This window comes from Ovis aries, chromosome 2, assembly GCF_016772045.2.
Source record: "Ovis aries strain OAR_USU_Benz2616 breed Rambouillet chromosome 2, ARS-UI_Ramb_v3.0, whole genome shotgun sequence".
Taxonomy (NCBI): Eukaryota; Metazoa; Chordata; class Mammalia; order Artiodactyla; family Bovidae; genus Ovis; species Ovis aries.
The window spans coordinates 236016099-236137686 of record NC_056055.1 but is presented as its reverse complement, the minus strand read 5'-3'; the positions used below and the strand labels follow the sequence as shown (position 1 = coordinate 236137686).

The 121588-nt window shown below is 43.4% G+C and overlaps 3 protein-coding genes and 1 non-coding gene across 15 annotated transcripts; 2 read left to right on the top strand and 2 right to left on the bottom strand.

Moving 5' to 3' along the window:
- Positions 1-17407: 17407 nt before the first annotated feature.
- SNRNP40 (small nuclear ribonucleoprotein U5 subunit 40) lies at positions 17408-42280 on the bottom strand. The gene is made up of 10 exons (XM_004005046.5): positions 42107-42280; positions 39102-39231; positions 37420-37513; positions 35731-35896; positions 34568-34690; positions 25992-26112; positions 23689-23771; positions 22546-22607; positions 18461-18564; positions 17408-17929 (listed from the first exon to the last, which is right to left on the bottom strand). Exons 1-10 carry the CDS (start codon positions 42248-42250, stop codon positions 17880-17882), a joined length of 1077 nt encoding a protein of 358 aa, XP_004005095.1. The 5' UTR covers positions 42251-42280; the 3' UTR covers positions 17408-17879.
- Positions 42281-42517: 237 nt separating this feature from the next.
- Positions 42518-118214, top strand: ZCCHC17 (zinc finger CCHC-type containing 17). 11 transcript variants are annotated; one of them, XM_060410552.1, is made up of 11 exons: positions 42518-42571; positions 51394-51514; positions 60473-60530; positions 69379-69479; positions 70907-70998; positions 78623-78723; positions 80677-80822; positions 93101-102784; positions 104957-105165; positions 106390-106549; positions 112821-118214. In XM_060410552.1, the coding sequence occupies exons 2-8, from the start codon at positions 51449-51451 to the stop codon at positions 93260-93262; spliced, it is 726 nt and encodes a 241-aa protein (XP_060266535.1). In that variant the 5' UTR covers positions 42518-42571; positions 51394-51448; the 3' UTR covers positions 93263-102784; positions 104957-105165; positions 106390-106549; positions 112821-118214. The 11 variants fall into 11 exon arrangements, with proteins under 11 accessions (XP_060266535.1, XP_060266538.1, XP_060266542.1 ...); XM_060410555.1 differs by having other exon boundaries at positions 104957-112243; positions 112821-113210; positions 117753-118214; XM_060410559.1 differs by lacking the exon at positions 106390-106549 and having other exon boundaries at positions 117766-118214.
- On the top strand, positions 86801-86872 carry TRNAQ-CUG (transfer RNA glutamine (anticodon CUG)). Its single transcript has one exon. It is a non-coding gene; the product is annotated as a tRNA-Gln (tRNA).
- FABP3 (fatty acid binding protein 3) lies at positions 94714-102352 on the bottom strand. 2 transcript variants are annotated; one of them, NM_001267884.2, is given in 4 exon segments: positions 94714-95003; positions 96501-96602; positions 98491-98663; positions 102175-102352. In NM_001267884.2, coding segments are annotated over 4 exon segments (402 nt in total). In that variant the 5' UTR covers positions 102248-102352; the 3' UTR covers positions 94714-94949.
- Positions 118215-121588: the final 3374 nt, after the last annotated feature.

Genomic DNA, 121588 nt, shown 5'->3' with positions numbered 1-121588 from the left:
CCTCTCTGGGCCTCCGTTTTCTTAACAAAATAGGAGCAATTATGATTGCTCTTGTGTTGCCACAAAGATGAAATGCAGTTATGTGAATCAAGCGCTTAGCTCTGTGCCTGGTCTTCCGAGAGTGTGGAGCATGCCTCTGTCCACCTTGTCTCCAGGGCCTGGCGGCTCCAACCTTGGCCTCTGTTTCCTTCCACTCCAGTTCCCGTATCTGCTACCCTTCCCAGCCTCCCTCCAGAGTTCTTCCCTCTTTTCCTCTACTGGCATTTACTGAGCCCGACCTGACTGCATACACACCCCTGGGGCCCCTATGATCCAGAAATGAGCCCTGCAGCGCTGTTCCAGAACCCACTGAGCTTCCCAGGCTAGGGAACAGGCAGGCTCCCTGGGGCACGAGCACAGAGTTGCCTGACGGCAGAGGTCTGCCCAGGGGGCTGTAGTCCCCATATCCCAGGCAGCAGTGGGGAGGGAGTGAAGGACTTGTCAGTGGAAGACTGCCTTCTCCAAGACACCCCTTGAAAAGCACTCAAACTCTCAAACACATTCCCAATCCATTTACTCATTCCAGCACCACTCCTAACTTCTTAGAGTCGTCTTGAGGACTAGCATCACTCAAGTGGGAATCTCTGCATCATCCTCGGGGGCTTCTCTATCCCATCTGACCTGTCATTATATTCTATGAACTTACCTTCCAGTTGATATCTATGGAATACCTACTAGGTACCAGGATCTCCACTGGGGAATAAGGGGATGAACCGACCTCTGCATTCGCTGAGATAATAGTCTAGAGACAGATTGTCATCAAAACCAGAAAACATATAAATACATAATGACAAATTCTGATAAGTGCCTTAAAAGATAAGGAAGAGTGAAAGAATAAGGGAGCTGTAATTCACGTTTGGAGACCAGGAAAGCCTCTTTTAGGACATAGCATTGATACCCAGATTTAGAAGGAAAAGCCAAGGTGGAGAACAGTGTTCTGGGAAAAGAAACAATTTTTTTTTTAATTTATCTATTTTTGGCGGCATCAGGTATTAGTTGGGGCACTGCAGGCTTAGTTGCCTGAGTGTGGGATCAATCCCCTTCCTTGCAAGGCAGATTCTTAACCATGAAACCACCAGGAAAGTCCCCAAGAATTAATGTTTCTTATTCTTTCACCTTTTCTCCAGTCTCACTAGCACTCTGGACACAGAAGGCACAGTGACATAGACCTTATAAGACCCATGCTTCTGGACCCAAGCAGCCTGGGTTCCAGTTGCAGCTCTGCCACTTTTGCGCAGCTTACAGAGTGAAGGACAGGGAAGCCTGGCATGCTGCAGTCCACAGGGTTGCAAAGAGTTGGACATGACTAAGTGACTGAACAACACAGGGTGAGCACTCAAATGCATAAGGTCTCCTATGACTGGCGAGATAACTTGTGGAGTCCAGTGCAAAATGAAAATGCAAGGCTCCTTATGGCCCAATAGGAATGAAAACACAGCAGAGCATAAAAACAAGCACAGGGTGTGTCCCACGTGATGCAGAGGATGCATGCCCCCGAAACCAGCCCTGTCTTCTTCCTGGATTATCAGAATGGTCCCCTCACTGGTCTCCCTCCTCTATCCGCTTGTCAGCATGCCACTAGGTATTTTATTTTTTTGCCAAATAGTTGTGGTTTTTTTTAACTGCACTATACAGCATGTGGGACCCTAGTTACCCAACCAGGGATCGAATATGTACTCCTTGCATTTGAAGGCAGAGTCTTCACCACTGGATCACCAGAGAAGTCCCAAAGTTAGAGTGTGAGGTCACTCAGTCGTGTCTGACTCTTTGCGACCCTGTGGACTGTACAAGTCTCCTCCATCCATGGGATTCTCCAGGCAGGAATACTGGAGTGGATTGCAATTTCCTTCTCCAGGGGATCTTCCCGACCCAGGGATCGAACCCTGGTCTCCCGCATTGCATTGCAGGCAGATGCTTTAACTTCTGAGTCACCAGGGAAGCCCCACTTGGGAAATCCCAAGCACACAGATTTAAGCGGGAGGGGATGTAGGTATGCATCTTACGGCTGAGTCATGTTGATGTTTGGCAGAAACCAACACAATACTGTAAAGAAATTATCCTTATTTTAAAAATAAATAAATTTAATTATTTTTTTAAAAAACCACACAGATTATTCATAGACTTGAAATTATGTAGAGGGGTGAATGAATTGGGAGATTTAGACTGACATATATACATTGCTGGTGGCTCAGACGGTAAAGAGTCTGCCCGCAATGTGGGAGATCAGGATTCAATCCCTGGGTTGGGAAGATACCCTGGAGAAGGAAATGGCAATCCACTCCAGTATTCTTGCCTGGAAAACCCATGGGTGAAGGAGCCTAGAAGGCTACAGTCCATAGGGTCGCAGAGTTGGACGTGACTGAAAGACTTCACTTTCACTTCATGTATAAAATAACTAATAAGAACCTGCTGTATAGCACAGGGAACTTACTCAATGCTCTGTGGTGACCTAAATGGGAAGGAAATCTTAAAAAGAGTGAATATATGTATAAAGTTAAAATGTGAGTTGCTCAGTTATGTCCGACTCTTTTCGACCCCATGGATTGTGGCTTGCCAGGTTCCTCTGTCCACAGTATTCTCCAGACAAGAATACTGGAGTGGGTAGCCATTTCCTTGTCCAGGAATCTTCCTGACCCAAGGATCAAACTGGGGTCTCCTGCATTGCAGGCGGTTTCTTTACCATCTGAGCCACCAGGGAAGGAGGAATGAATGTATACATATAATTCATTCACTTTGCTGCACAGCAGAAATTAAAACAACACTGTAAAGCAACTATGTGTGTGTTCAGTCATGGCAGTTGTGTCTGACTCTTTGCAACCCGATGGACTCCAGACTCCCCTGTCTCTGGGGAGCTCCAGGCAAGAATACTAGAGTGGGTTGCCATTCCCTTCTCTAGTAAAGTAACTATACTCCAACAAAAATTAAATTTTTGTTAACTAATTAAATTTTTGTTTAATTAAAAAATGAATTTTTAAAAAATTTTAAAAAAGAAATTATGTGAGGTGAGGTTTTCACTTAGAATAATAAGCTGAGATAAGAGTGGGTTCTTTTCTCAGCCATGCTTGGCAAATAACAGCTGTGTCCAACCAGTTTCCATGACTATACAGGCCTCCAGGAGTCTGGGAAGTCCGTGAAATAACATACAAATCATCATCTGAACAGATGTGTGTCTTTTTCTTGGGAGAAGGTCCGCAGGTTTCATTAGATTCTCCAGAGCCCATTTCCTACAAAAAAAAAGAACCAGCCTGGCAAAGTCTTAGCCCAAATGTAACGGTTCTCTAGCAGATCCTCTCTGGAGCCCCTTCCACATACAGCATCTGCCAGTTCCCTCGTGACACTCACAATGCTATTCAATAATAATAACAATAATAGCTTCCATTTATTGAGTGCTTGCTTTGAGCCAGGTACTTGACATACACTATCTCATTTACTCCTAATGACAGCAGATTCCACTGGGGCTGTGACCTGTGCTTGCCAGGCTCTTGGCTGTATCACATCATGCCTGTGACACCCTGCTCAAGGACAGGCTGACTGACTCTTAAATCTGTCCTATGGGACCAGAACTGATGGCCTGACATCAGCAGAACTAGCCTCTGCCCCTGGGTCATTCCATTTAGACAAAGTCTGGCCCACACCACACACACACCACACCATCACTTACTTCCATATTTTGCATGTGTTGTTCTGTCTAGAATGCATCTCCCATCTGAATGCTCAGGCTGGAAGCGTCCTATTCAAATTTCAGCTCACTTGTTACTCCCCCCACCCAACCCAGACCTTCCTTCACACTACAGCCTCAAGGAGGCACCCTCCTTTGGGATGACCAGTGTTATCTCCATGAGAGTTTTTACTGGGATTTACTATCCTTGTTTGATTTAGTTTCCCCCCATAGACTGTGAGCTCTATGAGGACCATGTTCAGTTCAGTCACTCAGTCATGTCCAGCTCTTTGCGAACCCTGTACCGCAGCACGCCAGGCCTCCCTGTCCATCATCAACTCCAGGAGTTTACCCAAACACATGTCCATTGAGTCGGTGATGTCATCCAACAATCTCATCCTCTGTCATCCCCTTCTCCTCCTGCCTTTAATCTTTCCCAGCATCAGGGTCTTTTCAAATGAGTCAGTTCTTCACATCAGGTGGCGTTTCAGCTTCAGTATCAGTCCTTCCAATGAACACCCAGGACTGATCTCCTTTAGGATGGACTGGTTGGATCTCCTTGCAGTCCAAGGGACTCTCAAGAATCTTCTCCAACACCACAGTTCAAAAGCATCAATTCTTTGGCACTCAGCTTTCTTTATAGTCCAACTCTCACATCCATACATGACTACTAGAAAAACCATAACCTTGATTAGACAGACAGACCTTTGTTGACAAAGTAATATTTCTGCTTTTTAATATGCTGTCTAGCTTGGTCATAACTTTCCTTCCAAGGAGTAAGTGTCTTTTAATTTCATGACTGCAATCACCATCTGCAGTGATTTTGGAGTCCCCTCCAAAAATAAAGTTTGTCAGTTTCCCCATCTATTTGCCATGAAGTGATGGGCCAGATGCCATGATCTTAGTTTTCTGAATGTTGAGCTTTAAGCCAACTTTTTCACTGTCCTCTTTCACTTTCATCAAGAGGCTCTTTAGTTCTTCTTCATTTTCTGCCATAAGGGTGTTGTCATCTGCATATCTGAGGTTATTGATGTTTCTCCTGGCAATCTTGATTCCAGCTTGTGCTTCTTCCAGTCCAGCGTTTCTCCTGATGTACTCTGCATATAAGTTAAATAAGCAGGTTGACAATATACAGCCTTGATGTACTCCTTTTCCTATTTGGAACCAGTCAGTTGTTCCATGTCCACTTCTAACTGTTGCTTCCTGACCTGCATATAGGTTTCTCAGGAGGCAGGTCAGGTGGTCTGGTATGCCCATCTCTTTAAAAATTTTCCACAGTTTATTGTAATCCACACAGTCAAAGGCTTTGGCATAGTCAATAAAGCAGAAATAGATGTTTTTCAGGAATTCTCTTGCTGTTTTGATGATTCAGTAGATGTTGGCAATTTGATCTCTGGTTCCTCTGTCTTTCTAAAACCAGCTTGAACATCTGGAAGTTCACAGTTCACGTATTGTTGAGGCCTGACTTGGAGAATTTTGAGCATTACTTTACTAGCGTGTGAGATGAGTGCAATTGTGTGGTAGTTTGAGCATTCTTTGGCATTGCCTTTCTTTGGGATTGGAATGAAAACTGACCTTTTCCAGTCCTGTGGCCACTGCTGAGCTTTCCAAATTTGCTGGCATATTGAGTGCCGCATTTTCACAGCATCATCTTTCAGGATTTGAAATAGCTCAACTGGAATTCCATCACCTCCACTAGCTTTGTTCGTAGTGATGCTTCCTAAGGCCGACTTGACTTCACATTCCAGGATGTCTGGCTCTAGGTGAATGATCACACAATCGTAATTATCTGGGTCATGAAGATCTTTTTTGTACAGTTCTTCTGTGTATTCTTGCCACCTCTTCTTAATATCTACTGCTTCTGTTAGGTCCATACCATTTCCATCCTTTCTTGAGCCCATCTTTGCATGAAATGTTCCCTTGGTATCTCTAATTTCCTTATTAGAAATTAGAGAGAGATCTCTGGTCTTTCCCATTCTATTATTTTCCTCTATCTCTTTGCACTGATCACTGAGGAAGGCTTTCTTATCCTTGCTATTATTTGGAACCATGACTATGTCATAAATTATCTCTATATCCCACAGAGCTTGGATCATGTCAGGAGTCAGCAAATACGTGGTGAAAGAATATTTCTGCCTTGGGCCATAGCATATCCATGCTCTTTACCACCAGGAAGTCCAGGATGTTAAGGGGGAAGGCAGTGTAAATGTAGAGACGAAACATCTTTGGCAAGAAGTTGCGGGTGTTAGGAGCTGAGGATGATGTCAGGAGGGGCTTGGAGTAGTTGACACAAAAGATGACTAACCCTTGGACTAGGGAAAGAATGTGGAGGAAATGAAGCAGGATTTAGAAATAAAGGACAGAGATGATTCAGAATATACCCACGCTTCCGGAGTGAGAAGGCAGGATCATGGTCAGCCTCTGAGAGAGATGCATCAGGAGCAGCTAAAGTGAGGAAATTTCTGAGGTGTTACGTTCTTCTCTTGACCTAAAACAAGCCTAGATGCTGTGTCTGAATCTTCCTTCCACCATTAGTCCCTCTGTGGGTTGAAACACTGAAGGTTTTTGAGAAAGTTCACTCACATGATAGAGGAAATGCTATTAAATTTTCCCTCCAAGTTAGAGGACTGAACATGCTCACCAATTACAGTTTCTGGAGAGTTTTCTGACACCAAACAATTCTCCAACACCAGCTGATGGTCCAACAATTTAATTCTGACACTAACTACCCAGGTTGGCACAGACCCACAGCATCAAGGTTCAGTCCCACAAGACTGCCTCTCCTTCAGATGCTAGTTGCAAACCTCTAGCCACACTTACTTTTGACCAACCAGCTATAGGGTGGTCCCCCCAGGACTTCCTTCTCAGGTTGGATAATTTGTCTGTGAACAGTGCACAGAGCTCAGAAAGGCACTTTGCTTACTTTTACTGATTTATTATAAAGGATACTGAATGAACAGCCAGATGAAAAGGTGTATAGTATGAAGTCTGCAAGGGTCCTGGGCACTTCTGTCTTTGTGGAGCTGGAGTGCACAACCTTCTCAGATGATTCACCAACTTGGAAACTTCTCAGGATATCAGTGTTCAAGAGTTGTTATCGAGCTTGGTCACTAACTGCTGCCCCTCTTTCCTGGAGCTCAGTGAGAAAAGAAAATGAAGTTGCTCAGTTGTCTCCCACTCTTTGCAACCCCATGGACTGTAGCACTACCAGGCTCCTCCGTCCATGGAATTTTCCAGGCAAGAGTACTGGAGTGGATTGCCGTTTTCTGCTCCAGGGGATCTTCCTGACCTGGGGATTGAACCCAGGTCTCCCGCATTGCAGGCAGATGCTTTACCATCTGAGCCACCAGGGAAGCCCTGGAGCTCAGTAGGAGGGGCTAAAATTTCCGTCTTTAGTCACTTGGTCTTTCTGGTCTGTCTATGGGTCTCATCCTAAGTCACCTCATTAGAATAAACTCAGGTGTGATCAAAAGGGACTTGTGAATAAGAAGAGACACTCCCTATCACTGAGGGCACTGCATGAGTTTTAGAAGTTTTGTGCCAGGACTAGGGATGAAGACCTTAATATGACACAGTAACTAACACCTCTTAAGCATTCTGCGCAGGCACTGTTCAGAGCCACTTCCATGAATTAACTCACTAAACCTCACAGGAGCCCTTTGAAATGGGCACTATTATCACCACCTGCAGTTTCTAGGAGAGGGAACTGAGGCTCAGAGAGGTTAGATCACTTGCATGATATAACAAGAAAGTGGAAAAATCAGGATTTGAATCCAGGCAGAACCTACTGCATTCCTTATGGTTTTCGAACTTCTTAGCAGCAGACTCTTCTCTTCGAAAGAAATCATACATTTCTAAAACTAAAAAAAAAAAAAAAAAAGACTGTGGGAGCCCTCTGGTTGTGTGGAGAAAGAGGACTGGCAGCTTGCTGTCTCAGTTTGCTCTCTCATCTTGTGAAGGTCCCAGATCAGCACCTCAAGCCAAAGTCTGTCAGGAACCAAGTGAAAAATTCACTGGCTGAGATGATCTGCAAAATGCCTTTTTTGAAGAGGTAAGACATAAAGAAACGGAGATCCCTGGAATTCCCTCACAGTCCAGAGGTTAGGACTCTGCGCTTTCACTGCCTAGGCCCAGGTTTAAGCCCTGGTCAGGAAACTAAGATCTTACATAGCCATATGGCTGGCAAAAAAAGAAATAAGAAACGGAGAACGTGAAAGACAGAAGGGCAGAGAGGCTGAGTGAGTTCTGTTACTCCACACAGCACATTAGAGCAGAGTTGGATCTCAAGAACTCCAGGTCATTTCCATTACAGTGTCAGGCACTGAGCTGGGAACTGTGGAATCAAAGATGAATCGGGTAGCTGCCCCTGATAATCCTTGGGCTAAAGGCTGGAGGATTAGCACACTGGCCTATAGCATAACATTGTACAATACTTATTTCCCTAAACCCAGTAGCTTCTACCCACTTGCCTTTCCTCTCTGGGCCCTGATGGCATCTGAGTTTGTGACTCTTGGGCCTGTGAGTGAGATGGACAAATAAACAGATTGTTATGAGTGATACATAGAATAGCAAAGTGCCAATGAAGTACAGAAAATTAATAGTGGAAAAAATGATGAACTCTGCTTGGGTACAGGCAGTGATGGAAAACTTCGAGAAAAGCTGATGCCTGAAATGTGGGCTGCTAGACAAAACAGAAGTCCCAGCACAGAAGTGTTTAACAGCAAGTTGTGTTTAGGAGATAGGATCTCTTCTGTTTGATTTCTATACATACTTTTACTGCCTGTTGCCTTCTTCCCGTCACCATTCCTTTCAGGAAATTGGTTGCAGGAAAAAAGAAAAATCTCTGATAAGAAAGAATAGTTGAGAAAAAAGGAAGAGGAAGAACAGGGTGTATATGAACGGGCAGGGTCTAGGTCAGGAAACCCTAAACAGCTCTGATGGCAATAAAGCTTATAGAAAGTTGACTTTCATTGTCTGGGCCCAGAATGCCTAGCACAGAATCTGCCAACAGCCAAAACTAATCTCCCTTTTCACTAGCCCTTAGAGGCCACATGGGCTTTCAGTTAAAATCTGCCCTCAGGCCAGCTGAGCCAGGGACATTGAGAGATGGCAGGAGGCTCTCTCCAGTCGGCTCCATAATTCCCTGGGCCTTTATTACGCTGCGCTGGGTTTGCCCAAGGGCCAACTGTGGACAGGAAAACAGACGGGGTCAGCTTGGGCCTGGCCCCTTCTGCAGGTCCCGAATGCTCCGATGGGATTCTCAGTTCCTTATCATTTTCCATAAGCCTTCAACTAGACAACCTTTCACAGCAAACAATTCACTGAATTCTAAAATTACCATCTTAGGTAAACAGCATGGAAAATCATAGAACAATGGAGTTGGGACGACCACAGTGGTCCTCTGATTGAGTGGCTCCCAAATATTAGCGTGCAGACCACCTGCACCTAGATTAGGGCCCCACACCAGCTCAACTCCAACAAAATCTCTGCAGGTGGGACCTGGTTACAGGTATTTTAAGAATATATCCCCCAGGGATTCTGATGAGCAGCTCTAACTATCTAAATCAATACAACACAGACATTCCTGTCAAATGGTCACCCAGCTTCTACTTGTGCTCTCCAGAGCGGAGGACCCTTCCACCATTCTGTGTGTGTGGACAGGTCTGAATCAGCTGCTTTCTTTGCTGAGTGTAAATCTGCATTCTTATAATCCACTTGTCTTGGCTCTGCATTTTGAGGTGATACCATAATCAAAAGCAACCTCAGGAGCGGCTGACCTCCTATGCAGAGTACCAAGAGAACTTTGCTGGTTTCCTTCCCATAACATGAAGCCCAAAGCTGCCCACCTGGTTGTTAGACTCTTGGCAATCTGGCTCCAACACTTTCCAAGGTTTCTACTCATCTGTCACTCCCCAAATAAGTTGTTACCACCACCACGTGCTGTGTGTCATTTTTGACCACACCAGTTTGTTGCCTGCTGCCCAGACAGTACTTAATCCCCCTCTCAGATCTCTCCCCCTCAATTTCCCATCTTCCTTTAAGATTCACTTAAAGCATCATTTCCTCAGTAAAACCTTGTCTAAATTCTCCATAGCCACTGCCTCCTAGTTTGCAGGCATACCGCTGACAGTATGTATTAGACTGAATTTGAATTTCTTTATATTTGTTTCTAAAACAAGAACATGAGAAGACACAAAGCACACGTAAATGTGGTACATCTTCCTGGGGTGCCAGTTTTACTTGCTTCCTCATTTAAAACATTCTTTATTGTAAGACTAGCACAGCTATATTATGAAGCAGCATACAAAATCATATATATTTAAGTAGTCAGTTTCACTGGGGAAAAAATATGGGGGACTGTTCTAGATTAAGAGACATTGGAGAGATAGAATACCCCAAAGCATAAAACTTGATTGATTCTAGATTGAAAAATTAGCTATAAAAGATACTTTAATTGGGAAATTTTAATATGATCATTAGATGATATTATGGAATTGCCGTTAATTTTCTTAGATGTGGTAATTGTATTGTGGCTATGAAAGAGAATGTTTTCAGGAGATACCTAGTAGAGTATTTAGGGATATTTGGGAGTAAAGAATTATCATGACTGCATCTTATTTTCAATAGTTATTCAAAATTTTTTTTAAAAATTTGTTTAATTGGAGGATAATTGCTTTACAGTGTTTTGGTTTCTGTGGTACAACAGCATGAAGCAGTCATAAGTATACATATAATCCCCTCTTAAGCCACCCCCTCTCTATTCTACCTCTTTAGGTTGTCACAAACACCAGGCTGAGCTCCCTGTGTTATTCAGCAACTTCCCACTAGCCATCTATTTTACACATGGCAGTATATATATTTCAAAGCTACCAGAAGAGATTATTGAATCTAGGTGGAACATATATATATACTATGTTAATATTTCAATTTTTATGTTTGGAACATTTTTAAAAGTTGAGGGGGGAATCATACATTTTTGTAGATTCAAGGTGAAATTTCAGTTATTAATTTTAGGAGTTCTTCATTCCTGCTCCAGTTCATTTTCCTCTGCCATTAAGGCATTTACGTGGATCAGTTTGAGAAGCGTGATTTTTTTTTTTCTCTCCCCACTGTTCTGCCCTGTGAGTCTTCAGAGATGAGGCTATGACTCAGTCATTTCTGTATTCTCTGGGCATAGCACAGGGCCCACCACAGAGGCCTGTTGAATTAATGTTTCCTGAATGAGCAAAACCTCTAACTTAATTCGCATGTGACCTTGTGTAAAGGATATATTTTCAGTTTCTCCTGCAAATGAGGTTGGATTAGATGACCTAAGTATCTGTAAGGTCCTTCCTGGCTCCAATACTTTTGGATGCTATACTTTGAAGGAAGGTCCTAAGTCATTTTTCTGCACAAAGCCAATTTCTAACGGACTGTTTCTGCCCAATAGTCAATTAGAGAGAGATGACCACAGTGGATCAACTTCTGCTTCCTGGCCAAACTTGTAAGTTTCAGCTTACTTGGTCTCTGGTTCCTCTGCATTTTCTAAATCCAGCTTGTATATCTGGAAGTTCTAGGTTCATATACTACTGAAGTCTAGCTTGAAGATTTTGTGCATTACTTTGCTAGCACGTGAAATTAGTGCAATTGTGCAGTAGTTTGAACATTCTTTGGCACTGCCCTTCTTTGGGACTGGAATGAAAACTGACCTTTTCCAGTCCTGTGGCCACTGCTGAGTTTTCCAAATTTGCTGGCATATTGAGTGCAACACTTTCACAGCATCAACTTTTAGGATTTGAAAAAGCTCAGTATTGAAATTCCATCATCTCCACTAGGTTTTATCCTAGTGATGTTTCCTAAGGCCCACTTGAATTCACACTCCAGGATGTCTGGCCCTAGGTGAGTGATCACACTGGGATTATCTGGGACATTAAGACCTTTTTGTAGAGTTCTTCTGTGTATTTTTGCCACCTCTTCTGTTAGGTCCGTACTGTTCCTGTCCTTTATCGAGCCCATCTTTGCATGAAATGTTCCCTTGGTATCTCTAATTTCCTTGAAGAGATCTCTAGTCTCCCATTCTATTGTTTTCCTCTATTTCTTTGCATTGATCACTGAGGAATACTTTCTTATCTCTCTTACTATTCTTTGGAACTCTGCATTCAGATGGGTATATATTTCCTTTTGTCCTTTGCCTTTAGCTTCTCTTCTTTTCTCAGCTACTTGTAAGGCCTCCTCAGACAACCATTTTTGCCTTTTTGCATTTCTTTTTTGTGGATGATTTTGGTCACCACATCCCATACAGTGTAACAATTTGATCACTGATCATTGCCATACAAATTGCCTCCGTCCATAGTTCTTCAGGCACTCTATCTGATCTAATTCCTTTAATCTGTCATTTCCATTGTATAATTATAAGGGATGTGATTTAGGTCATACCTGAATGGCCTAGTGGTTTTCCCTACTGTCTTCAATTTAAGTCTGAATTTTGCAATACTGAGTTCATTATCCCAGTCTTGTTTTTGCTGACTGTAGAGAGCTTCTCCATCTTTGGGCTACAAAGAATATAATCAATCTGATTTCGGTATTGACCATTTGGTGATGTCCATGTGTAGAGTTGTCTCTTGTACTGTTGGAAGAGGGTGTTTGCTATGACCAGCGTATTATCTTGGCAAAACTGTTAGCCTTCACCTTGCTTCATTTTTGGCTTACCTCATAGCTCAGTTGATAGTCTGCCTGCAACGCAGGAGACCTGGGTTTGATTCCTGGGTCGGGAAGATCCCTGGAGAAGGAAATGGCAACCCACTCCAGTATTCTTGCCTGGAGAATCCCATGGACAGAAGAGCCTGGCAGACTATAGTCCATGGGGTTGCAAGAGTGAGACAACTTAGTGACTAAACCACCACCACCACTGCTTCATTTTATACTCCAAGGCCAAATTTGCCTGTTACTCCAGGTATCTCTTGAGTTCTTACTTTTACATTCCAGTCCCCTCCGATGAAAGGGCCATCTCTTTTTGTCGTGTAGTTCTAGAAGGTCCTTTAGGTCCTCATTGAACAGTTCAGCCTCAGCTTCTCCGGCATTAGTGGTTGGGGCGTAGATTTGGATTACCATGGTATCGAATGGTTTGCCTTGGAAACAAATGAAGATCATTCTGTTGTTTTTGAGATTGCACCCAAGTACTACATTTCGGACTCTTTTGTTGACTATGAGGGCTACTCATTTTCTTCTAAGGGATTCTTGTCCAGTTAGATATAATGGTCATCTGAACTAAATTCACTCATTCCCCACCCCTTATGACAGAAAGCAAAGAGGAATTAAAGAGCCTCTTGATGATGGTGGAGAGTGAACAAGCTGGCTTAAAATTCAACATTCAAAAAACTAAGATCATGGCATCCGGTCCCATCACTTCATGGCAAACAGATGGGGAAACAATGGAAACAGTGACACTTACTTTTTCTGGGCTCCAAAATCACTGCAGATGATGACTGCAGCCATGAAACTAAAAGATGCTTGCTCCTTGGAAGAAAAACAATGACAAACCTAGACAGTGTATTAAAAAGTAAAGACATTACTTTGTCTACCAAGGTCTGTACAATCAAAGCTATGCTTTTTCCATTAGTCAGGTATAGATGTGAGAGCTGGACAATAAAAAAGGCCGAGCGTTGAAGAATTGATGCCTTTGAACTGTGGTGCTAGAGAAGACTCTTGAGAGTCCCCTGGACAGCAGGGAGATCAAACCAGTCAACCCTAAAGGAAATCAACCCTGAATATTCATTGGAAGGACTGATGCTGAAGCTGACTCTCCACTAGTTTGGCTACCTGATGTAAAGAGCTGACTCATTGGAAAAGACCCTGATGCTGGGAAAAATTGAAGGCAGGAAGAGAAGGGGATGACAGAAGGTGAGATGGTTGGATGACATCACCGACTCAATGGATATGGGTTTGAGCAAACTCCAGGAGATGGTGAAGGACTGGGAAGCCTGGTGTGCCGCAGTCCATGGGGTTGCAAAGAGTCAGACATGACTGAGCAACTGAACAACAGTTGCTTCTAATGTGCATTCAAGGTTAAAAGTCACCAAGCCCTACACTGTGGTGATCCAGTTGGATTTATGTCTTCGCTTTGCCACTTATCAGCTGGTTGGTCTTAGTTGTTACTCTTCCCCTTTCAAAGTTTTGTCCCAGATGTAACAAGTGAGATAAACCACATAAGCCAAAAAGAACAGTTACATAGTCAAATACAACTATCACTAAGTAAATAGAAGTCTTGATGGCTCTCCCAGGAAAGATGAAAACTTTCTGAGAAAGTTTCTCAAACTTGCATCAGAATCAACTGGTGTGTGCATGCTAAGTCGCTTCAGTCGTGTCCTACTCTTTGCGATCTAATGCAGTATAGCCCACCAAGCTCCTCTGTCCATGGGGATTCCTCAGGCCCATGCCCTCCTTCAGGGGATCTTCCCGAACCAGGGACAGAACTTTTTGTCTTCTACATTGGCAGGAAGGTTCTTTACCACTAGAGAATACCTGGAAAGTGAAAGTGAAGTCACTCAGTCGTGTCCGATTCTTTGTGACCCCATGGACTGCAGCCTATCAGGCTCCTCCATCCATGGGATTTTCTAGGCAAGAGTACTGGTATGGGTTGCCATTTCCTTCTCCAGAGGATCTTCCCAACCCAGGGACTGAACCTGGGTCTCCCGCATTGTAGGCAGACGCTTTACCATCTGAGCCACCAGGGAAGTCACCTGGAGGACTTGTTAAATCAGATTGCTGAACACCTTCTTACCCTAAAGTTTCTGATTCTGTAAGTCTGAGGCAGAGCTCTTGAGTTTGCATTTCTAGTACATTCTCAGGAGATGCTGATGTTAATGTTTGAGACCACAGTTTGAGAATCACGGCTCTAGAGCAGGGTTGTTACACCTGCTCTGTCACTAATGACATTTTGGAGCACCTACTTCTTTTTTTTAAAAAATAAAACACATTTACTTATTTATATACTTACATATTTATTTACGGCTATGCTGGTCTTCCTTGGGCTTTCTCTAGTTTTGGCAAGTCAGGGCTACTCTTCTCTGCCCAGGCTTCTCTTCTTGTGGAACTTGGGCTCCAGGTGCAAGGGCTCAGTAGCTGTGGTGCACAGGTTTGTTACCCTGCGGCCTGTAGAATCTTCCCTGACCTGGTATCAAACCCACGTTCCCTGCTTTGGCAGGCGGGCTCTTGACCACTGGGCCACCAGGGAAGTTTCAAGCATCTACTTTGAGCATCTCTGGCCTCTACTCACTAGATGTGCATAGTGTCCCTCCAGCTGTGATGGTTGAAGATGTCCCAAGACACTGAAAATGTCCCTTGGGCAGGAAAATTGTGCAGAGTTGAGAACTACTGCTCTAGAGGATATAAATTAGAGAAGAATCTAAGAGTGTAGGTGAGTTACAGAGGCAAGTGAAGAAAAGAAGTTGAAGCCTGAAGAAAGGAGGAGTTTGAGATAGCTCAGGGTTGGTGTGGAGAGGCTGGATGCCCATCCAGGGCTATTTTTTATGAAGAAGGATCATTATGGGTCTGCAATTTAGAGACAATTGACCAGAGGGCAGAGGGTAGGCTCATCTGGTCCCACAGGAATAGAGGCTGTCTTTTAAGTCTGGCATCTTCTGTCATGGGATGCAGCTAAAATCTCTTCTAAGGCGAAATACTGTCCTAATTCAAATGGCCTGTCCCTAAGATTCAACTGCCTGCAGCCCCAAAGTGCTCAGGGCTTTCTCTTATTTCTCTTTCCTATCCACACACTTTGAGACATTAACAAGCAGCAGATTTTAGGTCTATCAGGAGAAACAAATAACTCTCTAATTTTGTTGTGTAGAAGTAACTCTGTTAAGAGCCCTAACCTGTCCAAAACCACCTCCCTGACAATTCAGTTCACAAAATTTAACCAGCCAGTGAAAAAAAGATTTGGGTCCTTAAGTGCCAATGGTATTAAGTGCCAGAGACTGTGGAACTCATAAAGGGAAATTAACTGAAAACCAGAGATGCCATTACTCTTTTGGGAGCAATTTCTCTCTCCCAAAGTGAGAATACAATTTGCACCCTCTAGGGATGTTTTACACTCAAAACTTTATTCCCCAGGCTAGGGCTATTCCCCACAAACTGTAACCGGTGCTGCTGTTTCCGGCTAATGGCTTCTATCCAGCATCTGAAGAAGGCTCTTGGGAGGAGTGAAGAGGCTAAGGTTAGAGGAAAGCCCTTGAAGTCTCCAGGGCCTTGGTTCTTCCCAATCACTGCCAACTTCTCAAGGGATCGGTAGTCTTTTAAAAGAGCTCTGTCAAGGTTCAAGTTTTATCCCAAGCCAAGAAAGAGGAAGGTGGGTTGAGGGAACTAATTCTGAGGTATGTAGACTAGCTATCTATAAGGGATTAGGGAGTAACCTGTGATTGTGATAGAGGTGTGAGAAGTAGCCTGCAAACCATCTTTGGCCAAGTCTCTTCTGGCAAAAGGCAAAACCATACATACGATTACTGCTTACATCTGAAATCTGAGTCACCGTTCCTTTTGACAACCCCTCTATACTTAATAAACGTTCTAAGCATTCCTGAAGTAAAGAAACCTGTTTCAGTTTATTTAACCAAGTGTTCCTAAAGTCATTTGAGCATGGCATCTTTATGCCCCAACGTTTCTAACATACCTGGGAAAGTGGTTTCTGTTTTCAGTGTACTTTATTCTCTGTATTAGAAGTAATTGGTTTGACAGGTTTATCATCCTGCTGGTTGCTTCATTAACGAGTTAAATCTTGAACATATGCTCACTTAAAACTATCCTCTTTCTTGGACTTGCCTGGTGGTTCAGTGGTTAAGACACTGTGCTTCCACTGCAGGGGGGCATGAGTTCAACCAACCCCTGGTTGGGGAACTAAGATCCCAAAAAACCCCCATCCTCTAACTTAAGATAAATAGATGATTCAGTTTGTGAGCTCAAAGTATAAAACCAAACATGTTCAGAACAGGCTGGAGGTGTGAAGACCTCTATATTGAGACAGGAGATTCAGAAAAGAAGACTCTAGTCCCCAGTGCCAGATGGGCTGCATTAGTGCTGGTTTTTGTATGCTGGGCACAGTCACCCCGCAATCCAGAGACAGCAGTAATCTGCCGTGGGGGCAGAAAGTAACTAAGTCTTAGACAATGTCATGGCTCAGTAGCACCAATTTTCAGAAAAGACTTATTTATTTTTGGCTACACTGGGTCTTGGTTGCTACATGCAGGCCTTCTCTAGTTGCAGAGAGCGGGGGCTACTCTCCAGCTGTGGTGCACTGGCTTCTCACTGTGGTGGCTTCTCTTGTTGTGGAGAACAGGCTCTAAGCGTGTGGGTTTCAGCAGTTGTGGTGCACGGGCTTAGCTGCTCCGTGGCAAGTGGGATCCTCCCAGACCAGGGATGGAATCAGTATCCCCTGCATTGCAAGACAAATTCTTAACCACTGGATCACCAGGGAGGTCCTCTCACAGTCCTTTTGAATTGAGCCGTTCCAGCCAACGCTATCGCTACTGGCTGAGAATGCTGCAAATCTGCCCACTTTAGGAAACCTGAGGGTAGGGACTGCTGCTCAGAAAAGTGCTTCTGGCAGTGTAGACACAGACCATGTTCAGCTTCTCGGAAGTTTAAGTGGATTGTATGTATCCCCTGGTCACATCATGCTCTCAGATTTACAGTGATCAAGCTTCAGAGAAAAGACAGCAAAAATTCAATCCACATGGCTCCTGTAAAAAGGCATCTAGTTGGCTTTTAATACAAAATGAGTCAGAGAAACAAAGAAAGAAAATATACAAGTTATTGAACTAAAAAAAAAAAAAACAAACAAAAACCCCCGACAAATACATTTCAGTCACATTCCCTGTCTTCAGCCTAGATTAGGAAACAGGAAATGATGAACCAACCAATGTCTGTCCTTTTGAAGAAACCTTATTTAAAAAAAAAAAAAAAAGAGGAAAAAAATAGAACAATTCCTAAAATCGGGCAGGTGGTTTTAAGAGGCCACTGGAAGCTTGCCTTAGTCATCCTGGTGAACTGGGACACTGGTGGTTTGAAACATGGCTACCTCCTCCTCATTTCTTGCTACTAACAATCTTCATCTGAAGGGAGGATGCTGGCTTGGACATCATTTGGTGCCACTTATGCTGTTTGAGGTCTCAGGGTCAAGCAGTCTTCTGGAGTCTTCCATTCCATATCTTCACTGAATCTCCCCCATATACAGTCTCTTGTCACTGGATGCTGAGAGAACTGAGGTGAAGAGAACAGAGACGATAACTGGAAGTAATGAAGGCTCAAGGAGACTTGGTGTTTAAGGACTCTTATGTCAAGAGGCAATTTTGGTATAAAAGAGCAACTGGATTTAGCTTACATTCCCTTCCTCCTAATCACCATTCACAGGAAACTATAGCTTGGCTTTTCAATCTGAATTCTTTCAAAATCATGAGGGTGGACCGTGCTATGGGAAATATATTATCAGGGTCTAAATCTTGATTTTCCTTGTCAGTCAAGCCTTAAGAAAAAGATCTCAGTCATTCTAGAAGAGAAGAATCAATGTCTATGGTAGTCATTTTGTAAATATGCTTCTGCTTGTTATTCATAGCCCTGGAAAAAGTTATATTTTCTCAGAAATTCAAGTCCCATTATTTAGCTTAGCTAGCCAATAAAAGGTAAGTTAAGTTCCGGTTTATATCTGAACATTAAGAAACATCATTCTTTTATCCAATTAAATCACTGGATCATAGACCTGAAGCAAGTAAACTCCAGTCAGGACAGACTTACTGATGGGTTCATCGGGATGGAAAGCCACTTCATTGATGGAGCCAGCGTGGCCCGGTAGTTTATACAAAATCCTCCTGCTTGTGGTATCCCAGACGTAGACAAACCTGCAAATATCATGAAGAGTAAGGCTAAGGCATCCTGGAACTGAAGCTAAGGAAGAAGTATGGCTTTTTAAGGGAAGTGGAAGCAACCTTTTATTTAGTCACTCCATACTTATTGAACTGTGCTCTGATGTTTAGAAACTAGGAATATAGATTACAAATAAGGCATGGATCCTGCCCATGAGTAACTGAGTGGAGAAACAGGAATAGTTAAATTATTGGTATTTTCCAATACAAGCTTCTGAAGTAGGAAAAATCACAGAGAAGACAGACAAATGGTTCTTCCTACAGCTCCCACACAGAAATCTTTAAAGAGCACTCAGGGACTTCCCTGGTGGTCCAGTGGTTAAGAATCCACTGTCCAATGCCGGGACCATGGGCTCAATTCCTGGTCAGGCAACTAAGATCCCATATGCTGCTGCTACTGAGCCTGCGTGCCACCACTAGAAAGAAGGCCACATGCGACAGTGAAAGATCTGGAGGGCTGCAACTAAGACCTGATGTGGCCATAAATAAGTAAATATTTTTAATAAAAAAGAGCACCCAATATAATTAGGGTATAGTTAACATCATATGTACCCAGGAATGTCTTAAACCCAAATATACACTCGATCCAGATCTTGCACTGAATTCATGGGCAGAAAAATACTGAATTCTAGCATGGGAAGGGGCCAACAGATATTAACTAGTCTAAACTTATTCTACAGAAAAGAAAACTAAGGTACAGTGACTTCTCCAAGGTTACACAGTTCACCAGTGGCTCAGTGGAAGAATTAAAATTAAAATTATTAATATATATTCCAGTATTCTCCTTTCTCTTACTACCTTCAAATGCCTTGCATCCCTTGCCACTTCTCACTCCCTCTACCCCTGCCAAAATAAAGTTTCTTTGACCTTCAGCCTTATTTGGGTCATTTTAAGCTGAAAGTAAAATAAACAGATGTTATCTTCACATGACCATGCAAAGAAAATATGCTGGTACATTTAAAAGGATGATGATTTTCAAACAGGTTATACCAATTATTCACATATTTGTTTTGTTCAATTAACACCTAAAAGGGTATACTCATCAGTACATGATTATAAAATGCCTAGTTCTAAACATTACATTTTTAGTTTAAAATGAAGGGGAAAAAAAAAGAACTTCTTATTTACAGTGTAGCTCACAAGGTTTAGGCTCCATAGGAACTAAATAAAAACTCCATGCAAAGTGGAAGAGAGGGAACCCTGTCTGTCTACAGACTCCTTGGCTCTAATGCTCAGGTTTTTCCTAGTGTCTTGTCACACACAGTAACTGTCCTCATTAATCCAGCTAAGGCTAGGTGGCATAGTGAAAAAGTATGTTAAGCTCTGGGTTCAAGTCTCAATTCAACTATTTAATAGCTAAGTAGCCTTTAGACATTTATCTAACTTCTCTGAGGGCCTCTTTCCTTAGACATATGATGGAGTAATGATGGAGACAATGCTGATCTCACAGCTTGGTTGAGAGAAATAACGAAATAATGTATGCAAAGTACCCAGTACACAGAATTAATGATAGCTATTGTTATGATGAATAAATTGTTATCAAAACACAATCACATGAAATCAATACGCTGAATAAATCACTCACAGCAGAGACTGACCAGTGATCTCATCATGGTCCTTGATAGGAACTCTTGAAAGGTTTAAAATCTGAACAGGAGGAGCTAGGTGAATTCCAAGTAGCGAGGAGAAATTTGCCAAATTCAGGCCAAGCTGAAAAGCAGTTTTCTGAGAAGGATACATTATCCAGGCATATAAAAGCCAGCAGAAGCCCAGATCTCCAAGGGTTTACTTTAAGGCCTCACTTTCCATGGCTGCCAATTAGATGCTAAATTTAGAGGGGCCTTATCCTCTCCTTATTCTGGGATGGCAACATTCGGCAGGAATCAGGCTCCTTATGTAACAGAGCGCTTGTTGACTTGAGGCTAATTGGTGAGGTGGCCTGTGAAATGTGGCCAAACCTCAGCAGGTAGACAGACAGGCTTTTCCCTAGACCAGAGCCATGCTTCCACATGCAAGGTTTAAAGGAACGGTGGGGAGGGAAAGAGGGAAGAGAGGACACCAAAAGCTAGAAAGAGCCAGTGTCAGAAACAAACTGCTCAGAATAGCTAGGTAGATATCATTTAAAAGCTTAATCACACAGGAAAGATACATCTCTGCTGAAAATCATGTACAAATACACAGAATGGTTCTTACTCTGTCAGAATGTAAGACATCTGAGCTGTGGACCTGTTTTTCAAGGTCTTCTTTAGAAACCTGGCAACTGAAAATCCTTTAGATCCCCTCTTCAAGGTAACCTGCTAAACCACCAGGACTCAAACCAGCAATGTGGCACAGTTTTACCTGGGTCCTTTCTCCTGCCATAAAATACTCAAATATTCACCCATTTTCCCCTGGCGTTAAACATGCCAAGGGGAAAAAATGGATTCTGGAATCTTCTATTCAGAATTGTTCACAGGTCAGAAGGGTGTGGGACAAATCAAAGTGAGGCTTCTTTATGGTTGTGCTAGAGCCCCAAGTAGAAGAAAACTCCAGAATATGCTGAAAGCCCAAGCTATCCTGGGAAAGGCTTACTGCTTATAAGATGATGCCTGTTTTCATTGAGTAGCAGGAAAATCTCTAAGTTGGGGTTAAGCAGAAGAGGGCTAACAACGTTTCCCACCAGAGTCTGCCATCCGAGTGCCTCATCATTCTTTTTTTTTTTTTTTTTAAGTAAAATAGTTATTTATCTGGCTGCGCCAGGTCTCAGTTGTGACATGAGGGATCTTTAGTTGTGGCATGTGGGGTCCAGTTCCCCGACCAGGGATCGAACCACGGCCTCCTGCTTTGGGAGCAGAGTCTTAGTCACTGGGCCTCCAGGTAAGTCCCCAGGGCCTCGTCATTATTTACCATCCCACACTGTGGCCCAAAAGCCTGGGGCACTTGAATATCCCTATTCAACATGATTCCCTCCCAAATAAGGTCACCGTAGGCATACCAAATAAAATAGCACCTCACTGAAGAATTCTCTACCTTCTCTGTTTCTCATTCATCATTTAATTCCTTAGGCAGTTTAAACTGATTCAGCTCAGGGTTAGAAAATATCTAGCCTGCATTCTGCCACACCCTCACCAAGCAATCTTGACACTTTTCTCACTGAACTCAGATCCAGTTCTGAATCATCCCCAACACAGTCGGCTATTATTAATAGCTGAGCTGATATGCAGGACAAAATCTGACCATCTTTGAGCTAGGAATTCATTCATGCAATATTGCTTAGAATAGGTCAAGCACTTCCCTGGATTCAGAGATGAGTAAGATTCATTCCCTGATCTCTAGGAGCAAATAATTTAGTAGGGGTTGCCCCACCATATTTGTCTTACTGTAAGATGCAATGACTGCTAATAAAGGTTAGGTGTATATAATGTGATTACAACCCAGACAAAGAGCAATTAGTAATGCCCAACAGGTAAGGGAGAGAGAGAGGGCCAGGTAAGTTTGTAGATACAATATAGGTAGATTACTAGGAAAATATAGGAGTTTGGATAATGGAGGAGGCAGAAGGGATGTAAGAACAGGAGAAGTTCCACGTGAGTGAAGCACTGTGGTGACTGATGGTGGGGGAGGAGTATGTAATAACACAACATGTCTGTGAATGAACTAAAGCATGGCAGAAGAATCTCATGAAGAGAACTGGAGCCAGATTAGGAGTCTGAATTTTATTTCACTGGCAAAGGCAATCTAACAAACAAAAAAAAACTGTATACCTTCCAGGTTTAAAATGTATCCAAAGAGGGTAGAAACGATGTCTTTGTCCACGTGATCTTTAAACCCTTCAGACTGCACTACGTACAGCTTCATCTCTGAGTACAGCTATAACTCAATGTTTGCTCTGGCTTGGTACTGGCAGTTAATGTATTAAACATGAGAAGATACCTGCATAGTTACATCATTCTTTACCTCATGTCCAGTAATCCTTACCTGTCAGCTGAGCCAGCTGCTATCTTGCTTCCATCAGGTGACCAAGAACATCTCAGAAGATTCTATAATGATGAACAGGTAGGAATCCAATGAATACAATAATGTACCAAATGTATGTACCCCTCTCTATTAGACTATAGCATCACTAAGAGATTTTAAATTCTTAAGTACAGTTTTTTTTTGTTTTCTGGTTTTTTTTGGCTGTGCTGCATGGCCTGCAGGATCTTAGTTCCTTGACCAGGGAATGGACCTGTGCTCCCCTCAGTGGAAGTGCGGAGTCTTAACCACTGGACTGCTAGAGAAATCCTCCTTTGAGCAGAGTTTTAAGTATTCTCTGCAACATATAATCAACAAATGTCTTATATTCTGTGGCCCAAGATAGCCTATTTTGATATATTTCAAACCCAAACTGCTTAATTTACAGTAAATTAACAGTGGACCTGGCTGTAAAATTTTGTTCTGCCTACTAATGGGGGCTTCTTTTGCTCATTTATCTGGATGCTAATTAAATTTTTTGTTTATCTTGAAGGAAAATAAAATCAATTCTAACAAAAGATAAAATTTGATTTATCTTTAAATAAAATTCTTTGATTCTGAAATCAAATAAAAGATTCAGTGAAACTGAAACTTAATGGGTTCTCAAAAGGAAAACATTAGTCTATATTAACAAAATGTCTGGAGGAAAAGCTGCTTTGAAGAGCTCATCTGAGAGTTTAGGAAAAATTTGTCTCTCAGAGCTTGGCCGTGGTTCTTACTGAGGGAAGGGATGTATCTGAGGACTCTAATAGCTGGTCACTGGGAGGGTGAGGGAGGTCATCTGGGTAGCAGCCATGGGAGTCCAAGTCCCATATGGAACACTGACCTGTGAGTCAAAGTTCCCAAAGAATAAGAAGACAGAAGCATCTTGTTGAAGTGGGAAATCCTAAATTTGAGAAGGACTCCATCACTATATGCCTATGTGATTGCCTCCTTGCCTATGCTGCTGTCAGTTTATTTCTGGCAAGAGCAGTTTTGATGGACAAAAGTGTTACCAGAATGCTGCTCCTTCTAAGTAGAGCTATTAATCTCTATATCCTTAGCATCATCATAAATGTTTCTTTGAATCAAACGGACAGTAAAATTCCTCTGCCATGCAGAACTCACCTTTTCAAAGTTGTGCACATTTCCTTGAAATATCTTCACACACCGCTCTTTGGGAGCAAATGGCCGGACATCCCAGACCCGCACTGCAAATTCAAACAAACAAAACAAAACAGTTATCAAACAGTGGCCTCCTGAGAACCCAGCTGAAATCAGTATCATGTCAATGACAGATGCTATTTCCTGGGTGGAGAAAGACCAACATGGTACAATGCTACTTGATAAGCCTTTTTTCTTTTACTAATGGGAATGAAATGCATCCAAGTTTCATTCATAGGGACTAAAGACACAGAGGAAAACTGAGAAGGCAGGAAGGGAAAATGTCAAACACACTGCTGGGTATTTGCAACAGAAAGTAGTTGAGTGTGATACTGATTTCAACAAAACATTTTGCAAATGATTCCTCTGCCAATTCTGAGTCACATCTAGCAAAGTTTCAACATGACAATCTAAATACCACTGACTACTGTGACAATCAGTCTATAAAAATCAAACTTGGGACTAAGCTTTTCCAATTACGCTCACAGGAAAATCTGACAGTTTAACTGTAAACAAGGCCAATATAGAAACAGTGAACTTTGAATCCAGTTCTAGCTCTGCTATATATATACGGGGGAAATATCAGGAAAACAGTGAGATTCTCTGTGCTTTGGGTGTCTTTGTAAAATGAGAATGCCACTTGCTCTTTTTAAAAAAATATTTTAAAGGTCAAATAAGATGATACATGAAAGGGCTTTAAGATTGGCAGTGATAAATAATAAAAAGAATTTGTAATTTTTATTATATACCTATAAGAAATTCTTATTTTTACTTTAAAAACCATTTAGGGAATCTCACCCTCCTTTCAGTGACTTCCCTGGTGGCTCAGACGGTAAAGCGTCTGCCTACAATGAGGGAGACCCAGGTTCAATCCTTGAGTTGGGAAGATCCCCTGGAGAAGGAAATGGTATACCCACTCCAGTTTTCTTGCCTGGAAAATCCCATGGACGGAGGAGCTTGGTAGGCTACAGTCCATGGGGTCACAAAGAGCGGACACGACTGAGTGACTTCACTTTTTTTCTTTTTTTTAATCTTTCCTTTTAACAAACAATGCTAGAATTAGACAATCAAAAATCTACTGAAATAGGATATAAATATCCACAGTAAGCAGTGGCCACAGCCACTGTTAACTAAAGCTAACTGTACAGTGAAATTTGAGTGGTATCATTTTACTTGAGTATGGGAAAAAAGCCAACAATCCTTGAAGTCATAAACAGGCATAAGAAGGTGAAACTACACAGGAAAGTTTGCTATGCAGCTGAGAATACAGCCAGAAGGCAAGGATGTCCATTCATTCAGCAAGTACTTATTGAGCACTCCTTGAGCGCTAGGCTTCCCTGACAGCTCAGTTGGAAAAGAATCTGCCTGCAAAGCAGGAGATCCTGGTTTGATTCCTGGGTTGGGAAGATCCCCAGCAGAAGGGATAGGCTACCCACTCCAGTATTCCTGGGCTTCCCTTGTGGCTCAGCTGGTAAAGAATTTGCCTGCAGTGTGGGAGACCTGGGTTCAATCCTGGGGTTGGGAAGATTCCTTGGAGAAGGGAAAGGCTACCCACTCAAGCATTCTGGCCTAGAGAATTCCATGGACCATGGCCTGTACAGTCCATGGAGTTGCAGAGTTGGACACAACTGAGCGACTTTCACTTCACTTTGAGGGTTAGGCACAGTTTCCATTACAAAATGTTAGTGAAAACATTTTAGTATACCAGAGGGGCATTTCCAAACTCTTCCAATATTAAGCATTTAATCCAAGATGTCATCTTCCTTTTCTGCTATGGAAAATATATCTTCCCACCCAACAACTCAAAAACAAGTGAAGAAAGAACAAATATCTTAGTGTAAATCCAGAATATTGAGGTGTTTTAATGAGGACCTCTTGTCACATCAATGGTTTTGGAGTAGGGAGGGAAAATAGACTGGCAGAAAGAATACAACTGAGATATCAATAGGTCTGTTGATCATCTGAGCTTGGTACTGTCTACATTATCAGTATAGAAACTGATGCCCAGAAAGAACAAATGCTATGTGTAAAGATGTTCAGGGATTAGATGGAAGATTTGGGACTATCATCCTGGCTTCTTGACCATCTCTTCTAAAGCTTTTTCTATTACAATCTGTTTTCCTAATTGCCTTGGTGGATACCTGCAAGCCATCCTGGGCTCTTTCCTTGGACTCTCTTTTACCCCAGCACATATTTCCAGCACCTAATGCCCATTTTATTTAGGTTCTACAGCGACTGACATGGACAGCTTTCTTTTCCAAAGTTACCTGTATTGTCCATTGCATTGGACAAGAGGTAAGAGCCTTCAGAACTTAAACTCAGGCCAGTCACTGAATCTGCATGACCTCTCATCGTGTAGGTCAGCTTATTTTGGCGCAGGTCCCAGACCTACAAAACAAAACAAGGTGACACTCCCAGAAATCAAATTGTGAACAGCAAAGAAACAGTTATTAAAGAGTCAACTGCCTGGGAAAATTGGTATCCCTTCTTAATCTGCCTCTGGGCCAAGCACTCCTTTACCACAAAATCAAAGAAGGAAAAACTCCTGTCTTTCTAAAAACAGAGTTAAAGTTACTAAGTTTGGCTAGAAAAATATAAACTAATGACTGCCAAATATTAAGTTTAACAAAAAATAAGAGGATTTAAAGAGGCTATTTTTAATTCATAACAAAATGTATTAGGAATTAAAAAAACAAAGTAGCTTTTAAAACACAATCTATGATTCTCTGCAACTAGGAACAAACTATTACAAACAACTATATAAAAACAGTTAAATGACTTCATTTGAAAACGGCATTTTGATTGCATGTAAAATGTACAAAACAGATATTTGCATATTAGCAAAAACAGAGGTTTAAAAATGTTCGTTTAATGTCATAATACATATACACACACATACATCTGATGGAAAAGCATATTTATTAAAAGAAAAATAAATTGTAAGTTCATGGTTTTCTGGTTAGGAAAGGTAAGGGAAACAGTTCAACTGAAAATAACCTAATGTCAAACAGAAAAAAATAAATGGTTTCATACACACACTGTAACACAACGAGCGCTTATGTTAGTGTTTGAAGACCAGAGTGGAATGAATGAGGATTTAGGGCCAGACTGAATCAGTCACTGCAACTTAAAGAGTTATGTATTATATTATTGGGCCACTAACCCTTCTGAGCCTGTTTCTGGTCTGTAAGATGGGGATAACATTTACTTCTTAGGGCTTCTGTGAGGATTACAGATAGAATACTGGTACACAGCAGGCCCTCTAATTGGTTGCTATTATTAAGCAAATCCTAAAAACACTCTGAAGATCGAATGCAAAAATGTTTATAAATAAACTATTATTAAGCAAATAAGAAAAATATAAAACAGTTATTTATAATTACATAAAAGAAATACATTAAAGGCAATAGAAATGGTCTGGAATGTCATATGGAAAAAGAACAGCAGTTCTGTTAAGGTCACTGTTGTTATACAAAATTTCATCCAAATTTGATTTAATATGGCCACAGTTTTTCTAACTTAAACAAATTTTCCGCTGTCCCTTTAAGCAAGCCTTCCTCATCTAGAAATGAGTTTGTCAAAGCAATACATATGGCAGACAACTCCACTTTCCCCATCAATAACTCATTCATGTGTGGAATCCAACACACTTCATACACAATCATTTTTGTGTCAGGATGTTTGCTGCCTCAATAATCAGGAAAGCTTGAAGTGGCTGACATTTTTTGTTCAAGCCATTGTTCCTTCTCTTCAGAGAAGGCATTGTTGAAACCTTTAGCTCTTTAGGAGAATAAATTCATCATCCTTCGCAGCACTTGGGAGCTATTTCCAGACTTTCCACTTTGGGGCCTGCACACATTGTTTTGTATACCCAAAATGTATCTGGGATTTGCCAGAGGAAGAGTGAGTAGGGCAGTAATTTAAGCAAAATATTTTGCAGATGTCCTAATCAGCTGTTCAGTGATTGTGGCAGGCACTGTTGGAGATAAAAGAAATGTTCTGTTCTCAAGGAGCTAAACAAGTGATAAGAGGCCTGCACAAGGGGCAATAGCCAAGAGGGCAGAGGGATTAATGTTGCCATGGTACATGGATGGAAGTGAGAAAGGGAAGGTTTCACAAAGAATAAAGCACTTGAGCAGGGCATGGAAAAAGAATTTACTGATTTATTGCCATCCCATGCAGTTTGTGGAATCTTAGTTCCCCGATCAAGGACTGAACCCAGGTCCTTGGCAGTGAGAGCACGGAATCCTAACCAGTGGACTGCCAGGGAATTCCCAAGAAGTACTTCTTTATTTAGACAAAGCAGAAGGTTATTTCCAGGCAAAGATGATTCATGAAAGCAGAGGGACATGAAAAAATTGCTGGGTTATAGGGAAATGGGCACAGAGGAAGCAGACAATGCCTGAGTGATGGGCAGGCAAAGGGCAGCTCACGAAAGGTTTTGAATGACTGGCTTGGATTTTACTTCCCTCACTGGGGAGCCACAGAAGGGTAGAGTAGTGGAATGAGTTGATCAGATTCTACAAAAGAGCCTTCTGGCCCAAATAATTGGAAAGGATGAGAACACAGATGGGACTACATTAAAAAAAAATAAATCACCAACTGACCTCCCATTCTGACTAGAGCTCAAGATTACAAGAAATGCCAACCAGATCTTCAAGCCACCAAGTAGAAGCACATTTTCTTCTTTTATTCATTTCCCTCTGACTCCACAATCCTATACCTAGGAAGAAAATCTCAAGAGCCCAACAGGAACTGTGTGTTTGTTTACAAATATAATCAGAATTTGCTCACTCCAGATTTTATGAGGGGCTTCCATTCTCTATTTGTTCCTCCTGTCCCAGAACAGGCAGTGCTCTCTGAGAGACTGAGAAGCAAACAAAAACCAGGCTCTTCAGGAGTGCTTCCTAACGTTGTGAGACAGTGCACGATTTGTCAAGCAAGCCCAAGACTGGTAAGCCCCTGTCTGCTTAAAGGATACTTGTTAATTGAGCAGAAGCAATATGAGTTGTAAGACTACTGGCCCTCTGGAGAGTCCTGGCTCTACCACAGACTATTTGATCTTGGCCAAATCACTTAACTTTTTAGGGCTTTGCTTTAGTCACCTGTACAATAAGAGAGATAATGAGATGTCTAAAGTTCCTTTCAGGTTTGATATTTTCTGAGTCTATTTCTGATGGAAAAGGACCCTCCCTTTTGGATTTTTAAAAGAAACTTATGAGGGCCTGAGTACTATTAAGAGTCTTTCTGGGTCCAAGAACAGTTACTCATCCCTAAGCATGTCAGAACAGGATGATGTTAAATAGGGAGAAGACTGAAATTCTATGGATGGTTTCACATTTCTCTAGCATACCCCTTCGTTATACAGGAGCAAAATAAAATAACTAAAGCAACCTAATTTCAAATAGCATCTTTATTAACTGCTATTATCAAAAAATAATCTGGCAACTGAATCCAAAACATGAACTAGCCTTATATTTGCTGACACACTGATTTTCATCTAGAAATCTATCCTAAGCAATTAATTAAATATGGAAAGCTTTACACGCAGATATATTGGATATACTGCATACAGCAGCATAATTTGTGATAGTGATACATATGAAAAGCCTGCACACCAACGAAGATCCAGGACAGCCAAAAATACTAAATAAATCGCCTGCCCATGCCGGGGACACAGGATGGATCCCTGGTCCAGGAAGATTCCATATACCACAGAGAAATTCTGCCTTTGGGCCACAACACCTGAAGCCCATGCACTTTAGAGCCTGTGCTCCACAGCCAGAGAAGCCACCGCAGTGAGAAACCTGGGCACCACCACAAAGAGTAGCCCTGTTCGCCACAATTAGAGAAAACCTGAGCACAGCAACGAAGACCCAGGGCAGCTGGAAAAAAATAAAAGGTATGTCTGAGCTGATACTTAAAGACAACACTAAGCCAGTCAAGGCAATATCCAATGTTGGGGATTCTAGGCAAAGGACTAGCCATAGCTATGTGTGTATATATATATCCCGTATGTGCGGAATCTAAACTATGCCACAAATAACCTTATTTACAAATCAGACTCACAGACATAGAAAACAAACTCATAGTTACCAAAGAAGAGAGGGAATGGGGGAGGTATAAATTAGGGGTTTGGGATGAGCAGATATAAACTACTATATGCTTCCTTGGTAGTTCAGCTGGTAAAGACTCCACCTTTAATCCAGGAGACCCTGATTTGATTCCTGGGTCGGGAAGATTCCTGGAAGAAGGGCATGGCAACCCACTAGGCTATCCACTCCAGTACTCTTGGGCTTTCCTGGTGGCTCAGTTGGTAAAGAATCCACCTGCAATGCGCGAGACCTGGGTTTGAACCCTGAGCTGGGAAGATCCCCTGGAGGAGGGCATGGCAACCCACAGGCTTCCCTAGTGGTTCAGATGTAAAGAATCTGCAATGTGGGAGACTCTGGTTCAATTCTGGGTCGGAAAGATCCCCTGGAGAGGAAATAGAAACCCACTTCAATATTCCTGCCTAGAGAACTCCATGGACAGAGGAGCCTGTTGGGCTACAGTCGATGGGGTTGCAGCAAGCTGGACATGACAGAGTGACTAACAAACACATTATATAGAAAACAGATAAACAATGAGGTCTTACTGTATAGCACAGAGAACTATATTCAGTATCTTGTAATATAACATAATGGGAAAGAATATGAGAAAGAATATATATGTATAACTGAACACTATTTTATATCAGAAACTAGCACAACATTGTAAATCAACTATACTTCAGCTAAAAAAAAAAAGCCTACAAGGCTATGATGAGGAGTCATTAAGTGCTGTACTCATAGGACTCTATTTATATATTTCTCATATTTGAGATAAATTTGGACTTCACAACAAAACTGGTATATATCAACAAAGACTGAGATTAGCTATGTGAGGAAAAAACTGATCCAAGAGAAGGTACATATATGTATCTGAGAAGACATGGAAAACCTTCAAAACCTAAAAAGAAACTCAGTCCCTTCAGAACTAAAGTACAACTGAATATATTTATTTATGAAAGTTAAAAGTGCTAGTCACTCAGTTGTGTTCGACTCTTTGTGACCCAATGGACTGTAGCCTGCCAGGCTCCTCCGTCCATGGAATTCTTGTCCAGCCAAGAATACTGGAGTGGGTAGCCATTCCCTTCTCCAGGGGACCTTCTTGACCCAGGGAGTGAAACCAGATCTCCCGCATTGCAGGCAGATTCTTTACTGTTTGAGTCATGGAAGCATACTTGTTTATAGAAGGTCCCAAAACAGTTTAGACAAAGAGCCCAGAATAAGCCACACTGTTTAAGAAGGACTTACTAGCACAAGATTATTATTCTTATGCTTGTCTATCCCCATAGTTATGAAAAGATAAAATTCTCATAGTTTAAAAAGTCAGTCTCAGACGGTCATACGTTATATGATTCTATTCATGTGATATTCTGGAATAGAAACTACAGGACAAGGAAGAGATCAATGGTTTGTAGGGATTAGGAATGAGTACAGGGTCTGATGCAGTAGAGTACTATAAAGTTTTTTGGGGTGATGGAAATTGTTCTGTCCTGTCTGTGGTAGTTACATGAATCTACATAAGCATTAAAATCCATAGAACTGTATACTAAAAAGAGGTTAATTTCGTATGTGTCCCCAGTCGCTCAGCTGTGTCCAACTCTTTGCAACTCCATGGACTATAGCCCACCAGGCTCCTCTGTTCATGGAATTTCCCAGGCAAGAATACTGGAGCAGGTTATCATTTCCTACTCGAGGAGATCTTCCTGACCCAGGGATTGAATCTGGGTCTCTTGAGTCTGCTGCACTGGCAGGATTCTTTCCCACTATGCCACCTGGGAAGCCCAGGGGAAAGGCTGCCCTGACTGAGAACTGAACCCCGGCTACAACAGGGAGTGCATCAAATCCTAACCACTAGACTACTGGGGAGCATCTAATTTCACAGTATGTACAGTTTTATAATAATAACTTAAAAGTATGAAAATTACCATGGCTACATAACACTAGTCCACCTCCATGTGTATTAGAAGCTGTAATGATTCTAATAATAGTGGGTTCCCAAATTTCACTCAGGGAAATAATGCATTTGCTATTAAGGTGATCTACTTAAGCACCCACGTTCTGACGATAGTCTCCAAAGGGTTATAGGGTGGAAAAGGGATGAGAAGTTGAATTTTGGAAATGGTGAATTTTTAGGTACTCCAAATGGGGATGCTGAGTAGCTGGCTGTATATATGGGTCTGGATCTGAAGATCTGGGTTGAGAACATCGAGTTATCTGCATAGGAATGACAATTAGTCACAGAATTAGATGGGAATTGCCCAGGGTAAGGTATATAATAAGAAAACTGAGGAAAGAACCTTGGGAAATAACAACATTTAAAAAATGCATAGACAGAATAGCTTGCAGAGGTATCTGATGGCTATGCCTGATGAAAAGGGTAACAAAGTATATTATCAGAGCAAGTTTAAAAAAAACAAAGACTAAAAGGATCTACTAGATTTAGTAACAGGGAGATCATTGGTGACCTTGAAGAGAACAGCGTCAATAAAACAATGGAGGCAGAGCCAGACTGATGAGCAGTGGTCAGGAGACATGGAATTGATAAATGAAAGGGAGATAAGGCATTAAAGACAGTGAGTGTAGAAAATATTCAGGGGATTTCTCACACGCTTACTCCTTGGAAGAAAAGTTATGATCAACCTAGATAGCATATTCAAGAGCAGAGACATTACTTTGCCGACTAAGGTCCGTCTAGTCAAGGCTATGGTTTTTCCTGTGGTCATGTATGGATGTGAGAGTTGGACTGTGAAGAAAGCTGAGCGCCGAAGAATTGATGCTTTTGAACTGTGGTGTTGAAGAAGACTCTTGAGAGTCCCTTGGACTGCAAGGAGATCCAACCAGTCCATTCTGAAGGAGATCAACCCTGGGATTTCTTTGGAAGAAATGATGCTAAAGCTGAAACTCCAGTACTTTAGCCACCTCATGAGAAGAGTTGACTCATTGGAAAAAACTCTGATGCTGGGAGGGATTGGGGGCAGGAGGAGAAGGGGACGACCGAGAATGAGATGGCTGGATGGCATCACGGACTCGATGGACATGAGTCTGAGTGAACTCCGGGAGATGGTGATGAACAGGGAGGCCTGGTGTGCTGCGATTCATGGGGTCACAAAGAGCTGGACACGACTGAGCGACTAAACTGAACTGAAATGAATGAGAGCAAGACTCTGGGCCCAAACTCTGGGTTTTGAATCATTGGTAAAATGGCATTGTGCGTGTGCTCAGTTGCTCAATCCTATCCAACTACTTGCGACCCTGGGAAGCCCATTAACAGCACTTATTTCATAGGTCCATTGTGAGGCTTTAAAGAATTATAATGTAAAGCTCTAAGAACAACAGGTGGCACAGTGGTAAGCAATTCAACTGCTGATGTAGGAGATGCAAGAGATGCGTGTTTGATCTCTACATCAGGAAGATCCCCTGGAGTAGGAAATGGCAACCCACTCTAGCATTCTTGCCTGGAAAATTCCAAGGATGAGGAGCCTGGCAGGGTTCGAAAAAGAGTTGGACACGACTTAGGGACAAACACGCACAGCATGTATTGAGAACAATGCCTGACACATTTAAGTGTTAGAGGATGATGATAACAGTGTTATGATCATAACCACTATCACCATCTTTAAAGAGGCTTGGCTGTAAAGGGGAAGACTGACAGGGCAATAACAAGACAATGTGGAACTGAAGGCAGACTCTTTCCCCTACCAAGAGAAGACCTGAGCATGGTGAAATGCTAATAAGAAGCAATACAGTTGGTTAAAAGGATAGGATTTGGGAAAACTGACAGCATGAGGTCCCAGAGACAGGAAAGAAAGGTTGAAATCTTTCCATGTAAGGGACTCCCGGTAGATAAAAGGACATTCCATTCATAGTAAGAGCAAAGGAGGCAAGGAGAGATGGGACTACAGTACAATTTCTAGGTAGAAACAACATAAGAAGTTGAGTATTTACCCAATAATTACTACTCTCATGATAAAGCATAAGGTAAGTCAAAGTCTTTGAAATACCTAAGCAAGCCAATAAGTAAAAGCAGAGACAAACTGAGTCGCCCCCCCGTCCCCCGACAAATTTCATACTTACTGGCACCTGCCATGTCCAGAAACTCTGCTAGGTGCTCTACTGCATTCGGCTCATTAATGCCCAAGACAACTCTACGCGATAGATATTGTTAACCCCTACTACATACATAAAACAGAAAGCAAAAGAAGTTAAAGAACTAGTGTGAAGCCACAAAAAATTAGAGAATAGAACTGAGATTAGACTCCAAGGCAATTACTTGAAAGCTTGAGCTGTATTATACTATTGAGATGTCTATTGCTTCTTTTCGTCAACATCACTACCTTCTCACATTCTTAGCTATGGATCCCCCAAAACTTCTTTTGTATAGTTTAAAAAACAAAGACACACTGAGAGATTACGGTACAGAATCACAAACTGATTTACTGCTATCTCAGTGAAGGCAATGGAGGTTAAAAAAAGTTTCGAATGCTGTTACTCAGCGAATACACTCTTCATTTTTCAGAGTTCCCACACAGGGACTTCTCACTTCATATAAACTGCCTGGTCCCTGATGGACAGGGACCATATAAGTTGTAATGCAACCCTGACACAGAAGTCAATAAAGACAAGACAGAAAGAAAACACGTTCTAATTTATCTTTCACGTAGGTGGTATAAAGTGCAAAGTTAAGAAGTTGGAAAGACCTACTTCTGTAAATGGAGACAGGTGAAAAGTAAATAGAACATAAACATCTAAAATACCTTGATATCATTGTCTATTCCACCAGAAATAATCTGATCACTTGTATCATTGAAAGTCACAGCTAAAACTTGGTAGGTGTTCTGAAATGTCTGGATGGCCGCTTTCTTGCGGATATCCCAAAGCTGAAAAAGAGGACAAGAAAGTCTATAATGACAACACTCTAAGAAACAACTGCACAGCACACCCATAAATCTAAGGACTGCGGAAGTGGAAACATCTGTAAAGGGACCCTGTTCAGAAATTTGTCTGATTATCCCATCAACATGGTGAGAACTGACTATAATTTTGCCAATGTATCTGAATGCTGGTAGAATAAATCACTTTGGTTGTATTTTCAGATTTCTTTGTTAAAAGTTTGAATACATGTGGTTAATTAAATGCCCTTAGAGTGGACATCTTCACCATGTTTACTAGTTCATTTGTTCTGCACAAAGGATATTAGACCAGTGTTTTGAAATTATAGATCTTAATTCATTATTCAGCTACAACTTACATTTAAAAATATATATATACACACATATGGAGAGGAGGTTACATCAATGAAAATGGCAGAGTACTGAGTGCCCAAAGACTGTCCCTCTAGAAAAGCAGAAGACTGGCAAAACTGTCAGAAATCAATTGCACCAGAACTCTAGAAACTAAAGTTTACAGCAACTAGGTAAATACTGAGGATAAAAACCAGCTGCGTCCTAGTAAGAGGGCTTTCTAGTGCTTTAACTTACCCTGGCTCCATCCTCACTCAGCAACAGCTTTGAAAACAACATGTACTGACCTTTTTGTACACTGACTGAAATTTCAAAACATCCTTGTAAGACATGTATATTACTGTCACTAAAGACTGAGAAACTGAAGATGACAAAAGTGAACCTAAAGTCACATAATTCAGTAAACACTAAGTAAAGAATCTAATTATTCTTGGATGGTGGTCTACTTTATTCCAAGTGACAACTGTTCTACATGGTTGTAACAGTCTGTAGATTCATAAAAAAAGAAAAAAACCTCAACTGCTTATTATCTGAAGTGTATTTTAAAGAGTGTCTGTTTTGGGAAATGTTTGATGAAACAAAGTTGTGGAGAGAAGGGTATAGCATAGGTGGGAAGACAAGGTAAGTGTAACATTTTGTCACCTCAGAAACCCTCAACAGAGACAGACAACACCCACCTTAACTGTACCGTCATCACTGCCAGTGCAAACAAGCTGGGGGCCCCTCCTGGCTGGGTAACAGGAATTCACAAAGGAAGTATGCCCCTTCAGTCTTTTAACCCTCTCGCCGGTTTCACTATCCCACACCGCCACAGTTTTATCTGTGGATGCTGAGAAGAGCATACTAGAAAGCAAGAGGAAGAAAAAAAAAAAAGTGAAGACAAGGAATAGCAATCTATCTTCCTTACTTGTCAAAATGCACCCAAGTCTTCAAGATCACTAACATGCTGTGCTCTGACAGTTTGGCACCTGCTTTGGAAATGTCTCACCCAATGTACCAAAATCCTAATAGTAGTCTAGACCCAATTATAAGGTCTACTCTAATAAATGTAAAAAAATTTTCCCTTTGTCAGTCCCCATGACATATTGTACATCTAATATGGCAGTCTTCTCAATCTTTCCCTCCTTTGTGATATACTACACTTCACACATCTTTCCACTTGAAAATGTATAATCACTCCCTGCTGCAGAAGTAAGACAGAGAGTAGCAATTCCTGGCTCAGCAAATCTAACTCTTTCTCTAAAAATCAAAGCTTTTATTTTGCCTCTGAGAATGACTTCTAAGTTATGATTGATTTTATACTGATTTCTTCACTCAAACAAGAAAACTACACACAAAGCTATGTACCTAGTTATTCAAGGAACCCTAAAATTTTTAGAGGTAAGAGCTGTAAGACAATAAATGTTACTGAAATACTGAATGGGATTAATTAACTTTGTAGAGTTACATTTTCGTATAACCCATGGTTACTATAAAGTTATTCAATTGTTAAAATATTTATAATAAATGTCATAATAAACGGATAATGACAGTTGAATAATGTTAAGGGTAAAAACAACAGACAAGGTTGTGTTGTATAAGAGCTCTTTTTTTTTTTGACTGTGTGGCTTACAGGACCTTAGTTCCCCAACCAGGATTGCACCTGGGCCATGGCAGTGAAAGCGCTGAGTCCTAAACACTGGACTGCCAGGGAACTTACACAAGCAGTTCTAACACATACATAAAAATCAAACTGTTTTGATTAGGAAAAAATCTTGAGAAAAATATACCATAATATTAACAGTGATTATCTTTGGAATGGTAAAAATGTGGTGTATTTTGTCATTTTCCTGCCCTTTTTTTCTTTTTAGTTTTCTTGAAACAGATTGTTTCATTACTTTTATAATAAAAAGTAATTAATTTCTACAGAAGGAAATTACATTTTATGTCTTAAAAAAGAAAAAGTTTGCTGGCTGTTGAAATGTTAGATAGATATTATAAATACATACATGGAACAATGGGCTTCCCTGGTGGCTCAGACAGTAAAGAATCCATCTACAATGCGGGAGACCTGGGTTCGATCTCTGGGTTGGGAAGATCCCCTAGAGAAGGGAACAGCTACCCATTCCAGTATTCTGGCTTGGAGAATTCCATGAACTGTACAGACCACGTGGTTGCAGAGACTCAGATGTGACTGAATGACTTTCATATGGAACAATAAACACCTTACTTGGGGTGACAGTGATAGGATGATAAAGTGGTTGTTCAAAATGCAGTAATTTTTGATAGCACAATCTCCTAAGAGAAAACTCAGGGATGCAATATGAAAGGATGCCAAGAAGAATTAATATAAGAAGCAGCTGTCATCCACGATGCAAAATACTCACCTGCCGTCTGTGTTATAATGAAGTTCCATCACTGCTCCACTGTGTCCCTTCAATGTAGCATAGTTATCACAGTCACCATAGACATTCCACAACACTGTTAGGGAGACAGGGGTTCTGTGAACATTACTAGGCAAAATAAAACTATTACTGGCCATGGAAAGGGTACTTAAAGAATTCACTAGAACAACAGTTCTGAAATTACACTCCTTTGAAACACCATTAATTCTATCAGCAATATCGATCTTCTTTACATTAGAACAAAAATAATGCAGCATTTTCACATTTCATAAGATAAAAACATTTTAGATAATGGATATAATTTTTTAAATCCTAATTTTTCTCCCATACTTTTAAAAAGTTGGCACTCACAGCTAGTTGTCTCCTATGAGTAGAAGCAGACTGCAAAATGATGGTACTTATGGGAAACTTTGGAAGCTGCAACTGACTTGAAGGTCACATGGCAATGACTTTATACTACGTTTACTTAGTGTATGTGTACTAAATACCTATTCCAAGTGCTGGGGTAAAATAAGGTAAACGAATAGAGACAGCTCCAATTTTTAAGGGGCTTGGTCCAACACAGAGTGAAGTTTGATAAGTATTATTAAGGAACACTATATACATAGTAAGTTACTTAAGAGTTATTTTCCTGCTGATAAACCTGCTTCTAGTTTGTTTGATGAAATTAAATATATCAGTAGTTAAAGTATGTTCAGCCAAGATACCTAAGCCTTCCAGAGACTTGGCCACCAGTAAGTTTAAGGAACACAGAACTAGAAACTGAAATCAAAACAGACATCATTTACCCTGAGGCACAGTTAAAAGAACGGAGTCAAAGGACCCATTTCATTTCACAATGTGGCAAATGATGCCAGAGGAAGAAGTGTCAGATGCTTCTGTTACCTTCTCTTTTGCTTTTTCTCATGACTTCTTCCATATGATTTCTACTTATTTTCCCCAAATGGGTGTTCCTGACTAGAAGCTGAGAATCTGGTAGCAGATCCAAATAAGAGACAAGTACATTATCCAAGTGAGTTGCCATGTTAGGATTTCCTCCTTCCTTCCTGAATGCTAAGATTCTGAGGCTATGGATCAAGTGAAGCGAAGTGAAGTCGCTCAGCTGTGTCTGACTCTTTGTGACCCCATGGCCTGTAGCCTACCAGGCTTCTCTGTCCATGGGATTTTCCAGGCAAGAATACTGGAGTGGGTTGCCATTTCCTTCTCCAGGAGATCTTCCTGACCCAGGGATTGAACCCGGGTCTCCTGCACTGTAGGCAGACGCTTTACTGTCTGAGCCACCAGGCCTAGCATGGATCAAGAGAGATTCCTATCTTTGGGGAAAAACCTCTCTCTCCTCCTTACTCTCATTAGCCTTAAAGTGTAGATCTTAAAGTTTACGCTTGCTAAATCGGCTCAAGATTTGCCTCCATGAAGAGGAAATTCCCAAACTAGAGCAACTCACTTTCCAGCAGGTGATATAACTCCTACTGTATTTACCACATGGACCCTAAGTTCTACATCCAAAATCATTCAGTATTTTCATGATTCTGTTTTAGCATATTAGCCACACAGTTTGTTATGTGACCAATTTAGACTGATACCTTTTATAGCACTGAAAGTTTTAAAAAATAATCAGTATTTGGCAGACAGCAATTACTCCAGATTCAAAAATTATGCCTTACATATCAATCGGTCAAATCCTGCAGATGCTAAGGTGGATCCATTGGGGTGAAACTTGCAGCAATAAACTTCCCCTTCATGTCCTGAGAGAAGCATGATTGGGGCTTGAAGGGAGGAACATCTTGGAGGACCCTGAACAAATGAGAGAAGTACAGTGTAGTCATTACATACAAAGGAGACCGAAAAGTTGGGGAACCGGGAGTACAGGGCAAAGACGATGGAAACAATGATGGAGTGTATTTCTCCTGATTTAGAGAACAGCAACTCTTCTAACTTATGCCTCCAATTTGATACTCTGTTGCTGAAGTTTCCAATGTATGTTACACTAACTCTCTTTCTTCACTTGCTCTCCCATTGCCAGATTTTAATTGCTCAAACACGTTAAACTTACTTCTGCCTCAGGATCTTTTGTTGTCCCCGACTGGAGGCCTCTTCCCCGAGATCTTTCTGTGTGTGGTTCCTTTCCAGTGCTTTCTCTCCAGAAAGTTGTTCCTGGAACACTCAAGCCCAAGCAGCACCCTACCTCTCTTTTGCATTTGATCAACACTACTTTTTTCCCTCAAAGAACTTATCACTATCTGAAATTACGTTTCTTATGTATTTGTTTAGTTTGTCTCCCCTGCTCTGCCACGAGAAAGGCTCTGTAGTGCAGGAACCTTACCAGTGTAACATGACACTGTTTCCCAGTCTCTAGTTCGTTTAATGAATGAATGATTGAACGAATGCTTCCAACAACCCTGCAGGGTACAGGTTATTGAAGAAAGTAGTTTTGATAATGGTCTTGGACATTAAGACCAGTTGCAGTCGCGGCAATTCAAAGAAACCCAGGCTGATATTCTTGCCAGACAGAAGCACACTATTAACAATCTGCAAATCTCCTTAGTTTCCAGCTTACTCATTTACTCAGGAAATACTGCGTCAGGTACCGTCCCAGGCACTTAGGAAACAGTACTGAACAAAATAAAAAATGAAGCTTGTGTTCTAGTGGGAAGGACAGAAAAGAGGGAGGGTGAGCAGAAACAAGTAAAACATATAGACGGTGGCATGTGTTATGGAGAAAAACAGAGCAGCAATGTAGATGAGCACAAGGTATGGCAATTTAAAATGGGCTGGTCAGGAAAGTGGAAAAGTGTTATCTGAGCAGAGATTGGGAAGAGCTGAGTGTATAAACCATGTGGACACTTGGAAGAAGAGTATTTCAGTAGAGAGCACAGCAAATGCAAAGACTTTGTAGCAGGAGCGTGGAAGCCACTGTGACTGGAGAAAGGTGAGCAATGGAAAATTGGTAGATCAGAGAGATCAAGTGAAAGAGGGCAAAAGATTGCCAAGATTTCAGTTTTACTCTGACTGACGTGAAAAACCATGGCAAGTTTTCAGCGGGGGGTAATATGATCTTATGTTTAGAAGGATTCCTCTGGCTACTGGTTTGGGAATAGACTGAGCATCCATAAACAGAAACAGGAATTCCAGTAGGATCCTACAGCCATAGTGCCAGATGAGACAAGTGAAGTGAAAGTGAAATCGCAAAAAAAAAAAGGAAAAGTGAAGTCACTCAGTCGTGTCCGACTCTGCGACCCCCTGGACTATAGCCTACCAGGCTTCTCTGTCCATGGGATTCTCCAGGCAAGAATACTGGAGTGGGTTACCATTTCCTTCTCTAGGGGATCTTCCCGACCCAGGGATCAAACCCAAGTCTCCCACATGGCAGGCAGATGCTTTAACCTCTGAGCCAACAGGGAAGCCCTAATGGCTTAAACCAGGAGCTAGTGATGGAAGTGGTAGAAAGTGTTAGTCACTCACTCAGTCATGTCCAACTCTTTGTGACCCCCATCAACTGTAGCCCGCCAGGCTCCACTGTCCATGAGATTTCCCAGGCAAGAAAAAAGGAGTGGGTTGCCATTTCCTTCTCGAGGGTATCTTCCCAACCCAGGGACTGAACCTGGGTCTCCCCCATTGCAGACAGACTCTTTACTGTCTGAGCCACCAAAGAAGCTGGAAGGTGGAAGAAGCGGTAGTGAGTCTGGATATAGTTTGAGGGTGGTGTCAACATTTGCTAACCAGCTGGTTGAGGAGTTGTGGGGGGCGGGAAGACATATATTTTGTCAGCTGAGCCTAACAGGATAGAAGCAGAGGTGTGATCACTACCTCAGTTTTACAGGAAATGTAGTTAAGAGCATGGATTCTGAGTTTAAAAGCTGTTCCTGGTGGTTTAGTCACTAAGTCATGTCTGACTCTTGCGACCTCACTGACTATAGCCTACCAGCCTCCTCTGTCCATGGGTTTCTCCAGGCAAGAATACTGGAGTGGGTTGCCATTTCCTTCTCCACGGATCTTCTGACCCAGGAATCAAACCCAGGTCTCCTGCATTGCAGGGAGACTCTTTACCAGCTGAGCTATGAGGGAAGTCCTATCACTTACTATATAACTTTGTTTTCCCGTCTACAAATTAGGATAATAATATTTCCTAACTCTTGGGAAGTTACCGAGATTAATGCAGTTTTCATTTACACAGCACAAGGGCTCAACGGATGGTAACTATTCTTTGGTTATTACTAATACCAGTGCAGAGAAACAACGGGAAAAGCAAGTTTCCCAAGTCCCCAAAACGAGCCAGCGGCATTCATTTCCCCCCTTCCCTCATTCATTCATTCATTCATCCATCCAATCTTCCAAGTTTTCTGAAATTTATCGTTTATTCTATACTGGATCCCTGGAACATTTAAGAAGTCAAAACCCTGGTCTCGGTTTTTAGCTCAAGATCCTCAATTCTTAATTCTAACACCTCCTCACAGGGCGGTCAAGACGCTGAAAACGCGCGTCAAATGGAGAAACGCAGGGAGAATCGCCGGGTGTACGCCGCTTTTACCGTGTTTTTCTGCTTTAACTCCTAGGAGAGAGAGTCCCGCTCCGGCCGGGAGTGTGGGTTAAGGGCCGCGCAGGATCACCAGGTGCTGAGGAGAGAGGAAGATGAGCTGAGGGCCGAAGGCCGCCTGCTCCTTATACTCACCGCTTGCAGCAAAGCTCCCGGCGCCGCCTGCTGCTGCCCGGCTCCAGGGCCCGACCCTGCCGCTCCCAACAGTAATTCATGTCGCTGCCGCTTCACTGGGACCAGTGGCAACTCTGGGCCCTTACGCTTCTGCTGTTCTATCATGGCGGCAGCCGCTATCCTCAGGCCGCCACTGACCGCGCCGACCCCCTCAGGTACCTCACGATTGGCTCGGACTTAGTCTTTCCCGTAGAACTTCCGGCCGATAGAACCCAATCGACTTCCAATATACCTCTCAGCACCGCCCCCTGAGAACTTTCCTGTTATTGGCCAGTTCTTTCTGACATCACTAGAGTACGAATTCAGGATTGGTGGATAGAGCTGGAGTCCCGCCTAGGCGCGCTGTGTCTTGTGGGTGGAAGCTCACTGACTGGGTTTTGGTGTTTCGCGCAATGCTGCGAGGGAAAGACCAGAAGCAGACAACAAGTAAGTGTAAGGAAGGTCGAGGGGCGGGTGGCTGTGGGATCTGGAGTGGTCTGAGGCTGGCTCTTCTCAGATGCAGGTTTGATTGCAAGGGGCAAAGGGGGCCCCGAGTTCCTAGCTCTGGTGTGTAGTAGCCTGGGTTCCAAGCCTAAGAAACGCGGGTTCGATCCCTGGGTGGGGAAGATCCTCTGGGGAAGTGCATGGCAACCCACTCCAGTGTTTTTGCCTGGAGAATCCCACGGACAGAGGAGTCTGGCTGGCTACAGTCCATGGCGTCGCAGAGTCGGACACGACTGAAGCGACTTAGCACCTAGCCTGGGTTCCCTTTCTAGCCTGGAGCAGAGTTTTGGGAGCCTCTGCTCAGCCTGGGGCCCTCGATGGCTGACTTCTTCAACAGTGTTTTCCGTGCAGAGCCCTAGCCCAGGCGATCCCAGGGAGAAAAGGCCCATCTCCTAGCCTCCATCAGGGTCCTCTCTGACTGAAGAGGCGGACTTGTCACTGCCATGATTCCGCAGCCTTTACTAGCGCCTCCTCAGAAAGATAGAGATGAAGGTAATGTCCGACTCTTGGCCTCCGGAGTACAGTTTTGTTGAGAAATTCGAACTCAGACCTGTGAACTAGGCCTTCTTCTCAGTCGTCCAACTAATATTTATAATACAGAGCACTGGGCAGACATTGTGAACCAAACATGGTCCCTGACTTCAGAGCTTTAAGTCTGGGGTTGGGGGGAAATAGATGCTCACCAGATCTCACTAGGAAATGGGAAGTATGGAAGTGTGTGCTACCTAGGAGAGGTACCTGGTGTTAATGAGTGCCTGAATAAACAGGACGGCTTCTGTAAGGAAAATATGCCTGAACTGATAGCCTCAGGGAAGAATTATAATTAGTTGGGTGAAGCAAGGAAGGCAGAATGTTCCATCTAGAACAGCATGTGCAGAAGTCCTGTGGCAAATGCGAGGAAAATGAGTAAAAGGCACAAAGAGGCCATTGTGGCCAGGACAGAAAATGAAGGGGAGTGTGGTACAAGATGAAGCTGGAGGCGGGTAGAGGCCAGACTTTGTAGCTTTTACTTTAAGATTAATGGGCAATCACAGGGTTCTGTGTGTGTGTGTGTGTGTGTGTGTGTGTGTGTGTGTGTGTGTGTGTGTGTGTGTGTGTGTGTGTGTGTGTGTGTGTGTTTTGCTGGGTGTAGGGAGTGGTGTCGTGGGGAAGGCAGCTTGATGCCTCAGGTTTAGTAGTGTGAATATACTGGAGGGGAAGTAGATGCAGATAGAGCACTTTGTTGAGAGTTGCTGGCAGTGAAGGCTGGGATATTGGTGGAACTGAGAGCCAGAGATTTCCTGGACTCCTTTGCACCTAAGATGAGAATTGAATTTAGAAGTGAGAGGAGGAGGGTGAAAGGTATCCCATTTTGCTGGTAAATAAAGCAGAGGCTTTTTGGTTTTGTGAGTTTCTGTAGTGAGAGCCATAACTTTCTTATCATCGTGAAAACTGTTGTTTTGTGGGTTAGGAGTTGTTTCTGGGAAGTTCTACCAATACTTCTTATAGCCCTTCCAGTAATTTTGTAGGTCGCATAATAGCTGGCAGTAAATCCCTTTCTGCTTCACCTAGTTAGAATGGGTTCTGATATCTGCTGCACTCCATCAGAGTAGAGGTGCTGCTGGTTAGGTGAGTTATAAAGACAGAGTTAAAGGGAAGTTAGGCTGTTTTTTGCGGAGAAGGCAATGGCACCCCACTCCAGTACTCTTGCCTGGGAAATCGCATGGACGGAGGAGCCTCGTAGGCTACAGTCCATGGAGTTGCTAAGAGTTGGACACGACTGAGTGACTTCACTTTCACGCATTGGAGAAGGAAATGGCAACCCACTCCAGTGTTCTTGCCTGGAGAATCCCAGGAACAGAGGAGCCTGGTGGGCTTCCGTCTATGGGATCGCACAGAGTCGGACATGATTGACGTGACTTAGCAGCAGCAGCAGCAGGCTGTTGTTTGAATGTTGGGCTGTAGAATCTAAGCTGGATAAGGAGGAAACTGAAGAAAAAGGAGAAGGCTGATAGATTGGAAGAAAACAGAGGTCAGTTTAGGAGGTTGGCTTCCTAAGTGGCTTAGCGATAAAGATTTTGCCTGCCAGTGTAGGAGATGCAGGTGTCCATCCCTGGATTGGGAAGATCCCCTTGAAGGAGGAAATGGCAACCCACTTTGGACTGTATAGTCCATGGAGTTGCAAAGAGTCAGACACAACTGAGTGACTTTCGACTTTCAGTATTCTTACCGGGATAATCCCATGGAAAGAGAAACCTGGTGGGCTGTAGTCCTTGGGGTTGCAGAGAGTTGAACACAACTGAGCATGCAGGCATGCACGCTTATGAGGTCAACAAACAGTATTCTCTGTTAGAGGACTTCCATTTATCACTAAAGGTCAACTCAGTTGTCACCTTTTCAACTTTTAAACTTCCTTGTTTCCCCCAGGCCCTTCTTCTCTTTCTTATTTTCTTAGTAATTTGAACCTAATCACTTTTTTGAAGCACTGATCGTACTGCATTGTAATTGGTCACCATTATCCTTACATGACTAGGAAGTTTCTGAGGACAGAGATGGTGATGAAAAGGATGGTTTAGTAGCAAGTATGTGTGTCTCTTGGCACGGCCTAAGGTTTGTGTCTTTCAGGCTGTGAATTTGGGGGCTTCCCTGGTGGTTCAGGTGGTAAAGAATCCACCTGCAATGCAGGAGACCTAGGTTAGATCCCTGGGTCGGGAAGATTCCCTAAAGAAGGAAATGGCAACCCTTTCCAGTATTCTTGCATGGAGAATCCCATGGACAGAGAACCCTGGCAGGCTACAGTCTGGAGTCACAAAGAGTCAGATACGAGTGAGTGACTAACGCTAGCTATGAATTTTGGACAAGTTACTTCATTCCTTTAAAACAGAGATACCTACTTTGTAGAATTGTTATAAGGATTGAAAGGAGGTTTATGAAGTGCCTAACACAGAACCTGACATATAAACATCAATGAAGGTGCTGAATTGATAAATTAACTAACAATTTAAAATCAAGTAAGATTGAGTACTTTAGTAATTCAGTTGACAGTTATGCATTTCTGTGTGCTCCATACTGTGGTAAGCGCTGACTATTTGAAGGCTATGATGTGCAAGACAAGGGCATGCTTAGAAGAAGTTCACAATCTAGGGAAAAAAAGAAAAAAAATTAGTAAATAGGATTTGAATTCCATCTCCATCATTCATGGTTTTGTAATCTTGAGCCAGATTAGTAAGGCGACACATGAAATGAAGTTCCAAAGTGGCTATGTAGTATCTTTCCAATTTAATATCCTATGAACTTCTTATTGCTTGAGAGATAGGAGAAGAGGATGTGGTTATTTTTTTCCCCAATTGCAGGCACATGGAAAAAAAGCCTGAAAAGTTACAAAATTATGGAGGTACAGTACAAAAAACTCTTTTTAATGAATCCCTTGCAAGTTAAGTTGCTGACTGTTGTCCCATCACCCATGAATTAGTTTTCCTACAGACAAGGACATTCTTTTGTATAACTATAATATAACTTCTAAAATCAGAAAATTAGCCTTACATAACTACCTCTAACCCTCGTGCCTTGCTCTTCCATCCTTGGGCACTGACTCCCCTTGGATTATCCCAATGTGCAGACATCCTCACCATCCTGCTTCTCCCTGCACTGAGCTGCTCTTCTTTGCAAATTTCCTCTTCACCCAGCATAGGCTCTAACTTCACTCTGGGCTACCATTCCCCTGCTACACCTGCCATTCCCATTTCCATTCTTGCACTATATTTTTCTTGCTGCCCTTTGTTTTGGGAAGGAGGTAGCGAATAACTGGGTCCCTGTTGCTTCCCTATTTATTATAATTGTTTAAAGCAGTCAATGAAACAATTAAGGGAGATTTTCTGTCTTTAGAACTATTGCAAGGTAACTCCAAAAGGTGTACCTCAATCCTTGTCAATTTACTAGCTCTTTTAAGTCCACAGATTTGGTCTTATTGAACTAGACTATATCTATCTCAATGTTTTATAAACTTTTTAAAAGCAACAGAACTGTTTTTTTCCCAAATGAGATGTTACATAAAAGCTTGATAGGTAAACCAGATCAAAGCAGAATATACTGTTAAAAGTAGGCCCCATCCTATAAACCGCTCCCCATCCCCATAACACATCCCAAAGCTGGGAGGGCAATAGGAATCAGCAATAATCGAGTGTCTAGGACTTCCCTGGTGGTCCACTGATTAAGAATTTGCCTGTTGATGTAGGGGACATGGGTTCTATCCCTGGTCTGGGAACTTAATTCTCAAATGCTGTGGGGCAGCTAAGCCTAGCACCCTAGAGCTGGTGTTCCACAACAGAAAAGCCACCACAGCGAGAAGCCTGTGCCACAGCTGAAGAAAGCCCGGGCCCAGCAGGAACGACCCAATCATAAATTAAATAAATAAAACATTTTTTGTTTTTTTAGAAAAGATGATCAACATCTACTTAATTACTGGGGTGAGGCTCCTTGCTTCCCAACTGCTGGGGTGGGACCTCTCCTAACTCTGATTTTTTTTGCTTGTGCTCCGTCATCTTTAGTATGGAGACTCTCTTTTGGTTGGTTGGTGTAGGCCTTACTTTTTTGAGGCCCCTAGGTATCTCGGAACAGACTTTTTAAAAATGAACTTGAGTTATTGAGAAGCTTCTCGATAACTACCATGCCCGCTTAGGTAGATTTTTCCCAAGGTATTTTATTATTTTTGATGCGATTATAAAGGGAATTGTTTCCTTAATTTCTCTTTCTGATAGTTCATTGTTAGTGTATAGACATACAACAAATTTCTGTATATTACTTTGTGTTTATATTAATTTTGTATCCTTTAACTTTACCAGATTCATTGATGAGCTCTAGGAGTTTTCTGGTAGCGTTTTCAGGATTCTCTATGTATAGTATCATGTCATCTGCAAACAGTGACAGGTCTACTTTTCCAATTTAGATTCCTTTTGAATAACCATTATAAAACCCTAGGTTTCTGCAGAATATAATTTGAAAAAAATCTAAATGCCATTTAAAAAAATGGCAACCCTTTACAGTCCTGAAATTGTAAGCCTGTTACTGTTGTATAATAAGATTTCTCTCAAAAATGCATCCCAGTTTCCTGCTTAAAGAATTTCATAGGGTTTCTCAAGCTGCTGTTCTAAAAAAGGAGCAAATAGGAGAGCTTTAAACTTAGCTGTTCATACTCTTATCACAGCAAAAATCTGTAAAAAATAACTTAAGATTGTATAGCTCTTTCTGTGACTTTTGTTTAGAGAAGAACAGTTGACAGAGTAGGTTATTTGAATTTAATTTAGATGTCCTAGCTGCTGATGCCTGTGTGGAGTCTTTACCTCAGTACTGCCCCAAGAGTTGAAGGGATAATTGAGGTGTCTTGATAGAGTCATTGGCCTCAGGTTAATAACTTTTGTTTTAGGATATGAGGTGAGGAAACTAGGCAGAGGGAAGGGAAGGACTAGAGATGAGACTGCATAGCTTGGGAATTGGAAGAGGCAGGATCCAATCAGGTTGTGATGCTTAAATTTAAGCTATTTATCAGCCATTTCTCAGGAACTGACAAATCAGTCATAAAACTCACCTCTGGCTGACCTAAACAAAAAAGGGCAAATTTGTTATAAATGTATGAGTTGTCTTATGGAACTCAAGGACAGGCATGTTCCTGGGTGTTGGAATGTTTTAGAACTAGGGTTTGGAAGGCTGACAGAATTTTCTTTCATTTTTAAGTGAGACCGTTTAGTTAATGGATGGTCATTGTAAATCAGGAAGAGTTTCCAAAAGTTGGACCTGAAGTAATCATCTGAAAGTATAGGGGTGTGCTCAGGGTTCAGAAGAAGACAAAGTATTTGCCTATGAAAACTCAAGGAAAATAGAGTTTCATGTCTTAATGTATCAGTTCAGTCCCTCAGCCGTGTCCAGCTCTTTGCGACCCCATGAATTGCAGCACGCCAGGCCTCCCTGTCCATCACAACTCCCGGAGTCTAGTCAGACTCATGTCCATTGAGTCGGTGATGCCATCCAGCCATCTCATCCTCTGTCGTCCCCTTCTCTTCCTGCCCCCAATGCCTCCCAGCATCAGTCTTTTCTTGAGTCAACTCTTCGCATGAAGTGGCCAAAGTACTGGAGTTTCAGCTTTAGCATTAGTCCTTCCAATGAACACCCAGGGCTGATCTCCTTTAGGATGGACTGGTTGGACCTCCTTGCAGTCCGAGGGACTCTCAAGTGTCTTCTCCAACACCACAGTTCAGAAGCATCAATTGTTCGGCGCTCCGCTTTCTTCACAGTCCAACTCTCACATCCATACATGACCACTGGAAAACCATAGCCTTGGCTAGACGGACCTTTGCTGACAAAGTAATATCTCTACTTTTTAATATGCTGTCTAGGTTGATCATAACTTTCCCTCCAAGGAGTAAGCGTTTTTTAATTTCATGACTGCAGATACTATCTGTAGTGATTTTGGAGCCCAGAAAAATAAAGTCAGCCACTGTTTCCACTGTTTACCCATCTATTGGCCATGAAGTGATGGGACCGGATGCCACGATCTTCATTTTCTGAATGTTGAGCTTTAAGCCAACTTTTCCACTCTCCTCTTTCACTTTCATCAAGAGGCTTTTTAGTTCCTCTTTACCTTCGGCCGTAAGGGTGGTGTCATCTGCATATCTGAGGTTATTGATATTTCTCCCAGCAATCTTAATGTATAGGGGGTCATAAAGAGTCAGACACGTTTATGAGGCCAACCAGTATTCTCTGCTAGAGGACTTCCATTTATTCTTAAAGTTCTACTCACTTGTCACCTTTTAAACTTTCAAATGTCCTTATTGCCCCCAGGCTCTCTTCTGTTTTCTTAAGTAAGTGAGTGAAATCACTCAGTCGTGTCCAACTCTTTGTGCCCTCTTTGTTTTCTTAATACTTTGAACCTAATCACTTTTTTTTTAAAGCACTGATAAATACTGCATTGTGGGCTTCTTAGATGGTGCGAGTGGTGAAGAACCTCCTTGCCAATGCAGGAGACATAAGAGACGTACGTTCGATCCCTGGGTTGGGAATATCCGTAGGAGGAAGACATGGCAGTCCATTCTAGTATTCTTGCCTGGAGAATCCCATGGACACAGGAGCCTGGTGGGCTATAGTCCATGGAGTCTCAGCGAGTCCGACTTACCACTGAAGCAGCTTGGCACAGCACACAGCACAGCAGTGATTTATCTTGCAGAGTAAAGAGCCATGGTTAAGAGCCACTAGGTTGCTGGTTTCCTCTCTGTTTAAAACCAGAAAGCTGAGCAAGAGTACCTCTAAGGTCTCTTCCAACTTCAGAGTTCTGAGACTTGATACTCTGGCAGCATCAGTATCACCTGGGAGCTCGTTAGAAACGCCCTTTCTTGGGCACCACCCTAGACCTACTGAATTGCAATCTGCATTTTAACATGATTCATAAATAGTTAAGTTCTGTGTATCCAGCAATGGGATTATTATATAGGCATTAAAAAAAGATGTGTGTATTTATGTATGAATTATTAAAACATAGAAGAAAATGGCTATTAACTAATATTAATTAATGGCTTCATGATTCCATTAAAAAACCCACTTGTACATATAAACAGTCTGAAAGGATATAAATCAGGCTGAAATAAGATGATTTTCTTTTCATTATTAATATATTATATGAACTTTTGAAATGAGCATGCATGTTTTTAATTTCATTAGGGGAAAAAAGTAAGCTATACTCTCTTTTTGAAGTCATTTCAATGCCTGCTGCTGCTGCCTCTAAGTTGCTTCAGTCGTGTCCGACTCTATGCGACCCCATAGACGGCAGCCCATCAGGCTCCCCATCCCTGGGATTCTCCAGGCCAAAAATACTGAAGTGGGTAGCGATTTCCTTCTCCAATACATGAAAAGTGAAAGTGAAGTGAAAGTTGTGCCCAACTTTTAGCGACCCCATGGATTGCAGCCTACCAGGCTCCTCCGTCCATGGGATTTTCCAGGCAAGCCTAGTATCATTTTTGAAAGGACTCCCCAGGTGGTACCGTGGTAAGGAATCTACCTGTCAACGCAAGAGACACAGGTTTGATCCCTGGGTGGAGAAGATCCCTTGGAGTAGGAAATGGCAACCTGCTCCAGTATTCTTGCCTGGAAAATTCCATGGGCAAGGAGCCTGGTGGGCTACAGTCCATGAGGTCACAGAGTCGGACACAACTGAATGACTGAGCACAGCACAGCATCATTGTTAAAAGCATGGACTGTGATGTCAGCCAGGATTTAACTCCACCATTTTCTGGCTTTTTGACATAGACCTATTAAGTTGTCCTCTGGAAGCCTTGGTTATCTCATTCAGGTATATGATAATTAATTGAACCTACATCTTGAAAATTTTGAGGATTAAATGAGATATTGGATGTTCAGTACTTAGCACAGAGCCTGAACATAGTAAGTGCTTGATAAACATTAGCTCTTATTACTATTATTGTTCCTCTTTTTTTTTTACAGGTCCATTCATTGCTTCCCTCCCCTACCCAAAGCCTTCATTTGGCAAAAGAGTAGCAGTAATAACAATTAAAAAAACAAAAAATAGGCTAATGGCCTTGGGTAAGTATCAAATTGAAAAGGAGTAAGATCAAGGTTTCCAAAACTCCCCATAATTACAGTGGACAAAAGAGGTTTGAATAAAAGTACATGGTGTTAACTCTAATGATATTATTCTGTAGGGACAACGTGTAAATCAGCAACACTTTTTTGTTTATACGGATATGTCTCTAATTGTTGCTTGTTTTATTTCTTTGTGACAGAACACTTCAATTAGCTTTAGCAGAAGAGAAATGGAGGAACCATAGAGCATTAAGGATGAATTCAGGAAGACCCGAGACCATGGAGAACTTGCCTGCTCTTTACACTATTTTCCAAGGAGAGGTATATTCTTTTGTCTTTGAAAACCTACCATTTACATTAAGCATAAATTAAGGGTGAAAAGCTTCGGGGTTTGGAGCTCCTGACTGCTTGAGGATGCCTTGAATGTTACAGTTTAAATGGGAAGTTCTAGTAGAACATCTCACTCCCACATGCACCTCCTCTAAGTTCCAGGCTTCTAACTACGGACTTGACACATCTTCATTTGGATAACTCATAGCATCTCTGATTTAAGGGAATTTTTTTTTTCCTTTGGACTTCCCTGGTGACTCAGACGGTAAAGCGTCTGTCTACAATGCGAGAAACCCGGGTTCGATCCCTGGGTCGGGAAGATACCCTGGAGAGGGAAATGGCAATCCACTCCAGTACTATTGCCTGCAAAATCCCATGGACAGAGGAGCCTGGTAGGCTATAGTCCATGGGGTCGCAAAGAGTTGGACATAACTGTGCGACTTCACTCACTTGGTCATGCTTCATGGCTTGTGGAATCTCGGTTCCTCGACTAGGGATTGAACCTGGGCCACTGCAGTGAAAGCCTGGAATGCTAACTACTAGACTACTGGGCAACTCCCTCTAATTTATGTTTTAAACTGAATTTTTAATTTTCTCAAGAAATCTGTTCTTTCATTTTTACCATCTCAGCAAAAGCACCTATTATTCATTCAGGTACCCATGCTAGAAATCCAGGCATCATCCTTGATTTCTTCACTTGATTTGATCTTTTTTTCCCTCTCTCTCCAGTCTAGTAGCAAGTCCTATCTTTCTACCTCCCAAATATGTCTCTGCTATCCATACGGACACCTTATGGCACCCCATTAGTTTAACTTTTCCATCTCTTCCTAGCCCTTCCTGGGTTCTCTACTTCTTTTGTAGTTCCCTTCCAATCTGTTTTTCCACATTGTAACCAGAATAACGTTTTATTTATTTATTTGGCGACAATGCACAGCTTACAGGATCATAATTCCCCGACAAGGGATTAAACCTGAGCCCTTGGGAGTGAAAGCCTAGAGTCCTAACCACTGGACCACCAGGAAATTGCCCAGAATGTCATTTTAAAAACAGATTGGGGAGAAGGAAATGGCAGCCCACTCCAGTGTTCTTGCCTGGAGAATCCCAGGGACGGGGGAGCCTGGTGGGCTGCCGTCTATGGAGTCGCACAGAGTCGGACACGACTGAAGTGACTTAGCAGCAACCTAGAAACGTATTAGAAACCCTTCCTGGAAAAGGCATGGAATTAGTGTATATCATGCTTGCTAAGTGCTTCCTAGGTTTTGTTTGGTAACCCGTAAAAGTCACAAATCTCACATCATTATATCAAAAAAATGAATATCTTTCTCTGTACTTTTGATGTGTATTTAATCATGGATCATACTGTGATTGTAAAAGCTTTTATTTCAACTATGTGTGAAATCAGTACATGGTTATTAATAAAAGTGAATGGCTTTTAGTGTTCTAAAAAATAAAAACAGATTGGACCAAGCTGCTTTCTTGAAGCTCTTCTCAGTTTCTCATTACAGTTCAATATTTCCAAATTTGTTTTTATGACCCTTAGGTGACTTGGCTTCTTCTTACTCTGGCGGTGTTGTTTTGTTCTACTCTATTCATTGTCTTGTTGTTTAATCACTAAGTTGTATCCAACTTTTTTGCGACCCCATGGACTGCAGTCCCTTAGGCTCCTCTGTCCATGGGATTTGAAACTTGGATTCAATCCCTGGGTTGGGAAGATTCCTGGGAGAAGGAAATGGCAACCCACTCCAGTATTCTTGCCTGGGAAATCCCATGGACAGAGGAGCCTGGCTGGCTACAGTCCATGGGTTGCAAAAGAGTCAAGACATGAATTAGTGACTAAAACAACAACAACTCTTTGTCTAGTCACTCTGGTCTCCTTATAGCTTCAAATATTCTTAAGCCTGCTTCCTTCTCAGGACTTTCGTACGTGCGGTTGCTCTAACCATCCCACGTTCTCACCAACTCCTCAGTTTTTAGGTCTCAGCCCAAATGTCATCTCTTCAGAGATCTTTTTCCCACCATAAATAAATGGCTCGCCTTATATTTATTTTGTACTTGTATAAAGTCTGTCTTCCTTCAGTTCAGTTCAGTTACTCAGTCATGTCCGACTCTTTGCGACCCCATGAATTGCAGCACGCCAGGCCTCCCTGTCCATCACAACTCCCAGAGTCTGTTCAGACTCATGTCCATCGAGTTGGTGATGCCATCCAGCCATCTCATCCTCGTCCCCTTCTCTTCCTGCCCCCAATCCCTCCCAGCATCAGTCTTTTCCAATGAGTCAACTCTTGGCATGAGGTGGCCAAAGTACTAGAGTTTCAGCTTTAGCATTAGTCCTTCCAATGAACACCCAGGGCTGATCTCCTTTAGGATGGACTGGTTGGATCTCCTTGCAGTTCAAGGGACTCTCAAGAGTCTTCTCCAACACCACAGTTCAAAAGCATCAATTCTTCGGTGCTCAGCTTTCTTCACAGTCCAACTCTCACATCCATACATGACCACTGGAAAAACCATAGCCTTGACTAGATGGACCTTTGTTGGCAAAGTAATGTCTCTGCTTTTTAATATGCTGTATAGGTTGGTCATAACTTTCCCTCCAAGGAGTAAGCATCTTTTAATTTCATGACTGCAGATACCATCTGTAGTGATTTTGGAGCCCAGAAAAATAAAGTCAGCCACTGTTTCCACGGTTTCCCCATCTATTTCCCATGAAGTGATGGGACCGGATGCCATGATCTTAGTTTTCTGAATGTTGAGCTTTAAGCCAACTTTTTCACTCTCCTCTTTCACTTTCATCAAGAGGCTTTTTAGTTCCTCTTCACTTTCTGCCATAAGGGTGGTGTCATCTGCATATCTGAGGTTATTGATATTTCTCCTGGCAATCTTGGTTCCATCTTGTGCTTCTTCCAGCCCAGCGTTTCTCATGATGTACTCTGCATGTAAGTTAAATAAGCAGGGTGACAATATGCAGACTTAATGTACTCCTTTTCCTATTTGGAACCAGTCTGTTGTTCCATGTCCAGTTCTAACTGTTGCTTCCTGACCTGCACAGAGGTTTATCAAGAGGCAGGTCAGGTGGTCTGGTATTCCCATCTCTCTCAGAATTTTCCACAGTTTATTGTGATCCACACAGTCAAAGGCTTTGGCATCATCAATAAAGCAGAAATAGATGTTTTTCTGGAACTCTCTTGCTTTTTCCATGATCCAGGGGATGTTGGCAATTTGATCTCTGGTTCCTCTGCCTTTTCTAAAACCAGCTTGAACATCTGGAAGTTCACGGTTCACGTATTGCTGAAGCCTGGCTTGGAGAATTTTGAGCATTACTTTACTAGCGTGTGAGATGAGTGCAACTGTGCAGTAGTTTGAGCATTCTTTGACATTGCCTTTCTTTGGGATTGGAATGAAAGCTGACCTTTTCCAGTTCTATGGCCACTGCAGAGTTTTCCAAATTTGCTGGCATATTGAGTGCAGCACTTTCACAGCATCATCTTTCAGGATTTGAAATAGCTCAACTGGAATTCCATCACCTCCACCAGCTTTGTTTGTAGAGATGCTTTCTAAGGCCCACTTGACTTCACATTCCTTAGAGAATGCTAAACTCCATGAAGTCAGGGCCCTGCTTGTTTTGTTCACTGTTGTGTAGTCTCAGGTAGATGAATAGAAGATGGTAGGTGCTCAGTACACCTTGATGACTGAATGAATGATCAACCTTTGAGGGAGAAGGCATTGTGGTTGTTTAGAGAGCAGAGGCTTTGGAACCATACAAAACCGGATTCCAGTCCTAGCTCTTTTACTTAGTATGTAATCTTTGAGGTTTTCACTTCATTTCTTTGAGCCTCAGTTTTCTCATTTGTTAGATGGAGAGAAAAACAACTTTCATAGGATTGTGATGATGGTTAAATAAACTATCATCTATGAAAACACAATGCCTGAGATACAGCAATTCATTAATGTTATCTCCCTTTTTTAAAAGCAAACGAGATTGTTTTCAGTGTCTTAGAGGTACCTGTTTTAACCATGTCACTCTAATGGCATTCATACTTTCTTTATGACAGTTGACAAAAGATTTACCACCTAATAATGTGAGGCCTTTGAAGACAGACTTTGTGACTATTGGTTGATTGTAGATAAATGTGGTTCTAGACTTTTGTTAAGTGGATTCCAGCTTTTAATGTACAAGTCAAGGTAGAAACGATGATAACATTCTGATAAATAGCAAGCAACTGCTCTTCAGAACCTCTGTCCTCTTTCTTTAGGGCTTATGGTATCTCCAGAGGTCAGTGAGATACTAGAGCTCAAAAAGAAGAAATTGTAGCTCAGGAGATAAAACTGATATTTCTGAACATGAAAACGTCACTTGTCAGGTATTGCACAAAAGGAAGAAGAGCTCTTTCCACAAACTGATTCAGATTTTTAGTAAAGTGGCTCCTAACCTTTATCTTTTTATATGAGACGAGGCTTGAATTAGTGTAGGTTTTATATTTTATTGGTCAAGGATGGATGGGCTAGAGTAGTGTTCAGAAAGAACTTTATAGTTGTAATACTAGAACTATAGTTCTAGTATTTTATGAACACATTTTGAAAAATGCCTAGAAGTGACTGGAATAAGAGAAGGAGCAATTTCATGATAAATTAAAAAGGAGAAACTTCAGAATATTCATCCATTAGTTGAGTGCCTGATATTTATAAAGAAGTATTTACATTAAAATTCAAAAAAATTTTGTAAGCCCAATGTATGTCAGCACTTGCACGCGTTATGTGTCATTGACTTTCTTGGAAGAAATTGTTAATCCCATTTTATGGATAATGAAACTTCTTAGAAGTTAAATAATTGCCCTGATGGTTAATAAATGGCAAGTTCTAAATCAAGTTCTCCAAGTCTGCAGCTGGGGTTGTTCAGTTGTTCATAAATGTGTGGTGGAACCAAAAGATCCGTAAGAGAACTCTTGACTGAACTGGGTAGTATAGGAGGAAGGTGGACGGTAAACTCAGTTGTTCTGCCATCATTTGTTGGTACCTCTATCATGACATTTACAGTCTATCTTGTACTATGGTTTCTTGTGTGTACGTCTGTCTTCTCCACAAGAAGGTGTGTTACTGGAGAGCAGAGGCTGTTTATCTCATGTGTCTTGGTAACTAATTCAAAATTTTTTAAAAATAGACTGAGCATCTCTTTTTTTTATGTTGTTTTTATTTCATGGTGCCTGATGTTGTATCTTGCATGCAAGTGCTTGGTGAATACGTGTTTGAGTTAAATTTGAATCTAAGCGTTTTAGGATCAGTTCCCTTTGAAGAAACTGGTGGTGTGCTGCATATTCTAGCAGTTCTCTTAGTGGGCTCAGCATAGTTGAGGGGCCCAGTGACAAGATTGCTGGGAAGCTAATATTCATCCTTCTCTTGTCTTCTGAGAGGCATCTTGGTGCCAGAGTCCATTAAGCATGGTAGGGGGTATAAACATAGCAAAGAGATTTGGGATTTGGCTTAGCCCAGCCATAGCCAAAGAAATGCTGAAGCGAGATTGGTGTTGGTAAATTGAAAATAACATTGGATTAGAAGTCAGAAAACTTCTATACCTGGTCCTGATACTTTCTAACTTTGTGACTTTAGACAGATAACATGTCTCTGAGCCTCAGATTCCTCATTTACATTATGGGGATAACTACTTTGAAGGCTGATACAACGTCTAATCTCTTTGAAGATGGTAAATTCATTTTGCCTAAGCCCTGAGCTCAGTTGAGATAATTACTGAATTTTCTCCCCTGAGCTGTTTGATTAATTGTTCTTGGGACACCAGGCAGACTGTGTAATCATCTAAGGCAGGTGCCATTCTGTTAATTTCAAGTCTGACTGCACCCTAAGAGACACAGTGATGGAAACACCTGGTGTTAGAAATGGGCAGGAATGTGTTTTCCTAACTAAACAGTAGAGTGCATCCATTCTGGAGCACATTAACCTTCTCTGGGGATAGGCCATATTAAGATCTGTTATGATATTTCCACAAAAGATCATAATGTGACAGTGAAGTTTCAGGACTGAAAGGTGATAATGTTTTTACAGCAGTAAGGTGATTTAGGCTTCAGTTTCCAGATGCTGCTTTTAAGTTGTTTAGATAATTATGCTTTTAAATAAGATGTTACACAATATCAAGCATTTCAGCCCTCTATCTAGAACCCTGGAGCAAAAGCCAGAGTGCTTTTAGTTGTTCCAGAAACAAGAAGGGATTTTCTTTTATTGTAGCTAAAAATATTAAGTTTTATCCATGCAGCCTTTTTTACAGAGAACAACTTGCTTTGTGAACTTGGATAAGTACTTTATGTCTCTGGTTTTCACTTTCTTCATTTGAAAAATGACAGGATTGGATCAGCTAAATCTCTAAAGTCCACCTTGCCTTGATTTAAAGTTACAGTATCTGCCTTATTGTCCTGTTTCTTTGGGAATACCTGGTCTCTACCTCAACATAGTGTATTCGTCATTTTAAAATAGGAGTTTAGAAATGTTGGTTCTTAACCCATTCTTAATGCTATATCTTGGAGAGTTAGTTTAAGTGCCCATTTAAGAATGAGGAAAGTGGAAGTTTTTATCTATTTCTATCCTAACATTGAAGTGAATAGTGATAATATTTGGTGAACTGTGAGGCACTGGATTATGAGCCAAAGGATCTAGGTTTTGTGCCTACTGTATCTAAGTTAATTGTTTGGTGGTTCCAGTAGTCGCTCACATTTTTGTGCTTCAGTGTTTTGGACTTTAATAGAAAGCTACAATTTATTGAATGGACTTTGGATGCCGGGTACTAGTACCTGATTTGTTATTTGCAGCAGCAAGGTGAGTACAAATGGGAAAGCAAGTTATGTTCAAGATTCCACAGGTAAGAAGTAGCAGAGCTGGGATTAGAAGCTACATCTTTCATTTCAAAGCCTGGGTTCTTCCTATATCTAAACTGTTTTGCCTCATCTAGAACATGAGGGCCCACTATATATACTCCTAAGATTGTTGCCAGGAGCAGATAAGATAACAAATGTCACATTGCTTTTGGCTGTTAACAGTTCTATAGTTAAAGGGAACCCATGAGCAGCTGTAGTGTCATTAAGAACTCCCTGGATTCAGATTACAGCTCTGCTACTTATTAGCTTTGAACATTGTATATTTGAACACTTGGTCTCTCCATGCATCAGTTTTGTCATCCATCAAATGAAAGTAATAATAGTCCAACATTATATGGTGTCATGAGGATTATGTAAAGCACTTTGAAGAGTGTTTTGCATGTAGTGAGTATTTAGTATATGTTAGTGAATAGAGGTGCAGCAAAAATTATCTTCCCCTTTCCCTTCTTCCTTCCCCTTCTTTTAGTTGTGTTTAAGTGTAAACAGTGATTGCCCAAGATGAAACAACTTAAGTTTAAAGTCACTGGAAAGAACAAAGTTTATGCGTGTGACATTGTATTGAATATTTTATAAATAATAAAGAATTTAGTGATAAATACAGTATATATTGTCAATTTTAATCTCAATCCACGATTGGAAGCAGGGGGTTAGAGGATAGAGGGGAGGAAAGCAGTAGAGGTGGAGTCTGAGATGATGATTTATTTGACAAGGCTTTTGGGCCTTATGTTTCTGTTACCTATGGCCTGCATATTGCATAGATCCATCAAGCCTCTTTTGTTGTTGTTATTCAGTCGCTAAGTTGTGTCTGACTCTTTGCTACCCCATGAACTGCACCATGCACCAGGCTTCCCTGTCCTTCACTATCTCCCTGAGTTTGCTCAAACTCATGTCCATTGGGTCAGTGATGCCATCCAACCATCTCATCCTCTGTCGCCTCCTTCTCCTCTTGCCCTCAGTATTTCCTAGCATCAGGGTCTTTTCTAATGAGTTGGCTGTTCAGCTTCAGCATCAGTCCTTCCAATGAATAATCAGGGTTGATTTCCTTGAGGATTGACTAGATTGATCTCCCTGCTGTCCAAGGGACTCTCAAGAGTCTTCTCCAGCACCACAGTTTGAAAGCATCACTTTTGGTGAGCTATAGACCATGGAGTCACAAAGAGTGGATCATAACTGAGTGACTAACATCAAGCCTCTTACTTCCCCATTGTAGGTCAACTCTGCAAAAGACAACTCTTTCTCTGATTATATCTTTTCAAGTTCTGTCAGATGTTGTCTGTGTAACGACTTTTTCTTTAATTGTCTTGATAAAACCCAAGACTCTGGTTTGGAGTGAAATAGAGCAAGCTGTATGGTCTTACTGGTTCAAAGTTTAGGAAAAAGAGATGCTTCACACGATCCATCCCAAAGTATTAAACTTCTCTATTTGGACTGGGGACCTCCATTCCAGAGAATATAAACTATAACTTTATATCGATGTGAGACTTGGACCGTAAAGAAGGCTGAGTGCCAAAGAATTGATGCTTTCAAATTATAGTGTTGGAGAAGACTCTTGAGAGTCCCTTGGAGAGCAAGGAGATCAAACCAGCCAATCCTAAAGGAAATCAACCATGAACCTTCACTGGAAGAACTGATGTTGAAGCTGAAGCTTCAATACTGATGCAATGAACTGACTCAGTAGAAAAGACCCTGATGCTGGGGAAGATTGAGGGCAGGAGGAAAAGGGGATGATAGAGGATGGGATGGTTGGATGGCATCAGAAACTCAATGGACATGAATTTGAGCAAACTCAGGGAGTTAGTGAAGGACAGAGAAGCCTCACAAAGAGTTGGACATGACTTAGTGACTGAACCACAAGTACCGTTATACCATCTGACATAACTCCAGTCTCACCAGTGTTTTTATTAGAATCACACGTACCTGCCAGTTTAAATCTCTAAAAGAACAGAAAGAATATTTGACAGAATATCAATTTCAGGCAGTCAGTACCAAGTGGAAATTCAAAGAGATGAGGTTAAATTCTACAGGAGAGAGCTCATTTGTGTGACAAAGATTCTTTTTTTGTTTGTTTTTATAGGTTGCTATGGTCACAGACTATGGAGCCTTTATCAAAATCCCAGGCTGTCGGAAGCAAGGTGGGAACCAGTAACTCGAAATTCAGCACTCTTCATTTGGTTCTGTCTACTTTCACCTCTAATTATAAGCTCTACTTTTTTCAGATAGTAGTTTGTTTTTGTTTCTAGTGTAAAGATACAAATACAGACAGTTGATTAAAGTTCATTTTTAGGAAGCCTTAACTCTGAAGAAGGGTGTTTTTCTGATTTCTGGGGAGGGCAGGGGGCACAACCATTTGTGTTCACTTCTAGAAGTAACTCTTCCCTAAATTTCTCCTGTGATCCTGGTTGAGTCACTTGACCTCTTTGGACTTAGGATTTGGGGGAGAGCAAGCTACTTATTCTCTGAGACTAACATTGTGAGTTTTCTAGCATGTTGCATAGGGAAAGGAAATAGTATTGTAACCAGTACAAATTTATATACATAAAATGCTTTAAATTTTCTTCATAATTGATAGGTATCTATTGAACATTTTTAGAGAATCCCTTTTGTATCTATAGTCTTATTTGTTTCTCTAAATAATTGTGTTAAGTAGATTCCATAGACTGGTGACCTGCTCAGAATGTTTGAGCTAGGTTATAGCATGGTCAGGACTAGAACCCAGGCCTCCTGATGCAGATGTGTTAAAGATCTTAATCTAAAAGATATACATAAATATATTATTAGGAGAAAATATAGAAGAGTATTTGACTACATAAAAGTCAATATAGAAGTATATTTGACTATATAAAAATATAAAACATAATTGTAAACATCATCATAAGCAAAGTTAAATGAGAAAAAAGAATTTGCAGTCCATATGACACAGGACTAATAGAAAAGAGGAAAGTAGGAATGGGGCCAAGGATATGGAAGGATAATTCACAGGAGAAAAAACAGCAGTTGAACAATAAATATCTTACAAGATGCTCATTCTCAATAGTGATTAAAAATATAACTGCAATATATCCATTCAGTGGAATACTGCTCTGCAGTACAAAGGAATGAGAATGAAGTATCAAAATACGCAATGATCTAGATTCATTTCCAGAGAATTATACTGAGTGAAAAAAATTAACCCCGAAAGATTACCTGTATTATGGTTCCATTTATATAACATTTTTAACAGCTTTATTAAGATATAATTCACAGATCTACATTTCATTCAGAGTACATAGTTCAGTAGTTTTTAGTATAGTCACAGAATTTTGTAACCATCACCACAATCTAGTTTGATACCAGTTTTGTCATACAAAAGAAACTCTGTAGCTATTATCGGGCTTTCCAGGTGGTACAGTGGTAAAGAATCTGCCTGCAATGCAGGAGACCCAGGTTCAATCCCTGGGTTGGGAAGATCCCCTGGAGGAGAAAACGTCAACCTGCTCCAGTAGTCTTGCCTGGGAAATCTCATGGACAGAGGAGCCTGGTGGGCTGCAGTTCATGGGCTCGCAAAGAGTTGGACAGGACTGCGCATGAGCATGCTTATGTGACAGTTACCTATTATCAATCACTCCAGGCTGCTTATCTCCCTCTCCCCCTTTTAAGGCATGTTCACTTATGCCTATGGCTTCTGAGGTAACTCTGTGGTAAAGAATCCACCTGCTAATGCAAGTGCCTTGTTCCATCCCTGGGTCAGGAAGATGCCCTGGAGGAGGAAATGTCAACCCACTCCAGTATTCTCGCCTGGGAAATCCCATGGCCAGAGGAGCCTGGTGGGCTAAGGTCCATGGGATCACAAAAGAGTCAGACACAACTTAGTGACTTAACAACAGCAACATATACTTATGTATTTTAAATGTCATTGTGTATATTTAGAAGAAAGTTTGAAAGAATAGTCAACAAATTAGCCGTGGTCACCTGTGGGGAGCTTGGTTTGATCAAGGAGAGACGGATAGGGAGCTTTCACAGTTTGTGTACAGCAGAAATTAAACACAACTTTGTAAGTCAACTATACTATAAAATTATCTTTTTTACAGGAACTTTTGCTATTTGTAATTAAAAAAAATTTTTTTTTGTTTTACAAAAGCTGACCTTACCTTTAGCTTTGGAGACTGCTCTGCTGCAAATTGCATCTTAGCTAATTAGAAATAGTTTACTAATAGTTTCCAAGCTAACAATTGGCAATCTGTAATAAAATCTCTCCTTTCATGTTGGCTGAGATTTAATGACATGAAACTCATCCTCATCCCTGTATGGTATGCACCTCTTTAGACCTGAAGACAGATTTTCTTGCCAGTGTACTTGCCATAGACACCAGTACCTGAAAGTCCCATCCTTACTTGAGCATTTATATGACACTTTGGTGACTGTGTGAGGATTAAAAGCCTGCCACCTTCCAGCTAACAGTTAGTCTTCAACTCACTTATATCCATACCCTGTCAGATGATGCCTCTGATTGTGACTGCCAGTTTATAAGTGAATCTGTCAGTCTGACAACTGTGCTGAGATAAGCTTGAAGGGAGAGGTCAGAGAGCCAAATCATTAAATGGAAACTCCACGAGTTCTGATCCTGGGCACATCTGTAGGTTTATTGGGTAACTTGAGCAGTTGACTTTTCCACAGTATACTTTAGCTTCTCTGCCCTTAAATGGAAGAAGATTATTAAGTACAGTCCTGAGAGGACTGAGTTATGAAATAAATGATCTCTAGATTTTAACATCTGTCAGGAAGGTAGACTCTAATTTGAGTTATTTTTCTCAGATTTCTGTTTTCAGAATTTTTAAATCACTACTGAGTTAAAGACTGGTTCCTCGTATTCAGATCTAAACTAAATTTTCTTTCCCCTCTTATAGTATTGTCTGATAGAACTTTCCACAATGATAGAAATGTTCTTTATCTGATATGTTGTCTAACACCAGCCAGTTCTCCAGGCACCAACTGGTTGGAGAATTAAATGTTCCTGGTCAATAATGTTTGGGTAACAAAAAACATTAAATATGTCTACAGTCAATACTTTGCTATGAATCAGGAGTTCTCTCAACCTCCCCTCTGTGAGTTTGATAATTTGCTAAAATGGCTTACAGATCTCAGGAAAACCCTTTCCTTTTGTTTGCCAGTTTATTATAAAGAATGCAAGCAGGAACAGCCAAATGGAAGAGATGCATAGGGCAAGATACAGAGTGGGGAGTGCAGAGAGCTTCCATGTCCTCTGGCATACCGCCCTCCAACAGGTTGATGTGTTCAACAACCTGTAAACTCTCTGGCTGTCATTGTTTAAGGGTTTTTATCAAGCTCAGTCTCTAGCCCCTCTCCCTCTTTCCTGGAGGTCAGTGGAGCTGAAAGTTCATCACTTTCATCACTTGGTCTTTCTGGTGACAGCTCCGTCCAGGAATTATCAAGGGTCCCCACAACAAAGTGGGGACTCTTTAGCATAAGCTCTAGTATGATCAAAAGAGACTTATGAATTACAAAGACACCACTATCTCTAGGGAAATTCCAAGAGTTTTAGGAGTTCTGTGTAGGGAGCAGGGACAAAGACCAAATATATTTTTATATTATACCACATCTATTGTTTAATACGGTAGCCTACTGACTTTTAAATTTTGTTTGTTTTGATTAAATTCAAACTTTAAACATTTGTAGCTAGTGACTATTGTAGTGGACAATGCAGCCCTATATGATTATGAAGTTCTTTCTTTCTCTACTATCCTCTTCCCACCAGCATTGAACTACAAAATTTTGAGAGTAGAGATTATTCATTGTTGCACTTTTAAAGTGCCTTGCTTGTGGTAGAAGTACAAATATTTTTAGCAGTGAATTCAGGTTTAACAAATGATTACTGAGTTCTATGTTTTGGTCACTGTGTTACGTGGGAACAGAGATAAGAAAACATAGTCCCTGCTGCTCTCAGATTGTTTACAGTCTAGAGGTGTAAACAAATTACAATGTAGTGTAATAAAATGAGTGAAGTTTCAGTTAATCCACTGAGCTGTGAATAGGCTACTGGGATAAGTCAGGGCCTGCTACAGTGCCTGAGATATAATGGATGTTCAGCGAATTTTATTAAATGAAAAAATAAATCCTAGTCCTAGCTCTACCACTTACTAGCTTCTTAACTATAGCAGGTTGCTTGTCCTTGAGCCTTCGTTTCCTTATCTGTGAAATGGGACCATGTGTGTTATTTTTAGAGTTTCTTGACTGGCAAGATCATGTCTTAGCTCATCCTTAGATCCATTTTTGCTTATAGTATAGTGGATGTTTAGTAAATGTCTGAATGAACCCCTAATACCACAGGATAAAGGATGTGCAAGCACTTCAGTTTATGTACTTACATTATCGTTGTGAATCGCTGATTGAAGATACTCAGTTAGCCAAAAAAGTTCATTCTGGGTTTTTCTGTAACAAAATCCAAATGAACTTTTTGACCAGCTCAGTAAATTAACTTGAAAAGTCTAGAGAGGAAATTCATATATCCCAGAGGTAAAGGAGACCTTCTTCTCATGTTTTTTGGCTGCAGCTGACCTCTAATGGTTTGTAGTTTTTACCTTTTTCCTTTACTGTCAGTGAACTTTGTAAAATTAATGGTGAACATAAAACAGTTGGGGGAATATTTTTAAGGGAACTGTTATAGGCTCGGTTTTTTTCATATGGCAGTTAAGATTCTAGCTCTTTCCAAGCTGTCAGAATTTTTTTTTTTTTTACCAGCAGACACTCAGTTGGGACACATTCTGTTTAAGTATTATATTGGGTATATTGAATATGGTGATGGACTTGATATGCCCTTTGGGTATTTATGACTTAATGTCAGAGATCCAGATACAGACTGCTTCCTCCATGTAACACAATGAGCAAAGCATTTGTGTTGATTTCTGTTTTAGAGCCTTTGATAGAAAAGAATTAGATGTGTTTCTACTGTTGCGGATTGTCTTTCTCTTTTTAATTGAAAAGATAACAGATTGATAATACAGAAAATAATGGAGAAGTATCAATATGATGTTGAAGACATTTGAATTGCATTTCTTTATCAGCTCTGCCACTTTGGACAATTTACTTCTAGACTATTTCCTCATGTGAGTCTATGTCACAGGGCTAATGTAAGGAAGGATTAAATGGATGCGTGGATATACTGTATCTAGTGAGGTATCCAGTACAAACTGAGGGAGCCTCATGTTTTATTTTGGTTTTCTGCCATATATAGTTAATCCAACTATTGGTGGTATGTGTGGTTAACAATGAAATACTTCCCAAGAATTCAGGCTGAGAATGAAACTAATGATGAATCCCTCATACAGAGGATAGGATTAGCCACAGATAGAAATATACCAGGTAATTCCCTGTAAATCTGTGACTGAAGAGATGGGAACATTCAAGACTTCAACAAGGTAATCTGAGTTTAATTCCAGGGAAAAAGAACTGGAATGAAATTGCAGTTTAGTAGACTGAAATCTAATTGATTGTATCTTTCTACTAGGAAGAGATTATATGAGTAGATATCAATCTCTGGAACATAGTAAAAGAAAGCCTAAGAGCCTGAAGTTGGCAGTGTTTATCCTACCTTATTAAAGAAGAAATGAATCTGATGATAGGAATGAGAGAGGTGGATTCTTTTATGAGGAAGTCCATCAGACCTTCATAGACAGGAAACATCTCTCAAAACAGTTTGTTTCCCCTTTGTTCTTATTCCATGTTGAAGCAATTTCCAGTCATTAATCTGATTTTTAGGTCAGATTAATTACTGGGGTCAGTGAGTAGTTTTCCCAGATAAGGACTTGGAACCTTCCAGGTATAAGAAAAGTATATCTTCTATTGTAAGTTAATAACTTGGTGAATTGTGTGTATCTCTGAACCAATCACTAAATTGACAGTCTGATTAATGTATTTTTGTATATAAGCATCTGCACACTGAAGATTCCTACACTGTTTTTTCAATTCATACCCCTTCTCTGATCTATGGACTTACATATCCAACTGCCTACCTGACGTTTACATTTAAGACTATGGGCTCAACCATTTCTCTTGTTTAATTCACCCAATAAGTGAAGGAGATAAGCCATTAAGTTTCAACTATAAAAATCCTACACACCAGTATAACAATTTTTGTGTTCCCTTTTCATCTGTGTCCATGAGACATAGTTTTACATAATTTCAATCATAGTGTACATATCATGTTTAGATTTTGTTGATAAATATATATATTTGGTTTTATAGCTAACATTTTTTATGGTTAAAAATATTCATGCTTATGGAATAATAAGAAAGAACCTACCAAAGCAAATGATCATTACTACAGATGATCATACTAACAGATAGGTGCTGTTAACATTTCAGTGTATTTCTTTATAGTCACATAGGTACATAGAAATGAACATACTGAAATTAAGATTATATCCTGTGTATACATTTTCTAGCTTTTACACTTAACGAATGTTAAACATTTGTTTGTCTTTTAAAATACTTTTTATAAACATTTAAATGGCGTTAGTTTATCATTCACATGTATCACATAATCATTTTAAGTTGTTTATAATTTTTCATTATTAATGCTCTGCAAAATGCCATATTGAAGAGATGCTTGGGCCAAAAAATATCCTACTTTGGAATCACATAGGAGAACAAATGGTTAACTCATTCTTTCTTTGTGGTACTCCAATAAATAGACCTGTTTCAGGAGAGAAAATGTTCTCTCAGGTATATTAGGTTCAACATTAATTTCCTTCACAACTTCCATTTGCAGTTCAGGAAAAAAAGTGAAGTTTAGAATTAGAGGACAGTTGCAGCCACAAAGATGTCAAAATGAAAGGTTTCCCTTTCCTTTAGGGCATCTGAATTTCCTCTGGGTTTTCTAATTAGGTTACTCCGCTCATTACCTGATCACAAAGAAGAAAAGAGCCCAGATTCATGAATTTTATCCAATTTAAAGATTATATGATGGTCTAAAATTTAAAACATGGGTTATATAATATATATATAAAGCATTTTGGCTCTGGCAGTATTGGGAGATAGACTGTCAGCCTCTAGAATCAGCTGAAGTAGGTCTGAGAGACCCAATAACCATGAACAGAGAAAGGAGTGGCTTCCCACAGGAGCTCCAGACACAGATGGCAGATACTTTGTTACAGGCGTGTGCTGACAACCTTGTGTATGCATGGGTGTGAGAGAGATTGAGAATAAAGGTTGGTAATTCTCTCAGGAAACTTCAGGGAGCGCAAGTTTTTGGGACAGAAATCTTTGACTTCTTTTTTCTTTAGATTCCAGGTTTGTTTTCATTCAGAATAAGTGTTTATTATATTAATTTCCCTCAGAATAGAGTTCTCTATTATTAGAACATTTGAAAGTAAAAAAAATTAACCTGTAATCCTATACCCTAGTCTAACCATTGCTATAGTATTTTGGATTATTTCTTTCTAATTTTTGGAATCTGTTTTAAGCATTTTCATTATTTAAATGAGAAATGCTGTTTCCTACAGTGCGTGGCACATAGTAGGCACTCAGATATTTGCAAAATAATTAATTATTGATATATTTTTACATAATCTTTTGAACATTGTTTTTAATGGGCTGTCGAGTAGCTAGCTGTACTGTAGACTTAGCCATTACCCTATTGCTGGATATTTGCTTATTTCTATTTTTTTCCTCTGTCTTAAAAATACATTGAATATTTTGATGTAAATCACTTTTCTAGGTACAGATAGATTTTTCTATGTATAAGATATTTTTCTTAGTCTCAGAAGTGATTATGGGTCAAGGTAATATTTAGAACTCTTGGTTGCTAGGGACAGAAATGCATGAGAAACATTTGTAAATTTCTGGATAATTTCCCTGGGCGGTGTAAGATATTCATAAATCTAGCTTCCATCAGGGCTGGATCCAGTGCTTAGTTTATGCCTTCAGGGCTTTGTCTCTTGCTTATGCAGGCTCTTCTTTGCTTCTGGCTGACTCTTGCCACCTGGTGGTAAAGATGGGCATTGGTAACTTCTTGTAGTTTATAATCCTGACAAAAGTCTTGAGAAAGATCTGATTTAGCTAGTATCTTGTGTCTGTCCCTGAACCAGTCAGTTGCTGTGGCCTGGGGAGTGAGGCCTTGATTGCCTATGCCTGTGTTATCTCCCCACAGCTGGGGGTTAGATCAGCTCCAACCAAACTACAAGGACTGACCGGATTATTTTAGAATGTAAGGAAGGTGGTTCTCACAGAAAATGACCTTGGATAGACAAGGAAAAGGATGTCTGTTAATTTTATTAAATATTTTTATCACTCTTGATAGCCATTGCTAAGTGATTTCTAAAAATTTATGTTAGCTTCAGTAGTATTTCTTATTTTACTATATTTATATCAACACTGGATATTATTCTCCTCTAAATATTTTGCTAATTTAATATGTTAAAAATGGCAACCTTGTTTATTTTTACTTTTTTCACTTAACATCATAATTATTTTTATAACTAATTTAAATGGCTGCTTACTCTTTTATGAAAGATTTATCATAATTTATCAAGCTGTTTTCCAAGTATTGGTCATTTACATTTTGTCATAATTTTTATTTTTAACCTTTGAGATAATAATACTGCAGGTATTCTTATATGCCATAAATTTTTGCCTCTGTTGAATTTTTCTTTTGGAAAAATTCCAGTGGTATTTTTTTTTGCATCAAAGGTATAAACATCTTTATGCCTTTTGTTTTCAAAGAATTTTACCAACTTATATTTTTACCAGTATTATAAAAATATAGCTGTTGCATCACATCTCTGCATCTCTACTCTATAATTAAGCATTATTTTAAAGAATATTTGATAGTTGATTAAGTATAAAAAAGTCATCTCAAATTATTTTAATTTGCAGTTTAAAACTAATGAAAACTTCAGTGAATCCCCAACTCCCATTGTCTCTTTACTGTGTTATTTAGAGTATGAGTATGAGTATGCCCAGTGCTTTTTTTCTTCTTGTGCCCAGGTCTGGTCCATCGAACCCACATGTCATCCTGTCGCGTGGATAAGCCCTCTGAGATAGTAGATGTTGGAGACAAAGTGTGGGTGAAGCTTATTGGCCGAGAGGTAAAGTTCTGTGCAACTTCAGCTGGTTAGAAACGGCTAAGTAAAGCTGGGACTTTCTAAGCTTTTCATGGTGATACGTCATGAGTGTGTATATGTTGTTAGCTGTGGCTGGTAATCTGACCTGAATTTAAACCTTTTGGCTATCTGTCTGTTATGTAAACTCAGAAGGACAGTGTGAACTGTAATTAGTGTGGTCCAATAATTACTTGTTTATGAGACTTCCCTCCCTGAAGTTCATCCGAATGATGGATGTGGAGGGGAAAAAAAAAAAAGAACCAAAAAGAGAGAAGAAAACTTAAATCTATGAGCCTGTCTTTAGTAGAAAAGTTCCAAATACACTTCAATTTGGACCAAAACGAAAAAGAACATAGAATTTACAGTCATTTTTCATAATACCTGACACCATGCTATGTGAGGGAAAGTGAGAAAATGCAGGAGGACCCTGTTAACAGCAGCTCACTTGAGGGTCTGTGGGTCTGTGCAGACCACCGGCGAGATGTGCATGCGCACTGAGACCTGCTCTTCCCCAGAGGATGGCAGAGGAGGCAGTCCTGAAAGAGATATTCAACAGCGTTTGAGTGCCTAATATATACTAGGTCTGAGGGATGCCTGAGTTAGTAAATCAGATATAAATGACTTCAGTGGTTATGGAACTTGTGTAGAATATACATTCTATACAAGAGGAGATAAATAAGAAGTGAGCAAACTAAAATAATTAACAATAACTACAGGTTACAGTAAGTGCTGTAGTAGAGTCAAACGATGTGGAGGTTGATTTAGATACAACGGTCAGAAACAGACTTTTGGGGGGATGGTGGTTGTATATGATCTGAGACCCAAAGGAAAAGGAGCCAGTCATGTGAAGAGTTGAGAAAAGCATATTCCAGGCAAAGAGAGTAGCTGATACAGACCCCAAATTGTAGAGGCCTTCAAGTGCTGACAGAAGCAAAAGAAGACCAATGTGGCTAACAACTGTCTTCACATTTAAAGGCACTGTTAGTTGACTTCATGTTTAAGAAGCTTTTAGACAAAGTCCAAAAGGAGATCTAGTCCACTGGAAAGTTCTTAAATCCATTCTATGCTCATGGATCTCTGAACTGATTATTACACTGAACTATATAAAAAAAAATAGCTTTATTTTTTGCCTGGTTACTTCCGCAGGCCCTGGATTTCTGAGCAGTCATTTTTGTCTTTCCCCTAAGGAGGGTCAAGAATGATAAGGAAAACCATTTCTTGAAATGCCTTTGCCATAGAATTTGCCTGTTATGCTTATTAGTACACAAAATGTTCCTAGCACAGGACCTGAGTTCCTAGAGGAACTCAGTGTTAGATACATGATTAAAACTTCCAGTTCTTAGATAATTTTAGACCAGCAGTCCAAATTATGTACTTTGAGCTTTTGCCAATTTTGCTTTTGTATTTTTCAGATGAAAAATGATAGGATAAAAGTATCCCTCTCCATGAAGGTTGTCAACCAAGGGACTGGGAAGGACCTTGATCCCAACAACGTTATCATTGAGTAGGTAAAAGGTTTGGAAAGGTTAAAATAACTTTTCAAACCACAGAATGATATAGTGAATCAGGCCCACCTACACTCCACTGTTTGTAGACTGTGATATTGATAAATTATGTGATCTTTGGTTTTTAGAGGTAGAAAGTGTTATGTGTGTGTGTGTGCTTAGTTATTCAGTCGTGTGCGACTCTTTGTGACCCCATGGACTATAGCCCACCAGGCTTCTCTGTCCATGGGATTTTCCAGGCAAGAATACTGGGGTTGGGTAGCCATTCCCTTCTCCAGGGTATCTTCCTGACCCAGGGATCGAACCCAGGTCTCCTGCATTGATGGCGACTTCTTTATCATCTGAGCCACCAAGGAAGCCCAGAAAGTGTTGTAGATAACACTAAGATGAAATGGCAAACATGCAGCTCCTAGCATAGAAGTGCTCTGTCAATGATTTAGCTTCCTTCCCCTTATTCTTTTTCTGCTTCTGCCCTTTAACCAGTTAGCCATAAAGCATTCATCATGAGGTACTTGTTAATTGCCTTTCCCCTAGCTCTGAGACTGAAAAAAGGCAGAGACCATGTACGAAGGACAATTCCAGTGGGGTTTTAGACTCCTGCATCTTGGGATGTGCTGTGTCCTGAACACAGCACCTCACTTTCACTAGCTCTTCTGACTTTTCATTTATGAATAGAAGATTTTCTGTGTAGGATGCTGTCTGGTGATACACAGAATTTGCTGTCTAAGAATCTTTCTTGAATACAAGCATAGCTCTGAGATCCTGTGGTTTCAGCTCCAGACCACCAAATAAAGCAAATGGCTGAGTCACATAAATTTTTTGATTTCCCAGTGCATATAAAAGTATACTGTAGTCTGTTAAGTGTGCAATATCACAGTGTCTAAAAAGCAATATATATACCTTAATTAAAAAATATTACTAAAAAGTGCTGAAATGATGACAATAGTAGCATCGGAGATCACTATAACATGAAATAATAATGATGATGAAAAAGTTTGAAATACTGCCAAATTACCTCATTTGATACTGAGACATAAAGTGAGGAAATACAGTTGGAAAAATAATGCCAATGGACTTGCTTAATTCAGGGTTGCCTTCAAATTGTAGAAAACACAGTATCTGTGAAGCTCGGTAAAATTAGGGTATGCCAGTGATTTCTAGGGCTTCCCTGATAGCTCGGTTGGTAAAGAGTCCGCCTGCAATGCAAGAGACGCCAGTTCAATTCCTGGGTCGGGAAGATCCCCTGGAAAGGGATAGGCTACCCACTCCAGTGTTCTTGGGCTTCCTTTGTGGCTCAGCTGATAAAGAGTCTGCCTGCAGTGCGGGAGACCTGGGTTCGATCCCTGGATTGGGAAGATCCCCTGGAGAAGGGAAAGGCTACCTACACCAGTATTCTGGCCTGGAGAATTCCATGGACTATATATATAGCCTATGGGGTCACAAAGAGTTGTGGACACGATTGAGCGACTTTCACTTCACAAGTGGTTTCTAATCAGGGGTTCCTAGATCCTTAATATCCCTTGAAGGAGGTTGAGGGGTTTATGAACTGTTTTCAGTGTTTCAGAAAGCCAACTAAAATCATATGTTTATCCTCATGTTAACCATGACATTATTTTGTTGCTTCTTACATAAAATATCACATTGTTTATTTCATGCTAATTTGGTGCTCTTAGTGGCCATCATGTTATTTACTTTTTAAAAATAATTTTAAAAAAGTGTTGTTTGAGTGGGGTCTTGGCAATGCAGTGTTTGGAAGCCCTTATGTTTATAGTTCTGAAAAAAATAATTTTGAATATGAAGGAAGGGAAGTAATGTTTATTGAATACATACTATATGTCAGGATTAGGCAAGGTGATTCATGCACATTAATGTGTCTGATTCTTATAACAAGCTGCAAAGTGGGTGTTATTTCCATTTTACTTAATTTTCTTAGTTTCTAGCTTGATACTTGGTGATAACTTGCCTGTGATTGTATAACAAGTTATGGTGGGTTGAATCTAGGTCTTTCTGATGTTAAAACTAATATTGTTTTCCCCACATGATGCTTCTAGGTGTTGCATGTGAATTACAGAGTTTTTCATATTATTGTAGTTTAGTCTCTAAATGTTGACAGGTTTGTAGGGCTGATTTTTTGTTTTTTGGTAGGGCTAATTATTGACAAATACTTTATATTTGAAATTTTTTATAATTCTGAGCCCAGAAATGTTAAGTGTGATATTTACTGATTGCATTGTAATAAATTACTTCTGCTCCAAAGAATCCCATCTATACAGACACATTAAAAAGCAATGAAATTTCCTAAAGCCACTCTTATAAGGGTAAAAAATATAAAACAAGATAAAAGAGCTACATCTGTTTCTTACAACGAGGGAAGAAAATCAAAAGGAAAGGACCCCTTGGTTTTATGTTGTACATGTTTCTATGTATGGGCTATTTCTAGTAATGACCAAGTGGCTGAACAGTAACTTTTGTTGTAAACTATTTATAGACTGCATCTAGGAAAGAAGCATGGTATAGTGGAATGATGACAGGTTTTAGAGTTAGACTTGAATCAGGAAGAGCCCTAGTTCTGCCCCAAGCTAGTATATGAGCCTGAAGAGATTACCTAACCTCTCTGAACCTCAGTGAAGGTATATCTTTACTGTGCCAAGTGAATGGCACCTACATCTTGGTGTAATAGAAATGATGGTATAGTTTAAATTAAATCTTGTTTAGAAAGAATGTTAGCTTAGAAGGGAAGGGAAAGGCTACCCACTCCAGTATTCTGGCCTGGAGAATTCCGTGGACTGTATAGTCCATGGGGTCACAAAGAATTGGATATGAGTGAGCGACTTTCACTTTCAGCTTACTGTCTAGTCTGTAGTAGAAATTTAACGTATAATAACTACTTGTAGCTATTGTTTTAAAATATTTCTTCATTGTTCCTCTAGTATCTGAGATTATCATACGTTTTCTTTTGTTTTTTATTTTTTGGCCATTCTGCATGACATGCAGGGATCTTAGTTCCCTGACCAGGAATCGAACTCTGCCTCCTGCCGTGAAAGCATGGAATCTTAACCACTGGACTACCTGGGAAGTCCCCCACACTCCTTCTTTTAAAAGAATATATAAAAGCCGTGAGGCAGAGGCCACATTGTATCTTTCTTATCTCACGTAATGTATAGTAGTTGTTTAGTTAGTGTATCCATTTACTTATTATTTGACAAATATTTATTGGGCTCCTATTCTATTTGAAGTACAATGGCAATACCAAGGTTTCTGTCTAAGGACCTTACTGCCTAGTGTAATGAAGTAATTATGCAAATAACTTTGATACAAGGCAACATGTAATAAATATTAAAAGAGTGATTTAAAGGAAGGATTCTAGGAAATAGCCTGAAGAGGAAGAGTTGATATCAGGCCTTGATGGTCAAAGAAGAGGGTACAGTTGAGCTAAGTCTTGAAGAATAGGTAAGATTTTGTTAGGCAGCAGGGGAGAGAATAGTATTCCAGGCAGAAGGAACAGTTTGAGGAAAGGCATGAGGCAGGAAAGCATGTGGCACATTCAAGAGTCTTGTTTAAGGGAAGAAGAGAGTATGCTTAGGTACAAGAATGTAGGGCTTGAAAGATAGTTTGGAGTCAGATTGTGGGCAGCTTTGCATATCAGTCAAAGAATATGAATGTTTTTAAAGCCTTTGAGAGACTCCTGAGTAGATGATTCTCTCCAGGTACCCCATTCTCTGGCTTCACCCTGTTAGGCTCAATATCTTCATGTTGTCTCCAGCTACCCACAGCTTGACAACTACCTTTCATTCTCCATCAAAATCTAGCGGTCTTATATTTCATTCCCTCAGGCCCCAATGTATTGAATATTAACAAGGTCATCTAATAAGTGAATCTGCAAATGGAAAAGGGCTAAATACAGTTTCCAGTTGGGTTTAACCAGCATAGTATAGGCTTTAGAAAGAACGTTTATGTATGACCACACTGTAATTATCCATTTATAGATCTCTTTCTACCATGTCCTATCACTTCAGTATACTTCCTCACATCACTAGTACTAGTGTTTGCTTCTTATTAGTTAAACTTAAAAATGAAAGATTAATCCAACTATGTGTGCTGGAGACCAGTAAATGAATTATTACTGTTTAAATGAAATGTACTGAAGCCTAAACTAGCTTGATGGCAATAAGGACAGAAAGGGAGTGAGTGCCATATTTGTTGAATTGAGTGTTAGGTGGGAGGTATGATTTGGCTTATGGTATGTTTGAATCCACAGAGGATTGGAATTGATTATAATGAGGGTTTGCTTAGGCTGCAACTCATAGCCACTTGAAACTGAGCTCTGCAAATGACATCTGAAAGCAATGGAGTGACTGTTCAAGTTATGTCTGCCTTGTTTTCTTAAATTTAATTTTATTGCAGTGAGAACATTTAGCATGAGATCTACCCTCTTAACAAATATTTAATTGTATAATACAGTATTGTTGACTGTAGGTACAGTGCATGCATTAGACTGCTAGAACTTACTCATCTTCCTTAATTGAAACTTTATACCCTAGGTAAGTAACTCATTATTTACTTCTTCACGCTCCTCACCTTGGTGTTTGTTCCTCAAGCTTCACTCTTTGAGTGGACCCTCTCCTGTGACCCATACCAGACAGCTGACCTTCTATCATTTGAGTAAGATTCTTCTAGGGCACAAGGTAGGGATATGAGCAGACTTGAGAACTTAAACCATATGCTTGTGTGGTCTGTCCCAACTGGGAAGCCACTAATCACATAGGTGATTTAAATGTGAATTAATTAAAAGTAAATAAAGTTTACCATCTGATTTCTCAATCGCAGACCACATCTGAAGTGCTCATCAGCCATAGATATAAAGTCAGACGTAAATAGTCAGCAGTACAGACATAAACTTATAGAACTTTACATCTTTGCATTTTTTTTTTTTGACAACAGTATGCTAGATGGTGCGCTGTCTGCTCAGATATAGAAAAGAATATAACATAGACTTGACTTTTCAAGTCCTGATTGTGATAAAGTTGTTGTTCAGTTGCTAAGTTGTGTCCAGCTCTTTGTGACCCCATGGACTACAGCACTGTAGGCTTCCCTGTCCTTCGCTATCTCCTGGAGTTTGCTCAAATTCATGTCCATTGAGTTGGTGATGCTATCTAACCATCTCATCCTCTGCTGCTCCCTTCTTCTTTTGCCTTCCATGTTTCCCAGCATCAGGGTCTTTTCCTATGAGTTGGCTTTTTGCATGAGTTTGCTTTTTGGTTGTGGAATAAAGGGTGAGGCAAAATATAAACAAATTAGTAAAATAAAGTGAGTATTAACTTTGCCTGTGGTAACAGGGAGCATTTTATAGAAGATGCGATATTTGAGCTGAACTTTGAAGAATGACTGGGACAGAATATGGAGTATCTTGATCCTCTTTGTTTCCTGTCTTGAGCCCACATAGCCCGTAAAACTTGACTAGAATTTGTGAAGTGAGTAGCTTTCTTCTGCTTTGATTAACCTGCATTGCTCTAGGTAATGTGGCTCTTTTGGCAAAATATTTCTCTACTTTTGCTGGACTCTGGAGAGACTCGCTAGTGAACAGTTGGAAAAGCCTAGGTGAAGTCAGAGTAAAGACATTCAGGTAAAGAAAAATATTTTGGATGAAGAACAAAGAAATTTCAGCAAGCATCCATTGATGCTGTTGCTTGCCAAGCCTTGGGCTGAGGTGCCAGGGAAACAAAGACAAGTAAGATATTTTTTAAACGGGCCCAGATCTAGAAAGAAATAACAGCTATGTGGTGTGATATGTGCTAGGATTGAAGTGTATATGGGATGCAGTTTGAATCTGAAAGGAAGAGTGATCAGGGGTGATACTCTTCAATTAAACATTTTCTAAGAATACTCTGTGTAGGTCCTGTGTATTATAGTGATGGTAATAAAAGCTGTGACAGCTGGGGCACTTCGGCTCTGCTGGTAGCAGTGTAATTGGTAAACACACTATATGGCAGTGTCTACTGAGACAGATGCCCTGTAACTCAGTAGTTACACTCCTACCTGGAATTAGGCATTTCCCAAAAGAAATGCATGTACATATACAAGTTCACCAAAAGCACCCTCATAGAAAGTTCACAGAAGCACCCTCATAGTAGAAATTACTCAAATATTAATCAACAGAAAAATGCTTTACAGCAATGAGAATGATCCACAGCCACACACAACACTTAGATGGATCTCACAAAGCAGTGAAAGGAGCCAGATACAGAAGGGTCCATACTCTGATTCTCTTGATAAAACTTGGAAAAATATGTAAAACTAATCTATTCTGTTAGGAACTAGAATAGTGGTTGTTCTTGGAGGAGGCACAGTGGCTAGAGGGGCTTTGGTGGTGTTGGTGATGTTCTGTTTCTGTGAGGACTGATTATGTGGATATTTCAAATTGTGAAAAATCAGTCAAGCTGTATACTTGTGAGTACTTTTCTGTGTGTATTTTATTATTTGGTCATATATTTAGAATTTTTTAAAAGTGTTATGGGACTATGAACAAAGAGATTAATTCTGGGTGAGGGACTTAGGGAAGAGAATTTGATAGAAGGAGGAGCAATAACTGAGCCGAACCTTGAAATGTTTGGGTGTAGTTAGGCGGTGAGGTGGGAGTAAAGAGGGGAAGCAAAGCATTTCAGGAAGAGGGAGGGGCCTAAGCAAAAACAGTGAACCATCTGGGGAAGGTAAAATAGAGTGGTTTGGCTCGAGCATATTGTACAAATAAAGATGAGGCCAGAAAAGTAGATTAGAGACAGGCTACTTTGCCAACAAAGGTCCGTCTAGTCAAGGCTGTGGTTTTTCTAGTGGTCATGTATGGATATGAGAGTTGGACTGTGAAGAAAGCTGAGCGCCAAATAATTGATGCTTTTGAACTGTGGTGTTAGAGAAGACTCGAGAGTCCCTTGGACTGCAAGGAGATCCAACCAGTCCATTCTGAAGATCAGTCCTGGGTGTTCTTTGGAAGGAATGATGCTAAAGCTGAAACTCCAATACTTTGGCCACCTCATGTGAAGAGTTGACTCATTGGAAAAGACTCTGATGCTGGGAGGGATTGGGGGCAAGAGGAGAAGGGGACGACAGAGGATGAGATGGCTGGGTAGCATCACCGACTCGATGGACGTGAGTTTGAGTGAACTCCGGGAGTTGGTGATGGACAGGGAGGCCTGGTGTGCTGCAATTCATGGGGTTGCAAAGAGTCGGACACGACTGAGTGACTGAACTGAACTGATGAGAGGCCTTGAATACCAACATAAGAAATTTGGACTTGATTTTCTAAGAAGTCTTGGATGGTCACCAGGAGTGACCTTGTATGGGTTGTAGGGGACCTAGCAAGGCGAGTAATTGTATCTTCATCCCTTGTGCATCAGTGAGATGAAATCTAGTCTTACTCCTAGTAATTAATTCAGAACCTTGTCCTGAATGAAAAAATTGTCTGGTTCATGTCATTGCTTTCACTGCCTATCTCCTTAGGCCCAGTGCTTTTCCTTTCTCCCTTCTACACACCAAAAACAAAACAAAAAACCAACATAGAGTATTAACTAGTAGTATCTCTGGCCACATCTCTTAAGAGGGCCAACAGTCAGTATCATTTCATTACAGGCAAGAAGAGAGGCGGAGGCGGTCCTTCCAGGATTACACTGGGCAGAAGATCACCCTCGAGGCTGTCCTGAACACCACCTGCAAGAAGTGTGGCTGTAAAGGTAAGGTGAAGCCTCTGCCCTTTCAATTTTATTCTCCTTGTGGATGAACTCTTCACAGGATGAGGGAGGCCACCTAGTGTGCCTTTAGATCATCCTGGGTTTTAGCCAAGTATTGGCCTCACCTGCTTATCTGCTGTTCCTACTAGACTCACATCAGAGTTCATGACTTGCTGCTTTTTCTGTTTCCTTTTCTGAATGCTGGCCCTGCCGGGTGCTACACTACCACCACTACTCCCTGCCTGGGCAGGGTCCCCATGTACTATGACAGGTGGAGTAAGGGTGTTGGATTGTTAACAATCTAAATTTCATCTCTAAGGACCATTATTGTTTGGTTGCAAAAATAAAGTGACTTGGAAGTATATTCCGTAAGGATCTAAATCAATCCTTTCTTGCTTATTTTACCTTTCTCTCTCTAACTCCTGAGTTCTGAATACAATATTTTTTTCGTAGTAAAGAATACAGGCTAGTCACTTCCTTTTAGCTTTGTTTCCTCAAGTTTCCTCCAGCCCTACTCAAATATTAAAGAGCTCTTTCAGCCTGACTTCCCTTGTTGGAGCTATAATGAGAGGGATTCCCATCTTCTCATTTTCAGAGTGACCTCAATTTGTCACCAGGTCTCCCTAGCCTTTCATCTACCTTGCTCTCTTGACTTTTCTACGAGTGGTAGCAGATTTGTGTCCAGGTTGAGGTTGTGGTGTTTAAGTCCTGATTTATCATTAAGTAGAGGGAGGAAGGGAAAAATGAAATTGAGAGAACGAATACTTCCTTGCAGATATTGTGGGATTGTTCCAGATATTTGGAAAACTCTATGCTGTATTCTCCTTCCAGGCACCATTCAGCTTCTGGACTCTGAGTTGCAAAGTATTATAGTGTACACATAGCTTTTTGATGATCTCATCAGATTGTTTGTGCCCCAAAGGCAGGGCCTACAAAAGGCTCATAGAAAACCAGCTGTGTAGCATCTGTTAAAGGGCCCCTTGATAGTAATGTAGGCGCAGGGACAGTGAGGTTCTCGTACCTTCAACTTGTTTCCACCAGGTGTTACATGAGGCAGAAAAGAATAATGAAAGATGGAGTTTGGCCCAGGCCGGCCAAAGGTGGTTGGTTTGAGTGCAACAGAAAGAGCACAGGGCAGGGAGACGTGAGGCCCAGGGTACGTTTTAGTTCTGCTGCTATCGGTGTGACCTCGAGGTACTTCTTTACTCTGGGCCTTCATATCTTCTGCAAATGCACTGTTGGGTTTGATGATCTCAGGGCTGGCCGGACCTGACGGGCTGTGAATGTTGACTGCCCCCAGGTGACTTTGCTGTCTCTCTATGTGTTAGCTTGAATTTGAGTGCTGTGTTCCTGCCTGCCGCCTAAGAGCTGTCTTCCTGTAGGGCTTCTGTGCCCGCCACTTGGCTCCCTCTGGTAAATACTCTGCTCTCTGGAGCAGCCTTTCGTTGTCAGAAATAAGTTCCAAATAGACCTTTAAAACCAATGCAGAAGACGTGGGTTCAATCCCTGGGTTGGGAAGATCCCCTGGAGAAGGAAATGGCAACCCATTCCAGTATTCTTGTATGGGAAATCCCACAGACAGAGGAGCCTGGCGGGCTACAGTCCATAACTATGGTTGCAGAATAATCAGATACGACTTAGCAGCTAAACAACAACAAGACCTTTAAAAGTTACTGAACCCAGTTGCAAATGAGGGCAGCACAAGCCTATATCCTCACATTCTTTGCCATTTCCAAAGCAGTGCCAGCGTTTCCCACAGCTCTAGGACCAGCTGCCTGTCTAGCTCTGGTTGAGTGAGCAATGCCGTCAAGCTGCTCTGAATGCAACAGCTGCTGTGAATGAACTTAGTAGTACCTCCTGAACCAGCCAGCCGTTCAGGAGCTTCTGGGGAAGATCCACCTGCTAAGGGGAGAGACTGCTTCTTCCCTCCCTACTTTTTCTACTTTTTTTCTGCAGGCCACTTTGCAAAGGATTGTTTCATGCAGCCAGGTGGGACCAAGTATTCTCTGATACCTGATGACGAAGAGGAGAAAGAAGAGGCAAAGTCAGCAGAGTTTGAGAAGCCTGACACCATGAGAAATTCTTCTAGAAAAAGAAAGAAGGTGAGTGCTATCTTGCTGTATCATATTTTTTTGAGTTTAAAAATATACTTTTTGCAAAAATTTTAGAAATACTGAGAAACGTAAAGAACATTAGGATCTCTTGTAATCTTTCCACCCAGTGAGACTCTTAATATTCTTATATTTTTCTAGGTAAATATATACATAGATAAATATATAATGCTCTTTGTAATTGTATATATATATGATATGATTTGTATGTCATATCATGTATATATATATGATTTTCACATATATATGTGTTTATACATAAACACACATCATCATCTTGCTAGGTATAGTTTATATCCTACTTTTTAAATTATATTTATCAAAAGCATTTTCCAGTATCCTAAAGTGTTGTTGTGCGTGTTAATTGCTCAGTTGTGTCCGACTTTTTGTAACCCCATGGGCTGTAGCCTGCCTGGCTCCTCTGTCCATGGGATTCTCCAGGCAAGAATACTGGAGTGGTAGTCATTCCCTTCTCCAGGGGATCATCCCAACCCAGGGATTGAACCTGGGTCTCCTGCATTGCAGGCAGATTCTTTACCGTCTGAGCCACCAGGGAAGCCCTAAGTATTCTTAAAAACTTGATTTAAGAGCACCATACGATACTTTACCCTATGGCTAAATGATGGTTTATTTAATCGTGTTTTTTGTGGGATATTTTTGAATACTTCAACCTAGTCTTTGGCCACGTGTCTTATTCCTTTCTTTATATAAATTCCTAAGTAAGATTGCTGAATAAGGGCTTTAAGACTATACATCTTATCAAATTGTCTTTCTAAAAAGTGCTTATTTTGCACCCAGCAGGGGATAAGAGTGCCTGTCTCACTACGTTGTGTCTTCCATCTATACAGTTCATAAAACAGACATTATTGTAGTGCAGAAAAAAACCCAGTGCATTTGTAGCATACAGCACAGAGAGGAAATGGGGGGGGGGGGAACTATGCTATAATTAGGTCAGAAATGGTTGTTCTCATATAGTGTAGTGTTTTTTTAGCTGTGACCAGTTATTAAGTTTTGGAGTTTTCTTTGGTTTTGTTTTGTTTTAAAGCTTTAGCAAACTTTTATTAAGTGGTCATTTTGTTCCAGGCATTGCAAACCTAGGAACATAAAAATTCTGATAAGGTCCTTACCCTCAGTGGGCATTATTTAAAAATTTAAGTATTTTCTTCATTTTCTGGACAAGGAAAAAGGCCCATTGTACCATTATTAAGAATTAGCCCAATACATGGGTGATAATTTATCAATCTATATATTCTTTCCCTGGGTGATCACATCCCTTCTAAGACTTCAGCTGCCCTGACAACTTTGATGTCACTAAGTAATATCCCAGTGGTACCTCAGACTCTGGCTTGGAGCCAGTCAGACATAGTATAAGCCCTTTCTGTGCTGTTTGCTAACATCAGTAACTGACAAAGTAGGATTGTTGTGGATCTTTGATAATTGTGCTCCTTGCAGAGTGATGCCCAGCTCCTCAAATTAGATATAAAGCACTGACAAGTAAGGTTTTAATTAATGTTACCTGTCACGACTATCATTAGCTCTTCTTTGCCCTCCTCCCTATATACACATTCCTACCCCAAGCCCCAAAACAGAACCACCAAAACCCTTGCTTCTGTCCTTCTAGCTTCTATTTCTAGTTTTAATGACAGCAGTAACCTTCTAGTCTCCAAGAAAGAAACAACGTGCAATTAATTTTTTTCTCCTTTCTATCCTGTACATAGTCAGTCACCAAGTCCTGCCTGTGGTGCCTTATAATACCTCAATTCTCTTCCTTCCTCCCCCTCCACTCCTACTGTGCATTTTTGCTCCTTACCTCTCTCACTTATATTCAGACTACTGAACTAGCCCAAGGAGATTAAAAAAAAATTTTTTTTTAATTTTTGGTTTCCCTGGGTCTTCCTTGCTGCGTGCAGGTTTTCTCTAGTTGCAGTGAGTGGGGGCTGCTCTTGATTTGCAGTGTGCAGGCTTCTGTTGCTGAGCACAGGCTCTAGGTGTGTGGGCCTCAGTGGTTGTGGCACAGGGGCTCATTAGTTGCGGCTTGTGGGCGCTAGAGCACAGGCTCAATATTTGTGGCGCACGGGCCTTAGTTGCCTGCGGCATGTGCAATCTTCCCAGACCAGGGATCGAACTGAGTCCCCTGCGTTGGCATGCAGATTCTTGTCCACTGTACCACCAGGGAAGTCCCAGCCCATGGAGATTTGTAAAATACATGTTTCCCTTCTACCTCTTGAGTACCAAGTCCACAGGGCCTGGGTCTGGACATCTGATTTTTTTGAAAAAACAAACAAACAAACAAACAAACAAACAAAAACCCTTCTTTATCTCACTGCTTGACTCTCTTTTGCCCTCTGCTTTAACTCTGAATGTGGACTGCTCTGAGGCCGTGGCTGTTTTATTACTGCCTTCTCTTCTGTAACTGTTGTTGTTCAGTGGCTGAATCTTGTCCAACTCTTTGCAACCCCATGGACTGCAGCACGCCAGACTTTCCTGTCTTTCATTATCTCTTGGACTTTGCTCAAATTCATGTCCATTGAGTTGGTGATGCTGTATCTCATCTGTCATCTCGTCCTCTGTCGTCCCCATCTCATCTCATCCTCTGTTGTCCCCTTCTCATCTCATCCTCTGTCATCCGCTTCTCCTTTTGCCTTCAGTCTTCCCCAGCATCCTGATCTTTTCCAGTGAGTCGGCTCTTTGCTTTAGGTGGCCAAAGTATTGGAGCTTCAGCTTCAGCATCAGTCCTTAAAACGAATATTCAGGGTTGATTTCCTTTAGAATTGAATGGTTTGATCTCATTGCTGTCCAAGGGACTCTCGGGAGTTTTTTCTCCAGCGCCACAGTTCGAAAACATCAGTTCTTCAGTACTCAGCCTTCTTTATGGTCCAACTCTCACATCCATACATGACAACTGGAAAAACCATAGCTTTGACTATACAGACCTACAGACCTTTGTTGGCAAAGTGATGTCTCTGCATTTTAATCTCTGCTGTCTGAGTTTGTCATAGCTTTCTTTCCAAGGAGCAAGCGTCTTTTAATTTCATGGCTGCAGTCACTGTCCATAGTGATTTTGGAGCCCAAGAAAATCAAATCTATCACTGCTACTTTTTCGCCGTCTATTTGCCAGGGAATGATTTCTTTCTGCATTGCTTTGTAGTTTTCAGTGTAGAATTATTAATATTTTTGCCTCCCTGGTTAAGTTTATTCCTAAGTATTTTATTCTTTTTGATGCTATTATAAATGGAATTGTTTTCTTAATTCCTTTTCAGATTGCTAGTTGTTAGTGTATAGAAATGAAACTGATTCTTGTATGTTGATTTTGTATCCTGCAACTTTTCTGAATTCATCGATTAGTTCTAATAGTTTTTTTAAGATTTTCTACATAAAAATTATATCTATAGACAGATAATTTTACTTCTTTAGTAGAGCTTGATTTTAAACTGAATTCTATTTCTATGTTTCATTCTCTTTTAACCTTTTAGAGTTTAAATGGTGTTTGTCAGATTCCTAAAATGGTTCTGTGGTTTTCTCACTGCTGTGGGTCTTTGGGTGTTTTTGCGGTTGCTTAATACAGCTGGTACAATTAGTTATTGCTTTGTTTCTAAAGCTGCTTTGAGATGTGTATTTTAGTTCTCCAAAATAATTATTAAGGATCTGCTAGGTATGAGGCTCTTTCTGACCTGCTTGGTCAACCCATTATCCAACCTTCCGTTGCTCTTCACTTGGTAGATAAATAGTCTGATGAACAGTGGCAGTAATAGTCATCATACCTTACTACTTTTTAAAGTACCTTTGTGTATATGAACTTCTGACTCATGAGTCCTCTTTGATTAAAAAGTGCTCTAAGGAAATTGAAACGCCCTTGGTGCCCACTGTTTCTACCAAGAAAGCAGCTAGCACCATTGTCTTCTCACCTTGTCGTTAATCCCTTCATTATCTTTTATGCCTTACGTTTGTTTAGTATTTACAATTTATAAAATATCTTAATTTCTTTTCCTTTTCCTTTTTGGGGGCACTCTGCATGCCATATGGGATCTTAGTTAACCGACCAGGAATCAAACCTGTGCCCTCTGTAGTGAAAGTGCTGAGTCTCAACCACTGGACCACCAGGGAAGCCTTGTACAAAACTCTAGTATGCATTGGTTTAATTCAGTGCTATACCTATTCATCACATGACCGTTTTCATCCCAGTGTCTGAAAATTGCAAGTCGTTTTTGTTGGCTGTAATTAGAACATGAGGAACCTCTGTGTTGCAAATGGAAATGGGCCATGAACAGGCTAGTAAAATAGGTATAGAGGCTTTAATAGTGAAGCCCTGGATACTCTTTCCATGAACCTGTGGTCTGTGCTTTGCTAGCCTCTTTCACTTATCATATGCCATCATGGGTCTTTCTAAATCAGGCTCTATTATGAGGAAGCATCTATGATGGGGTTAGGCTGCCCGCTTATTATAGTGAAGTTTAGCTATATTTGATCCAGAATATAATATTCTTCTTTTGATTCAGGTACTATAATTACTCTCTGCTATACTATATATAGAAAACAGAAATAGAAAGCCATCCCTTGGCTGCAGTGCTGGCTCTGTTCTATTATCCAGAGAATTTCTGGTGCCTACCTTCGAGAGAGGTTGCCAGTCCTGGGCCCAATCTGCTGGAGCACAGAGGGTCATCCAGTGTAGTCCGCTCAAAAGCCTTCTGTGATTCTCTTTTTTCTATGGAAAAGTCTGAGTTCCTTTAAGACTTTGCATGATTTGTCCAACATCACAATATCATCTCTTTACTAGTCCCTTCTGTCACACACTCTACTCCAACCTCATTCATTAAAAGAATTTCTATTATATGCCAAACTCGGTTCTAGTCATTGCAGGTACAGTAGTGACCAAACATGTAAAATTCACGGCACTTTCTTTCTAATGAGGGTTACAGACAATGAACGTAGTAAGTAAATACCAACATTTCAAGTACTGATAAGTCCTGTGTGTTGTGTGTTAATCTGCTCAGTCGTGTTTGACTCTTTGCGACCTCATGGACTGTATCCCACCAGGCTCCTCTGCCCATGGGATTCTCCAGGCAGAATACTGGAGTGGGTAGCTAGTCCCTTATCCAGGAGATCTTCCCAACCCAGGGATCAAACAAGTCTCTTGCACTGCAGACAGGTTCTTTGCTGTCTGAGCCACCAGGGAAGCCCGATAGGTGCTATGGATAAAAATTAATTTGGTTATGAGAGATAGGGAATAGCAGAATGGAGTAAGGGAATAGGTGACTTCCAGTTCTAGACAGGATGGTAAGGGCAGGCTTTTCTCAGAAAGCATCATTTGAGTTGATCTTTGAAGGAAATGGGAAAGCAAGCTACTCAGAGAAGTGATGAGAGAGCCCTTCAACAAGTACGATAGCTAGGTATTGGGAATGAACTTGGCCTTTTTAAGGAACAGCAGGGAGGCCAGTATAGGAAGTGAATGAGTTAGAGGAAACCAGGGCCTCATATGAGAATATGAGGACCTCAACTTTCACTTAGAATGAGATGGATGTCATTAGGGGTTTTGAGTAGAGGGATGACATGATCTTGGAGAAGGCAATGGCACCCCACTCCAGTCCTCTTGCCTGGAAAATCCCATGGACAAAGGAGCCTGGTGCACTGCAGTCCATGGGGTCGCTAAGAGTTGGACATGACTGAGCAACTTCACTTTCAGTTTTCATTTTCACGCATTGGAGAAGGAAATGGCAACCCACTCCAGTGTTCTTGCCTGGAGAATCCCAGGGACAGGGGAGCCTGGTGGCTGCTGTCTATGGGGTCACACAGAGTCGGACACGACTAAAGCGACTTGGCAGCAGCAGCAGCATGACATGATCTGACTTCTTTAAGTGAATTATTCTGGCTACTGTATGGAAATCAGATGGTCAAAAGGCAAAGGTGGAAGTAGCAAGCTAGTTAATAGATAGTATTAATAATCCACATGTGAGATGGTGGAGGCTTGGGCTTCCCTGGTGGCTCAGAGGTTAAAGCGTCCGCCTCTGATGTGGGAGACCCGGGTTCGATCCCTGGGTTGGGAAGATCCCCTGGAGAAGGAAATGGTAACCCACTCCAGTATTCTTGCCCAGAGAATCCCATGGACAGAGAAGCCTGTTAGGCTACATAGGTCCACAGGGTTGCAAAGAGTCGGACAACGACTGAGCAACTTCACTTTCACTTTTTTGTACTAGAATGATAGTAGTGGAGGTGGTGAGAAGGGGGTTGAAGTGTGGATATATTTTGAAGGCAGAGCTGACAGAATTTGTTGAGTGATCAGATGTGAGATAAGGAAGAGAACAATTGAAGATGACTGCAAGGTTTTGCGGAGAAGGCAATGGCACTGCACTCCAGTACTCTTGCCTGGAAAATCCCGTGGATGGAGGAGCCTGGTGGGCTGCAGTCCATGGGGTCGCTAAGAGTCGGATACATCTGAGCGACTTCACTTTCCCTTTTCACTTTCATGCATTGGAGAAGGAAATGGCAAGCCACTCCAGTGTTCTTGCCTGGAGAATCCCAGGGACGGGGGAGCCTGGTGGGCTGCCGTCCACAGGGTCGCACAGAGTCAGACACGACTGAAGTGATTTAGCAGCAGTAGCAGCAGCAGCAAGGTTTTGGGTTAACTGAGCTAAGAGAAGGAATGCAGAAGTAAGTTTGGGAATGGAGAGCAGTTGGGTTTAGTTTGGGTTGTCATCAGTGAAAATGGGAGAGAAAACTGGAGGGGTGGGAGAGAAGGTTTGGAGGGGGTGAGGCATAGATGCCTATCCAGTACACACATGGATGTGTAGAGAGAGCAGTTAGATGTGTAGTTTTGGAGCTCAGAGGAAAGGCTCAGGTGAGATACCAATTTGGGAGCCATCTATAGATAGATGGTATTTGAGTTCATATATGAGATTGTCTGGAGAGTAAATACAGGGAAGAGAACAGGTTTGAGGACTTGAGCCCCAGAGTGTTTCAATTTTTAGAGGTTATGGAGCAAGGGAGCCTGAAAAAGAACAGCTAGGGAAGTTGGTGGAGAGTGAGAGAATGTGGTGGAAGTTAAGTGAGGAGTGTGTTTTATGGAAGATAGACTGCGTCAAATGCAGTTGATTGATCAAGTAAATGAGGCCTAAGGATTCACCATGCATTTGGCCGTGTGGAGTGGAGCTCATTGGTGACTTTGACAAAACCTGTTTCAGTAGAGTGGTGTTGACCAGGTTAACAATTTTAACCTGGTTAAAATTGCTTAGGAGGGTTTTGTTTTTCTTCTTTAATGGGAACTATAAGAGCACATTTGTTTACTGCTGGGAATGAGCCACTAAAGAAAGAAAATTTGATGCAGAAAAGGGACAATTCTTGGACTTATGTCTTTGAGTAAGAAAGAAGTGATGGGACCCAGTACATGATAAATAAGCCGCACGGGATCTTTCAAGCATTTACCTCATCTGTCTTCCCTCTGTCTGGAAGACCCTCACCTCCCTTCTTCCATCAGCATTACCACCACTACTCCACCTGCCAAAGCCATGTTCATCCTTTAGAAGTACAGCACATTACCTATCCTTCATGAGACCATTCCAAATTCCTCAGATATAATTGGTTTCTTTCCCTGATGTGTCTGTGGTATGTTGCTTGTACTTTTCTCACATCACTTCCATGGACTGCCTAGTATCTTAACTAGTGTTTCTCTTGATTAGTGTGTACCTTGAAGGCTTCTGATCCCTGATTTCTAACGTCATTCAAGTATTACAAGAGACAAATTAGTAGATATTCCTGGCTTATAGAAGGTAGTCAACAAATATTTGTTGAATGAGTGTACTGTATGGTTATAGGGAGTTATTCTTCCCCTTGTTTGACGAGGTTAGCTCAGGTTTGGAGGAATGGTGCCAGTCACTACTACTGAGCTACTAAATGTGTTTACTTGGCATCTGCTACTAAGGCTTTAGTAAGTACTCTGTTTGTCTGAGTTATATTAAAAATCTGTGTTTTCTTATCTCCTAAGCAACATTGCATGTAACTATGGCTTTCTAGAATGCTTTGTAGGTAGTAAAGTTCAGTAAATATTTGTGGGTTGATTAATAAACCTTTTCCTTCCAGTCTTACCCTTTCCAAGCTTTGATAAAGTGGGGCTCATAGGCAAATTCTAACCAGGATTCACCTTCCATCCTACTTTACAGAAATTCACCCTGGAGAATCAGTTTGAGAATCAAATTTTCTCTTGAGAATCAATCATTTCTCAAGAATAAGAGAATAAATAACCAGTGCTTTCTCAAGAGTTAGTTCTTAAGAACAAATAGAAAAAGACTTCCCTGGTGGCACAGTGGATAGGAATCTGCCTGCCAGTGCAGGGGACCTGGGCTTGATCCCTGGTCCGAGAAGTTTCCACATGCTGTGGGCAACTAAGCCAGGGTGCCACAACTACCGAGCCTGTGCTCTAGAGCCTGCAAGCTGCAACTGCTGGAGCCCACACGCTCGGGGCCCACAGGCCACAACCAGTGAGGCTCTGTGCTACAACTACTAAAGCCTGTACGCCTACAGCCTGTGCCTGGCAACAGGAGAAGCCACCACAATGAGAAGCCTGCGCACCGCAACAAAGAGCAGATCCTGTTCATTGCAACTCAAGAAAGCCTGTGTGCAGAAACAAAGACCCAGTGCAACCAAAAAAAGAAAAGAATAAAAAAGAATATATGCTTGCTTGCTGGCTAATCAGTGCCTTTCAGTTAAAAAAATGCTAATTTAGGTGCCCCCTTTAATATACATGGAGCTATAAAGAACATCTGATTTGCTCAGTCGTGTCTGACTCTTTGCAACCCCCTGGTCTGTAGCATCCTAGGCTCCTCTGTCCATGGGATTCTCCAGGTAAGAATACTGGAGTGGGTTGCCGTTTCCTCCTCCAGGGGATCCTCCTGATCCAGGGATCGAACCCGCGTGTCCAACATCTCCTGTGTTGGTAGGCAGATTCTTTACCACTGAGTCAGCTGGGAAGCCCATGTGAGAACATCTGATTTGGGGCCCAGCCTGAGTTGAATCCAGGTTCTACCACTTGGGCAAGGCACTGTATCTCAGTAAACCTTTCTGAAGTTATAATTTTCTTTCCTGAACATATAGAGATGATTATACCCACTTAATAGGTTTGTTGTGATGGTCATAAGGTATGTACGCTAAGTGCCCAGCCCAATATCTAGAAAACTAGGTACTCAGTAAGTGTTAACTGCTGTGATTTCCCCTTTCGCGGTTTTTGTTTTTATCTCACGCTAGTATACTGCTATCCTTTTTCAGAACTATAGAGAATGCGGATGGACTAACTGCTGTAGCACAGGATATGTGCTTTTCCGAGAGAGTGGTTTTGAGGAGTGGCTTCTTTCTCCTGTCCTTCTGGCCTGTCTGCCATGAGCTCACACCCCTAGTTCACTACCCTTTACCTTATGCTCCTCTTTCTCATTGGATGCAGTTGAGGAACCAGAAGATAGTTTTACCTTTGACCTTCCATCTTCGCCTCTACCCCAACACCCAACTTTCCTCTTGAGCTACAACATACGAAGTAATTTTTGTTCTCCAGCTCAAGATTATAGACACACAATGAAAATGGTGCCAACCTGCTGGAGGACTAGATTTTCTTTGTTCAGGGTGCAAAAGAGCCTCTATGTCAAGACTGAGGTCTAGAAGACCATTTTCCTGAGTCTTGCTTTCTAGCTAGAGGCCACATTCTATTATGCCAGGGTTCTCTAGTGATTTGTTCTTCTCTTTCCTCCTTTTGAGCATTCATCATTGGCAGAGAGCAAAGTACAAATAATGCCAAACTCTGGATTAGAAAGTTTAATGTTCTTGTCTTTCCTGTGTGTGCTGTGCTTAGTCGCTCAGTCATGTCTGACTCTTTGCGACCCCATAGACTGCAGCTTGCTGGACTCTTCTGTCCGTGGGGATTCTCCAGGCAAGAATACTGGAGTGAGTTGCAATGCCCTCCTCCAGGGGATCTTTCCAACCCAGGGATCAAACCCAGGTCTGCAGCATTGCAGGCAGATTCTTTACTGTCTGAGCCACCAGGGAAGCCCAAGAATACTGGAGTGAGTAGCCTGTCCCTTCTCTAGGGGATCTTCCTGACCCAGGAATCGAACCAGAGTCTCCTGCACTGCAGGCAGATTCTTTACCAGCTGAGCTACCAGGAAGCCCTGTTCTTGTCATTGGTGTAGCTCAATTCACTTCTTTCAGTTGTTTTCACCTCTGTAAAATGGCAATAATTCCTGAATTTTGACCTTACCAGATTAATATTACTAGATATGAGATGTGGAAAGCTAGATAAACTAAAGTGCTGTTTGGTTGTAAAGTAGTAGTATTACTCTCCTTTCTCATTTATTTATCCAGGGTGGGCCAGGCTTGGGGGAATTGGTGCCAGACTCTGCACTTGCTTATTTACTTTTCCAGGACTCTGTCCTATCTGAGGGGCAAAAACTGACAAGGCTGCCAAGCCCATGTAGCCTGTGATTGGCATCCATGATCTTGCCATCCAGGAGACTGCAACACCATAAGCCAAATCAGGGATCTGCCAACTCTCAGCTTCTCCCAGTGATGGTTCCTACAGCTTGGTAACATGGGTCTGGCAAGCTTCCCCTCTTTCTGCTCCACTGGAGACTCCAAGAAAGAATTTTGGTTTAATTTTCTCTCAGAACTTTGACTTATCTGCTGTAGATACTTGGCCAGACTGTCAGAACATCCTGGGAATTCTCTAACAATATGATACTTCTGGCTATCACTGAGTACTTACTGTGTATCAGGCGCTATAGTTAATGACAGTTTTTACCATGTTTAATCCTCATAGCATCTTTTGAAGTGGGTTTTATCATTTGTAGTTTACTGAAAAGAAAAGTTCAAAAAAGTTGTCTTCTGTTCTAAGTCACATAGTAAGTGGCAGAGTTGAAATCTGAGCCTAATTCCGTCTTGTTCCAAAATTGTTGTTCTGACCACCATTTACCATGAGGCCTCCCATCACTGTACAGGAAGAGGGGCCATGTGCTACAGAGAAAAATTGAGATTTCCAGTCAAATGATCTATATGCAGATCCAAACCCTGCCCGTGTGATCAGGGGCAAGTGGTTTTCAGCTTTTCCAGCCACAGATGCGTCTCTTTAAATCTTCATCATGGCCGTGTGACATAGGTGCTGGTCTTATCTCTGTTTTACATTTGAGGAGACTAGGCCACTCTGAGGTAAAATGACTTGCCCAAAGTTACATGAGAGTGGTGTAAGTGTTAAAGCCAGAATTCAAGTCTGGGTGTAACACCTGGTTCCGTGTTTGGTCCACTGTTTTCTCACAGCCAGCTCCCAAGACCCGGTCTATCAGGCAGACTTAACGGCTCTCAGAATGCTGACTGGGAGGGGCAGCAGCCTTGTACTCGTCTAGTCTCTTTTTTCCTCCCATAATCTCTTAGAAACCTTACCAAGGCAACATAAACATTTGCAATCCAAGGAAAAGGTTTATGCAATGCTTAAAAATTGCTCTGAGTACCCTACCGAAGCCCACGGGTCTGTATCTCATTCTTTGTGTGCATTTGTGCTGTTAATTTGGCAGCACGGTGGGGTGGGTGGAGTGTTGAGAAAGTTCTATATCAATTTACTCTTGCAAGGTTGGTTGTGAAAGTTAGAGATGATAAATATTCAAGGGCAGCAGGTAGGGCCTCATTAATTGATGGCTGTTATTTCCCCCGGCAGCTGGGTCTGATAGAAACCAGCCTGGGAGTCAGGAGTCCTCAATCTATTATTCTCTTATTCTCGGACGTTTGCGGTACTGTCTCTTGAGAGACCAGGTGATCTCTAAGGACCTGACTTTCAGCATTAATATCTTGTGCTTTTTAAACATGAAAGTAGTAAATGTTTATTTAAAAAAAAATGAAAAAGGACAGTGAAGGGCCCCAGCTTCCCTGTATTCAGTTCATTCCCGAGCTAACACTTGTTGCCTGTTTGTCTCCTTTTCACTGTTTTCTGTGATTTTAAGTATATTCAAGTATGTTAAATATGTGTATTATAATTTACTGTGCAAAATATTATAGTTTATATGTGTAAATGTATATTACATATGGTATGTATATATGTTATATACCTTGGAACTTAGAGTACATACTGCATTATGACTTGATCCTTTTCCATTTGTTTCGAGCACTTTTTCTTGTTAGTACTTAAAGATGTAGTTTATTTTATTATGAATGTTTTTTAATTTATTGTTATCCCCTAATGATTACATACCATGTTTTTTTAAAGCAAATACACATATATAATGTTGAGTTCTTAATTTTTTTTTTTTCAGGAAAAGAAGAAAAAGAAACATAGAGACAGAAAGTCATCTGACTCTGACAGCTCAGACTCTGAGAGCGATACAGGCAAGAGGGCAAGGCACACATCAAAGGACAGCAAGGCAGCAAAGAAGAAGAAAAAGAAGAAGAAGCACAAGAAGAAGCACAAGGAGTGAGAATGGAGTGTAGAGAGGGTGGCTGAGAGAAGGAATCCGGAGCCTGTGCTTTGAAGCCTTGGCTCTCAGAAAGACTCAGTAGTGAGAATATGGCCTCCCACCCTCTTCTCTCCCACGGGAGATGGCATCCCCTTGTGCCACAGGCAAGTCTGGGAGTTAGGTATCAAAAGCAGCTGCCTGAATGAGTTGTTCCCTTATCACTCTTGGTCCCTTTGCAAGTGACCCCTGCAGCTCACCCAGTTCATTCACCCAGCTTCATTCAGCAGGAGGTCGTATTACCCTCTCCAGCTGCCACTGCCAGAGCCAGATTCCTATACAGGAGTCCAGGCTAGAGCCACAGGAACTGCTGTGGGGGTGAGTCTGGCTATAGCTGAACGGAGGGATTGGCCCCTACCTGTTGGCCTACCTACCCTGGCCTGATTGGTGGATGGTCTCTGCCCATGTGCTGGATGTCACAGAGGGAGACTGGCAGTATGAGGGAGAACACGGTAAGGAGTGGTGCTCACTTTTTCCATCCCCCCAACATGATTCTGCTATGTTAGAAGTGACAGCCAGTGGTCACAGCCAGAAAAACATTGTTTGCAGTGACTTAGCTTGTTTGTGACATTCCATCAGACCACTGAACCAGACAGTTCAAGCCGAATCATTGCTTTACTTTGTATTTACTACAGTGTGAGTCAATTGGTTCCATTTCAGGTTTCTGCTTAAAATCCTGGTACTAAATGGAAGTGTGTCAAGTTTTAAACTTACTGAGAGTCCTTATTAGTATAATCCCTCTTCCTGTAAACTTACAGACTTAAAAGTCACTGAGGCTGCATTAGGTGACAGGAAAACATTTAATATGTCACTTTAGACCTTGAAGAGCAGCCCAGCTAAGGTACAGAGCCAGAGGCACTAGCAGGTCACAGCCTTCTTAGGAGATCACTTATAAGCCCTCACTTCTGTAATGATCAGATGACCTCTCCCCTAGGGCTGACTGGAGAACCAGTAAGAACTTGTAACCATGAGTAATGGCCTGGCACATGTGCAGAAGCTCAGCAGTCATCTTGGCCAGTGGGTATTTTCTCCCACCACCACTGGCACAAGCCTGGATCTTGTGTTCTGAAGAGAGTCCACAGCATTCCATAGAGAAGAGCAACTGTCCAGACCCCCTGGCATTCAGTGCAGGATGGGCCAGGGGTGATGGTTCAGAAGTCCTGTCACTGAGTGATTATTTCAGGTTGGACTAGCTCATTTGGACTTAGGGAGGGGTCACTGTGAAGGCAGGGTGTAGGCACAGCTGTTTTATTTTTTGTACGTGTAAGGTGATCAGTTGTCACTGTCCCTGAGACTGTCCATTTCAGTCTCTCATCCAGTGCTGCTTCCTGAGTAGCAGTCTTTTCAGCCTACTGTCTAACACACACAGAAACTGAGAATCCCAGAATCATGTCACCAAAGGCAGAAAGGCAACTGGGTGGCCTTGGCTCTGCTTTATTGACCTCAGAGCACCCTTTGGATGCAGTTAAAAAAACAAACAGACACAATGAGAACGGAACTGGATCCAGGCTGGTGCCACCTGACCCCAGGAGAATTTCCCCAGTCAAGGTAGATTTATACAAAACGCCAGAGGAGAAAAATGAGGCAATCTGGTGCCGAGTCCAGGAGTAGCCCACTGGCAGAAGAGCAGTCAGTGGAAGGAGAGGGCAGGTCATGCCTCTTTCTCGTAAGTACGAGTGCAGACCGCACTGCCATGGGTGAGTGTCTGGAAAAAAGACAGTCAGATTAGGGCAAGGGCGTGGGCATGGAAGGTATTGGGAACACTCCATTCTGATGGGGAGAGCCTTCTACTACTTCATGATAATAATTTTCACTTACTGCCTACCTACTATGTGCCAGGTTCTTGACAGACTTTTTTTTCCTAATGCATATACCAAGTCTTTTTTTTTTTTTTTTTTTTTGGCTGTGCCACGTGGCTTGCAGGATCTTAGTTCAATACCAGGGATTGAACCTGGAACACGGCAGTGAAAGTGCTGAGTCCTAAGCACTGGACTGCCAGGGAATCCACCCAAGTCTTTAAGTTAGGTATTGTAATTCCTCTTGCAGAGATTCGGGGAAATGAGCTTTCAGGGAGGAAGCAACTTGGTCAAGATCCCAGAGTGTTTCTCTTTCCCTTGTACCATTCCTTTCCATCCTTAGTGCCTAAGAAGGTACCTGGCACATAGTAGATGTAAAGGTGAATAAAAATGCCCAGAGACTCTTGGGAAAGGACTATCTTAGGCCACCAATTCTCCATTCTTTCCCTAACCCAGGGCCAGAGGCCAAAGCCCCCATCATCCTTCCAGGCATCATACAGCCAGGCCCATGGTTTCACCATAGCCTGACTGCTTAGCGAGTATTTGGTCCTGTATATCACATTCCCACCAGAGTCAGGTACCTCATTATAAACTGCAGGGCCCCTCTCCTGTGGGAGTGCAAGAATGCAGTGAGCAGGTTACACTGACCCAAGAAGGTCTGCAATGAAGATGCTGAGGTGAAAACCTGAGACCCTACAGAATAAGGAGGCAGAGACCACAAGTGACTGCTGTCTCTACCGCTGGGGGGTGTTCAGTCAAGGCTACATTCTTTGAGTGAGGTCCTTAAACAGACAGATCTGACAGCCTGGTTGTTGCTTTCAACCCAGGCCTTAGTCAGGTACTTGCAATAGGCCAGGCATGGAAAGCAGTCAGAGGAGGTGAGTGAGCCTGGAATGAAGTAGAAAGGGCTGTGCTGTCAGGGCCCAACCCATCACCAGCCTGTCCCTGCCCAAAGGGATAGGAGATGGGAGCCTTTCCTACAGGGCTGGAATCCCATCTGGCTGTGCTTTGTGCCTCTCCCTGGGCAAGGCAGTGGGCCCATGCGGAGGATGAAACGAAGGCTGTAGAGTGTGCCTGCTGTAGTCCTCCCACACCAGCGAGGCTTTGTGCTCTGCAACCACTCTCTCCTTCAGACTTCCCAGCAGTCCTACAAGGTTGTCATTAGTACCCACTTTACAGTTGGACTTGGAGAAGGTGACTTGTCCAAAATCATGCACCCTATAAGCTGAGATTTATGCAGAGGCGTGTACAAAGCCCAAAGCCACGGTATTACGAGTCCTAATACCACCCAGGCCTGCCTCCACCCTCTGTTGGTCACAGGGCATGACCTTGGCTTTGCACAATAGGCTTGGTTGAAGGGACAATAGAAACCAATTGAGTAAGGCTTCAAAGTTGATCCATCTTACCAGAATGAGTTTCCCGTCAACTATTTCCCGCACAAGTGATGTCTCTTGTCCATTCCACTTTTGCACGTGGACAAGTTTGCCGCCATCCAGTGTCACGATGGACTGTGGAAAGAGGGTAGAGGCCTGAGCTGAGATCTGAGCTAGGATTGAGGGGCAAGAAGAGGTCTGGTCACTGGGGCCACAAAGGACTTAGCCTCTAATGCAAACTATTGATGGTGTGAGAACCAGAGCTCAGCCAGCCCACCTCCAACCTAGTCCCATGAGACGTCTAGTTCACCACTCCTGCTTGGCTGGAAGAGGGGCCTTCAGCTGTTGGGCAAGAAGGGAAAAGCAGGCAGTACAGTGAAGTCAGACAGCCTGGCTCTGAGAAGTGCCACCAGCCTTCAAGATGGGCACTTATCCCATATCCTGGGTGATGCCCACAGCCCCAGTCCCTCTGAGATGCAGGAGATGGGTACCAGCCTAATCCCTGGGAAAGACCGGTGAGGAGGAATAATCCTGAGACTCCCTGGTGGTGATCACACACAGTGTCTAAAAGAACCTTGGGGATGCAAGGTATTGGAAAATTCGACTGTGCCGTCTGTATTCCTGTGCCCCTTGGTCCATATCATGTGGCCTCTCCCCTCCAGCTGATAAGTGAGCATCAACTGCTAGGTCCTGGGACTGGGTGCCCTCGAGGTGTTTCACAGCCCTGGTCAAATGTCCACTTCGTCTTCTGGGTGCTGCCAGCCTACATCAGCTGGCTCTCCTCTGGCAACTCTTCCCAGGTCCCTAGAAATTTGGGGGCTTTAAGCCAGGCTGGGGGACCCTGACGGACCAGCAGATCTAAAGAGGCTATGTGTATGTGTTTGGGGCTAGAGGGGTGGTAGGTGTGCACTCTTACCACCCCCTTCCTCCTCATTCCCATTCCTCTAGTTTTTGGTCCATTCAGAGCAAGTTATTTTTAGCCAAGGCATCCCAGAGAGCTACTACTGTGTTTAATTGGGGTTCTTGCCCTTCAAGAAGGTAGGCTAGCTCAAGGAGGTGAAGGTGTATGGTGGGGTAAGCACTTCTTTCCAAGGTGGGCTGTGATTTTGGGGTACCATCTCTATGCTGCTAGCTTCCTGTGTGATCCTGGGCTGGGCTCCAGCTTCCTCCACAGGGAGTATACTAGACCCTCTCCTGTCCTTGGGGGCAGCTGTGAGGAAGAGATAGGGTCTAGTGGAAAGGTGCTGCTAGAGGAACACCTTGTTGAGGGCAAAACTCCTTTGTTCTCTCTCCTATGCCTGGCTCAGGGGCTGGGAGGCCTGAGGCAAGCGGCCAAGACAGCCACCTGCAGACAAGCTGCCAAGAAGTTCTGAGACTGGACGTAGATGTCCTCTTCCTCCCTGGAAGGAGAGGGGCGGAGGCTTGGCGAGAAGATACTACAAACACACCACAGACAATGCTTCATCCAGAAGATAACTTTTCTTCCCTGTAGGCTGGCAGCACTAGAAATGGTTTCTCAGGGTCACTGACCAAACCCAGGAGGTGGAGGCTGAAGAAGTATCTGAGTAGGTCTCCACCTCTTGTCCTCAGCTGTATCCTTGGCTCCTGGCGGCCAGGATCACCTGTTCAGTTGAGGACCCTGACTTCTGGGCATTGTTCCTAAAGTACTTGAGGTCACAGCCATGTCCACATAACTTCCCCACCATCTATGGAAGGGGAAGGAATGCCAGATCAGTTGTATGCCATGTGCAAGGTCACCCAGCTGGAGCTGGTGTAGATGCTGAGGTCAGAATATCCTGGCTCTGTGCAGTCCAATCCCACAGGCAACAGGTAGATGCTTCCCAAGAAGACAGGGAAGAGAACAAGAGGACAGGACTCTTGCCTTTAGCACTTGGGACATCCCAGCACTCCACAGGCAGGCTTCAATCCCCCACAACAGCCCACCCCTCAAGGTGCAACAATAGGATGCTGCCCTATTCCCCTTCAGGGCCTTCCATCCCCCACGGCTCCTTCCTCAACTCACCTTGACCTTCCTGTCATCTGCTGTGGTCTCATCGAACTCGACTCCCAGCTTGAAGCTGATCTCTGTGTTCTTGAAGGTGCTTTGTGTTTTTATGATGACTGTGTCCCCATTCACTTCGATGATTGTGGTAGGCTTGGTCATATTGGCCACCTGCCTGGTAGCAAAACCGACACCTGAGGGCAGAGGGATGGGTATGAGCATGAGCTGGAGCGAGAGGCAAAGTACAAGGGGCTCAGTGACCAACTCAGACCAGAATGTGGGGAAGGGAGAAGAGGCGGGTGAGAACTTTCAAAGATGTTACGTGGCTTTTTGTATTCAGTTTTTCCCATTAGCTCTGTGCAGTAAAGAGACATTACTGATTCCATGAAATGTGAGGAACTTAATGGACAAACGTGCCTCACAGCAAGTTAGTGGCAGAGCTGAGGGTAGAATAAGCTGCTATTAAGTGCCTCCTGTCTGGTAAAAACTACACATGTAAGTCTTTCAGTTCTTCCAGTCTCCCTGCAGGATTGATGCTAGTATCTCAACAGATGCAAAAACTGAGAGTGAGCTGAAGCCCAGGGTCACAAATCTGGAATTCAAATCCAGAATGTTTGACTGCAGAGCTCACTTTACTGCTCTGCTAAAAAGGCTGGAGCCCAAGGCTCATCCAGGCCACCTGAGCAGCTTTCCAAGCACAGGCTGAGGGAGAAATAAAAGAAATGGGGACTTTGCCTTCTGGAATATATGGACAAGGATTTTGCACTTCTGAAAGTTTTTGCTCTGAGATGCACTGGTGCTCATCCCCCATAAGTGATAAAGACATTTTTCAAAACCTTATCCATAATCTAGGAGGTAGGCAGGAGGGAGTGTTGGTCTCTGTTCGGTTTTAGGCGAGGCCTGAAGTGGTAGGCAGGCAGACCTCCAGTCTAGGTCTCCTGTGGGGACTCCCCTCGGCCTCAGCAAGGCTTCCCCAATGCTGCAAGAGAGCGTGCAACAAAGAGCCCTGCAGGTCATGGTTTCCCTCATAGCTGGCCTTTTGCCTCCAACTTCCCCTTCCAACAGTCTCTGCTGAGCTATTCTCCAAGGGCAGAGGCTTTGGTGAGGTGGTGGGTGGAAAGTCCCTGATATGCCTGGCTTCACGGGTGGTTTTACTTAATGTTTATAAGAGCCCTGAACTGTTGGCTTTATTATCCCCAATTTACAAACGAGGCTTTGAGAGTGAAGTGACTTGTCCAAAGTGAAAGGATGAGTGGTTTATCTAAATTTGAATTTAGGCTCCAAAACTGCACTATTCCTCTTGGGCCACCCTGTCTCCCAGCATGCACTTCATCGAGGTCCTGAGCCCGCCAAGTGTGCCACTTGGCGGCACTAACTGACACTGACACTAATTAGGCTGGGCCTCTTCGTCCTCCGAGAACTTTTGGTTTAACAAGAGAGGCTCAGGCACCCTTGGCAGCTGTGCTGCTGCTGGCCCACCCTGCCTAGCCACTGAGGGATTTGGCCTTGCCCCCTGTTATCAGGGGCTTCCCAGGTGGCGCATGGTAAACAAAAAATTTGCCTGCTAATGAAGAAGATGCAAGAGATGCAGGTTCAACCCCTGGGTCAGGAAGATCCCCTGAAAAAGGAAATGGCAATCCACTCCAGTATTCTTGCCTGGAAAATCCCAAGGACAGAGGAATCTGGTGGGCTACAGTCCATGGGGCCGCAGAGTCGGACACAACTGATCACGCACCTGTTATCAGAGTGAGTCAGGCTAATCCCACTCCCCAGCACAGAGCAGGACCTTGTCACTGCGCAAGGAGCTCTGTTTACTTAGGACCTACCCAGAGGTGTGGAGTGTTTGAGGAAGGAAGGCACTGTGGAGTCAGTGAGGGACTGAGCTAAGAGCAAGTTACAGAATTAGGAGACCTGGGAAGAGACAGATTCCACTTAGAAATGAAGCTGAAGCTATTTACTAAGAGCTGAGGAGGGTCTTTTCTCCCCTTAGGCCTCTCATTTTTTTCCATCTGTACAACAAGCAGGCTGGGTGGATTCTTAGACCTAACCCAAGTTGGGGCAAAATAAGGGAGCAAGGGTGGTAAGGATGGTGCAACTCACTTCAGGGACCTAGGTCTTCAGTTCTAATGTCTGCTAGGAGAGACTGGGGATTCAGGGTGTGGAGCTAGCTCTGGGCATCCTATCTTCCCTACCAACTGCCTTGGGCCTCCTACTTCTCTAAGAATTATTGCCTTCCTGGAGCCATTGGGCATAGTGCTTAGCATAGAGGGGCAGTTGAGCACTTTGGCCTCAAAAGTCAACACTTGTGCTTATTTCAGGGGTCAGGAACAGGTGGGAAGTGCCTGGGGTTGAGCCCCCATCCCCTCCCTCCTTGGTTAATTGCTGTAATCCAGCTGTCCCCTGGGAGGAAGGCATGGAACCTACCTCAACCATGAACATTCCAGTTTTCCCCATCCCAGCTTGGGGAACTGGGATAATCTCATAGTTGGAGATTCCAGAGAAGGAATGTGACCTTCTCCCTCTAGCCCGTATCAGAAGGGGAAGGGCTGAGGTCAATGATGAATTAAGCAGTTCTTATTACTCCCACCCCCAGGGCCTATAGTGGGAACTGCTCTGAGTTGTCGGGATTTAGAAATCTAGGTATTCACATCAGCTCTGCTGTGGAATTGATTTGACAAGTTTCTACTCTTCTGGATCTTGGCTTCTCCATCTGTTGAAGCAAGGCATGGGGATCTCTGGAGTCCTTCTCTGCAAGATTCTTTGAATCTTCATTCTCCTCCATCCTGGCACCACACCCTCCTAGGCCAAAGACCCTCCCTGCTGTTACTAGCTCTTGGCTTTGCTTCAGGCCTCTTTGCTTTACCCCCTAAACAGATACTTTTCCCAGTGAGCAAGTTATCCTTGGGCTGCAGCTGATGATGGGGCCTTTTGCCCTACCCTACCACTAGGCTGGTTGGTGAGAAAGGGCAACCTCTAGCAACAATCCTTTACCCTAACTAACCCAACAAAGAGGAACAGAGGTTCTTGTTAACTCTGCAGGCTCATCTTACCTCCTCAAAGCCTGTTCACAGCTGTTCCCCCTTCCATCTTTCTCCTGGGGACTACCTACTTTATACCTTAGGACACTTCCCATCCATTCTATTCCCTTTCATGGTTCAGTTTCCAGTTCCTAAACTGCCCATGTTTCGTTTCTTTTCCTCCCTCCTCACCTTCAATCAGTGCTCCTCTTTTACTCACACCCCTGCCTCCAGATCCTAAGCCCTAATTCCTCGAAAGTGCCTCCCTGCCCCTCGACATCGACCGACACAGCGGCCCCCTGGCGCCTCCTTGCCTGCGAATTTCTCTGACCAAGTTCAGATCGTTAAAGTCCCCTCCCAGCATTCCCTGGCGGTCCAGTGGCTGGGGCTCCGCGCTTCCACTGCAGCGGGGCAACCGTTCATCCTGGAATGGGGAACTAAGATCCCACATGTGTCGCGGGGAGGCAAAAAAAAAAAAAAAAAAAAAGCCCCCTCCCAACAGGCCTCGCATGCCCTAGCCCAGGCTGCCACCTTCTCCGCGTCTCCTGGCTCCCCATCCTTGACCAGGAGGGATGCAGCAGGCATACAGGATCTAGCCAGGGCTAGAGAACTGCTCCGATCGGGCACGCGGCCAGCCCCTCCCCAGCACAGCATCCATCCCAAGCCCAGCATCCCGAGCCGTCCTCACCGAGTGACTTCATGTAGTCATCGAAATTCTTGCTGTCCACTAACTTCCAGGTACCCACGAAGGCGTCCACCATGGTGAAGCTGGGCTAGGTCGGGAAAGAGACGACAGAGAACGCGTGCAAGGACGCTGGGACCAGCAGCTCCCAGCCCGCGCTGCCGCTTTAAAAGGCCCCTGTGTCACGTGACGGGGCGTGGCCCACACCCCCGGGCCCGAAATAGGAAGCCCCAAGCAGGCCCTCTCTCGCCCCGGGCTGGTCGCCCATCCCCCAATGCTACCAGCGGCGAAGTGGCAGCCGGTGGCGCCCAGTTTGCCTACGTCAGCGCGGGTCCCGGGCTCCGAGTCCCTGCCCCGGGCTGGTAAGCCCTGCTCCCTTCCCTGGCCTCAAGGCGCTCTTCGGAATCTGAGAAGGAAGCAGTTGGGGGCACGGTGTCCGCGAGCTGGGGCGCAGGCCACCGACATCCGTCCCCTGGTCCTTCTCCGAGCTTGGGGTCAGAACAAAGATGAGAAACCAGAGGAGAAAGGAAACTCGCCCTTGGGCATGATGCCCACGCCGGGAAAGCGCTGGCCGACTCTTGGCGGCGCTGGCATCATCTCGATCTTCATTTTACAGGTGAGGGGAGCCAAGATTCAGCGTGGGGCTGACAAGTTCGCAGGAAATAAAGAGACGGTGAATGGGGAGTCCAGATGGCGAGCCTGGTCTAGCTGGTCCCAGACCCCGTGCTCTCCCACCGCTCCCCACTCTGCCCGATGGCGGGGAGAGGCAGCGGGGGCAACGTGTGCCCTCTGCTCGCCCCCAGCAAAAGCGTGACCCTGTCCGTCGCCCCGCGTCTGCCCCACACGTGCTCGCCCCTCCCTGCGGAATGTCTACCGCGCGCCTTTCCGCCCAGCTGTCCAGCTCCCCCTCCACCCTGCCCGTGCGCCAGGCTTTTCTGACCTGTGCGCAACAGCTCCGAGCCTTTGCTCCTGTCGGCCGTTGCCTCCTCACTCTCCTTTCGAAATGCCCGTCCTTTTAGCCGGCTCTTCAAGGCTCAAGGACAGCTCCGTTCTGCCTGACTGCCGCTGGCCCCCAGCTGTCGTCCTTTCTCTGACCTTCCACCGGCAGTCAGCCTTCCACAGGCAGCCTGTACTTTCAGAGACTGTCGTTAATCTACCTTGTTTGACACTACACTTTCCAAAGCACTTTTAATAATAAGATCCACCTTGTGTTGTTTTTTTGCATGCTGGGGGCTTTAAGTGCATTGTCTGATTGAACTTTTAAAACCAAGTTCCTGAAGTAGGTGTTATTATTATCCCTTTTACAGAGGAGCAGACTTGAGGTTTAGAGGAACCCTTCCTTCTTTTAATCTAACAGTTATTAAAGCACTTACTTTGTGCCAGGCCCTGGGCTAGGCTCAGGAAAGACAACTGGGAACATGACACACACTTACGAAGGAAAAGGCAAAACGGAAGGGAATGGTGCCCAACTGCACTTGAGCCAGTGGAGATCCACAGGGTGGGGCCTAGGAGCCCTGGGATCCCTCCAGCTCTACCACACACGTACGGTGTGGCGGGCCACCTCCCTGGACCTCTGCTTCTCTATGTGGAAGTAGAGAACATCTGCCTCCCTTCCCCTAACGTTCTGGGAAGCAGGCCAGGGAGGAAGAGCCCTTTCTCCCCCAAGTTCTTGGTTCTGTTGGACAGGTCCACTTGCCAGAACTGAGTGGGCCTATTTCTGCCAAAGCTGCAGGGACAGGCCTCAGGGCTAGGCACAGAGCCCCAGTGACCTCACTGCCGGAGCAGGTGCAGGAGGAGGAGGGGATTGAGCTGGTTTCCAACTCAAGGTCACAACCTTTAGACACAGGGCCGCCTCCTCTCTCAGACACAGAGTGGCTGGAGAGCCAGGGACCAGAGCGCTCTCCCTACATGGTCCTTATGAAGCAGTGCTGGAGAGCTGGGGTGGGTGAGCAGCTCCTGGCAGATAGATCTGGGTTCCAGTTCTGATTCCAGTGGGTGCTACCTGTGTGGATGTGGGGCAATTCACTTAAGCCACACTGAATCTCAGCTTCCTCTCAAAAATGGGGGAAATGACAGTATTTACTGCATAGAGGTGTTGGAGGCTCTTAAATGCTAAGCAGGATAGACTGAATCAGTGTTCAATGCTGCTGCTGTTATTACCATTATAGGATAATTATTGTTATTCCATGATTAGTGCTGGACTCCTGAGACCTGCTCTCAGCTCTGCTCCTGACCTACCGGGCCACACAAGGCAGATTGCTTTGCTTCTCTGATCCTCAGTGTTCTTATTTATGAGACAGGATTAGAAACTGCTATAGCTGTGAGGAGGGGGCAGCTCTAGAGATCTTCAGAAGTCTTTTGTGTCCTCTCGTGAGCCCTGTCTAAGCTGAGCAGCACGGTGCTTTGAGAAACTAGACAAACCCCAGACCCATTATTCTCACAGCTCTACCCCCATCTTCACCCGCCCTGCTCAGACCTGGCTCATTGGAATTGACTCCCAAGCCACACCCTGTCTCCTTACTTTTATCTTCCCTTTTAGGTATGTGCAGCCTTGTCCTCATCCCTCTGCATCCTCCCCGCCCTCTTGTGCTCACTACACTGGGGGAAAGCAAGACAAGGGGAGGGAATGTGTGAGCCCTGTCCCTTTTCCTGTCCCCTCGTTTTGTTGCCCTTGGTAAATCCAGATGTGGATTTAACATCTAGCAGGCAGCAGAGATCAGTCCCTGCCAAGAGCAGCATCACCCCAGCCCTCGCCCTATAGTGATGTCACTGTTCTGTGTTTCCACAGCAACCACAGGCTGGAAAGATGGAGAAGAGGAGAGATGAGTAACCAGGAGAGAGCCAATGAGATGGGCCGGCAGCACCGGATGATCCGTGGGGCCATGGGAAGGCGGGCGGCGGAGGCCTACTCAGCATCTTCAGCTGTTCCCTGGCCCTCCCTGCCATCTGGACGCCTCCGCTAGGGGATGTGCTGCTGGCACAGGAGAGATGTGAGAGGTAGAGGCCAAAGAAGCTGAGCTCGGAGGCTCCAGTGACCCAGGGATATGGAGACCCTCCCTTTACCCCTTCAGGGCCTAAGTCTGTGGATGCTGACCACCCTCAGCCCACCCCCAATAACTGGGAATTTTCCTCTTTGGCTAGTTATGGTGGTGAGGTTCTCTGCCTCTGCCTGCCATGAAATCAAGTCTTGAACAAGCTTTCCCTCCACACCCTCATACCCCTGCCTTGGTGCATGGTCTGTTCAGAAGCAGTATCTTTGGGAAGAGGTCTGGCTTCTAAATCCCAAGCCTGCCACTTACTAGCTAGAGACCCAGAACTAGTGCCTTCCCCCTTTTGAGTCTCCTTTCCTCCCAAATGGAGGGAGGCCATCTACTTTTCTGAATTGTCATGAGGATGGAAAGAAATAACAGATGGTAAGCCTCACACACACTAACAATGAATGGTGACCCCTCACCCCTTCTCCTTTCTGGGTCTCCTCCCCAGGGCAGTTGACCCAGCAGTGCTCAAGAATAAACCAAGGCTCTTTGAGACCCATAGGAGAGGATCCAAATATATCTATTTCTCTCCTCTGATGTCACTGGGTGCCTTCAGATGCTGCAGAGGAGTTTCCTCATCTCTCCCTTGCTGTCTCTCCCTTAATAAATTGAGGATTGCCTGTGCCCAGCACTGTGCTGGGCTCAGTGGGGACCAGGGGGAACAGGAGAGCCACAGCTCTGCACTCCCTGAACTCACAGTGTGGTGGGGGGACAGCTGCCACGGTGGGAGGAATGGAGTGTTCTCTCTGTCACTAGGAAATCGCTTCCTCGTTCCCCTAGAGTTCTAGATACTGTGGGTCTGAGAGAACAAATGATGGCAAATGACAGGTTTACTCAACACTGCTTTGCTTTTGAGAAACTGCTGCCTGTGGCAGAGTGCTCCCTGGAAGGAGAACAATGGCTCTTCTTGTGGAAGGTTGGTTGGGGTGGGGTGGATGGGCTGCAGCTCCTGGTGGAGGGCAATCACTCTTCCTTCTCAGAAACTGGCCGTCCTCCCTGTTGCTGGTGTAATCAGCCCAACTCTTTTAGCCTTATCTCGTTTGTTTCATGAGTCTAATTTATTACTTAAGTGCTGCTCTAGGGGAAATGCCTGGCAGATAGTAGGCATGAATGAATGACTACTGAATACTGAGGGAGGGAGTGAGTGAACCCATGAGTGAGTGATTGAATCTGTTTCCCTCCCCAGCTTTACGGTCTCAGGAGTGAGACTCGCTTGCATTCCTATCCTGCCCTTGTTATTTATCTGCTCACTGTGGCCTCAGATCACCATCTCACTGGGTCTCTTTCTCCATCTGCAAAAAGCAGTCCCTACCCAGCTGACCTCCCAAGGACTCTGGGAAGATAAGGTAGGATTGGGAATGCAATTACAAAGGTTAATTATTTCTCTTCTCAGCCTGCTTGGAGAGGCAGGCCCCACAGCGCCCATGCTGTGGCCCCTACACAGCAGCCACTCTGCCCTTTTAGTGCCTTGAAGGGGCGCCATGTTTCTCGCTTGCTATCTGCTTAGAATACTCTTCCATCCCAGGCCCTGCTCTTTTTTATTTTATTTCCCAAGTTTTATTTATTTGGCTGCACCCAGTCTTAGTTGCAGCATACAAAACCTTCAATCTTCATTGTGGCCTGTGGGATCTTTTTTTTTTTTTCAGTTGTGGCATGAGGGATCTAGTTCCCTGACCAGGGATTGAACCTAGGCCCCTGCTCTGGGAGTGTGGGGTCTCAGCCACTGGGCCACCAAGGAAGTCCCAGGCTCTGTTCTTTTAGTTAATTCCTGTTCACTTTTCAGCTTTTACGCTTAACTCTCTTTGCCTCTAGGAAGCCCTAAACCTCCCTGTCATAGCACTTACCCTACTTTCATGGGATCCTTTTGCTTCAGAACCTGTCTTCCTATTGGGGCTTTCCAGGTGGCGCTAGTGGTAAAAAACCCACCTGCCAATGCCAGAGATATAAGAGACTCAGGTTCGATCCCTGGGTCAGGAAGATCCCCTGGAGGAGGGCACGGCAATCCACTCCAGTATTCTTGCCTAGAGAATCCCATGGACAGAGAAGTCTGGTGGGATACAGTTCATACGGTCACAAAGAGTCAGACAGGACTGAAGCGACATAGCACGCACAGACACTGTCTTCCTATTAAGCCAGAAACCCTGTGAAGGCTCCCCGCTGTGCCCACAGGGCCTGGTGCAGGGACGGGCAAGGCTTTATAGAGTAGACAAATGATCCCTCTCCAGCAAAGACAGCCACTTGTCCTCGTCAGTGCTCTCTCTGTTTGAAGAGCCCCCTCCCACCCCCACCTCGCCTGCTGCCCTCGGCTCTCTTCCTGCCAGAGTATCCCATCTCCTGGCCTCTTTCTTTTCTCATTCCATTCCTGAGGGCCATTTCCGGTGTAGAGTAGGGCCCAAGTCCTCTCAGGGGAGAAGGGCCCTTTTGGACACATAGGTGTAGCCTGAGTATCTCTGGGGACAGGGAGGCTCCCAGGAAATAAACCAGATCCTGGACTTGGGGCTGCTCCTGGCTTCTTCCCCAGATTACTCCTCTATCAGATGAAAAATGTGCCTCTGAAAAATTACAGATGATTAAGATTGGATTAGGTAAAGTATAATTAGAAAGGTGAAACTAGTGCTTACAAAATAGCACCTCAGACCACCCTGAGCTCCGAGTGCCATGTGACCTGGCGCCAAACAGGTGGTTCAATGGTCACTCCCTCGAGTGCACTTCATTCAGGAGTAGCTTGCCCAAGATTCTGGGAAGTTTCAGCAGCTCCAGGAGGCCCAGGGAACCTGGTTGGTGCAGACATGTGACCGCTGTATTGCGTCCTTAGGTGAGGAGAGCTGGCAGGCCATGGCAGGGGGCCTGGCAGGGAGTTGCTGTTGGCCTCGGGAGTCTGGGGCCAGGCGTGTTCCAGGAAGAAGATACAGAGCCAAGGCTGTCAGCCTGGCTGGGCCTTTTTTTAGGGGGATCCTGGGATCCTGGGGTTGGCTGGGGGTCAGTGAAGGGCAGCACCCCTGGGCCCTGAAGTGAACAGAGACACTCGACAGGAAAAGGACAGAGCCTTATGTCGGAAGGGCTGGGTCGGCTGGGGGACAACCAGGACCAGAGCCCACAGTGAGAGTTTTCCCGTTCTGGGGCGGGTGGTGGCAAGACTAAGAATTACAAGGTTGGGATCAGAGGCAGGAGGGATGTCAGATGAGCACGTTAGTCTTCCCTGCACGGGGGTCATCCAGTGCAGGGGTGAGACGAGCCCAGGGAGGTGTCAGGAGCCCAGGGCCGGCTCTCCATGTCACCTTCTCTATTTGATGAACCAGTGTATGAACTGTCAGAGGCAGGGGGCTGGGTGTGGAAAGACCGCTGGTGGGCACTTGAGACATATCAGCTGTGTGAACTTGGCCAGTCAGCGTCGGTGCCTGTTTCCTTCTCTGTGTGAGGGGGCTCATAATAGCTACCTTTCAGAGTTGCTTGGAGGGGTAAACAAGACTGTGGGTGTTGAGAAGCTTTGTATGCTGTAAACTGTGGTGCAGAAGATGACCGCTAAAGTCAGTGCAGCCCTTACTAAATGCCAAGCACTGGACTTAACAACTTTCTGTCTTTCAGTTCTTACAACTCTAACGATGATTCAGGGATGTGCGTGCATTGTCTCCATCACCCACTTGCACATGAGAGTGAGGATTTGGACCCAGGCATACTTTCTTTGGAGCTTGTATGTTGTTGTTCGGTCGCTCAGTAGTGTCCGACTCTGCGACCCCATCAACTGCAGCACACCAGGCTTCCCTGTCCTTCACCATCTCTCGGAGTTTGCTCAAACTCATGTCCATTGATTTGCTGATGCCGTTCAACTCAACTGTCTCATCCTCTGTTGCTCCCTTCTCCTCCTGCCTTCAGTCTTTCTCAGCATCAGGGTCTTTTCCAGTGAATCAGCTCTTCGCATCAGGTGGCCAAAGTATTGGAGCTTCAGCATCAGAGTTTGTGTGGCTTAACTGCTATTCCACGTCACCTTTCCCTGCAGCCATCTTTGCCCTGTCTCGCTCTGCAGCCTTGGGCCAGGCTTTTCCCTTCAGTGTCCCCAACTCCATGGCAGGAGTTGGGCCAGGTGATCTCTTTAATCCTTCAACCTTTGGCAGTCCATAGTTAGGGAGGGAACTTCCAAGTGGGGAAGAGGGTGAGGTGGGGCAAGAGGGATGGGGACAAACTTTTCCAGCATCTCTGCCCCAACCCTGCCCCTCCTTAGTGGATGGACTGGTGGTTTCCCCTTTGCCCTACAAGTTGTGGGGCCAAGGGAGCAGGTGATGTTTAGCCCCAGCCTGAAATACTCGCTGGTTGCTGAAGGGGCAGTCACTGAAATCCGAGTGCCAGGACGCCTGACAACAGGCAGGCAGGGCCCGTCTGCTTTGGCTTACAGACCCTAGAGGACAGCAGGGCCACAGCCCACTAGAGCCACACCTCTCCACCCACCCATCCTGGGCCCCCACCTCCTTACCCAGGGTCAGTCTATCTGGGCACCAGGCCTGGCCTGGGGTTTGGGATAGGGCTATTTCTAGGCGTCCTCTTTGTCTCCTTGGCCTGGGCCTTCAGCCAACTCAGGGCACCCACATACACCACACACACACACTCACACCCTGTATCCTTCTCTCTCTCACTCATTGAACTTGACTGCCACTGGCATGATTCCTGGGACTGTGCAGGTCACTGACAACCAACAGATATCCCAGACTTAACTCTCATTCTAGAGAGATGGGAGAAGTAGATGCATCTACAGATTATGACAATACAGAAAGACTGTCACTATTCCTGTGGGCTGTACACAGACCATGAGAGACCACAGGAGGGAGCCGCTCATTCTGCCAGTAGGGCCAGGGAAGGCTTCCCATAGATGATACCCCATGATACCCTTTGGGCTGGGTCTTGATAAATACATCAGAGTCTTCGGGTGTGGGGAGAGGAATTGGGAAAGCAGGGGAAGTGGGAAGAGTTAAACAAGGGTGAGGTTTTCCTGCTGATTGATCTGGGAAGGGAGGATAGCTTAGGGCTAGGCAGGAGAAGGCCTTGCCCATCATGGAGGAAGTGGCTTTTCTTCTGAAGGAATGGGAAGCCATTGAAGGTTTGGGGGCAGGGCAGCACCACGATCTGACTCATATTAAGGGAGGAGTTTTCTGGCACTCCTGTGAGGCTGTGGCAGCTGTCAGTCTGCTCACCCACGCCGGCAGACAGCCAGAAGGGGCGAAGCAGAGTGGACACGCCTCTCCTAATTAACGGCGCGACCTGACGGCTACACACGCCTCCTCTCTCTGGGTTAGATGATAGCCATGCATCCACGTGCAAGCGAGACTGAGAAACGTGGTTGTTATTCTGGACTGCCTGTTAGTCTAGAAACAGGAGAGAATGGGTATCGGGGGACTAGAGGTCTCTGACATAGTGGTTAACAGTCTTTCTCTGAAATCAGACTTCCTGACTTTTCAGTCCTGCTTTGCCACTCACTGGCCATGTGAGCAGGTCACTTGCCTTCTCTGTGCCTCACCTGAGGGTTCAGTGAGCTAACACACCATGTCTTGGAGCAGAGCCTGGTACATAGTGAGGCCCAGGGCTGTCTTTGGCTTCTGAGAGAAGGAGTGTTTGGGGAACAGGTGCTGCCTGAGTCCCCTGGCAGAGCTGAGATCCCTCTGGGGGCTAATGTATAGCTGGGGCACCCAGGACTATTTAGCCCCTTTAAACTCCATGGTTTAGCTGAGGCAGAGGACGCTGGGAGCAGGACAGGGGGGTCATGGGAAAAGAAAGGTCAGTCTTGGAAGGAATTCAAGAATACGTGGGCCAAGAAAAAGTACCCCTGGGACCTAGGAGCTCCAGAGGCAGCCCAGCGTGGAGTCCCACTCGCAAGAGTAGATCTGCCAGGACCGGGAGGAGGTAGGTAGTTTTGAGTCCAGGGCACGTGAAGCAGGGCTCACAGACTCCGCCTCATACCTGCTCTGTCACGCCAGGTTTGCAGCCACCTTTACCCTTCTCTGGACCTGGGTCCTTCCATTTGGAAGCTGGGGATCACTTATCCCTGCCTTCCTGCATTGTGACTGTGAAGAGATGTCGGTCCTGGCTCTGGAATCTGGGTTGCACCTGCAGGGCTGAGCTCCCGGAGGGATGGGTGGCTGTGGATGACAGTGCGCCCCCTCCTGGGAGCTGGGGGCATTGCAGTCCGGTCCTGCTGGGCCACGTGCCTGTCCTACCTCTTCCCTTGTTTGGCCTGTGCTCCTCTTCCCAGGCTACTGGCTGTGAAACAGGGTGGGATAAACGCTGATGTGGGAGGGAGAGGAGAAGAGCCTAGAAGGATTGGAGTGGGAGGGAGGAGAGGGGAGAAGATACAGTAATTTCAGGAAAAAGGCAGAGTGGTAAGATTGAGGGCTCCTGGGCAGGGATGAGAAGCTTAGTGAGTGGCGAGGTGTCTAGAGTTAGCTTTGGAGAGACTCCTGTTCCCCATATTCAGGCCCAGATGCAGAGCTTGCTGAGGGCAGGCGCTGTGCCTCCCAGATCCCCCTGTCCCCCTTCCAGGGCACCGATGGTCCCCCGCAGAAAACAGGCCTGCTGTCAGAGTTCGTTGGTTGACTCAGCACCACCCTTGGCCATCATGAAGCTCCTACGCGCCCCCCGCCCCCTGCTGCCCCAAACACATGCTTCCAGACTCTGCTTAGGGGAAAATCTGGGAGGAAAGAATGCCCTGGAAGGCAGGAGATGGGGTCCAGACAAGGCACCCTCTGCTCTGTGGCCTGGGACAAACCACTTGCCTTCTGGAGTGGTCTCCCCATCTGAATAGCATGAGGGGGCAATGTGGTTTGAGAGCCATTTTACAACAGAACACCACAAACAAATTTTTAGGTAGACGTCCAGGAGATGAAACAAGTAAAAGGGAGCTGAACTGGTGGAAGCCGGGAAGGGTCCTGGAATGTACTTGTGTTTTCCAGGGGTCTGGCGAGGCTGATGTAAAGACTGCCAGGGTGGACACTTGGAACTCTGGGCCTGGCAGGGCTGGCTGCCCCACCCCTGCCTGTTCTTCCTGCAGCCTGGAGGTGGGGGTGAGGATGGTGGTGGGGAGATGGGTGTCTAAAGGAGTTTTGGCAAAGAAGAGGCAGAGCCCATCCCGGGTTACCTTTCTGTCCCAGCCCCACTCCCAAAGATAGAATGTTCCCTGCCACCCCCCGGGGTCCCTGTGCTGGAGGGAGGGATTTGGATTCCAGGGTCTCTGGATGCTTACCTGGGTTTAGAGTCCCATGTAAGAGGATGAGAGGAAAAATGAAGGGGAGCCACAAGGTTTGGTATCAGGAGGCTCCTGGTGACCCCAGTGGTGGTCTGGAGCAGCCATTGCCCCTCTCTGGGTCTCATTTTTCCCATCTGTACAATGGATGAATGCAGTGATGTCCTTAAAGCCTCCGTGACTGGAGGAGAGGTGGGGGTGGAGCTGGAGCTGGTGCTGTTGGCGCTGGGTTTCCCAAGAGAGATGGGCTCCTACTTGGAATTCAGAGGCAGGGATGGCGGGTGTGGCATCAGAGGCTTGGAGAGGGTGGGGTGGGGTGAGGCGGTCTGGCAGGAAGATTTACTCTGAGCCTGGGCTCTGCAACTAAACTGGTGTGTTTTATTTCTTCTCAGGGGCTTCCCTCATGGCCCAGCGGTAAAGAATCTACCTGCCATGCAAGAGACGTGGGTTCGATCCCTGGGTCGGGAAGATGCCCTGGAGAAGGAAATGGTAGCCCACTCCAGCATTCTTGCCTGGGAAATCGCATGGACAGAGAAGCCTAATGGGCTACAGTCCACAGGGTCACAAGAGTCTGACGCAAGTTAGCAACTAAGCCACCGCCACCACATTCCCTCTCAGGACCACACTTTCCCATCTGTCTAAGGGGACCGGGTGCTGTCAGATCCAGGAGTCAATGACTATCTAGGTCAGACTGGGCAGGGATTTGGAGCTGGCCCGAGGTCAGGGTCCTACTGTGCAGAGCCGAGAGTGGCCGTCAGAGGCCATGGGAACCCAAGAGTCAGGTAAGATGTAAATGCTGAAGAGAATTTAAAGTTGTTGTTATAACAGCAACTTTTTGGGGTTTCCAGAAGGGCAACCAGGGTCCCAGAATGAGTTGGGGACAAAGCCAGGGACTCCTGATCACCTGTTTCAGCTTCTCTCCATAAGAAGCCCTGATCAAGAGGTACAGAGCAATCTGGGAAGTGGGGAAACTGGCTCTTCCCTGATCTCTGGGGCTGGGGAGGTGGGGAGGACAGTGGTGACGCATCTGGAGATGATGGTGCATAATGTTAGCCCAGCCAGCATGGCTTCTGCTTCTCTCTCCCTGGGATGGCGATCTGGAAGGTCCACTGCCCTTGCTATCTTCCCGCAGGGGCGGGAGGAGGGGTGCTGTGGGACATGAGTTTTGCAGAGACAGAGGTGGAGGGGTGAGTCTGGGCTAGGGGGTATAGGGAGGAACTGAAGACAGGCTATTCATTGTGTCTGGGGTGGGGTGGTTACCTCCTTGTTCAGTTCAGTTTAGTTGCTCAGTTGTGTACGACTTTTTGCGACCCCATGGACTGCAACATGCCAGGCTCCCTGTCCATCACTAACTACTGGAGTTTACTCAAACTCATGTCCATTGAGTCGGTGAAGCCATCTGACCATCTCATCCTTTGTATCCCTTTCTCCTCCCTCCTTCAATCTTTCCCAGCATCAGGGTCTTTTACAGTGCATCAGTTCTTCACATCAGGTGGCCAAAGTATTTTCTTCAGCATCAGTCCTTCCAATGATTATTCAGGACCGATTTCCTTTAGGATGGACTGGTTGGATCTCCTTGCAGTCCAAGGGACTCTCAAGAGTCTTCTCCAACACCACAGTTCAAAAGCATCAATTCTTCGGCTCTCAGCTTTCTTTATAGTCCAACTCTCACATCCATACATGACTACTGGAAAAACCATAGCTTTGACTAGAAGGACCCTTGTTGGCAAAGTAATGTCTCTGTTTTTTAATAGCTGTCTAGGTTGGTCATAACTTTTCTTCCAAGGAGCAAGCGTCTTTTAATTTCATGGCTGCAATCACCATCTGCAGTGATTTTGGAGCCCCAAAAATAAAGTCTGACACTGTTTCCACTGTTTCCCCATCTATTTCCCATGAAGTGATGGGACCAGATGCCATGATCTTCATTTTCTGAATGTTGAGCTTTAAGCCAACTTTTTCACTCTCCTCTTTCACTTTCATCAAGAAGCTTTTTTAGTTCCTCTTTACTTTCTGCCATAAGGGTGATGTCATCTGCATATCTGAGGTTATTGATATTTCTCCTGGCAATCTTGATTCCAGCTTGTGCTTCCTCCAGTCCAGCGTTTCTCATGATGTACTCTGCATAGAAGTTAAATAAGCAGGGTGACAATATACAGCCTTGACGTACTCCTTTTCCTATTTGGAACCAGTCTGTTGTTCCATGTCCAGTTCTAACTGTTGCTTCCTGACCTGCATATAGGTTTCTCAAGAGGCAGGTCAGGTGGTCTGTATTCCCATCTCTTTCAGAATTTTCCACAGTTTATTGTGATCCACACAGTCAAAGGCTTTGGCATAGTCAATAAAGCAGATGTTTTTCTGTAACTCTCTTGCTTTTTCGATGATCCAGCTGATGTTGGCAATTTGATCTCTGGTTCCTCTGCCTTTTCTAAAACCAGCTTGAACATCAGGAAGTTCACGGTTCACGTATTGCTGAAGCCTGGCTTGGAGAATTTTGAGCATTACTTTACTAGCGTGTGAGATGAGTGCAATTGTGCGGTAGTTAGAGCAACTTTGGCATTGCCTTTCTTTGGGATTGGAATGAAAACTGACCTTTTCCAGTCCTGTGGCGACTGCTGAGTTTTCCAAACTTGCTGGCATATTGAGTGCAGCACTTTCACAGCATCATCTTTCAGGATTTGAAATAGCTCAACTGGAATTCCATCACCTCCACTAGCTTTGTTCGTAGTGATTCTTTCTAAGGCCCACTTGACTTCACATTTCAGGATGCCTGGCTCAAGGTGAGTGATCACACCATCGTGATTATCTGGGTCATGAAGATCTTCTTTGTATTCTTCTGTGTATTTCTGAAACTCTCACAAAGACCACCATTCTAGTCCCAAGTCCAGAGGAAGAGACACCTCAGACACACACTGCTGGGACCAGGGACCTGAGACCCTTTGTTGCAGTGCTTATACCTGGACAAATGTCTCCTCAAGCGACAAAATACAAACTATAAGAGACTAAAAATAACTGTGTACATGCACAGTTGGGGCAAATTATGAAAACAGATATGAAAAGGCCAGAAACCCAGCTGCTACATCTGAGGTGTCAAGAGCAAAAATTAGGGTGTTGTGCATGGTCCCTGCACACAGCACCACCAAGGGGGGTGAGAAGACCACCCAAGCCACCCCTCTGACCCGACCCATGAACCCACCCCTAGGGAGGGCTCCCTCCTGTTGCAGCACAAGTCCCAGTAAAACTTTGCCTGAATTTCTCATCTGGCCTCTTTATCTGTTGCTATAGATTACACAGTCCAGGAACCTGTCAGTAACTCAGCTGCATGTGACCTCACATACATACCCAGACGCCTGCTCACATATCCCCAACCCTTGACTGATGACATAATTGGTGGGGCCCAATGCAAAGTGGGCCCCTTGTTTAAAAAGTTACTAAGAAAATTTTAAAAGAAAAATAAAAATTAGTAAGAATTCCAAGCATTAAACCACAAGGAAGGCCCTTCGAGTGTGGGGCCCTGTTGGGCTGCATAGGTCTCACAGCCGGGAAGCTGGCTGCATGCCTTGACCCACCACCGCTGAGGCACACACACCCCTCCCTCCAGAAACACACAAGAGCACTGGCCCCTGGGTTGTTGAGCTTCACAGCTGGGTAGGTCCAGCCGCCCTTCATCTGGGCTGCATAATCTCTCTTACCCTTCGTACTCCACACAACTCACCCCTGCACATACCACTCTGCCTGTGGGCTTGGGGGTGAATGATAGACAGGAGGGCAAAGCCAGCTCCTCTACCCATGCTGTGTGCCGGCCTGCAAGGGCACAGCTGATGTTGAAATGCCAGTAACAATAATACCTAACACTTGTTACACATTTACCATGCGCTAGGCACTTCTAACACTTTATATTCACTCATTTAGTCCTCACAATTTGACCAGAGGTATGGTCATGTATCACCGTTTTACATATAAGGCAATTCAGGCACAGAAAAGTTGAGTCACCTGTCTGAGATCACTCAGCTAGTAAGGGTGCTGAGATCTGAAGCCAGGCTGTTTGCTCCAGAGAGCCTTCTCTGTCAGTGGTTGCCGTGGTGCTGGACCAGGAATGTACCAGGCACTGTGTACCCAGGACTCTTGGGGCCTCTTGGGAAATGATGAAAAAAGATGATTATGATGGAGCATCACCTTGACTGGGATCCATGGGCAACCGCGGAAGCCCGGTGATGGTCACCAGGTTGCAGACACATAGAGTTGACTGTCTTTATTCCAAGCTCACTATATAGAGGATGTCTGAGCTAGAGACTTACTCCTTTTCAAAATCTTGTTGCAAAGAAAAACATCATATATGTAATGAGGACATTTTCACCGACGATGGTGTCAGTTACATGCTTGGATAGTAGACCCCACGTGGTGGCCAATTAATCTAGAAGACTTTCTCATGAACTGGAATGAAGGGAAACCCGCCCTGCCAGTGAGTCCTGGGCACCCAACTGGCCACCTTAAATATCACTTAAGAGTCCTCACAGCCCCTGCTCACGCTCCCCACTCAGTGTGGCCCTTGAGGCCCGGTCTGAATCCTTGGCCCCGCCCATCTGTCCGCTCCAAGCCACCCAATCAGATCATTTGAGAATTGTGGACCCGCCTGTCAACCCACTCAGGATGATCTCTGACCTAAGAACAGGTAAACTTGTAGACTAAACCAGCTGCCTTCACCTTCGCTGTTGTTTGCACAAAAGGAAAGATGCAGGAAACTGTGTACAGGGGCAGAAAAGGATGAGGTAGCCTCCAAGGGATGGATGGAGGGAAAGGGGAGCTGCCCCTTTTGCTAATGGTCATAATTTCTCTTCCTCCCCTACGTTCGTCCTTAGGATAACTCTTGCTGTCGTGTCTGTTAGCTTGAGAAATGGCTGTTACGTGCAGCCAAATAGCCTTATTTAAGTTTAAACTGGAAAACGGAAGAGTACCACAAAGCCCCAGAACGTGTTGGTCTTATAGTCGTTGTTGAAGAGGAGACATCCCAAAGCCACAGAGCTACCCTATGTCCTGGGAGTGTCCCCAATGGAAGCATGAAGTCATCTGTCTTTTGTCTTGAAAATGCTTCCCACTGTGGAGAGGGCTTCCCCAAGTGGAAATGAAGCCGAGTTCCCTTACCAAGTTTATGATTAATCTCTCTATCCAAAACTTTATTCCCTTTCTTGTTCCCTTTGACCTCAATCCTGTGCTAACTGAACACTCATCAACCAGAGTCAGATGACTAAAATTGCTGTTGTCAATAACATTTTGTTAATGTACTACAGTTGCCATTACAAGATATGCTCATTAATGTACAAATTTAGGTTGTTTTTCCAGGGTAGGATGACTCAACTGACCGCTACCTCCACCCCAGCTGTGGACCACCTGGTCAAATAATCATAAACTAGAGACATCTTGACTTCTGAAACTACAATTAATTAAGAAATGCTACAGAACCGTCACTGAAAGTGAAAGTCGCTCAGTCATGTCCGGCTCTTTGTGATCTCATGGACTATACAGTCTATGGAATTCTCCAGGCTAGAATAGTGGAGTGGGTAGCCTTTCCCTTCTACAGAGGATCGTCCCAACCCAGATCTCCCACATTGGAGGTGGATTCCTTACCAGCTGAGCCACAAAGAACCTTCACTAGGCAATGATTAATCCTAGCCTCTTTGTTCTTCTGCTTTAAAAAGAATCCCTAACTCAAAGACCATGTTGGGGTGGATTTGAGTCTTGTCTCTCCCTCCTTCTTGATGCCCTGAAATAAACCCTTACTTTGCTGCAAACTTCCTCTGTCAGAGTTTGTCTTTCTGCATTGCTGGCACACAAGCCCTTTGCTCAGTTTCAGAAATGTGCTTTGCAAAGGATTTTATTAAACTTGGGCTGTCCAAGGGTGTGCCAGCAAATATTTGACAACTGGTTCTTCAGAAATCCAAATGTATACGTTATATACATATACACGTTTGTTATAAATTTTACTGATGAAATGGATGTGCAGAACACAATGTGCAAATCACGCAATGGAGGAACTCTTGATTGTAAATTCCACGTAGTCAATGGATTCTCCAGGTTTTCATTTTTGGTGAACTCCTGTATGTCTAGTTAATCTGTGGTTGTAATTCAACCACCGTTTGAAATGGAGTTGCATTTTAGTCTCCTGGGCTAACTCTCCTCCCAATAAATTTATTGTCATTAAATCTGATATGTGATCTACTGTTACGCTACTCTCTCTCAGTTCAGTTCAGTTCAGTTCAGTTGCTCAGTTGTGTCTGACTCTTTGCGACCCCATGAATCGCAGCACGCCAGGCCTCCCCGTCCATCACCAACTCCCGGAGTTCACTAAGACTCGCTTCCATCAAGTCAGTGATGCCATCCAGCCATCTCATCCTCTGTCGTCCCCTTCTCCTCCTGCCCACAATCCCTCCCAGCATCAGAATCTTTTCCAATGAGTCAACTCTTCACATGAGGTGGCCAAAGTACTAGAGTTTCAGCTTTAGCATAATTCCTTCCAAAAAAATCCCAGGGCTGATCTCCTTCAGAATGGACTGGTTGGATCTCCTTGCAGTCCAAGGGACTCTCAAGAGTCTCCTCCAACACCACAGTTCAAAAGCATCAATTCTTCAGCGCTCAGCCTTCTTCACAGTCCAACTCACATCCATACATGACCCCTGGAAAAACCATAGCCTTGGCTAGACAGACCTTAGTCAGCAAAGTAATGTCTCTGCTTTACAATATGCTGTCTAGGTTGATCATAACTTTTCTTCCAAGGAGTAAGCGTCTTTTAATTTCATGGCTGCAATCACCATCTGCAGTGATTTTGGAGCCCCCAAAAATAAAGTCTGGCACTGTTTCCACTGTTTCTCCATCTATTTCCCATGAAGTGATGGGACCAGATGCCATGATTTTCGTTTTCTGAATGTTGAGCTTTAAGCCGACTTTTTCACTCTCCTCTTTCACTTTCATCAAGAGGCTTTTTAGTTCCTCTTCACTTTCTGTCATAAGGGTGGTGTCATCTACATTCATTAAACTGAGACCTCTTTCAGCTTCAGCACTTTTGTTAATATTTTTTCCATCACTTTCTTTAATCCAGAAAGTCAACAAAACAGCAAATCAAGTCCCAGTTTATAACATTTGCCAATTCCCATGTGGCCAACTTCAAGTTACCAATGTAATGAATCACCAAGCCGACTTGCAAAGAGGTGTGCGGATGTATATCTTTATGCCAGAGTTCCGCTATTCAGCTACAGTGGATGCAGATAACCGTAAAAGAATAGTAAAGTGTAGTAAAATCATTAGGAAGTCATGAGTGTTGAGTACTATCTTTATTTTAACATTTCTTCTTTTTAACTGAATTGTAGTTGATTTACCATGTGTTAATTTCTTCCATGCTGCGAAGTGGTTCAATTATATATATTCTTTTTCATTCTGGTTTATCCCAGGATATTGAATATAGCTCCCTTTGCTATACAATAGGACCTTGTTGTTCATCTGTATTTTAATATCTCTTAATTGTAAATTCATATCATTTAATTTTTTAAGACAATGACTCTTCAACAACCTGAAATTGCAGAATTCCCAAAACTTTAGCAGCTGACTGCTGTGAGCTGGTGTGAGCCAGCTTGGTGCGCTGCTTTTCTTGTCACACCCAAACACATCCCATGGGACATTGCCAATAAAAGAGGCCCCATGACTAGAGAGACTGTGGGGAAGCTGTTTACCCTGGAAAATCTGAGCTGGTTTGTGCCTTGGAGCAGAGGAAGAAACTTGAAGCAATGACTCTGTCAAATTCAAGGCCACATAGACGCAGCTAGTTTGGCTTGGCCATTTTGAGTCCTTCATATCAAAATATGAGTTTTCTTTTTATTATTAAGGCTCACCAGACATCTCTGCCCCTTGACCTCAGCCCCTCTCTGCATCCCACTCTGTGTCCGAGACTCACTTCACTTGTCACAGTCTGTTGATACCTCTTTTCAACTTAGGCACCCAGAGAAGAAGCCCTTTTTTTTAGATTTTTCTGTCTCCATCAACAACTTGCTTGTCCCTCTTTCCCAGGTAAAAGCAGAATTTTCACTAAGATCACTATCTTTGCACAAGTCAACGTGACAGGAAAAACTGTTTAATTTTAGAAGAATTTAGCACCTGTTTTACTCATCCTCACCTTTCAAAACCCTACTCACATGTTACCTCCCTTCTGATGTTTCATTTTCCAACACTGCTACGGCTATGACTTGTCCATAATCTTATCGTTCCTGTTCAGACAAGAGTGTGAATGTTTGTTTACTAATCAGTGCCCCTGACTTGACTGTGAATTTTTCCTCAAGCGCAAGGATTGTGTCTGTCTTGTATGCTATCGTATGACCAGTGACCAGTACAGGGTCTGGTCCTAGGTGAGGGTTTTTTCAGTAAATATACCAGATTGAAAAACTTGAATATATATTCAATGCCATGTGACGCTCTATATTGGAGAAGGCAATGGGAACCCACTCCAGTACTCTTACCTGGGAAATCCCATGGACGGAGGAGCCTGGTAGGCTTCAGTCCATGGGGTCGTGAAGAGTCAGACACGACTGAGTGGCTTCACTTTCACTTTTCACTTTCATGCATTGGAGAAGGAAATGGCAAGCCACTCCTGTGTTCTTGCCTGGAGAATCCCAGGGACAGGAGAGCCTGGTGGGCTGCCGTCTATGGGGTCGCACAGAGTCGGACACGACTGAAGTGACTTAGCAGCAGCTTAGCAGACTCTATAAGCCCTGGGAGATAATTTTGACTTAGTCCTTCTTTCAAGGAAGCTCTCCTTGGGGCCTCTTGCACCTCCTCTTAATCTCCCTAAACACATATTTCCCACTTAGATTCCTAAATGTCAGCCAGAGAGGTCCTGAGACCGTTTGGTTCCATCAGCTTGTTGTGCAGATGAGGAAACTGAAACCCAGGGAAGTGCGGGAAATTGCCTGAGCTCACATGGCTCATTAAGAGTTTCCCAGGTGACGCTGGTGCTAAAGAGCCCGCCTGCCAATGCAGGAGACATAAGAAACACGGGTTCAATAGGGTTCAATCCCTGGATCAGGAAAACCCCCTGGAAGAGGGCATGGCAACCTACTGCAGTATTCTAGCACGGAGAACCCCAGGGACAGAGGAGCCTGGTGGGCTGTGGTCCACAGGG

Bases quoted from the DNA above. Each gene is read 5' to 3' on its own strand.
- SNRNP40 (XM_004005046.5), bottom strand. From the start codon at position 42,250: ATGATAGAACAGCAGAAGCGTAAGGGCCCAGAGTTGCCACTGGTCCCA. The intron at 34,691-35,730 runs GTGGGTGTTGTC...CCTCTTTTTCAG, and splicing joins GTGATGACGGTACAGTTAAG to CTTTGGGATATCCGCAAGAA. The intron at 26,113-34,567 runs GTATTTTAGATG...TTTGTTTTGTAG, and splicing joins GAATAGACAATGATATCAAG to GTCTGGGACCTGCGCCAAAA.
- ZCCHC17 (XM_012150000.5), top strand. From the start codon at position 51,449: ATGAATTCAGGAAGACCCGAGACCATGGAGAACTTGCCTGCTCTTTAC. The intron at 60,531-69,378 runs GTGGGAACCAGT...TCTTGTGCCCAG, and splicing joins CCCAGGCTGTCGGAAGCAAG to GTCTGGTCCATCGAACCCAC. The intron at 80,823-93,100 runs GTGAGTGCTATC...TTTTTTTTTCAG, and splicing joins CTTCTAGAAAAAGAAAGAAG to GAAAAGAAGAAAAAGAAACA.
- FABP3 (XM_060408770.1), bottom strand. From the start codon at position 102,247: ATGGTGGACGCCTTCGTGGGTACCTGGAAGTTAGTGGACAGCAAGAAT. The intron at 98,664-102,174 runs GTGAGGACGGCT...CTCTGCCCTCAG, and splicing joins TGACTACATGAAGTCACTCG to GTGTCGGTTTTGCTACCAGG. The intron at 96,603-98,490 runs GTGAGTTGAGGA...CTCTTTCCACAG, and splicing joins CAGATGACAGGAAGGTCAAG to TCCATCGTGACACTGGATGG.